Source organism: Lissotriton helveticus (assembly GCF_964261635.1).
Source record: "Lissotriton helveticus chromosome 1_1 unlocalized genomic scaffold, aLisHel1.1 SUPER_1_unloc_11, whole genome shotgun sequence".
Taxonomy (NCBI): domain Eukaryota; kingdom Metazoa; phylum Chordata; class Amphibia; order Caudata; family Salamandridae; genus Lissotriton; species Lissotriton helveticus.
In genome coordinates this window covers 7,578-151,756 of record NW_027611650.1, presented here as the reverse complement: position 1 = coordinate 151,756, position 144,179 = coordinate 7,578, and the positions used below count along the sequence as shown (strand labels likewise).

The window sequence follows — 144,179 nt, the reverse complement described above, 5'->3', positions numbered from 1 at the left end:
ATGTAAGGCATACTTTTTCGTACATGCGACGGTATTGAAAAACGTCATACATTCAACCTCAAATTTTGACAACTTTACAATACGCCACACACATAATAATTCACATGGGTAAGATGCACATCACTAGGAACAAAGTGCTGTTTAAATTATGTCTCTATAATGTACAGACTATGAATTATAGCCAAAAGTATAAAGTGTTCTACAACACACATGAAAGTGAAAAATAAAAACTTACCTGAAGGTTACACTTGATTTGTACCTTGTCCCTATAAGCCACAACCATGAGAGTTACCACTATGAATTGTAAATGTCTTAGCTACATACTGCAATTGAAATTAAGTCAGTACATCATATGCTTCAAGAAATAGAGTGCACTACATCCTCTGTAGTATATCCTATCCATTTCAAAGGGTGACCAGATGGCCGCAAATTAAAAATTGCCTCGTATGGATTCAAATTGCTTTGTATGACTGTTTTCAGGTCCCTGTAGCCACCAGGACCCCATAATATATCTCAGATGATATAACAAGAGTGGCTAGGGCTCATTTCCAGCCTCCAGGTACATGTCTGACTCTTATTTGTGACATTTCGAGGTGTTTGGGATCAAACTCATTTTTCCCAATATAGGCCATAGAGCTCAGAGTCACATCACATTGAGCTCAGAGTCACATCAAATTTCTAGTTCTGGACCTAAGGACCCCTTAGTATACCTCAGATGACATACCAGGAGTGTCTAAGACCCATTTCTGGCCTCCAGGGATGACTTTTTGAAGTTTTGGGGTTTAAGGGGGCATAGTCACTTCTTCCATCCAGGCTACGTTGCTCAAAATCGGGTACGATGTCAGGTTCTTCCCTTGGCTGGAAGCTGAAAAAAAAACTTCAGATAATAGCAAATGTAGATAGATCAAATGAAAGCATCAGATCTGAGCTTTCTAACCAGTATATTTAGGTCATGGGTACTCACAGAGTGACTGTGATATCCATTCTGAGCTATTTGGAAAATTAGCAAATCTTGTCAAAAAAACTTTTTTTGACGATTTTTGCTAATTTTCGGTATCAACCCTCATGACTGTTTTTGGGTCCCTGTAGCCACCAGGACCCCATAATATATCTCAGATGATATAACAAGAGTGGCTAGGGCTCATTTCCAGCCTCAGGTACATGTCTGACTCCTATTTGTGACATTTCGAGGTGTTTGGGGTTAAACTCATTTTTTCCATTATAGGCCATATAGCTCAGAGTCACATCACATTGAGCTCAGAGTCACATCAAATTTCTAGTTCTGGACCTAAGGACCCCTTAGTATACCTCAGATGACATACCAGGAGTGTCTAAGGCCCATTTCTGGCCTCCAGGGACGACTTTTTGAAGTTTTGGGGTTTAAGGGGGCAAAGTCACTTCTTCCATCCAGCCTAAGGTGCTCAAAATCGGGTACAATGTCAGGTTTTTCCCATGGCTGGAAGCTGAAAAAAAAACTTCAGATAATAGCAAAGGTAGATAGATCAAATGAAAGCATCAGATCTGAGCTTTCTAACAAGTATATTTAGGTCCTGGGTACTCACAAAGTGACTGTGATATCCATTCTGAGCTATTTGAAAAATTAGCAAATCTTGTCAAAAAAACTTTTTTTGACGATTTTTGCTAATTTTCGGTATCAACCCTCATGACTGTTTTCAGGTCCCTGTAGCCACCAGGACCCCATAATATATCTCAGATTATATAACAAGAGTGGCTAGGGCTCATTTCCAGCCTCCAGGTACATGTCTGACTCCTATTTGTGACATTTTGAGGTGTTTGGTGTCAAATTCATTTTTTTCCATTATAGCTCCTAGATATCAGAGTCACATCAGATTTCTAGTTCTGGACCCAAGAAGACCATAGTATACCTCCGATGACATACCAAGAGTGTCTAAGACCCATTTCTGGCCTCCAGGGGTGACTTTTTGAAGTTTTTGGGTTTAAGGGGGCAAAGTGACTTTTTCCACCCAGCCCAATGTTCTCAAAATCGGGTACGATATCAGGTGTTTCCCTTGGTTGGTAGCGGAAAAAAAACTTTATATAATATCAAAGTTATATATATCACATGAAAGCATCAGAGCTGACCTTTCTAACAAGTGTATTCATATCTTGCACACTCAAACAGTGTCTCTGATATCCATTCTGAGCTATTTGGAAAATTTGCAAATCTTGTAAAAAAAAAATTTGGGACGATTTTTGCTAATTTTCAGTATCAACCCACCTGACTGTTTTTGGGTCCCTGTGGCCACCAGGACCCTATATTATATCTCAGGTGATATAGCAAGAGTGTCCAGGGCTCATTTCCAGCCTCCAGGTACATGTCTGAGTCCTATTTCAGACATTTTGAGGTGTTTGCTGTCAAATTCATTTTTTCCATTATAGGCCCTAGATATCAGAGTCACATCACATTTCTAGTTCTGGACCCAAGAACACCATAGTATACCTCAGATGACATACCAAGAGTGTCTAAGACCCATTTCTGGCCTCCAGGGGTGACTTTTTGAAGTTTTGGGGTTTAAGGGGGCAAAGTCACTTTTTCCACCCAAGGTCGTGGAACTCGGAGCTGGGTAAAAGTTTAGCTTGAGTGCCCTCCCCATGGAGGTCAAAAATGTTATTGCATCAAAATCATTTAAAAACTATATAGGTGTAATTGTAGTGCCCTGAATGCTATATGGCTGCATTTGCACCGTTCTAGGTATTTAAAAAATGAATTTCTAACACTTTTGAAGTCTCCATGAAGTGAAAAATGACTAAGTCCAAAAACTTCACTGGTGCATCAAAGTGGTCAAAAAAGGTCAACATTGGGTTAAAATTAACAAAACATAGTGCTGCAGTGGTCCAATAGCAGGCTAAAGACATAATGAATGACACAGAATGAACAGTTTTACTAAACACTTTGAAAATTCGATTTTCAATTTCAGGGGGACAAGGTCATGGAACTCCGAGCTGGGTAAAAGTTCAGCTTAAGGGCCCTCCCCATGGAGGTCAAAAATGTTATTACATCAAAATCTTTTAAAAACTATATAGGTGTAATTGCAGTGTCCTGAATGCTATGTAACTGCATTTGCACTGTTCTGTGTGCCTCCAAAATGAATTTCTAACACTTTTGAAGTCCCCATGAAGTGAAAAATGACGAAGTACAAAGACATCATTGGTGCATGAAAGTGTTTAAAAACGGTCACAAATGCATAAAAATGAAAAAAACAAAGTGCTACACTGGCCCAATAGCAAGCTAAACACACAATGAATGACCCAGAATGAATATATTTACAAATTACTTGGAAAATGCTATTTTAAATTTCAGGGGGACGAGGTCACAGAAGTCATGGAACTCCGAGCGGGGTAAAAGTTCAAACTTTCCACCCCTCATGGAGGTCAAAATTTTTAATTCATCAAAATCATTTAAAAACTATATAGGTGTGATTGGAGTGTCCTGATTGCTATATAGGTGCATTTGCACTGTCCTGTGTGCCTCCAAAGTGACTTTCTAACACTTTTGAAATCTCCATGAAGCAAAAAGTGACTAAGTCCAAAGACCATTTGGAGCATCAAAGTGTTCAAAAACGGTCAAAAATGCATAAAAACGAAAAAAAGTGCTACAGTGGCCCAATAGCATGCTAAACACACAATGAATGACACAGAATGAATAGTTGTACACATTACTTTGAAAATGCAATTTTAAATTTCAGGGGGACAAGGTCACGAAAGTCATGGAACTCCGAGCGGGGTAAAAGTTCAACCTTTCCCCCCTTATGGAGGTCAAAATTTTAATACATCAAAATCATTTAAAAACTATATAGGTGTGATGGCAGTGTCTTGGATACATCCCACATGAATTTTAAACACATTAGGAGCATCTCTGATCAAAATAACCATAAAAATCCCAAAGCTGCATCAGTGCTTCAAAGTGCTCCAAAACGGTCAAAAATGGACGAAAATGAAAAATATTCTCCATATCTGAGTTTTTATAACATTCCTTAGATAATGTATATCTTGAATTAGTTTTAAATCCTTTTATTAAAAAGTTTCTTTTCTATGCTGCACTGGTGCAACGCCTCAAGTCTGAGAAGCTGCACCAGTGCAGCCGAAGCAGCACTGGTGCAGCCGAAGCAGCACTGGTGCAACAAGAGTCAAGCCTCCCTGACCTGACCTTTGACCAATCCGAGAAAAAAAAAGGTGTTTTTTTCCCTGGGCCCCTCCCCCAAACGAAAACACATTGACCTGAAGCCTAAGTGTATTCTGAGTCATAAAAAGTTTATTAGATGAAAAAATATTGTACGGGCACTTTTTTGCACAAAAAGTCACTTTTTGGCACTTTTTTGAGAGAAATAAAATAGTTCGCAGATTTTTTTTAAATCGACCGAATAAAAAAAAAATGCTCTTGTTGGATGGCTTTGGACATAAGGCCGCATAAACAAAAGGAATTTTTCAAATATCTGTTTTTCTCACTTTTTTATTGCTGTTTGAAATTTCTGACTTGACTTTTTGCATCATTGGGGATGCATGTGTTTAACATTGAGCTTGGGAAAATTGAAAAAAAATAGACTTTGGGGATTGTTTACTAGGGCAAGTGATACATCAAATTAAGACTCATATTAAACTGAACCTCAAGCTGAAAAAAAAAACAAAATAGCATTTACGATCACTTTTTTATAAGCGACTTTAACAATTGTTTTTTTAGCTATATTAAAAAACAAGGTAACGCCGTAAATTTTAGAAAAGAGATTTTTTCAAAGTAAAACATAGGTGTGACCTGCCTTCACATTAGGCTTCATAAACAAAAGAAAAAACATCTCTATGTGTTATATTCACTTTTTAATAACACATTTTCGTTTTAGGCACAAGCAAAAAGCAGCATTGGTGATGCATGTGTTTTTCAATGGGGTTTTTTAAAGTCTACCAAAATACGGTTTACCAATACATTTTCATTATTTTCTCTTTGGTATCTCATTATGCACATGTTAATAAACAGGTTCATGCATTATTAGCTAAATAGCATAAAAACACACTGAATTATTAACAATAATCTTTGAGATTTGGGTGACCAGATGGCCGGAAATCGAAAATCGCCTCGTATGGATTCAACTTCCATTTCGTGCACTTTCTATGTGGGCCACATGCATAAGAATTGGTACAATAATGCATACGAATCTTAGCTAGAATCTGCAATTGAAATTAAGTCTTTAACTTATATGCTTCAAGAATTATAGGGCACATTCTGCTATGTATAATATCCTATCCATTTCAATGGGACGACCAGATGGCCGCAAATTGAAAATCGCGTCGTATGGATTCATATTGCGTTGTATGTACCTTACGTGTAAGCCACATGCATTTAAAATGACACAATGTAGTAGGGTATGCTATAGAATGTGTTGCAGTTGGAAATCAAGCTCTATCTAGTATGGATCATGACTGATGACACAATATACGTGACTCATTTTGCAAAAAATGGAGGCAAATTTTATAAAACATGCGTTTAATCACTGAATGATTCTCACCACTTCTAAGCATGGCACAGGCATGACAATGACCACAGGGCAGTGGCATGATGGTAACTGTATGCTGCACTCAGAATTATGGATCCAGATTGTATGGTTTTAGAATTATGGGCCACAACGTAAGGCATATTTTTTCACACATGTGACGTTATTGAAAAACATCATACATTCAACTTCACATTTTGTAGCCTAAAGCATAAAGTGTTCTTCAACACACATGAAAGTGAAAAATAAAAACTTTTCCTGAAGATTACACTTGATTTGTACCTTGTCCCTATAAGCCACAAATATGAGAGTTACCACTATAAAGTGTAGATGTCTTAGCTACATACTGTGATTGAAATTAGGTCGGTACCTCATATGGTGCAAGATTTATAGTGCACCACATACTATGTAATATATCCTATCCATTTCAATGGGTGACCAGATGGCCGCAAATTAAAAATCGCCTCGTATGGATTCAAATTGCTTTGTATGCACCTTGTGTGTGAGCCACATGCATATAAAATGGCACACTGTAGTAGGCTATGTTATAGAATGTGTTGCAGTTGGAAATCAAGCTCTATCTAATATGGATCTTGACTGATGACATAACATACGTGACACATTTTGCAAAAGCTGAAGGAATTTTTTTAAAAAATATGTGTTTAATCGCTGAAAGATTCACACCACTTTGAAGCTTTCCACATGCATGAAAATGAACACAGGACAGTGGCATCATGTTAGCTTAATGCTGCACTTCCAATTATGGATCCAGATTGTATGGTTTTAGAAGTATGGGACAAAATGTAAGGCATACTTTTTCGTACATGCGACGGTATTGAAAAACGTCATACATTCAACCTCAAATTTTGACAACTTTACAATACGCCACACACATAATAATTCACATGGGTAAGATGCACATCACTAGGAACAAAGTGCTGTTTAAATTATGTCTCTATAATGTACAGACTATGAATTATAGCCAAAAGTATAAAGTGTTCTACAACACACATGAAAGTGAAAAATAAAAACTTACCTGAAGGTTACACTTGATTTGTACCTTGTCCCTATAAGCCACAACCATGAGAGTTACCACTATGAATTGTAAATGTCTTAGCTACATACTGCAATTGAAATTAAGTCAATACATCATATGCTTCAAGAAATAGAGTGCACTACATCCTCTGTAGTATATCCTATCCATTTCAAAGGGTGACCAGATGGCCGCAAATTAAAAATTGCCTCGTATGGATTCAAATTGCTTTGTATGACTGTTTTCAGGTCCCTGTAGCCACCAGGACCCCATAATATATCTCAGATGATATAACAAGAGTGGCTAGGGCTCATTTCCAGCCTCCAGGTACATGTCTGACTCTTATTTGTGACATTTCGAGGTGTTTGGGATCAAACTCATTTTTCCCAATATAGGCCATAGAGCTCAGAGTCACATCACATTGAGCTCAGAGTCACATCAAATTTCTAGTTCTGGACCTAAGGACCCCTTAGTATACCTCAGATGACATACCAGGAGTGTCTAAGACCCATTTCTGGCCTCCAGGGATGACTTTTTGAAGTTTTGGGGTTTAAGGGGGCATAGTCACTTCTTCCATCCAGGCTACGTTGCTCAAAATCGGGTACGATGTCAGGTTCTTCCCTTGGCTGGAAGCTGAAAAAAAAACTTCAGATAATAGCAAAGGTAGATAGATCAAATGAAAGCATCAGATCTGAGCTTTCTAACCAGTATATTTAGGTCATGGGTACTCACAGAGTGAATGTGATATCCATTCTGAGCTATTTGGAAAATTAGCAAATCTTGTCAAAAAAACTTTTTTTGACGATTTTTGCTAATTTTCGGTATCAACCCTCATGACTGTTTTCGGGTCCCTGTAGCCACCAGGACCCCATAATATATCTCAGATGATATAACAAGAGTGGCTAGGGCTCATTTCCAGCCTCCAGGTACATGTCTGACTCCTATTTGTGACATTTCGAGGTGTTTGGGGTTAAACTCATTTTTTCCATTATAGGCCATATAGCTCAGAGTCACATCACATTGAGCTCAGAGTCACATCAAATTTCTAGTTCTGGACCTAAGGACCCCTTAGTATACCTCAGATGACATACCAGGAGTGTCTAAGGCCCATTTCTGGCCTCCAGGGATGACTTTTTGAAGTTTTGGGGTTTAAGGGGGCAAAGTCACTTCTTCCATCCAGCCTAAGGTGCTCAAAATCGGGTACAATGTCAGGTTTTTCCCATGGCTGGAAGCTGAAAAAAAAACTTCAGATAATAGCAAAGGTAGATAGATCAAATGAAAGCATCAGATCTGAGCTTTCTAACAAGTATATTTAGGTCCTGGGTACTCACAAAGTGACTGTGATATCCATTCTGAGCTATTTGGAAAATTAGCAAATCTTGTCAAAAAAACTTTTTTTGACGATTTTTGCTAATTTTCGGTATCAACCCTCATGACTGTTTTCGGGTCCCTGTAGCCACCAGGACCCCATAATATATCTCAGATGATATAACAAGAGTGGCTAGGGCTCATTTCCAGCCTCCAGGTACATGTCTGACTCCTATTTGTGACATTTCGAGGTGTTTGGGGTCAAACTCATTTTTTCCATTATAGGCCATATAGCTCAGAGTCACATCACATTGAGCTCAGAGTCACATCAAATTTCTAGTTCTGGACCTAAGGACCCCTTAGTATACCTCAGATGACATACCAGGAGTGTCTAAGACCCATTTCTGGCCTCCAGGGATGACTTTTTGAAGTTTTGGGGTTTTAGGGGGCAAAGTCACTTCTTCCATCCAGCCTAAGGTGCTCAAAATCGGGTACAATGTCAGGTTTTTCCCATGGCTGGAAGCTGAAAAAAAAACTTCAGATAATAGCAAAGGTAGATAGATCAAATGAAAGCATCAGATCTGAGCTTTCTAACAAGTATATTTAGGTCCTGGGTACTCACAAAGTGACTGTGATATCCATTCTGAGCTATTTGGAAAATTAGCAAATCTTGTCAAAAAAACATTTTTTGACGATTTTTGCTAATTTTCGGTATCAACCCTCATGAATGTTTTCAGGTCCCTGTAGCCACCAGGACCCCATAATATATCTCAGATTATATAACAAGAGTGGCTAGGGCTCATTTCCAGCCTCCAGGTACATGTCTGACTCCTATTTGTGACATTTTGAGGTGTTTGGTGTCAAATTCATTTTTTTCCATTATAGCTCCTAGATATCAGAGTCACATCAGATTTCTAGTTCTGGACCCAAGAAGACCATAGTATACCTCCGATGACATACCAAGAGTGTCTAAGACCCATTTCTGGCCTCCAGGGGTGACTTTTTGAAGTTTTTGGGTTTAAGGGGGCAAAGTGACTTTTTCCACCCAGCCCAATGTTCTCAAAATCGGGTACGATATCAGGTGTTTCCCTTGGTTGGTAGCGGAAAAAAAACTTTATATAATATCAAAGTTATATATATCACATGAAAGCATCAGAGCTGACCTTTCTAACAAGTGTATTCATATCTTGCACACTCAAACAGTGTCTCTGATATCCATTCTGAGCTATTTGGAAAATTAGCAAATCTTGTAAAAAAAAAATTTGGGACGATTTTTGCTAATTTTCAGTATCAACCCACCTGACTGTTTTTGGGTCCCTGTGGCCACCAGGACCCTATATTATATCTCAGGTGATATAGCAAGAGTGTCTAGGGCTCATTTCCAGCCTCCAGGTACATGTCTGAGTCCTATTTCAGACATTTTGAGGTGTTTGCTGTCAAATTCATTTTTTCCATTATAGGCCCTAGATATCAGAGTCACATCACATTTCTAGTTCTGGACCCAAGAACACCATAGTATACCTCAGATGACATACCAAGAGTGTCTAAGACCCATTTCTGGCCTCCAGGGGTGACTTTTTGAAGTTTTAGGGTTTAAGGGGGCAAAGTCACTTTTTCCACCCAAGGTCGTGGAACTCGGAGCTGGGTAAAAGTTTAGCTTGAGTGCCCTCCCCATGGAGGTCAAAAATGTTATTGCATCAAAATCATTTAAAAACTATATAGGTGTAATTGTAGTGCCCTGAATGCTATATGGCTGCATTTGCACCGTTCTAGGTATTTAAAAAATGAATTTCTAACACTTTTGAAGTCTCCATGAAGTGAAAAATGACTAAGTCCAAAAACTTCACTGGTGCATCAAAGTGGTCAAAAAAGGTCAACATTGGGTTAAAATTAACAAAACATAGTGCTGCAGTGGTCCAATAGCAGGCTAAAGACATAATGAATGACACAGAATGAACAGTTTTACTAAACACTTTGAAAATTCGATTTTCAATTTCAGGGGGACAAGGTCATGGAACTCCGAGCTGGGTAAAAGTTCAGCTTAAGGGCCCTCCCCATGGAGGTCAAAAATGTTATTACATCAAAATCTTTTAAAAACTATATAGGTGTAATTGCAGTGTCCTGAATGCTATGTAACTGCATTTGCACTGTTCTGTGTGCCTCCAAAATGAATTTCTAACACTTTTGAAGTCCCCATGAAGTGAAAAATGACGAAGTACAAAGACATCATTGGTGCATGAAAGTGTTTAAAAACGGTCACAAATGCATAAAAATGAAAAAAACAAAGTGCTACACTGGCCCAATAGCAAGCTAAACACACAATGAATGACCCAGAATGAATATATTTACAAATTACTTGGAAAATGCTATTTTAAATTTCAGGGGGACGAGGTCACAGAAGTCATGAAACTCCGAGCGGGGTAAAAGTTCAAACTTTCCACCCCTCATGGAGGTCAAAATTTTTAATTCATCAAAATCATTTAAAAACTATATAGGTGTGATTGGAGTGTCCTGATTGCTATATAGGTGCATTTGCACTGTCCTGTGTGCCTCCAAAGTGACTTTCTAACACTTTTGAAATCTCCATGAAGCAAAAAGTGACTAAGTCCAAAGACCATTTGGAGCATCAAAGTGTTCAAAAACGGTCAAAAATGCATAAAAACGAAAAAAAACAAGTGCTACAGTGGCCCAATAGCATGCTAAACACACAATGAATGACACAGAATGAATAGTTGTACACATTACTTTGAAAATGCAATTTTAAATTTCAGGGGGACAAGGTCACGAAAGTCATGGAACTCCGAGCGGGGTAAAAGTTCAACCTTTCCCCCCTTATGGAGGTCAAAATTTTAATACATCAAAATCATTTAAAAACTATATAGGTGTGATGGCAGTGTCTTGGATACATCCCACATGAATTTTAAACACATTAGGAGCATCTCTGATCAAAATAACCATAAAAATCCCAAAGCTGCATCAGTGCTTCAAAGTGCTCCAAAACGGTCAAAAATGGACGAAAATGAAAAATATTCTCCATATCTGAGTTTTTATAACATTCCTTAGATAATGTATATCTTGAATTAGTTTTAAATCCTTTTATTAAAAAGTTTCTTTTCTATGCTGCACTGGTGCAACGCCTCAAGTCTGAGAAGCTGCACCAGTGCAGCCGAAGCAGCACTGGTGCAGCCGAAGCCCCTGACCTGACCTTTGACCAATCCGAGAAAAAAAAAGGTGTTTTTTTCCCTGGGCCCCTCCCCCAAACGAAAACACATTGACCTGAAGCCTAAGTGTATTCTGAGTCATAAAAAGTTTATTAGATGAAAAAATATTGTACGGGCACTTTTTTGCACAAAAAGTCACTTTTTGGCACTTTTTTGAGAGAAATAAAATAGTTCGCAGATTTTTTTTTAAATCGACCGAATTAAAAAAAAATGCTCTTGTTGGATGGCTTTGGACATAAGGCCGCATAAACAAAAGGAATTTTTCAAATATCTGTTTTTCTCACTTTTTTATTGCTGTTTGAAATTTCTGACTTGACTTTTTGCATCATTGGTGATGCATGTGTTTAACATTGAGCTTGGGAAAATTGAAAAAAAATAGACTTTGGGGATTGTTTACTAGGGCAAGTGATACATCAAATTAAGACTCATATTAAACTGAACCTCAAGCTGAAAAAAAAAACAGAATAGCATTTACGATCACTTTTTTATAAGCGACTTTAACAATTGTTTTTTTAGCTATATTAAAAAACAAGGTAACGCCGTAAATTTTAGAAAAGAGATTTTTTCAAAGTAAAACATAGGTGTGACCTGCCTTCACATTAGGCTTCATAAACAAAAGAAAAAACATCTCTATGTGTTATATTCACTTTTTAATAACACATTTTCGTTTTAGGCACAAGCAAAAAGCAGCATTGGTGATGCATGTGTTTTTCAATGGGGTTTTTTAAAGTCTACCAAAATACGGTTTACCAATACATTTTCATTATTTTCTCTTTGGTATCTCATTATGCACATGTTAATAAACAGGTTCATGCATTATTAGCTAAATAGCATAAAAACACACTGAATTATTAACAATAATCTTTGAGATTTGGGTGACCAGATGGCCGGAAATCGAAAATCGCCTCGTATGGATTCAACTTCCATTTCGTGCACTTTCTATGTGGGCCACATGCATAAGAATTGGTACAATAATGCATACGAATCTTAGCTAGAATCTGCAATTGAAATTAAGTCTTTAACTTATATGCTTCAAGAATTATAGGGCACATTCTGCTATGTATAATATCCTATCCATTTCAATGGGACGACCAGATGGCCGCAAATTGAAAATCGCGTCGTATGGATTCATATTGCGTTGTATGTACCTTACGTGTAAGCCACATGCATTTAAAATGACACAATGTAGTAGGGTATGCTATAGAATGTGTTGCAGTTGGAAATCAAGCTCTATCTAGTATGGATCATGACTGATGACACAATATACGTGACTCATTTTGCAAAAAATGGAGGCAAATTTTATAAAACATGCGTTTAATCACTGAATGATTCTCACCACTTCTAAGCATGGCACAGGCATGACAATGACCACAGGGCAGTGGCATGATGGTAACTGTATGCTGCACTCAGAATTATGGATCCAGATTGTATGGTTTTAGAATTATGGGCCACAACGTAAGGCATATTTTTTCACACATGTGACGTTATTGAAAAACATCATACATTCAACTTCACATTTTGTAGCCTAAAGCATAAAGTGTTCTTCAACACACATGAAAGTGAAAAATAAAAACTTTTCCTGAAGATTACACTTGATTTGTACCTTGTCCCTATAAGCCACAAATATGAGAGTTACCACTATAAAGTGTAGATGTCTTAGCTACATACTGTGATTGAAATTAGGTCGGTACCTCATATGGTGCAAGATTTATAGTGCATCACATACTATGTAATATATCCTATCCATTTCAATGGGTGACCAGATGGCCGCAAATTAAAAATCGCCTCGTATGGATTCAAATTGCTTTGTATGCACCTTGTGTGTGAGCCACATGCATATAAAATGGCACACTGTAGTAGGCTATGTTATAGAATGTGTTGCAGTTGGAAATCAAGCTCTATCTAATATGGATCTTGACTGATGACATAACATACGTGACACATTTTGCAAAAGCTGAAGGAATTTTTTTAAAAATATGTGTTTAATCGCTGAAAGATTCACACCACTTTGAAGCTTTCCACATGCATGAAAATGAACACAGGACAGTGGCATCATGTTAGCTTAATGCTGCACTTCCAATTATGGATCCAGATTGTATGGTTTTAGAAGTATGGGACAAAATGTAAGGCATACTTTTTCGTACATGCGACGGTATTGAAAAACGTCATACATTCAACCTCAAATTTTGACAACTTTACAATACGCCACACACATAATAATTCACATGGGTAAGATGCACATCACTAGGAACAAAGTGCTGTTTAAATTATGTCTCTATAATGTACAGACTATGAATTATAGCCAAAAGTATAAAGTGTTCTACAACACACATGAAAGTGAAAAATAAAAACTTACCTGAAGGTTACACTTGATTTGTACCTTGTCCCTATAAGCCACAACCATGAGAGTTACCACTATGAATTGTAAATGTCTTAGCTACATACTGCAATTGAAATTAAGTCAGTACATCATATGCTTCAAGAAATAGAGTGCACTACATCCTCTGTAGTATATCCTATCCATTTCAAAGGGTGACCAGATGGCCGCAAATTAAAAATTGCCTCGTATGGATTCAAATTGCTTTGTATGACTGTTTTCAGGTCCCTGTAGCCACCAGGACCCCATAATATATCTCAGATGATATAACAAGAGTGGCTAGGCCTCATTTCCAGCCTCCAGGTACATGTCTGACTCTTATTTGTGACATTTCGAGGTGTTTGGGATCAAACTCATTTTTCCCAATATAGGCCATAGAGCTCAGAGTCACATCACATTGAGCTCAGAGTCACATCAAATTTCTAGTTCTGGACCTAAGGACCCCTTAGTATACCTCAGATGACATACCAGGAGTGTCTAAGACCCATTTCTGGCCTCCAGGGATGACTTTTTGAAGTTTTGGGGTTTAAGGGGGCATAGTCACTTCTTCCATCCAGGCTACGTTGCTCAAAATCGGGTACGATGTCAGGTTCTTCCCTTGGCTGGAAGCTGAAAAAAAAACTTCAGATAATAGCAAAGGTAGATAGATCAAATGAAAGCATCAGATCTGACCTTTCTAACCAGTATATTTAGGTCATGGGTACTCACAGAGTGACTGTGATATCCATTCTGAGCTATTTGGAAAATTAGCAAATCTTGTCAAAAAAACTTTTTTTGACGATTTTTGCTAATTTTCGGTATCAACCCTCATGACTGTTTTCGGGTCCCTGTAGCCACCAGGACCCCATAATATATCTCAGATGATATAACAAGAGTGGCTAGGGCTCATTTCCAGCCTCCAGGTACATGTCTGACTCCTATTTGTGACATTTCGAGGTGTTTGGGGTTAAACTCATTTTTTCCATTATAGGCCATATAGCTCAGAGTCACATCACATTGAGCTCAGAGTCACATCAAATTTCTAGTTCTGGACCTAAGGGCCCCTTAGTATACCTCAGATGACATACCAGGAGTGTCTAAGGCCCATTTCTGGCCTCCAGGGATGACTTTTTGAAGTTTTGGGGTTTAAGGGGGCAAAGTCACTTCTTCCATCCAGCCTAAGGTGCTCAAAATCGGGTACAATGTCAGGTTTTTCCCATGGCTGGAAGCTGAAAAAAAAACTTCAGATAATAGCAAAGGTAGATAGATCAAATGAAAGCATCAGATCTGAGCTTTCTAACAAGTATATTTAGGTCCTGGGTACTCACAAAGTGACTGTGATATCCATTCTGAGCTATTTGGAAAATTAGCAAATCTTGTCAAAAAAACTTTTTTTGACGATTTTTGCTAATTTTCGGTATCAACCCTCATGACTGTTTTTGGGTCCCTGTAGCCACCAGGACCCCATAATATATCTCAGATGATATAACAAGAGTGGCTAGGGCTCATTTCCAGCCTCCAGGTACATGTCTGACTCCTATTTGTGACATTTCGAGGTGTTTGGGGTCAAACTCATTTTTTCCATTATAGGCCATATAGCTCAGAGTCACATCACATTGAGCTCAGAGTCACATCAAATTTCTAGTTCTGGACCTAAGGACCCCTTAGTATACCTCAGATGACATACCAGGAGTGTCTAAGACCCATTTCTGGCCTCCAGGGATGACTTTTTGAAGTTTTGGGGTTTAAGGGGGCAAAGTCACTTCTTCCATCCAGCCTAAGGTGCTCAAAATCGGGTACAATGTCAGGTTTTTCCCATGGCTGGAAGCTGAAAAAAAAACTTCAGATAATAGCAAAGGTAGATAGATCAAATGAAAGCATCAGATCTGAGCTTTCTAACAAGTATATTTAGGTCCTGGGTACTCACAAAGTGACTGTGATATCCATTCTGAGCTATTTGGAAAATTAGCAAATCTTGTCAAAAAAACTTTTTTTGACGATTTTTGCTAATTTTCGGTATCAACCCTCATGACTGTTTTCAGGTCCCTGTAGCCACCAGGACCCCATAATATATCTCAGATTATATAACAAGAGTGGCTAGGGCTCATTTCCAGCCTCCAGGTACATGTCTGACTCCTATTTGTGACATTTTGAGGTGTTTGGTGTCAAATTCATTTTTTTCCATTATAGCTCCTAGATATCAGAGTCACATCAGATTTCTAGTTCTGGACCCAAGAAGACCATAGTATACCTCCGATGACATACCAAGAGTGTCTAAGACCCATTTCTGGCCTCCAGGGGTGACTTTTTGAAGTTTTTGGGTTTAAGGGGGCAAAGTGACTTTTTCCACCCAGCCCAATGTTCTCAAAATCGGGTACGATATCAGGTGTTTCCCTTGGTTGGTAGCGGAAAAAAAACTTTATATAATATCAAAGTTATATATATCACATGAAAGCATCAGAGCTGACCTTTCTAACAAGTGTATTCATATCTTGCACACTCAAACAGTGTCTCTGATATCCATTCTGAGCTATTTGGAAAATTAGCAAATCTTGTAAAAAAAAAATTTGGGACGATTTTTGCTAATTTTCAGTATCAACCCACCTGACTGTTTTTGGGTCCCTGTGGCCACCAGGACCCTATATTATATCTCAGGTGATATAGCAAGAGTGTCTAGGGCTCATTTCCAGCCTCCAGGTACATGTCTGAGTCCTATTTCAGACATTTTGAGGTGTTTGCTGTCAAATTCATTTTTTCCATTATAGGCCCTAGATATCAGAGTCACATCACATTTCTAGTTCTGGACCCAAGAACACCATAGTATACCTCAGATGACATACCAAGAGTGTCTAAGACCCATTTCTGGCCTCCAGGGGTGACTTTTTGAAGTTTTGGGGTTTAAGGGGGCAAAGTCACTTTTTCCACCCAAGGTCGTGGAACTCGGAGCTGGGTAAAAGTTTAGCTTGAGTGCCCTCCCCATGGAGGTCAAAAATGTTATTGCATCAAAATCATTTAAAAACTATATAGGTGTAATTGTAGTGCCCTGAATGCTATATGGCTGCATTTGCACCGTTCTAGGTATTTAAAAAATGAATTTCTAACACTTTTGAAGTCTCCATGAAGTGAAAAATGACTAAGTCCAAAAACTTCACTGGTGCATCAAAGTGGTCAAAAAAGGTCAACATTGGGTTAAAATTAACAAAACATAGTGCTGCAGTGGTCCAATAGCAGGCTAAAGACATAATGAATGACACAGAATGAACAGTTTTACTAAACACTTTGAAAATTCGATTTTCAATTTCAGGGGGACAAGGTCATGGAACTCCGAGCTGGGTAAAAGTTCAGCTTAAGGGCCCTCCCCATGGAGGTCAAAAATGTTATTACATCAAAATCTTTTAAAAACTATATAGGTGTAATTGCAGTGTCCTGAATGCTATGTAACTGCATTTGCACTGTTCTGTGTGCCTCCAAAATGAATTTCTAACACTTTTGAAGTCCCCATGAACTGAAAAATGACGAAGTACAAAGACATCATTGGTGCATGAAAGTGTTTAAAAACGGTCACAAATGCATAAAAATGAAAAAAACAAAGTGCTGCACTGGCCCAATAGCAAGCTAAACACACAATGAATGACCCAGAATGAATATATTTACAAATTACTTGGAAAATGCTATTTTAAATTTCAGGGGGACGAGGTCACAGAAGTCATGGAACTCCGAGCGGGGTAAAAGTTCAAACTTTCCACCCCTCATGGAGGTCAAAATTTTTAATTCATCAAAATCATTTAAAAACTATATAGGTGTGATTGGAGTGTCCTGATTGCTATATAGGTGCATTTGCACTGTCCTGTGTGCCTCCAAAGTGACTTTCTAACACTTTTGAAATCTCCATGAAGCAAAAAGTGACTAAGTCCAAAGACCATTTGGAGCATCAAAGTGTTCAAAAACGGTCAAAAATGCATAAAAACGAAAAAAAACAAGTGCTACAGTGGCCCAATAGCATGCTAAACACACAATGAATGACACAGAATGAATAGTTGTACACATTACTTTGAAAATGCAATTTTAAATTTCAGGGGGACAAGGTCACGAAAGTCATGGAACTCCGAGCGGGGTAAAAGTTCAACCTTTCCCCCCTTATGGAGGTCAAAATTTTAATACATCAAAATCATTTAAAAACTATATAGGTGTGATGGCAGTGTCTTGGATACATCCCACATGAATTTTAAACACATTAGGAGCATCTCTGATAAAAATAACCATAAAAATCCCAAAGCTGCATCAGTGCTTCAAAGTGCTCCAAAACGGTCAAAAATGGACGAAAATGAAAAATATTCTCCATATCTGAGTTTTTATAACATTCCTTAGATAATGTATATCTTGAATTAGTTTTAAATCCTTTTATTAAAAAGTTTCTTTTCTATGCTGCACTGGTGCAACGCCTCAAGTCTGAGAAGCTGCACCAGTGCAGCCGAAGCAGCACTGGTGCAGCCGAAGCAGCACTGGTGCAATAAGAGTCAAGCCTCCCTGACCTGACCTTTGACCAATCCGAGAAAAAAAAAGGTGTTTTTTTCCCTGGGCCCCTCCCCCAAATGAAAACACATTGACCTGAAGCCTAAGTGTATTCTGAGTCATAAAAAGTTTATTAGATGAAAAAATATTGTACGGGCACTTTTTTGCACAAAAAGTCACTTTTTGGCACTTTTTTGAGAGAAATAAAATAGTTCGCAGATTTTTTTTAAATCGACCGAATAAAGAAAAAAATGCTCTTGTTGGATGGCTTTGGAGGCGATCTTTATGTATATTTGCGTGTCATCTGCATACATGTGATAGGATATCTGTGATTTTCGGAGAATTTCTGTAAGAGGTTCGACGTATAGGTTAAACAGGTCTGGGGATAGCGTCGATCCTTGAGGGACTCCAATTGAGTTAGGGCTTGGAGGTGAGATTGATTGGTTGACCAGGAATCGTTGTGTTCTGTTCCGTAAAAAAAAATCGAACCATTTCAGCACATTTCCAGACAATCCCATCCTGTCCTGCAGCCTGGTCAGTAATGCTTCGTGATTTACCGTGTCAAAAGCCGATGACAGGTCAAGGAGAATCAGTAAGCATGCTTGATTTTGGTCAAGGGCCTGTAGCGCGTCATCAACAATATGGAGGATCGCTGTTTCCGTGCTATGCCCTGCTCTGAATCCTGATTGACATTCATCTAGCAAGGAGAACTTGGTGATGTGTTGGCTCAGTTGGTTCTGCACGCATTTCTCAATTAGTTTGGCCAGTAACGGGATGTTGGTCAGTGGGCGAAAGTTGTTCGGATCTGATGTATCAGCTGAAGGTTTTTTGATTATGGGAACAACTTGGCCTGTTTCTATTCAGTCGGGAGGATCCCTTGTGATAGTGAAGCATTTATTATTTTGGTCCAGATGGGAACCAAAATGTGGCTGATTTCTCTTAAGCATTTTGCGGGAAGGGGGTCTTGGTAGTGGTTGTTAGGTTTGATTTCTGAGAGCGTCTTGGTGATCATGTACTGGTCATATAGTTCGAATGTTTCCCAATTTGCCTTGTTTTTTGTCTTAGTACACTCCGTTGTAGAGTCAGTATCGCTCGTAGGCAATGGTTCGATGGGAAGGTTCGCCGCGGCGCTTTTGAGCTCTACTTCAAGCGATTTGGCCTTCTCCGTGAAAAAGGTGGAAAATTCCTCGCAGCTTAAGGGTGTTTTTGAGTTCTCTTGAACGGATTTGGCTAGTTTGTTTGACTGTTGCTTTAGGATTTCAAAGAGTTTTTGTGGTCTGTTTTTGGCATTGTCCAGTTCTGATCTTATAAATTCCTTTTTTGAATTGATGATATTTTTGTTATATTGGTTTCTAATTTTTCTGAGGGCTTTCAGCTCAGGGGATGAAGGGTGTTGTCTCCATTTTCTTTCGGCCATTCTCAATTTGCGCCTTTCTTCATTTAGTGACCCATTAAACCAAGGATTTTTTGTCTTCTCCGAGACTCTTTTCAGTTTTAATGGCATGGTGTTGTTGACAATATTTTCGACTGTTGTTATGTAGTGATCGGTCAGCTCATTAACATTCTGCAGGTTGCTAGGTGGCTTTAGGTCTCTCTCACAGCTTTCGACCAGTAGCTCAATATTCGCCTCTTTTGTGTCTCGAATCCATTTTTCGGGTTTGAAGGGTTGCACGGTCATGCCTTTTTTCACTATGGGTATCACGAATGTTATGGCGTGATGATCAGACCAGTCACACGGAGTTATGGAGAGGATTGATGTATCTTTGTTTCTTGAAATAATCCAATCTAATGTCGCTCCTTTCGAGTGTGTAGGTTGCGTGCATGCTTGGGTGAGGTTTAGTTCGACGAGGAAATCTTTAAGCGTGTTGACCAGTTTGTCATTGCAGTCATCCCAATGTCAACATTACAAAATGGCTCTGATTATGGGTCAGGAGGAGCAGAATATTCATAGGAAGTTCAGGTTTTACAGGTGTAGGAGCACTGGACTCTATTTTTCTGGCCAACGATCCAGCTAGAAAACAGTATTCAGATGAAATATCAAAAATTGTGTGAGATATATATTGTGTGCTTGAAATATTGTGGTAGTTAATATTGAGGAGAACAATTACAAAATTAGGCAATGTATTGAATATTAGTGATAAAATATCAAAGCCAAAATAATCTTGTATATAACATTGATAGTATAGTAAAATATAGTGTAAAATCTTGTTGATAATAGTAATTTCACAAAAATGTATTATTTTAGTATAATTTCTTTTAAGTAAGTAAAAATATTTGGTTTTATTTTTTTAGAAGTGAGGTGTTCAGTTTATAGGGGATGAGGGTGGAGAGTGATTTAAAAACTTTTCTAGCATTTTTTTTATATATAGGATGATATTTATTTATTTATTTATTATAAAGTTTTGTATAGCGTGAACAAGACCCGTGGGTATCAGATCGCTTAACATAGAGGAAGTTAAGGATTAACAAATATATTAACAGTTATAAGAACAACAGTTATGAGGTAGATGGTATATATTCATAACACATGTGCAGATTGCATTAATAGTAAGTTGCGGCTTCACTTATATCATAAGCTATATACATAAACATAAATGAGGTAGATCATTATAAGCTTTTTGTGGGATGCAGTTATAAGTCCACATTGACATGAGGCTGCGGTAAGGATATAGTTTAGTGTTATACATGAGGTCAGTCGCATGTCATCGATTAGCGTTCGTGTTATTCCTGTCTATGCTTCCCTTTCTGATGACATAAATGTTGTGTGTTAGGGCAGCGATAGATCAAAACAGTGATCAATAAGCTTCTCTATGTAACGTATTTTCTCATCATATGGCTCTTCACTTCCCGCTTGAATGTTGCAATTTTGTGAATCTTCCTAATGCTTGGAGGGAGTGAGTTCCAGTTTCTGGGGGCAGCTCCTGAGAACGCTCTGTCATACGTTTTTTCTTTCGGAAGATAGCTGGCCGTAACTGCAACTCCTCAGCGCTTCCAGCTGGTCTGTTACCTCCGGATAGCTGAATTTTCTTGGCTAGGTATCTTGGAGTGTTGTAGTGGAGCGCTTTATGGGTGATACATGCTATCTTCATTTGGATTCTGGCTTCATAAGGTAGCCAGTTTAATGCTTTTAAGTGAGGGGATATATGATCAAATTTCCTAGATCCCGTGATAAGTCTTGCCGCAGCGTTAAGGCATGCTTTTAGTGGTGCTATGGACGTTTTTGGTAAGCCAGCTAGGGTGGTGCAGCCATATTCAATCCTCGAGATAACTAAGGATTGGATTGCCAGTTTGAGATCCGCCTCTGAGATGAATGGTTTCACTTTTCTTGAGTAATTCAGGCGGAAGCGGGCACTTTTAGCCATTGAATTAATGTGGGCTTTCATGTCCAGGTTCTCGTCTAAGGTGATTCCTAGCGATTTAGCTGAGTTGACTAGGGTTGGGGTGCAGTTTAGCGCAGTCACAAACTTAGTCCATTCCTTTATTTCCGTATGGCTCCTTGGTGGTGAAATTAGTAGGAACTCTGTTTTGTGAGCATTTAGCTTCAGGTGATTGGTAGTTAACCATTGTACTGTCATTTTTAATGTCTCATTCATTAGTTCCATGTCTTCTAGGGAGGCGATCTTTATGTATATTTGCGTGTCGTCTGCATACATGTGATAGGATATCTGTGATTTTCAGAGAATTTCTGTAAGAGGTTCGATGTATAGGTTAAACAGGTCTGGGGATAGCGTCTATCCTTGAGGGACTCCAATTGAGTTAGGGCTTGGAGGTGAGATTGATTGGTTGACCAGGAATCGTTGTGTTCTGTTCCGTAAAAAAGAATCGAACCATTTCAGCACATTTCCAGACAATCCCATCCTATCCTGCAGCCTGGTCTGTAATGCTTCGTTATTTACCGTGTCAAAAGCCGATGACAGGTCAAGGAGAACCAGCAAGCTTGATTTTGGTCAAGGCCCTGTAGCGCGTCATCAACAATATGGAGGATCGCTGTTTCCGTGCTATGCCCTGCTCTGAATCCTGATTGGCATTCATCTAGCAAGGAGAACTTGGTGATGTGTTGGCTCAGTTGGTTCTGCACGCATTTTTCAATTAGTTTGGCCAGTAACGGTTGGTCACTGGGCGAAAGTTGTTCGGATCTGATGTATCAGCTGAAGGTTTTTTGATTATGGGAACATCTTGGCCTGTTTTTAGGCAGTCGGGGAGGATCCCTTGTGATAGTGAAGCATTTATTATTTTGGTCCAGATGGGAACCAAAATGTGGCTGATTTCTCTTAAGCATTTTGCGGGAAGGGGGTCTTGGTAGTGGTTGTTAGGTTTGATTTCTGAGAGCGTCTTGGTGATCATGTACTGGTCATATAGTTCGAATGTTTCCCAATTTGCCTTGTTTTTTGTCTTAGTACACTCCGTTGTAGAGTCAGTATCGCTCGTAGGCAATGGTTCGATGGGAAGGTTCGCCGCGGCGCTTTTGAGCTCTACTTCAAGCGATTTGGCCTTCTCCGTGAAAAAGGTGGAAAATTCCTCGCAGCTTAAGGGTGTTTTTGAGTTCTCTTGAACGGATTTGGCTAGTTTGTTTGATTGTTGCTTTAGGATTTCAAAGAGTTTTCGTGGTCTGTTTTTGGCATTGTCCAGTTCTGATCTTATAAATCGTTTTTTGAATTGATGATCTTTTTGTTATATTGGTTTCTAATTTTTCTGAGGGCTTTCAGCTCAGGGGATGAAGGGTGTTGTCTCCATTTTCTTTCGGCCATTCTCAATTTGCGCCTTTCTTCATTTAGTGACCCATTAAACCAAGGATTTTTTGTCTTCTCCGAGACTCTTTTCAGTTTTAATGGCATGGTGTTGTTGACGATATTTTCGACTGTTGTTATGTAGTGATCGGTCAGCTCATTAACATTCTGCAGGTTGCTAGGTGGCTTTAGGTCTCTCTCACAGCTTTCGACCAGTAGCTCAATATTCACCTCTTTTGTGTCTCAAATCCATTTTTTGGGCTTGAAGGGTTGCACGGTCATGCCTTTTTTCACTATGGGTATCACGAATGTTATGGCGTGATGATCTGACCAGTCACACGGAGTTATGGAGAGGATTGATGTATCTTTGTTTCTTGAAATAATCCAATCTAATGTCGCTCCTTTCGAGTGTGTAGGTTGCGTGCATGCTTGGGTGAGGTTTAGTTCGACGAGGAAATCTTTAAGCGTGTTGACCAGTTTGTCATTGCAGTCATCCCAATGTAAGTTGAAATCGCCTAGAAATATGTTATTGGCTTCGTTGTTAGAGTTGGCCGTTATGATCTCCATTAACTGGTCTGAGAACTTTGCGTTATCTCCTGGTGGGTGGTAAAAAGCATGCAAGTTGCATCTTTGCTTGCTAGCTGATCTTATATTAAGACCTAGATATTCGCAGGATTCTAGAGGGTCGGCTTGAATTTGTTTGACCTCTATATCTGATCGATGAATGTAGGCTATACCTCCCCCTGACTTTTTAAGTCTATCAAGTCTCATAATGTTATATTGAGGTGGTACTAAGAGATCTATGGTTGGGGATGATGATTCCGTTAGCCAAGTTTATGTAAGGATTGCCAGATCAATATCCTTGTTGATGATGAGGGCCGCTATGTCTGATGCATGTTTGGTTGCCGAACGACAATTGAGTAGTAGGCCAGTCAGAGGTTTCTCTGGGTTACTAAGGTTCACATTTTCGGATTCGGTTGTTGTTAGCTGGACGTGCTGCAAATTGTGAGGGTTGGATTTTCTATCATTCTTTCTGGATGTTCTGTTAGAGTCGAGTGGGACTGTTTTGATTCTTTCCTCTCCCTCGTGGTCCGGTAGTTCATATGTTCGGATTAAGGCAAGGGTTTCCTCTTTTGACAATGATTTCGTCCTATCTGGTCGGTTGTGCCTATTTTTTAAAGGCATGGCAATCTCGTTACTCTTTCTTTGTGAGGAGTGTACGAGATTTTGGATATGCGTGACCGACATCTCCCAAATGTTTTCAATCGCTTGTAAGGTATTAATAGTGTCTTGTGCCAGCTTGCCAACTAGTTTCTGAAGCTCTTTAATATCTTTCCTGTTTTGAAGTGATTTCTTAGGGATGATTAACCTGTTTATCCGAGGTTTGCATTTTGCTCTTCTCTGTTTTGGATCTGTTCTCAGTTCCGCCGTCATTTTCTTTGTATCCCTTGTTTGGTTGTCAGTTCCGTATCTATTGGAGATGTCGAAAGTGTTAACTAAGTTATGTGATGCTGGGAGTGCTTTTGTGGGTGAGGGTCTACAAGACTCTAGTATAGTACTAGAGAGAGGTAAAGGAAGGTTGGTATCTTCTACCTCATCCAATTCCTGGTTATCATAGGGTAATACACTCGGGCCGATGTACGCTCTATGTGTGAGGTCTCATTGTTTGGAAGTGACGACGACTCTTCTCTTTGGAGCTGGTCCTGTTCTTTGTTCGCCTGACAAGTAGACCTCTTTGTTCTTTCTGTCTCGTTCTCAGGTACTGTCATTTCTATTTCAAATATATCTCCCGAATTAGAGATTTGAGCATGGTGGCCCCTAGTTATATTGGCGCCTCTGATAGTAATATTGTTGCTGTCAGGAGTGTCTACTGGTGGGGTCAGGTGTAGTTGGTATCTTGGGCCCTCTAGTGATTCTTTTACCGTTTGGAATATCTTGTCAAACTTCTCTAGTTCTTTGTTTGCTGCTTGTATCATCACAATTCCAGATTTATATATGGTAATGCATAGTTCAGCTCTGCATCTTTTTGATGGTGTGGTCATTATTTTTGTGCCATGAGGGATGTTTTTCATAGCTTTTATGGCAAGCATCCTTGTGAAGGCATTGCGCCATTTAGCTGTTCTATTTGTGTAAAATATCAGGTCATTCATTATCACACCTTTAACTGCATTAAAATATAGTTCAGAGAATAGTGTGTCCGGGTATAGATGATAGATGTTTAAACGTTTTAGTAGTGGGATGCTGGGCATATAGGGTGTACGGGTATATACACAAAAATTGATGAAATTGGTGTAAATATTTGGACACATTTAAATATTTAGGAAAAATTTAATTAATTGGATGATATTCTTAATTGGATTGTTGTTATTTCAATGGATATGAGTGTTAACATAAATTTCAATAAAAAATCCTATTTAAAAAACAGAATATTTAAAAGATTGAGATATTGGTATAGTAAGTCATAAGTGTGGCTAGCAATTTAAAATTGAGAAACTTGGAATACATTTTAATCAATAATTAATATTTGATAAAAATGTTTAGATATTTTAGTGATATATATCATGGGTGGTATTAAAAAAACCCATTAAAAATCGATTTAAAATGTACACTAACATATTGGTAATATGTTAATAAAAATATTTGTGTTTGCACAACATATAACATATATTTATTTCATGTTTGTGATTTGTTTGATATTAGTTGTTATTTAAAATGTAATTGAATATTTAGAAATGTTTTAAGAATATTCCAAAATAAAAAAAATTTAAGTCCCGACTTTGACTTTGGCGCCATTGCGCCTGCTATCCTCCAGCACAGCTGTCCCAAAGCAAGGCAAGGACTGCACACTGCATTACGAGTTGAACTCATGTACAGCAGCCAGTGCTTCTTTTTTTATGTTTCTGGGGTTTCATATAGCGCAAACTTGAGCCAAAGTTATCAGGAATCAAAACGCTTTACATGAGCACAAGGACACATTCGATTTTGTTAGGCACGGGGAGATTAAGTAATTTGCCCAGAATCACAGGATGTTGAGCATCATTACTGAGACTCAAACCTGGTTCTCCAGATTTGAGATCAACCTCCCTAGCCTGTTAGGCCCTATTTAAAATGTTTTGTATAGCGCGAACAAGACCCCAAAGGGTATCAGAGTGCTTCACAGTAGTGGGATGGGGGACAAAGTAAGGAAACATTGAGGTAAGAGGGCTAACATGATGAGCTAATAACATTGCCGTAAATCAATCGGGGGGAGACAGGAGTTGCGATTCATTCAGCTTCCTTACCATATTATCCAAAATCAATGGGGAATGAATGACTTGACCTGAGTAACCAGGGCTAGTAACTTTGTAATAAGAAGCCCTCAATCACGTTCAGCAAGGTTGGAAAGCGGTATATCTTGGTTCTCCACCAGGTCTAAAAACGTGTAAGCGTCATCCTTGGGCTCCCTTTTGTAGTTTGCTTACCTCCACCAGGAGGAATACCACTGGTTATTGCAGTAGTGATTGAAGATGCGGTGAAAGTGCTCAAGGGAAGTGAAATGTTAAAAACCTTTTTTGTCCTTGACCAAAAGGAATTTTAATGAGACAGGAATCAAGTGTTAATAAAAACAAAGTGGTGCGTGTGTGGACAAACTACCAGTCCTACGCAATACTAGTGTCCAATGAATCGGTCATCATATTTCAGCCCTGTGTATATGCCTGTACGGTCAATGGGGCTTTCTTCAGGACTTCAAAAGGAAGTGTGGAAGTATCTTGCGTGTTGCACAAGTGTCTATTAGGAACTACAATGGTTCCATACTTTGTGGAGAGTAATTTATTTCTATAATGAAAAAATCAGGAGATTACATGTTACTGTCATGTTGTCTCTAAGATGTCTTACAATGTGACAGCCATGTGCTTCATTGAGCAGTATCATACTTAAAAAACACTATGTGAAGTAATGTCAAAATAAGTAACCGGAAAATGGCAATTCTTTTCTTTATCTGCCGTCTCAGTGACGTGATTAACACAAACATTCTAATACACAAAATGGCCCGTGGTGCATAGCAATGTGGCACAGTTGGCTTTGTTAGTACACATCCGCTTGATTGTGCATTCATATGTCTCACATTTCACGGTGATCAATAATATCGGGCTATAAAATTGCAAGGCGAAGTAGTTGGTCTCAATAGTGTCTTTTCTCATTAATAGTCAAAAGTACAACAGGTTTAATGTTAATCGTATCGTTAGTGGCTTAGTGTGAGCCCCATCCCATGCATACAAGGGTGTATACCCCATCATGGTTATCTTCATAGATACATGGTGAAGCTGGTCTATGCATGTCAATGAGCAGTTAAACAGAAGGAAATATGGGAGTTAAATACATCGGAGCTCTGCTTATGCGGTACCGCTTTTGTGACTTTATGTGTATCTCGTACCTTCAAGCTTGACATTGCGGCCTTCATCAGGGGACCGGCGTGCACTTTATACCTAACAGGGTATAGCAAACCCATGAAGGAAAAAAATATTAGTGAGGGGGTTGGGGGATTTTGTACTTATCTTCGTAGCGTAGTTTCATCGTGTTTGCACCTTCTGCTTTGTAGGGTCGTGGCATCTTGTGCTCACTTTTCTCTTGGCGGCCTGGAAAACTTCGGCACCGGAGGTTGAGCGAGCAGATGAAGCATTTTGGCAGAAACAGAAAGCAGACTATGCTCACCTCAACCGAGGGAGAGAGGAGAAGAGAGGCTCCAATTCTTCGTGTTGTAGAAGTTTTTAATTCACATGATAGAAGTTCTATAAATACATTTTAAGTAATTCCTTAATCATAATTATCAAAATAAATTGAAGAACTTGTATTGAGAAAGACTTCTATTTTAAAGCAGTTGGCATGATATTGGGCAGGAGGCACTGATTCGCTGAGTTAGCTTAAGAAAGGGGAGATATTAACATTATTGGGATACTTCGTTAGTGAGAGGATGAGCTGGGTTTGGTCAGCATAGGATACAATGCGGAGCCCATGCTGTCTGACAATGGGAGTGAGTGGGGCCATGTAGATATTGAAGAGCATGAGGCTGAGTGATGATCTCCTGCTGTGTAGACAAGTTTGCACCCTTCTGTCCCCACCAAACAACGCCAGCTGAAAGCCGCCTGGAATACTACCAGCTCATTATTTTTGAGATGGAAGTAGGAGCTGACCTTGTCGCAGAGATCCTGGGAAGGCGTGATGTCCATGGCTTCGCTGGAGGTTTTTACGAACTGCTGTATGACGTTGAACAGTTACTTGGCGTTGGTCGCGTTGGTCTGTCTCTTATGAAGGTCCATTTGGTTTCTCTTTTACGTTGGTGGTATTCCTTCAGAGCGTACCAGTGGTGCTCTGTGCTTCTGCTTTTTTCCGGTTTCACCAGGTTTTCTCTAGGCGTCTGTAGGAACGTCTGGCTTCTTGTAGTTCTGTAGTGAACCAGGCCGCCTTCGGAAGGCGTTGTTTGGCGGGAAGGGTGGTGAGCTTGTCAGCGCAGCAGGAGATCCAGCAGTAAAATTCTTTGACTCCGGAGTTGGTGTCGGTCGTAGTGCTGGGGGGTATGGAGGAGGGTGTTGTTGAGGTGTTCCTCTGTGACCTTGCTCCAGTTCCATTGTGGAGGGCGCGGGGTGGGCTTGGGTACAGAGGTTGTGTGGAAGGTGAAATGGACGCAGTTGTGGTCCGTCCAGAGGGAGTGGGTGGTGTGGCTGAAGCGGATGTGTGTCCTTCCCTGCAAAGATGGGGTCAAGGGTGTGTCCAGCTCTGTGGATTGGCATGTTGACCAGCTGCTTTAGTCTGAGGTTGGCAAGGTTGTTGAGGAAAGTGGTGGTGTCGGGGTCATTGCCGCTGTCCAGTTCGAAGTTCAGGTCCCTGAGTAGAATGTAGTCCATGAAGATGATGGCGTGGGGTCCCTGAGTAGAATGTAGTCCATGAAGATGATGGCGTGGGGTGTGGCGACCTCTGCGATGGTAGTAGCGGGCAGGGTGTGAGGTCCTGGGGGTTGTAGATGAGGGTGGCACATAGCGTGGTCTTGGGGTTGGTCTAAATCTGGAAGTGGAGGTGCTCAGTGTTGGAGTGAGGGTCACTCATGCTGGATGTGGAGAGCCGGAGGGGGTCTTGTGAGCAATGGTGAGTCCTCCTCCCGGGTGGAGGTGGCCGTCCTTTCTCTGGATCTTGTAGCCATCTGGGATGGCCGTGGCGATGTCGGGCTGGAGGATTAGATGGTCAAGGTTTCTGTGAAAAAGGTGAAAATCGTGTGAGAGGGTATCGATCAGGTCTCAGATTTCTATGGCGTGTCAGTGCATGGAGCGCACTTTGAGGAGAATGCATGTCAGGGTTTCGGTGGTGTGTGTATCAGGCGGGCCTTCGACAGTAGTGGGAGCTATATCGATGGTGAAGGATCTGCTGCAGGGTCTGCAGAGAACTGTCCATGGGTGGTGTTTGGCGAGGGCCTTGAGCAGTTGGCGTGTCATCCGGGATTTAGTGCGTGGAGGTTGGTCGAGTTGTAGCAATGTGGCCTAGGACTAGGAGAACCAGGATTTCTGCGCTGTCAGCGGTCGGGTCGCGGACGGGCGCATACAGGCTTGCCTTAGGCGCGCCCGCTGAGCGCGTCCACTGTGCAAATGTGCAGTGGCCGCCATGAGTAGGGGAGGGGGCGGGACTGGAGGGGGAGGTGGGATCGAGGGCTGAGTCAGGGGAAGGGGCCGCAGGGGCAGCAGTGGTGGGTAAAATGGCAGAACCTGTGACAAAGGGAAAAAAGACAACCACAGAGCAACTAATACACACCAATGCCTGAATACAATGAAATTATACGTCAATGAGGCCAAGTGGGCACTCACCGAGATACCGGGCAAAAGCTAAGAGGAAGGCTGCCGGCGCGAACACTGGAGACAGGAGGAGGGCTCTAGCAGAGGCGCTGCACGTGGAGCTGATGAGGTGAGTGCTGACCTGGACCGGTGGTCTAGGTATCATACGCACTCCCCTGCAACGGCTGCCATAAGTAGAGGAGGAGGGCGGGACTAGAGGAGGGAGGCAGGACCAGGGGCTGAGCCAGGGGGAGGGGCCACAGGGGAGCACCCGTGGTAAAAATGGCAGAACCTGTGACAAAGGTAAAAAAATACAACAACAGAGCAACTAATACACACTAATGCCTGAATACAATGACATTATACGTCAATGAGACTACGTGGGCACTCGCTGAGATCCAAAAATGGCAGAACCTGTGGCAACAGAGCAAATCAAACCTCAATCTGTCACTCCAGCAATACTGAAAAGATCTGCATGTTCAAATGAGCAAACTACCACGCAGCAGTCAATCTCGCCAATACCTCAAGACCCTGACAGGTGATTTGATGTGCTTTATAAATGTCAGATTGATTGAGTGACTGATTGAGGCAGAAAATACTCCACCCTGTGGTAAATACCCCTAAGTAGATTATTTATAATTATGACTCCTAGTTATATTTTGTATATGTTTGTTTGGTAGGAATTGAGATCAGCAATTATAATCATGGCCTCAGCACAATTTGGTATTTACTCAATAAATGTGCAGTACATCATTTCATACAGTTAATTTCAATATATTTCTAAGCGATGATGCCAGAAACCAGAGACATGCTCCCAGTCACAGACAACGGTTCAGCCACATCCTGTGAACATAATTTAAGTATCCTGTGTCCCACCCCCTCTGTGAGAGTATAAAAGGCATGCCCTGAGCATGAGCTGTGCAGAAGACCCAGGCAGTGATCCAGGTCAGAGACTCCATCACCCTACACCGTACTCTTCTAGCACCATGAGGGCCTTCCTTGCAGCTGTGACCATGCTCCAGGCACTGATAACTGGAAGTAAGATGGTCATGCCCTTGTACAGTCTTGATTGTTGTGAGTATACACAAAGGCACACATAGATATTAAGAGAGTAATGTTCAGGGCCAAGCTTAATTCGCTCCAAAACTTTGCTGTAAGTTTAAATGTCCCCAGCTGTCTTCATCTACTGTCATATTATTGCCCTTTGTTCCTTGTTCCTGCCTTTCCCTCTTTTTTCATTTTTTATCTCAATTTAGACAACATGTAAATGCCAGGGAACCCTCATCCCACAAACTAGGGGGGGCTATAGGAAAAAATATTTAGCATGACGTATATTCTTTAGGGGGTCTTGAACTGCACCTTAGGTTGTGCTTGAAGTTTGGCCAGGCTGGACCTTGCTAAGGTTTTAAGTTCTGTACCTTGGGGCTTGTCCTGCTAGCCTTCCAATGAAATTGAGAAACAAATAGAAGCCAGCGGGAAAGAGGTTCAGGTCATAAACCTTTCTTTGTAAACCACTCACTTCAGACATGATCTCTCTCCCGAGTAAGGGATTTAGCTTCAATCCCTATGCCTCAGGTGACATTTTCAAACTCAAAATTGATTTGTTTAAATTTATCAGGGGTCTCAAAATTAAGAAACACTTTTCATGTAACCAATCCGTGAATAAAACAGTAAAAAACATCCCTATTGAGTGTGGGTCTGATGTTTTGACCATTAATGTTATTCCAGCGGCACTACTTGAACAGTCACCCTATGATATGGAATTACTAATTGAACAACTTAACATTGAATCTGATTACAGCATGGCTAGTGGTCTCAAATATAAATCCGAATGGATACCCACTCTCCCAGGGGGCACTTCTATTGACAATTTTTACAAATGTGTACTAGAAGACATTGATAAACTTGAGAGGAGAAATCCTAAAACATCCTTTAAGTATAAAGACAATCTGACACTGAGGGAACACCTAGCACTCAAGATACTTAGCAGCGATCCTGAGATCCTCATAAGAGAAGCAGATAAGGGTGGGGATGTAGTGGTCATGAATCATAGCAATTACCACAATGAGATTCGGACTCAACTTAATGACACCACCTGATATGAACGTCTCACCCACGATCCAAAAGAACCACTCACCATTGAAATCAACAAGAAACTCACCAGCTGACACACTGCTGGATTGCTGAATGAAGACGAATACCTTTATTTAAAAGTCTTTAGACCCACTTACCGATGGCTCTACACTCTTCCCAAAGTCCACAAATACCTCCCGTTCCCTCCTGGCAGACCCATACTATCAGGGATGGGAGGCCCCACAGAGAGGCTCGCAGAATACATAGATCTCTTCCTTGGACCATTGGTACGTAACCTTCCTTCATATATTCAATACACAAAACATATTCTCAGTCTACTGGCAGATCTACATTGGCAGCCCGGCACCATACTGTGCACATTAGATGTACTATCTTTCTATACTAGCATAAGACCGAACCTAGGACTGCAAGTGGTAACACAACGTTTGCACAACAGACCAGCGACCTTATGGCAACATACAAACATGTTAGTCTTGTGGAAAAGTAAATTTTGCCATGTTCTGTGTCCCTACGTGTCATCCATCATATGTTATGTGTGCATGATTAAATATGCATATGTACTCCCTATGTTCGATTAATGACGCAATTACAGTTGTGTCCACCTCTAGTATGTCAGTTTCCAGTCCTCGTGAATACTACGAATATCAGGCCTATGTAAAGCTACGTTGCCACGTTTCCCAGTGTGCACGTTATTCTATTGTAAAGTCCCCGTTTCTAGGCCTCAAAAGGGCCTGGACACCAGATTCAGCTCCTGTCTCCTGAAGCCCTCGCTGAGGAGCGATACAGCCCCCACCTGTATCCTCGACCCTTCACTTACTTTCCTGCCTCACAGTGCCCGGTGCAGCCTGGCTCAGCCTCTGAGTCTGCCAAGAGTATGTTATAGTTCCAGTTATCAGTTCAGTCCTCCTTCTCTGCATTCCTAAGCTACTGAACTGCATCAATAGTTTCCGTCATTGTCTAGCCTTCTCGTCTCCATGTTAGAGAAATACTGTATTTAATGGTCATTTAATATTCTTCATCACGCACTACATGTAGAATAATGCATGGTCCAGTCTTAGAATCAAGTTAGCCTTTCCCCTCTTGACTTCTAGTTTATATCAACATGTTCTCTAAACATCAGATACTAGATACTGTTTAGGTACATGTCGCCCTGACTCTCCAGACTTCAGTCTCTGCTCCTAGCACAGAGTTCATAGCCCCAGCTTCTCCTAGTGATACGTCATTGCTAGTTTGCGCGCACCATCAGGTTAGAGGTCCCGGCTCCTTAGGTAGCCCCCTCCATGGTTTCCGCCCCATTCATGACATATTCTGTTACGTTTGCATCACATGTCTATGTATACGCCCAGTTACACCTACTTTACCCTTATCTTTCGCGACTGCTACGCGTCACACCTTCTGCTCCACCCACTGCTACGCCTACTGCAATGTAATGCTATGTGTTTGCGTTATGTATATATGCTCATGTATTGTTATTAAAAGTCAGCGCGCTCATCCCAGATCCAGCCCCAGCAGCTGCTGGGCCCTGTCATCCTATTCCTATGCAGGTTGTCCTGATCCTGTCCTTATGCTGTAATAAACCTGCAAAACTCCTACTACCTCGAATCTTGACTCTTATTTATTGAGCTATCTGTTATGATATATGTCTAGTCAAAAATAGGGTATTATTTATTTATTTACCACATAATGGCGCCCGAATAGGGACCTGCCCTTTCCCCACGCGTCGGTGAAGCCACGCCGACCCCCTGACCCTCTGCAGTCGTGACGGAACTCTTCTGCGCAGTGGCAGATATTTCTGCTCAAGTATCCCTCAGGCCCACGGAGGAGACGGAGGAGGCGGTCCAGCATCCAGACGAGACGGTGGAGGAACGCGGCGAGTCCCGACCAGAGCCCAAGCCAAGAGTCCAAGGTCCGAGGTATCCGGAGGTCCGCCCGTAACTGAAGTCCGAAGTCCGAAGTTCATCGTCCGTCGTCGTAGCAGTCCAGTCCAGTCTGAGGCCTTCCGTTCTTGCTGCCCGGTGAGTACCGTTACTGGGGTGGTATCTAGACAGGGTCAATTTAAGTGACTCTGGTCTGTGGGTTGGTGGTACACAGTCCCACAAACGAAGTGTCCACTTCGGTGGATACGGGTCCTGACGTGTCTCTTTACGAGACCGGTAAGTTTCGTACTGTTTCAGCAGTGCATCTAGTTTCTGTTCTAGTCAGTTTCTGTTCTCGAGAAAATTTATGTGTTTTGTTCTCAGTATTTCCAGGTAGTATTCTGTTCGAACTGTTATTTTAAATGTTTTTCATGTATTTCAATGTCGTGGTATGAATGAGAAATAAGTATCGTGTTCATTGTGTATTGTATTGTGTCTAGATTACAGTCCAGTCATGCCACTCTTTTCGAAGTTACGTCAGTTAAAAACTAGAAAGGGTCTGCTGGAAGCAGCAGTTCCCGTCCCGCCCAGGGACAGTCCAGGTCACTTTATGTATCAGAAACATGGCATAAGCGCCATATTGTATCTAGATTTATGGGTAGAGTATACCAAACAGTTAGAAGAAAAGTATAGATGGCCCGTATCGGGTACATGGGATGCTGAGTGCATCATGCGAGTAGAAGAGGCATTATGGAAAAAGAAAGCCAGACAGTCACAGAAAGATGCCATCGAGTTATGGCGCAAAGAAGCTCATAAAAGAACCGAAAAAGAAATCAGAAAGTCAGAATTAAGTAGAGAATCCTTAGAACGAGCACAAGAAAAAGAATTAATCGAGATAGGTGAACAAGTCAAAGCCGAACAGTCAGACAGACAGAGGAATGCCCTTATTAAGGGTATGTACCCTCTTCTTGCCGAGGGCTTGCCAAAAGCGACCCCGGAGGCATCCAGTAATTTCCCGCCACCATTAGTTCCGACCAAGCTACGTCACAAACAGACCGCAGCTGATATTTTTATTTCGTCCTATTTGGACGACACAGTCCCAGAATATGCAAATCCTGTTCGCGCTCCGCCAGTCCCAGTAAATCAGGCACATCCTGCTTCTCCAGACACCGGGGCACCCCATGCAGTACCTGCTACGGTACCCCCGGTCCAGCCAGCATTTCAATTTCCCGCTCCGCCACGAAGAATATCAGTCGACGATTCTAGTCTAGGGGCCGCAGGAGGAGGTCCTCCTCAAACCCCGCCGCCACGCAAGCGTTTATCAGCACTCGAATTACATGCTCAAGCATCACAGCGTACTCCCAAGAGTAATAAGTCTGTTGCAGAAATCAGGCAAGCCCTTGGCGAATGTGCCTATGACCCAGTCCCAGGCGAGAATAATATGGTTTTATATTCAGTACGCATAAGGAGGGTGACCGAGTATCTAGTCACCCTACCCAATATGAAAGAAGATCTAGACAGAATATATCGTTTCATCCGTACAGGGGATGATCCAGAAAGTATTAGTGATGCCATGTCTCAAAGGAAAGCTGAGATCCAGCGTATGATATTAAAGTTTTTAATTAACTGTCTAATAAGAGAACAAGATTACCCGTCTAAAGATCCGGCCGAAATGAAAACCCTGACAAAGTGGAGTGATAATATAGCCGAGGGTAAGCACAATACCATTAGTGCCATGGAGAGTATGTACAAGAAAATCCGTAGAGAAATAATAAAGATACACGAACAACGTAAAGCAGCACAAGTAAGCGAGAAAGAAAGTAACTCTGATACTGAAGAGGTAGACGATGAGAACACTGCCAGAATAGCGTATGTAGGAAGATCTAGATTTCCAGATCGCCATTTACGCCTAGAACACAAGTCTACTTTCCATCATCCAGCACCAGAACAAGGTTCCCTAGAACAAGTATTTCAAGCTACCGATCACATTCTGAAATCACGAATCGGTTACAGTGAGTTAAGTACTATGCATGAACAAGAAATAGTTCGGTCAGCAGTCCGATGGATTACTGATTCTACCACTTTTCCAGACGAAATAGTGGCACAAATGTTTCTGAAATTGCCCCCAGCCGAGCAGCGACTGGTGGGTATGTATATGATCCAGCACCTCATTACATTGTATGAGGGTCAGCACTCTGATCCAGGTCCGTTACACGATATCCTGAACGAGTTACTCCAGTATAGATGGAAAGGTCTAGGTACCGACTTAATTAGTGTCATTCTAGAGCAGCGCCACAAATATAGAACGTTTCTGAACCCGCATTTTGTTCATGTCTCACCCCCAGAAAGTAAACCATTTTACATGGAAAGACAGAACCCGTTACGAGAAGTGCATCCAGTTAAGACAGGGGACGGTGAAATGCAACGAGTGTTTGTATACACTCCAATAACAAAGATGGAACTCCTCGAGATGAAGAAATTAATTCCCTGTCATGACAAAGATCCAGCAGGGTTCCACCGAGAATTAAAAGACATGCTCCGTATGGGAGAATACACTTACCCAGATATCATTAAAATGTTAAAGGTCCTGTTGCCCGCAGGGGTGTATGAAAAGCTAAAAGAAAAAGAATGGGAGGTGGGAGAGAAAAAGATAGATTGGGCAGTTCTAGAAGCTGAAGACAAGGCACGAGTACCAGGTACCGGTCTTGGAGATAAATGTAAAGAATTACCAGAATTATTGATTCAAGTTTTACCCAGATTATTGACAACTAGAAAAGAAGACTGGGATGCAATCTCAGCCTGTAAACAGAAACAAGATGAAGATATTAGTGATTTTTATTCTAGGTTTGAAAAATGTTTCAGTATCAATAGTGGCCTCAAGACAAGTAGTGAGTCATACCCTCACCTTTTTGTTACTAAATTAGTCGAGAATTCAAGTCCACAAGTTAAAAATCGAGTTTTGAAAGTCGAAAGTACATGGCAAGCTAATACCCCGTCCCAAATGCTCCAGATGCTCCAGTACCACCAGAATAGAATCAGGGAAGAGCAAGAACACGAGAGAAAACGTATGAAAGACACGAAAATGAAAGTACTAGTTGCACAATCTGTTCCTCAAGACAGTCAGAAGAGGGGTCCGAATCAAGCCAGTCATCCTGCAGCTCCCGTTAAAGGGAATTGCAATTATTGTAAACAGCCAGGTCATTTTATAAATGAGTGTGCAGTTCTGAAACATAACATAGTTACTGGTAAGACTAAAGAAAGACCACGTCCGCCTAGACAAGAACAAGTTTCCCAGATTCCTCAGTCACAGAATGCACAACAGACAGTTACAGCACCGCAGCCTATCGCTGCAACACAGCATGTTACACAGCAGATGTACCAGTATGCACAGTCTGAGTATCCAGAGTACCAGCAGTATTCATGAAACAGCCTAGAGAGGGAGGTAGGCTTGCCTCTCATCGAGATACCTGTAGATCAAGAAGGTCCCTATGTTCACAGTCAAGTATTAGGGAAAGACAGAAAGTTTTTGATTGATACAGGGGCAAGTAGGACCACAATTAGTCACGCCGAAGTTCCAGGGGCTCCGCTCTCAGGCTCAAGAAATGTTTCCCTTGGATTTTCAGGAAAACCCATTGTAAATGAAATATCAAAGCCAGTTACTCTAGAAGTAGGTCCATTGTCCCGCACTACTGATCTGTTACTTACTAAATCATGTCCAGAAAACCTATTAGGCATTAAGACACTGAAAGAGCTAGGTGCAGTTATATGTTGTTCCCCAGAGGGAATACGATTGTTCTTACGTGACTTCAAGGGTCACTATGTATTACGAGATTTTGATTCGAGACTGTCTAATGTTCCGCAGCATTTATGGGCGCAAGGTCCAACTGATGTAGGTTACATGCAAATCACACCCTATCGTGTGACTCTCAAACCAGGTGTAGTGTTACCACGAATCAGACAGTACAGATTGCCACCCGAGGCTGTAGCAGCCTTATCCAAAATTATTGACGAGCTCATGGCTCAAGGAGTAGTTGTAGAAACTGACTCCAATGTATGTAACTCTCCGATCATTCCAGTCATGAAACGTACTGATCCAAATGCACCCCCAGTATATCGATTAGTGATCGACCTACGAGAGCTTAATAAATGTATTATTCCGCAGTACCCAGTTGTCCCAGACATCTCTTCCCTATTGACAGCCATTGATTCCGAAGCCACGTTCTTTACAGTAATCGACCTCAAGAATGCATTTTTTAGTGTTCCAATTCATCCAGACAGCCAGTTTCTTTTCGGATTCTGTTTAAATGGAAGGAGCTATATGTTCACACGCGCTCCTCAAGGTTTCACAGAAAGTCCTAGTATTTACAGTCAAGCACTCAAGAGACAACTAGACAACATTCACATGCCAACTGACACTGCCCTGCTCCAGTATGTCGATGATCTACTGATCACAGCCCGTTCTGAACGTGATTGCGAGCGAGCGTCACTGACGGTTCTGTATTTCCTAGCCGAGATGGGGCACAAGGTGTCCCCTTCTAAGCTTCAATTCTGTGTCCAGCAAGTGGTATACTTAGGACACTTACTGTCCAAGAGGGGTAGGCAGTTGACACCAGACCGTATCCAGTTAATAGCGAGTCTTCCTCAGCCCAAGACCCAGAAGGAGGTACGTGCTTTTATCGGCCTTACTTCTTATTGTAGACAATGGATTCCTCAGTATGCATTTCTAGCCAAACCACTGATACAGTTAACGACACAGGAGGCAGCCGTATCGACTGTCCTCCCTTGGACATCTGAACATACACTGAGTTTCAATGAGTTAAAGAAAGCTTTATGCCAAGCTCCAGTTCTAGCGACACCGAACTACAGTAAGCCTTTTACACTTTTCGTCACTGAACGTGAAGGTACAGCATTATCTGTTCTCACACAAGATCAAGCAGGACAATACAAGCCCTGTGCTTATTTTTCTAGCACACTAGATCCAGTCGCCCAGGCTCTGCCTGCGTGCCTCAAGTCAGTTGCAGCCACAGCGCTAGCTATCAGACAAAGTGATTCCATAGTCTTAGGACATACCTTGACAGTACAAGTTCCACATTCCGTGGAAGTTCTTCTGAACCGAACACAGACTCAGCACTTGACAATTGCACGTTTAACAGGTTATGAATTGACACTGTTCCAGCCACACATAGAAATCAGACGCTGCAACATCCTGAATCCTGCTACATTATTACCATCAGTTACTTCGAATTCTGCCACACATGACTGTGTGGAAGTAGTTAACATTACGACAAAACCAAGACAAGATCTGACAGATATTCCGTTACCAGACCCTGACCTGACACTTTATGTGGATGGTTCATGTATGAGAACAAGTACAGGAGAACTAGTCGCCGCATATGCAGTGACTACTGACACCGAAGTTATTAAGACACACCGTATTGACACCCTGTCCGCTCAAGCAGCAGAGCTAGTTGCTCTGACACAAGCCTGTATACACGCCAAGAACCTGAAAGTTAATGTTTACACAGATTCACGCTACGCATTTGGAGTCGTACACGACTTCGGAGTGCTCTGGCAGGAGAGAGGTTTCCTGACTTCTCATGGAACCAAGATTCAGCATGGTCTCCTTATTCAAGCTCTATTAGATGCCATACACTTACCGACATCTATCGCTATCATGAAGTGCAAAGCACATACGAAAGTTACTGACATTATTTCCCAGGGTAACGATCTAGCAGATCGCACAGCCAAGCTTACAGCACAGACTCCAGACATTCAAGTTAATCCGACACAGACACATACTCCAGATCCGACCACATGTATGACAGTTAAGGACCCTACTCAAGATGTCATAGATATCCAGTTACATGCTACTCCCGATGAAATCAAGAAATGGTCCGAACAAGGAGGGGTCCAGACAGATCAAGGATGGTTAACGAAGGGTAGAGCCACATGGTTTCTCCCCGACTCTATGGTTCAAGTCATTATTAATACCGCACATAGTCCAGCACATTTAGGAGAAAAAGCTATGTTAGATAGTATCCAGAACATTTGGTTCAACAAGCATTTACGAGCTGCAGCCAAGCAGAAAGTCCGTACCTGTATGATATGTTGTCAGTTTAATCCAGGTAAAAGTGTCCCGGTGGAACAAGGTGGATTCCAGCCCCCTGACCACCCTTTTGAAGTCCTCCAGATGGATTATATTCAGATGGAGCGATGTCGAGGTTTCAAGTATGTCCTTGTAGTTGTATGCGCTTTGTCCAGATGGACAGAAGCATATCCAGTCCCAGATTACACAGCCGCGACCACTGCCAAGCAGTTGGTTCGTGAGTTCTTCCCCCGTTATGGACTCCCTAGAGTCGTATATTCTGATAACGGCCAGCCATTCTCCTCAGAGTTAATGAAGCACGTTTCCCTTTTGTTAGGGTACCAGTGGAAGTTTCATTGTGTACGCCATCCTGAAGCAGCCGGTCTAGTTGAGAGACATAATCAGACTCTGAAAATCCGAATTGCAAAAGTCTGCAAAGAAAAAGGTGTGGACTGGCTAGTAGCTCTGCCAGTCGCTTTATTTTATATGCGCATGGTTGCACATTCCAGATCAGGTCTGTCCCCGTACGAGGTCGTTTTCGGCCGCCCCCCTAACATGTGGGGTACTCCTAGACCCCGAAGTATTACCGATGTTTCAAGTAATATGCTGACAGATTACCTAGCTTCCTTGATGTCTGCCCTCAACTCATGTCGTTCACAGGTTGCCGCCGCATTTCCAGACAATACCGAGGTGGCACCGCATGAAATCGTTCCAGGATCCATGGTGATGGTCCGCAACTTTGACAGATCAAGTCCGCTGGAGCCTCGTTGGAAAGAGCCCCGACAGGTCCTCCTCACCACCCGTACAGCCGTGAAGTTGGAAGGACGCAAAGGCTGGGTGCACCTTTCTCATGTCAAACTTTTTAATGGACTAAAACCCGTCTTAAAGAACATTTCCCAGGATTTGAAGGATTGCCAAAATATTGTTTTAAAGGACTGTCCCGCAAAAGACATTGCTACAAACCCTCCCCTGTTAGAGAAAACTCCGCAGCAGGAGTATAAACAGAAACTACGGTCTAGTAAATTAAGTCAGCCAGTTTGATTGTCTAAGTCCTCCCCTAGGTGAAACGGTTAGACTGTTTCTGACATGTATAAAATAGACCCCCATAGTGAGAGAGTTAGTCAAAACTCAATCCGATGTATCGTTTTTCTATGTTTCATATTATTTCTCAGCATTATGATTTCCTGCACCAGTTATGCATTTTACCTGTGTTTCCCAGTTTCACATGTAAATAAGTCTTTCAATGTCACAGTAGAGCACACGTTTAGTGATCTGCCTCCTCACGAGCTGTCTTACCGCCTCGCTATGCGTAACAACTCATTTATCCGTATGTTACATTACTCACACCAGACCAGCAATGCCACTAATTGTTGGGTGTGTGGTCGACTCCCCCCTTTCCAGACACCGAAGGGAGTTCTGCCACTTTTTTCTTATCCATTTTCACATAATGGTTCGTGTGGAGCATGGTCCACGTTAACGTCATCCTCAACAGATATGTCTTTTCTTAACAGTACATGTTTTCCAGACAAGCAAGGTCTCCCTCACCGAACAGGGTTAGATCTAGAAAATGAAGTGTATAATTTAGGTAATTATTCGTCGAATTTTATGGTCCTGAATGTTCAGTCTGATACTACTCCAGACTCACCTGCTATTTCAGTACTACCAGTCAAAGGCGAATTATGTGTCCGAAATAATGGTTCCGTACATGTAGGACATAGTGATTGTACTACTATTGTCAAGTATAGTGACAGTGGGAAATCTATTTTCAAAGCTTCACGTCATTCTTATTTTATTTGTGGTCAAACTGCATATGTTCGTCTGCCCCTCGATTGGGAGGGAACCTGTTACATTGCCTTCCTACTGCCACCAGTTTTTCTAGCCCCACCTGACTACCATAGGAATTCCTACCTAGTACATACTAGACACAAGAGAAATCTCCCGATTGTCGACTATACTGAAACTGCTGCAGAGCAATTCATTGATATTGATAAAGGTGTTTTCCCTTATTTAGGTACAGTTGTAAATAGTAAACTAATCCGTAGATTAACCAGAACCCTCGAAGTTGTAGTAAATGAGACTGCCTCTGCTCTAGGTAACTTAACCGAAGAGCAATCTGCTATGAGATTTGTCGTTTTACAAAATCGTCTCGTCCTTGACGTCATACTGGCCGATAGGGGCGGGGCTTGTAGAGTCATCGGATCTAGTTGCTGCATTTTCATTCCAAATAACGCGCCGTCTGTTTATTCAGCTATAACCAGACTCCATAAAATTGCCCATCTGATACACCAAGATCCAGGCACCTGGACATGGTCCGGTTGGTTCTGGAATATAATTTCCGCATGGGGATGGAAAGTCTTGTCCTTTCTAGGTATAGCAGTAGCGATCATATTCAGCTGCTGCCTCTGTATACAATGTGGCCCTGCGATTTGCGGCATTTGTGCTACCTCTTGTATTCCTAGTCCCAAGCCCCGTTCTAAATCCCGTTCCAGGATAATTCGAGACGAGCAAATGATACTGTATGAAATGATAGATGGTATCATGAATATTGATGTTTCCTGATGGAAACGTACTGACAAGGAGGGAATGTGGAAAAGTAAATTTTGCCATGTTCTGTGTCCCTACATGTCATCCATCATATGTTATGTGTGCATGATTAAATATGCATATGTACTCCCTATGTTCGATTAATGACGCAATTACAGTTGTGTCCACCTCTAGTATGTCAGTTTCCAGTCCTCGTGAATACTACGAATATCAGGCCTATGTAAAGCTACGTTGCCACGTTTCCCAGTGTGCACGTTATTCTATTGTAAAGTCCCCGTTTCTAGGCCTCAAAAGGGCCTGGACACCAGATTCAGCTCCTGTCTCCTGAAGCCCTCGCTGAGGAGCGATACAGCCCCCACCTGTATCCTCGACCCTTCACTTACTTTCCTGCCTCACAGTGCCCGGTGCAGCCTGGCTCAGCCTCTGAGTCTGCCAAGAGTATGTTATAGTTCCAGTTATCAGTTCAGTCCTCCTTCTCTGCATTCCTAAGCTACTGAACTGCATCAATAGTTTCCGTCATTGTCTAGCCTTCTCGTCTCCATGTTAGAGAAATACTGTATTTAATGGTCATTTAATATTCTTCATCACGCACTACATGTAGAATAATGCATGGTCCAGTCTTAGAATCAAGTTAGCCTTTCCCCTCTTGACTTCTAGTTTATATCAACATGTTCTCTAAACATCAGATACTAGATACTGTTTAGGTACATGTCGCCCTGACTCTCCAGACTTCAGTCTCTGCTCCTAGCACAGAGTTCATAGCCCCAGCTTCTCCTAGTGATACGTCATTGCTAGTTTGCGCGCACCATCAGGTTAGAGGTCCCGGCTCCTTAGGTAGCCCCCTCCATGGTTTCCGCCCCATTCATGACATATTCTGTTACGTTTGCATCACATGTCTATGTATACGCCCAGTTACACCTACTTTACCCTTATCTTTCGCGACTGCTACGCGTCACACCTTCTGCTCCACCCACTGCTACGCCTACTGCAATGTAATGCTATGTGTTTGCGTTATGTATATATGCTCATGTATTGTTATTAAAAGTCAGCGCGCTCATCCCAGATCCAGCCCCAGCAGCTGCTGGGCCCTGTCATCCTATTCCTATGCAGGTTGTCCTGATCCTGTCCTTATGCTGTAATAAACCTGCAAAACTCCTACTACCTCGAATCTTGACTCTTATTTATTGAGCTATCTGTTATGATATATGTCTAGTCAAAAATAGGGTATTATTTATTTATTTACCACAGTCTCCATGATGGAACTGATTTTGTACAACAAGGTCTTCATGTTTGACAAACATTGGTACAGACAAACCAGGGGAATGGCCATGGGATCCAAATTTTCGCCATCCTTTGTGAATCTGTTTATGGGTACATTGGAAGCCGATTTGATTTGGGGAACCATTATCTTTTTGAGTTGATACATTGATGATTGTCTCTTACTATGGTCAAACACACAGGACCATTTGGAAGAGTTTTCACACATCTGAACACTAACACATGGGGAATGAAATTCACCATTGAATCCAGCACTACGAGATTAGAATTCTTAGATTTTGAACTGTACATTAAGAATTACCAATTACACAGGTTTTTCCGCAAGAAAACCGCATGCAATGCTGTTCTGAATGCTGATAATTCCCATCCTCCGCACCAGATCCAAGCGATACCCTTTGGGGAGTTTTTGAGGGCCAGGAAGAATTGCAGTGAAGACACTGAATTTCAGACATGTTTCATGGATATGAAACAGAGGTTCTCCAAAAGGAGTTCACATGCGAGAAGAATAAGGTGCGCGCTCCAGCTATTTCTGGTGGCTCTCTGACAGCTTCTGGCCTTCTGATCACGTGTCCTCAACCCGGAACACAGTGATTGGCCGGGAGGTGTTCTGGCTTACAAGCCTCAGGTAGGATTAACGATGCCCACGCTCTTATACAATGTTTCCAATCTTTAATCTTAACTTTCCTGATGCACGTGATTAACGTACGAATGATCTGCTTTTCAGATCTACTCACGTTACTGAAATTCTCTGTCTTACACAGAGTCTCCCTTATGGCTCCCACAACGAAATACTACCAATACCTCGGTAACTTTGTTTATTGTTGTGCTGCCTTTCTACACTAGGAATAAAGTATAATTTCAAAGTGCCCTGCCGATAAGCTCATTATTTTTTGCTTCTTGTCCATTACTCCAGGACTCTATCAAACGTGCCGGATGTTTCTTTTTTACATCCCTTTGGTCAGCGAGTCTTATTATGATCTTAGGTGGTGTTCAGTCACTCAGCATCTTGAATATTTCCGTGCTTGCCATATCTGATGGCGCAATGAGATTCTGAATCAGTTTCACTTTTCAATTTCTAGGTACCCCTAAGTCAGCCAAATCTGCTTGAGTGTTTAGCCCAGCCGGGTTGGAATTATCACCGGCTGAGTGATAAACACTCGTTTTATTTTCTATCTTCAACTATATATTTTTGGTTTTGTTTCCCACCCTCCTTTTTCTTTCCCCTTTCCTTTCATGGGGGCATATCATCAAGGCCATAATTATCGCTCAGCGCTCTTAGCGTGAGGATAATTATCGCCGGCCAACTCTGATTTTTATCACAGATCTCCAAAGCGATAAAATTCAGAGCGCAAGCTGCCGATTGTGCGATTATCCTTGGAAATACAGTGATAATCGCACAAGGTTTGGCGAAAGCTTGCTGATAGGGCAAGGCCTACTTAGCCATGATATCCACCTTACCTAGGATATAATGGCTAAGTCAGGTTTGAAGCAGGTGTAAGGAAAGTAGCAATAACAGAGGTTATCTCTACTGTTGCTTGGTGACATTTCTCCAGTTATGTCAAGGCAGGAACGCCCACTTTGCATCTCATTAGAGATGCACAGATGGGCGATTTGGGAAAGGGTGATAATGCATGGATTCACGCGATAGCTTGACCTTTCTAATTTGGCGATAAAATTATCGCCGCTTTCTGTCCAAAATTTACGCTAAAGCGGAGATAATTTTATATCCGGGGCTTGATGATATGCCCCATAGTTTGTCCTTTTACTAGTCTGACTAAGACTGGTCCTCTAAATGTCATCTTTACAAGCTTAAGTTTCTATTCCTATGGCTATTTCCTTATTGTTTTCCCACCTCTTTCTCTGTTCTTCTCATAGACGGCCAAGACAAATATCCTTTGTATACAGGTACATTATAAGTATCTTCAGACACACTTGTCAAATGACTTATATCCCTCACATCCTACATAGTATCCAAGCATGATATTTTGCTAGTCATAGTCTCATTCTTAGGGCACTTGAAATGTCATGTTTGTTTGACTGTATTTTCCACCAAGGACATGAACACTTGCTGTACATCTTTAGCTATGCTGATTCTCGTATTGTTGACACGGTCTTAATGTGATGTGGGTTGCACATATTTGTATTTAGTTAACACCAACTCCGTTTCACAATACTCTTTTTAGTGTTTTGTCATGACATGTGTATCATCCATACTCCTTGTATCATTCCCAGGACTGAGGAAGTCGCAGATTTATTTTTCAAATGCGACGAAACACGTGTCGGATGGTTTTCTTCTGTTCGTTGGCTCTTTGCTAAAGAAAAATAAAAGACTGACAGTTACTCAACTCATCTGAAGATATTTCTTTTGAAATTGTGGCTTCTACGCTGTAGTTTTTTGTATTTACCTACATACTGTTTGTTTACTATTATGTGTGCCTAGATTTTTGCTTTAATTGTTATTGTGAGGGAGTTACCCACACAAAATTGAGGAGTTACAGGGCTTATCCGCTCACCTGGTTGCACCATACTGATTTGTTTTTCATCCAAACACTTGCGTTAATTAGCAGAGTGCCAATAATGTTCACTGGCCACTAAAAACCCTTTCCCAAAGTGTTCCCCATGACCTCAGAACAATTTGGTGTTTACTTAATAAATGTGCAGTACATCATTTCATCCAGTTAATTTCACTATATTTCTAAGGGATGATGCCAGAAACCAGAGACGTGCTCCCAGTCACAGACAAAAGCACAGCCACATCCTGTGCACATAACTCAGGTATCCTGTGCCCCACCCCCTCTGTGAGAGTATAAAAGGCATGCCCTGAGCATGAGCTGTGCAGAAGACCCAGGCAAGTGATCCAGGTCAGAGACTCCATCACCCTACACCTCACTCTTCTAGCACCATGAGGGCCTTCCTTGCAGCTGTGACCATGCTCCAGGCACTGATAACCGCAGGTAAGACGGTCATGCCCTTGTACAGTCTTGATTGTTGTGAGTATACACAAAGGCGCACATAGATATTAAGAGAGTAATGATCAGGACAGAGCTTAATTCGCTCCAGAACTTAGCTGTAAGTTTAAATGTTCACAGTTGTCTTTATCTTCTATCATATTGTTGCCCATTTTCCTTGTTCCTGCCTTTCACTCTTTTTTTCATTTTTTATTTCAATTTAGACAACTTGTAATTGCCAGGGAACCCCCATCCCACAAACTAGGAGGGGATATAGGTAAAAATATTCAGAATGACGTATATTCTTTAGGGGTTCTTGAACTGTACCTTAGGTCAGCTTGAAATTCAGCCAGGCTGGGCCTTGCTCTGGTTCTGAGTTCTGTACCTTGGGGCTTGTCCTGCCAGCCTTCCTATGAAAATGCAATCTAATAACCTCATAGCAATTTAGCACTTTTTTTTTACTGTTTTAATGAATGTTAATTATCACTAACATAATGAGGATTGTATTTTCAATATTGATCATACACATTGCAAGAGGTGCAATGGAAGAAAGATCACAATTATCTTGTAATAATCAGCTTTTTTCTTTATTTTGTATTTTCATTTTCACTTCACACCTTTCATTTCTTGTTACAAATGTGAGTGTGAGTCTTTAAAAAATCTGATTTTTATGATGTAAAATAAAATGTCCAAGAATACTGCTTGAATCCTGTGATAGTGATACAATTCCAAATTATCAGGTTGTGAATTGTAGTTTACCACGAGGTGATCTACACTCACACACATGTTCATTAGAAAACACATTTCATGTTTTATTTTTAGTTTCTTCCATGAAGAAAACAACATAATGATGAGTTCCGACTTCTCTCAGGCTTCTCTAAAGCAGCAGATGCTACCTTTGTTCAATTGACATAGCAGAGAAGTTTCAAAGGATAAAGCTGGTGTAAGATCTAGTTTCATTTGAGCCTCTAGCTCTCTTCTGGTAGCCAAAGCCTGAACTTTACCAAGGACCTTTCTTTATCTCCATTTGGGACGGCAAGGGTGTAAGCAAGCTTCACAGGCCGGACCTGGACATATGTATGTTTGAGTGGTAGCAAGTGGCTAGTGCAAATAGCCATTAACTAGGTTGCCTGTGCCCGTAGTGTCGATACACAGCTGGAAACTACTGTTTTCGCAGTCATCTTTCCGAGGCAGTTCTATGCTGGGAATGGTTCACGTTTTAAGTGGTGTAACTAGTCAGCCATTGCTGATAATCTTAATGCGGAAGAACTAGTGGTTTAGGCATTAAGCAAAATATTACTGCATGAAGCCCAGTACTGTGGGTTGACAGACAAACCACCAAAGGAACCTGAATAAAATCTGTCCAGTTTGTTTCGAACTGTGTGCATGGCATATGAGAGCTACGCCGGCTATGCCCATATCTAGCATCACAAACAGCCACCAAATAATCCAAATTATGTCTCACTTATTTTATTCTCTTCAGATAATCACACATAGTGATAGAAGAAATCTTAAGTTACAATTCACTATACCAGTACTGCATGTGGTAGCTTTCATGTGGTCATCAATTATGAATGACACAATACTGAAGGGACATCTCGGTCCTGAAGAAAGCCATACTGACCCTGTAGGCACTTTATTAGATGGCTGAAACATGTAGAATGAGGATATGGGAGATCATCGCCATCTCATATCATACCCAGCTATGTGTTTAACCTTACCAGAAGTTTCCATTATTAAAATTGTCTTGAGTTGTGGGTAACCTTCAGTTCATTTTAATCCTCTGATTCCTGCAACACTCTGAAAAAGCTGCTGTTCTGAAATTCAGGTGTCACAGCACACCCAAGAACAGGAACTCTGTGACAAAGCATGCCACTAACTTGCTTTAGTGGAAGAGGGTCCCTTTAAACACCTAAAGGGTTTCTGAACTCTCTTGAGCGAGGGGCATCTAAAGATGTTTTGAACTGGGCTAGAGAGTTCCTTTTCATTAGGGAAGAAAAGTGAGCCATAACTCTTCTCACTCTCTCGTTTTGTTCTTCTCTGCACTTTTAAAATAACTATGCTGGAGTTCTGAAGGTAAATGAGCAATAAAGATGTGTTTATATTTTGTTTTTATCAGGTTATATTTGCTGTGCTTCAAAGCCAGAGGTCCAATCCTAGGCATGGGTGTACATTCTATAAACATTGAGATTGTTTTTTGCTTTCTCTACCTGTGAAGCAAGACTGGACATCGGAATGAATTGTGTAGTATATCGCAGTCCTCCTGTGGGCAACTTTAGCAGGTAGATCGGCATAGTAAACTTGCTGTCTTGAGTTTTTGTGGTGACGAGTGTCAGTTTTGAAGAATTTTGAGGAGAGTATCATTCTGGCCTCTCTGATTCCCTTATCCATGTTCAAAATAACATCGGCCCATTCCTCGTCAGAATTTAGCTACAGTAATTAACCCTTGCCATTTGACTGAGGTTTTGCTAGTATTGGGTATGAGTGTAATGTATACACTGTGAGATTATAAAATCCAGAGACTGCACCTTTGAATTCCCCCCCCAATTTTTAAGTATTGTAACACATGGTCTTAGTCTACGAAATAAGGCTTGTTTTACTGGTATTTCCCCGTTTGGAAGAAAGGGAGTTGGAATTATACCTGAAGTATTTCAAATGCTTTAAGATCACCTTCTAAAGTGAGTAAGTGATCCAATATTAGAATACCTGCTCTCTCCCATATATCCGAGGACATAGTCTGGTTACATATCCTAATATCGGTTTTATGCCACATGGGGGCCTTTCCATGTAGTCTCTGGTTACTCTTTAGGAGTTTGTGGGCATGCATTCAAATCTTAAGCATAGATTGAATAATTGGGTTGGAAGTTTGTGACGTAGGTGATTTATGGCTGCAAAACATTTGCAAATCTGAAGTTGCTTGTAAACTTTGTCTTTCAGTATGAACCCATAGTGGGGCATCATCATCTTATTGCCGCAGCCAGCAGTTCAAGTGCAAAAGGAATAAAACTGGCGATAAAGGGCCACCCTGGTGGCTTCATCTTTGTACTAAACTTTTTTTTGAAAGGAAATCCCCACAATTCACTTGTCGGAAGCTGTCTCATATAACCATTTGACCTTAAAGATATATGCATACCCTAATCCAAACCTATGTAGTGTACAGAACCTATAGCTGCATTCAATACGGTCAAAGGTCTTCTCTGCATCTAAGGATAAGGTTAATCCGTCTCCTTCAACATCCTTGGAAAGCCAGAGTATGTGATCCAAAGTGCGTAGATGGTTATGAGAGTTTCTGCCTTGCATGAATCTCAGTTGAGAACTGTGTATGAGTTTAGCGATAACTTGTTTAAGTTTTTTGGTGGGTAATATCTTTTAATCAGTATTCAGAAAGGAAATTGGATGCTAGCTACTGCAGTATAATGGATCTATCTCAGGTTTGGGAAAGACCTAGCTTTATTTGTGAGTGAGGTGAGATTACCAGTTTCCTCTGCTTCTTTATAGGTATCATAAAGGGCACCTATTGCTTCTGTTTTTACCCAACGGTAACATTCCCCATGAAAACCATCTTCTACCAGTGTAATATTGCATGGAAGATTAGAGATAGCTTGGGCAATTTTATCATTTGTTATTTTGCCTGCCAGTATGAGCCAATCCTGCTTATTGAGGCTTAAGTTTTATTTTCTGAAAAAAATCCTGATCTTTGTGGTGATCATCATCAATCTCTGAGCACTATCGCTTCCTGAGTCTCAGTTATTAGCTTGCCTCCAGAGTTATAAGTAGCCGGAATAACTGTCATAGTTTCTCTCTGTTTTTTTTTTTCGTCCTCATCAGCCCAGGTCAACAGAAACCGAACTCCGGGGCCTCCCTGGAAGTAGCACCATCTGGAGCCCTTTTGTTTTAGACCTAAGATGGGTCACACTATACCTTGCTTCTCTCACTCTGACCATAGGAAGCCTTACAATCGACAGGACCCTCGCAGAGGGCACCACTGGAGTAATCTAGCAAAATCGTATAAAGGCCTAATCATAGGACCATAATTATACATTTACACCGGGGTTTACCCAGTTCTCAAAGGGGAGCCAGAACTCATTAGGCTTAAGCTTAGAAGCTCTGCCTAGCAGAACTAGCAGAACCATAGATTTGTTTGAAGCCAACCATTCTGCTTTGTTTGGAGCGTAGCTTTAATCCAATTCTTACAAATGTCCCTGCGTTCAAGCAATATTAAATAAAAAAATACTTGTTTTTAATATTTTGTGCAACGATTCATAGTTAAACGGAAGCCCAAGAAAGACAAGATATTTGCTTACCTGGAGCGACCCTCCAGGTATTAAAGATACTTTGTTACTTACATCCCTCCAAAAATCTTGGAGTACTGGGCAATCCAAGAACATATGTTTGCCATTGCTTTCTTCTTTCCCATATTTGGGACAACTTGGCCTAACACCTTTCGCAAATTCCTCTGTTTTTATTGCGCTGTTAGTAAATAACATATTTCCTGCTTTTGAAGTATATAGCGTCTTTAGCCCCATTTTGCTTTTTTCAATCTAGATCTGGAAGCTTCAGTTGGATTGGGAAAGTGAGCATGTGTCAGGGTTTTGACATCATTTTCTAAAATTATCTGTTGTTCTGTTCTGCGTTTATTGGCTATGGCAGAATCTCTCATAATTTGCCCCTACTGGTGGCTTCACAGCTGTCCAAAAACTTAACTTTTGTTGTCTATAAGTAGTCAAATGTGAAAATAATTGGGATTTTCCAGTCAGTAGTTTTAATCGGGATATTTTTAAATGCCATTGTTTCCTACAAGGGTGTTTCGAACCCCAATCAAGCTGTAGACTGATAGGAGCATGATCGGAAAGTGCTATTTCTCAAATGTCACACTCAAGTACTTGTGGTATGATAGAATGTGAAATAAGACAATATTATATTCCAGAATAGGAATCATGTACTGCAGGGTGTTTACTAAACCCTTATCTGAAGATATGTCAGAAAATCCATGATCCTCACAGATGTCTCCTAATATTGCTTTCTGCCATGTGTCATATCTAGGGGGCTCATTCTGTCTAAGATAACATCCGGAGCAAGACACTGACCATCTGCATCTGACCAGGACTGAAGTATTTGAAAATGCAGTGTTTTCCATATCAGAACGGCTACACTACATTTTCTAGTATTAGTATGTGATATAGGATCTCCTGTCTTGTAAGAAGGGGGTTTACATCTGTAAAGAATCTGGCTACCCAATTGCATTATAATTTTTCTAATTCTATACCGGATAGATGTGTCTCGTGAATGAAAGCAATAACTATGTTTGGGGACTTAGAGGCCGATTACAATGTAGTTCGGAAACTCTTCTGACCTAATCGGTTGTGGAATCATTTTTGACTGAATCAGCTTCTGCAAGTCTGACTAACCAATTATGATGCTTTCCACCATCATTGGGTCAGACTTGTATTGATTTCAATGGGAACCTATGTTCCGGATGAGAACACAGGATTCCATTGAAAAAAGGGGTGTTTGGAGAAAACCTTGCACCCTGTGGTGGGCACCCCATGATGTCTGCCACACTGAGCAAGGTTGAGAAGATGGGTCCATTGGATACCCCCCTGGGCCCCAACCGGAGGCCTTAGGGTGAAGGTGGACCTGCAAAGTCAGAATCTGATAGCCGCTTTGTGTCCGGCAGACCACATCGGAACAGCTGTCCATATCGGTCATCCCAATTGCTTGCTCAAAACTTTGCCCATAGAGCTGAACGATTCACCTCCGAAAGACTTGGTCTGTGTAAATGCCTTTCGGATCCAAATTGGGCAGCCCCAGGCATTGTAATTGGTTGGTTGGAAATGTGTGCAATTTGGTCGTAAACATAGGTTCCCAATCGGATTCTGAGTTTCCGAATCCCATTCGGAGCCTTTCCGAACAACATCGTAATCGACCCCTAAGTAGGAAAGAATGTTCTTCCTTTTAATGGAATTAGTAAAGCCCAACATCATCTGCGGCGTCACCAAGGGCTCATCCCTCAGCCCGATGCTGTTCAACGTCTACATGGCCCCCCTCACACAAGTGGCCTGCCATCACAACCTCAACATCATCTCCTACGCCGACGAGACCCAGCTCATCCTATCCCTCACCAAGGACCCACACACCGCCAAAACCAACCTCCACAAGGGAATGAAGGCCGTCGCCGACTGGATGAGGAGCAGCCTTCTGAAGCTGAACTCGGACAAAACGGAGGTCCTCATCCTCGGACCCACCCCCTCAGCCTGGGAAAACTCCTGGTGGCCGACCACACTGGGAATAGCACCAACATCCACCGACCATGCACGCAACCTAGGATTCATCCTCGACTTCTCCCTCTCCATGTCGAAACAAGTCAACGCCGTCTCCTCCTCCTGCTACAACACCCTCCGCATGCTCTGCAGGATCTACAAGTGGACCCCCACTGAAACAAGAAGAACGGTGACGCAGGCCCTCGTCAGCAGCAGACTAGACTACAGCAATGCACTCTACACAGGAATCCCAGCCAAACACCTATGACGACTACAACGCATTCAAAACGCCTCCGCCCGACTGATCATCAACATCCCCCACTGCAGCCACATCATGCCCCACCTGAGAGACCTACACTGGCTCTCTGTCGACAAGAGGATCACCTACAATCTCCTCACCCACGCACACAAAGCACTCCGCAACACCGGACCAGCCTACCTGAACAGCTTCCACACCCCCACCCGCCAGCTCCACTAACGGCCTCCGGCGGCAGATCCTTCTCCTACCTCGCCACCAAGACCTGGAACACAATCCCTACCCACATACGGCAGACCGAAGTCCTTCTCACCTTCAGAAGGCTCCTCAAGACCTGGCTCTTTGAGCAGTAGCAGCATCCCCCACCCCTACCCTCAGCGCCTTGAGACCCTTACGGGTAAGTAGCACGCTTTACAAGTACGCTGATTGATTGATTGATACAATGTGCATAGAATTAGTTGTCATGATGCTCACTGGAAATGTCGGAGTATGTTTGATTTGTGTTACAGAAACAAAAAACTATACAGAGTATAAGAAACCTGAAACTAATATGTGCAAATACAATCACAGAATAATATTAATACTAACCTTTAAATGGTGTAAGTACACCGTTCCAACTGCTAGAAAGGAAAAGAACACCACAGATCAAACAATGTATATCTTTTGTCGGTTGATCTAAACCTCAATGTGAGACGCACACTCCGGTTGGGGAGAACAGAAAACAACTTATGGTAAACGGATTATGATACGCCATGGAGTTACAAAGTCCATCTAGGAGATTTGCATGTGCAAATACATTATGAGATATAAATGGTGTATTGAACAACAATGTAGGAGAAAAGGAAATGAATCACATCCATCAGAGGTAATCACTGCAGTAAAACAGTAAGAAAATTGCGATTCTCCTATTTACATGACCAGAGAATCTGGATTTCATTAAAGACACGGAGGCTAACATTATGCATACAACTTTTAATGCAGTCCAAGCATAGCCGCATATGTCACAAAGCAAAAGTTCCAACTTAGAATACATATGAATCAACAATAGCATGAATCACTAGGCAATCACCCTCTTTTAAATGTGGTGACAATGAAAAAGGAAAAGTCCAAACAAATCCAATGAAACATCAAACTTGAAGAAGGATGACGGAAGAAAACACCATCCACGATTGATACACAGGTGTGAAATCAAGAAGACAAGTTATCTGCAAGGCAAAGAAAGGTTGTTAATAAATCCAAATAAAAGTATTAAGGACAAGAATAATAAACAATCATCTAAATAACAATTCCTGACAAAGGAAAGGATGTAAGTAATCCTGCAAAGGAAAATAATGTTGGTTTGTAAGTAAAAAATTCAAATAAGCATATCATAACATATATTATATATATATATATATATATATATATATTATATCATTTAATCAACCACCCAGGGAAGGGTGGGAGGGATAATGTTAGCCTCCGTGTCTTTAATGAAATCCAGATTCTCTGGTCATGTAAATAGGAGAATCGCAATTTCATTACAAGACCGGAGGCTACCATTATGCATGTTGGTAGCCATGTAAATCAACATCAGACATGTGAGAAACAGGTTTGCAATAATGATGAGCAAAGGTTCTAGAATTAGACCAATCAGCAGCCATTAGAATATCATCTAACTTACCACCTGAGCAGAATGACTTACTGGCCATTGCGCCTCTAATAGAATGTGGTTTAAAAATATTCAAATTGATTCCAGGAAGTTTCATGACTGTTTTAACCCATCCAGCAATAGAGCTAGAAGAAATTCCTTTATGGGGTTTAACAAAAGAGAGGAGTAACTGAGATACATTCAAAGGACGAAGAGAGTTCATTCTCACATCATATTCTTTCATACATTGAACAACACAGAGTTTAGTGCAAGTATCAAAACGAGGATAGAAAATAGAATCTGACATGGTTTTAGTTCTTCTATGTATTTCAAATTTTACTCCAAACATATCGTTAGATCTAAAAGAAATATCTAGAGCTTTAACATCAGAGACTCTAATGCATGAAATTAAGCAAAGAAGAGTAGCTAATTTGATAGAAAGATTCTTCCTGCTGAGAAGAGAATTAACTGGCCAAGAACAAAAAAGGTCAAGAATTAAATTAACATCCCAAAGAGATTGATAGCTAGGTTGAGGAGGTCTTCTAAGTCTGATACTTTTAAGTATTCTACAAATATTAGGATTTTTACCTACCGTTTTATTGTTAATTAGAGAATGTCCTGCAGATATAGCAGATCTAAAACAATTGAGAGATCTGTAACTTGAACCTCTATCGAATTGTTCTCCAAGAAAATTAACTATATCAACAATAGGTGCCTCCACGGGATCCAAGTCCCTTTCCAAGCACCAACGTGACCAGACTTTCCAAATGTTGTTGTACCCGTAATGTGTTCCAGGGGCCCATGACTCTCCAAGGAGAGTTGAAGCTGTTGACGAAAGTCTAGCGAGATTGTTAGACTTGGGATGGCCAAAAAGGAGTTACTAGGACAATTGAGGATCGTTCTTGTCTCACTTTCTGAAGGAGTCTCTGGATCATTGCAAATGGAGGGAAGGCATAAGCGTTGATCCCTACCCAAGGTTGGAGAAAGGCATTCACTGCTAGAGCACCAGGATCGGGCATCCAGCTAAAATAAGATATCAATTGGGTAGTCAATCTGCTCGCAAATAAATCTATTTGGGATGGGCCCCAGAAATGATTGAGGGAGTTGAAAACAGAAGTGTTGAGCTTCCAGTCGCTGTAATCCAAGATGAATCTTGAATTCCAATCTGCGCAAAGATTGGATTTCCCTGGAAGGTATTCTGCTCTCAGAGAGATTTTGTGTTCTAGGCAGAAAAACCAAAGCTTCTTTGCTAGAATGGAGAGGTCTTCTGACTTGGTCCCTCCTAGACGGTTTATGTAAGCAACGGCAGACATATTGTCCATTTTCAATATGACATCTTCCTTGAAGAAAGCGTTTGAAGCTCATTAGAGCATAAAGTCCTGCAGTTAATTCTAGATAATTGATGTAGTGCAGGGACTCTTGTTGGGACCAAATTCCTCCAGTGTTCTGGTTCAGTAGACAAGCACCCCAGCCATGAAGGCTGGCATCCGATTCTAGAATAAAATCTGGTGCTGAACCAAAGATTGCTCTCCCATTCCATGCATCTAGATTGTCTAAACACCATGTTAAGTTCTAAGATTGCATCTGGGTTTAAGGAAATTCGATCTCCGTACCAAAGACCTGACCTGAGAGCTCTTGCTTTTATTCTCTGAAGGGCTCGATAATTCAGTGGTCCCGGAAAAATGGCCTGAATGGAGGAAGATAGAAGGCCTAGAAGTCTTGCTAGTTCTCTTAGGGAGAGATTTTCTTGTTTCAATACATGTCTTATCACCTTTATTATTTTGGCAATCTTCTTGGGAGGGAGAAGGAGAAGACATTCTGTTGTGTCTACTGTGAAGCCCAGGAACTCCATCTTCTTTGAGGGGACTAGAATGGATTTTTCCCAGTTTATGATAAAACCCAGACTTTCTAAGAGGTCTATAACTGTCTTCAGATCTTTGATGATTTGAGCATAGTCTTGAGAAAGAATCAGGATGTCGTCTAAGTAAATGATGAGACAAATCCCTTTTTCTCTTAGACATGAGGCAACTGCTCTCATTACCTTGGTGAAACACCATGGGGCAGAAGAGAGGCCGAAGGGAAGAGTCTGAAATTGAAAGAGATGTTTTTTCCAAATGAACTGAAGAAAGGGTTGGTGTTCCTTTGTCATGGGAATTGTAAAGTAGGCGTCCGTCAGATCTAATTTGACTAGCCAGTCTCCTTCTAGTAAGAGGTCTCTGAGAAGATGGATGCCCTCCATCTTGAAATGACGGTAGACAAGGAATTTGTTGAGTTCCATGAGATTTATAACCGGTCTCCAACCCTTGTCTTTCTTTTCCACAAGGAAGAGAGTACTTATGAATGTCATAAATTCCATGGGTACCTCTAGAATTGCTCCTTTTTTTAGCATTGAGGAAATTTCTTCTTCTATGATTTTTTCTTGATCTAGTGTAAGGGGTGTCGGTCTTGGAAGAGAGTACTGTATTGGAGTCTTGGTGAAATCTAAACAAAAACCTTGAACGGTGTTCAGAACCCAGGGATCTTGTGTGATAATTTTCCAATTGTGGTAAAAGAATCTTAGTCTGCCACCTACTTTTGGATTCAAAGAAAGGGAAGGGGAAGGAGTACTCACTTGAGGGGTGGAGTCAGCAGGTGCTCCTCGTGCTCGGAATTCTCTGGAGCGGAAACCTCTTCCTCTGGGTGGATAAAACTGTGGTTAGTTGGGTGGTTGGTACCCTCTACCAAAATTGCCTCTGTTTCTTGGGAAGGGGCGTCGATTAAAGCGGCCGGGAGATTGCCCCCTTCTTCCAGCCCTTCCAAAAAGGTTGCTGTTGTAGTTAAAAACTTTTTTCATGTTTTGATGCGCTCTATCTAAAGCGGTAAAGGTTGATACATATTAAAACTTCTCCAAAAAGTAAACCTTTTGGATTAATGGGGGTTTCTTTTTCAGCCATATTGATTAATTTTGGACTCATTTTATTGAGGACTACTCTTCTTCTTTCACAATTAAGTCCTGCGTTGGCATTTCCTAAGAGGACAAGTGCTCTTTGGCTCCATCCTCGAATGGAGTGTGTGTCAAGAGGGGAACCATTAAGGTAACTCTCCTCAGCTGCGTCAATTATTTTAGTAAGTGGACCTAGGATGTCGAGAACTTTATCTTGGCAGAGCTTAAGCGACCTTTCCAAGCATTTGCGTGGGTCTCTTCCTAATTTAAAAAGATAAGTAATTAGTTCCGGATCAAGGTTAGGAGTTTGACAGACTTTACCTTCAATTGAAGGTCTGGTGCATTCTGCCCTCAAAAGATTGCAAGTTTCCCTTTCTAAAGGGTTCCTAATCCATTTAGATATGAATTTAGAAACCTGCTCATGTGGAGTCCACTCTGAGCTTCTAGGATGTTTAATGTTAAAAGGGGAGAACATTTCTTCCCCTAAACGGTCCAAGATACTATCTTTAGAAGATGAAGGACCATTGTCGTCATTCAAGAGAAAGGAATCAATATCTTGATCGTCCTCATCTAGGTCAAGAATATATTCGTCAGGAAATTCTGAGCCATCAATATCACTTGGATCATTATCTAGAGCACTTTGGTGAATTGTGCCGCGAGGGACACCCATCAAATTTGTGCCGCTAAGGACACCTTTCAGATTTGTGCCGCTAAGGACACCTTTCAGATTTGTGCCGCTAAGGACACCTTTCAGATTTGTGCCGCGAGGGACACCTGAAGCAAATGAGGTGCGAGGACCTCCTGTAAAATTTGAGGTGCTACGACCTCCCGTGCTCTCTGGGGTATAATCAATATTATTACTTTTTTAATGCTTCTTACCCCTTTTTTCGGTGAGATCATTAATCTCAGCTATGTCCAAGTCAGATAGGTCATCATTATCATGGAACAAGGGTCTCTTAGATGACCTAACTTGGGAGAGAGTAGAAAACATACGTGATCTCATCTCCTTGTGGATAAGTTTTTTGATGGCATCATTATTAAAATCAGATTCAACAGTAATACTGTGAATTGAATCAGAATCTGACTCAGACATATTTTGAATTGAAAAAATAAATATATAAGAATGTCTGAAGCTTATATTGAATTCTTAACCTTTCTCTATAAACTTTCTATATATGTACAGCCTTTTTTTTTTATATGTTTATAGTAATCTTTTCAATATATATATATATCCTCTCCCTTTTAAAAAAAATTTTTTTTATTTTTTATTACCTTCAAATTAGTTTGTAAATATCAATCCTAATAGACTGATTATGGGAGGGAGGCGAGGGTAACACAGATAAATAATTAGATAAATTCACAAAGCGTCGTACCTCACAAGGTTTTGACAGTCTTAGGTATTGGGCACAATTATGAACGTCTGGGAGATTGTTCTGAAAATAAAAGCGGGTCACTGTGTTTTTTGAATAATTCGCGCGCGAGAGGAAAGAATTATAACTTTAAAATAAAGACAACTACAGGAAAGGAAAGCGGAAGCCAACCTCCGTAAATTGGAGGTTGGGGGTCTGGGTATAAGGAGTAAAAAAGTGTTACTCTACCTTATAAGATGGTATATAAAACAGGTACATTGTATATATATATAAATATTACTCCTGTAGGGATTAAGGGGTTAATCAGTATATAGTAACAAATATAGATTAATAATAAAATACAAGTCTTAAACATGAAATTACAATATTATAAGAGCTAAGTAAGGAGGTGACTTATCTTGCTTGGAGCCGCATTTAAAAGAGGGTGATTGCCTAGTGATTCATGCTATTGTTGATTCATATGTATTCTAAGTTGGAACTTTTGCTTTGTGACATATGCGGCTATGCTTGGACTGCATTAAAAGTTGTATGCATAATGGTAGCCTCCGGTCTTGTAATGAAATTGTATTACACATATATACTCATGTAGCTGGAGGAGGCAACAGTTGAAGGTTTACCATCAGATACTTTAATACAGATTTGGATGACTTCAGAGGAGACCTCTGTCACACTGTCTCCTACAGGTATGGCTGTGTAATCTACCAGTAGGGTGGCTTTGAAGATCATTCTGTAATTGAAGTTGACTGTTCATAGTGCATGTGTTGGTCCTCTAAACTCTCCAGGAAGCGTACCAGATCCCCAGACTCTGTGTATTCCCTTGATTTTCCATCCATTGTGATCCACATTGTAGCAGGTTCTGAAAGACCATTTTTAATATCCCATTTCCTAAGTCCTGACCTAAGTTGTAGGATCGGTTTTCATTTTTCATTCGTTTCAGTGGAGAAGTTCACAGCAATAAATGTTTTATGGCCTTCCAAGGCATAAGGACCATGTTTAAGAGCAGCTGTTAGTAATTGACAGACCTATTATTGACACAGGAGACAAGCAATAAATGGTCCAGGTCTACATTCAAGGGTTGAAGTTGAAGTAATTGACCAAATCCTTTGATCTCGCTGCAACTCAAGGGGATGCTCAAAAGATATGTTCAGTAACCGCAGTATTGAGGTTAGTAGCAAGTTCTTCACATCATTATTCATTTCCATTTTTTCTGGAACTCCATGAAAGCAAACATTATTTCTTCGGGCCGTGTACTCCATGTCTTTTTTTTTGTTTTGAAATGCCAGATATCTGGAACCCAATACTTTGCATTATCTAATATTTGTTCCAAAAGGGTGGTTTTTTTATCTAGAGTTTGCACTTTGGTATGAAAAGAGTTTAGGTCCAACCTTATTGACTTCATTTCGGTCGCGAGAAATGAGATTTTGACATCCATAGATCCCAATCATAAAATAATGTCTATAGAAGTAGTATCTTGTGGGACAGTAGTACAAGTGCCCGAAGGTAGAGTCTTCCCTACAACTTGTGTAAACAAAGGCTTTCTATTTGGTGTTTCACTGGCCATACTGTTATACTTCAATGTTAGTGAAAACAAGACATAAGTACTGCGTAGTAACCATATATGATATCCAGTCACCTCAAAAAGCAGTTAGGTAGTAACCCTATAAACGCAAATACATATCTGGATATGGATAGACTTCTGGAATTCTCCAAAATGATGGCTGTATGTTTTCAAACACTGAGCGCTGAAAACTAATTTATCAGAAATGTCACACAGCTTTCCTCTGCTTAACTAAATTTGGTCTGTACCCTTTGCTGGTAGAACTGTCCGTGTCTACTTAATGTGTAGCAGAGTCTAAGCTGTCAAATGAAGAAAAATACCACAGGTTTGAAAGTTCTAATATGCTTCCCCTTCGCCCTGTAGAAAGCACAACAGTAATTCAAAAACACCCAGCATCCGTTCCACTTCAAGAAAAGGAATTCCATTCAATTCTTCAGAATCAGGTTGTGTTTCCTGACAAAATTAATCATTTTTTTCATAGACTTCTGGGATTCTGAAAATTATGGCTTCATGCTTTCAAACAGGGGTAGCCGAAAAACAGAGTATCAGAAATGTCACACAGCTCTTTCCTGCCTAGCCAAGTTTTCTCCTCAAAACTCTCTTCTGATAGGAATTCCCATGTTGCATAGCAGAGTCTACGCTGTCACCTGTGGCCTGTGAAAAATAAAACAGCCCTCCTCGACACCGTATATAAACATGACGACCTCCCGTCCGCGCAGCGGGCGGGCCGAAGGCGCGTCAAAGGCAAGCCCGTCTGTGCCCGTCCGTGCCTGGACTGGGCCGAGGGCCATGCCCCCTACATCTCAGCCGCCAAATGCCAGGTACTATAGCTCGGAAGCCCTCCACAGTATGAGGCCTTTAGGAATCGAATGCTGTTCCCATTCTTTTTATGCTATAGAGCTACCAGTGATCTGCCCAAGGTGTAAAGAGATCCCTAAGCCCATGCAGCTACGGGACGCGAAACGGGGCTACTGCATGCTATTGCTAAACTGTAGATCCCTTCCAAAACATAGGATGGAATTTGCCCTTCTGTTAGAAGAACGTATGCCAGATTCAGTCTTTCTCACAGAAACGTGGCTTACGACGGACTCTGACCCCGACATACCAACAGCCCTCCCTTCAGGCTTTCAAATTACTCAGCAAGATCGCCCTGAAGGGAGAGGAGGAGGTCTAGCCATCATATATAAAGAGCAATATTACTGTTGAGTTACTCCTGAACTAATTCCAGATTGCGAGAGTCTTGCATTTAGTCTGGAATTTTCCCCGAATAACTGTTTTTCAGGCACTGTCGTATATCGCCCCCCGGGACCCTCTAAACAGTACCACAATCACCTTCCGCCCATTTTAGCTGAACGAGTCAGAACCGCCTCGAACTATACTCTGTTAGGGGACCTTAATTTCCATTTTGATGTCGCCCTGGACCATACTGCTATGTCACTTGCAGATGATCTAGCGGCATTACAGTTAGTCCAACAACTGCAGGCACCTACCCACATTAAAGGTCACTTACTGGATCCTGTGTTCAGTAATTGTACAGAGCTTGTGATGCGGTTGCCAATCCCCCTCCCATGGACTGACCACCTATTAGTGCCCTTCACCTGGACTATACTTAAGCCAGTCCTTCCTAGACCCATCGTAAGGAAGGCTAGAAGTTGGGCCCGACTATCAGTTGAATCCTGGTCTAGCAAACTCGGGATTGACCAGCCCTCTTATAATGAGGACCCATGTGTGGCCAATCAGGAATATGAACACTGGATTGCACAGTCCCTCGAGGCCACCCTACCCCTAAGTAAAATCACATTGAAACGCTCCCAAAAAACCACCCCCTGGTACTCAGAGGCCCTTAGGGAAAAGAAACGCCACTGCAGGAAAATAGAAAGACGGTGGCGCTTAGGCTACGCATTGGATGATAAAGCCCAATATAGAGAGGCAATTAAATCCTATAAAGCTGAGGTCAAATCAGCCAAATCTATGTACTTCTCTGATAAAATCATGCGAGCTAAGTCCAAGCCCAAGGAAATCTTTCAAATAGTGAAGAATTTGACTAAACTTCCCTCTCCTAATAGGCATTTGAATAAATCTACAGCCCACTGCAATGACTTGGCAGAATTCTTCCACCAGAAAGTTAATCAAATGTATTCTTCTTTTCTCTCTATAGCCCCAGTGCCCACAGCCCAGGGTCAGACAAACTTGGGGAATATTCCATCTCAATGCCTGATAACTCTTGATCACTTTCCACCATTAGACCCTGAATCCTTAGATTCTATAGCCCGCAAGGTCAAATCTGGGTCTCCATGCGATCCAGCACCCCCAGAAGTCATGATGTTGGCACCGCAGGTTATTTTACCGATCATCTTGAACCTCCTGAATGCCTCCATCACCTCCTGTACCGTTCCTCCTGCTTGGAAGCGGGCCATGGTGCGTGCTTTGTTAAAAAAAAAATCTGGACCCCGGTGACTTCAGTAGCTACCGTCCGATCCCTCTGCTCCCCTGGGTGAGCAAAATTCTCGAGAGGCACATCAATACCCACCTGGTGCACTTCCTCGAGAATAACCAGCTGTTAGATGCCACCCAGACAGGCTTTAGACCCAGACATGGGACGGAGACCGCTCTGCTGATAGTCACCGAGAAAACAAGAAAGATCCTGGATCAAGGGGGATCAGTGGCAGTGATCCTCCTTGACCTAAGCGCGGCATTCGACACGGTCAGCCACGACACCTTGCTGAGCCGTCTTTCGAATGTCGGAATAACTGGCGGAGCATGGCTATGGCTCAAATCTTTTCTGAGCGACAGGTCCTTTCAAATTTTTGATGGAGACACAGTATCCACAAGCAGGCCACTGAGGTGTGGAGTCCCGCAGGGCTCATCCCTAAGCCCTGCGCTTTTTAACATCTACATGAGACCACTGGCTGAGGTTGCCTGTCCGTTTGGCATTAAGATCATTTCTTACGCGGATGACACTCAGCTAGTGGTCTTCCTGGCGCAGGAGCTGGGTTCACCATCCTCAGGTGGGCTGGCAAAATGCTTAGAGGAGGTAAAGGGATGGATGACTTCTTCTTCCCTTAAGTTCAATGCGGACAAAACAGAGCTGATGCTCTTGGGTCCCACAAACCCCACTCTTTTCAACTCCTTGTGGCCCCCGTGTCTTGGTACCCCTCCAACACCCAAGGACAATATAAAGAGCCTTGGGGTTTGGCTGGACAAAGCCCTATCTTTTAACACCCAGGCTACAAAACTCTCGGCTACCTGCTTTGGTCTCCTTAGGGTGTTGAAGGAAGTTCTCCCTCTTTTGCCTGTGGAGGCAAAGCAGGTGGCCATTCAGGGTTGGATTGAGTCCCGTTTGGACTTTAACAACGTCCTCTATCTTGGTGCCCCGGATTATACATTGCGCAAGCTTCAGATTGTGCAAAACTGTGCGGCTCGCACATTGCTCCAGCTACCGCGCAGACTGTCCGGGACCTAATAACACAGTATCAACCTAGCAGAAATCTTCGTTCCAGCCAGGCATGTATGGCTATAGTCCCCAGAATACAAAAGACAAGGGCTGGCGGCAGGATGTTCACTCACAATGCCGCCAAGCTATGGAACTCACTTCCTTTTCAACTCAGGTCCAACCCCAATCTCTCCTCTTTTCGGAAAGAGCTGAAGACCTTTCTTTTTAATGTTCCACACTAACTACTTAGCGATTCCTCTTTCTTAAGCAATTTTATAACTGGCCGCTAGCGCTTGGACGCCTCAGGGCAGCAATCGCGCTCTACAAATTTACATTTCATTTTATTTCATTTCATTTCAAAAAACAATTTAAAAACACAGGGCAGCCTTGAAGAAAGGGAATTTCTCTTAACTCTTTAGATTCAGGCAGCTTCCTTCCTCAGCTACAGCAATGGTGTTTTAATTTTCCCTCCACAAATCTGTTGACATGAAAACTCCTCCCCTTCCACTCTGCCAGTGCAATGAGTCCAACCAGAGTTCAAGAGTAATTTAAATCCACTGAAGCAGCATCTGTGTTTAAAAGCAAGAAAAGTCACTAATCTCTTAACCAACTGACTGTTTCCTGACAGAATGAGTTGTGAGGCTCAGATGAAGGAAAGACCAGGCTTCAGGACTGCATTGAAGAACTGAGTTTAACTGTAATTACTCATGTGGAAAATAACCTCAAATGTATGTTGCTGTTGTCTCATTCATGTTGCTTTTCTTCAGTCTCCTTGAGCCTCTCCTGACAGCTGTGTGGAAAATTCTCCCCTCTGGAGTCTCAAAGCTCTACCCTGAGGTGGCCATGTCAGTCGGTGGCCAGACTCCCTATCTATCCCTTTGAGTGTTTTTATCGGTCTCTTTCTGTCTCAATCTATTACAATCTTCATTCTGCCTCCGATTGTGCTCATCTCTCCCTACAAACCCTTTTGTGTTTCCATGACTTCACTTTTCTATCATCCAAACAACTGGAATTCTCTGATACATTTCCTATTTTTTGTTTTATTTTGTACCACTGAACAATAGAACTTCCTTGGGTTCTCCTTATTCCTAAAACATTTCCACAGGAATAGTAAATGGGCCCGCTCTAAGGCTAAATCATCTATACTTGTTTTTCACCCTTATTTCTCTCTGTTTGAATGAAATGCTCAATTATGCTCAGATTTCTAGATTGATTTTCTTTTTCCAGCAGATTGCCTAATGTGCGAGCGGTGTCTTGCTACCGGCACCAGCCAATGCTCAGGTATCTTCAAGCAATGCCCTCCCGATGTCACTCACTGCATCAAAGGGCTGGAGAACAACACCGTTGGTAAGTGCCACATATCTGTTCCGTGACTCAATCCTCAACATTCTGGCCAGTGCTTAATTTGTAAAATAATAGGTGCCAGGGCCTGGGATATTTCTTAGGAGGCCACTGCAGCGTGCACCGCCTGCAGTCCTTGTCAACTATGCCAGATACCAGTACAAATGGCACACCTACAGGAATGAAGAAATGAATGAATGAATACTGAGATTTCTTGAGTGCCTGGCAATTCCATGGAGTGTTCTGGCCTGAGTGGAATGTAAGAGGGCGAAGGAAGAGGGGACTAGATATACAAGAGCCAACATGCCATTAAAGACCTAAATGTATGACAATTTGGACTATACTAGCTGAACCAAAGCTGTAAGAAAGGCCTGAGCTAGCACCTTGCTGTTAATAGTTTATAAATCCTATATTGATCTGGTAAACACTTTGCTCCTGTCTATTTTTAAGAACAGAAAGAGAGAGCCACCATGTGGTGGATTGTTACAAATATATATCACAGCCATGAGAGGAGGGCCAAGCACCAGCACAAATGAAGAACGTATTGTTGCCATCTACGGGCTGGTTGTAACATGCCTCCATGACCTCCAGAATGCCCTTCTATTGTATCCACATGGTAGCAAATGATTGGGGAACATTTACTGGCTGACCTACATTCCTTGCTTGCTGCGCCACCGGATCTATAATTCACTAATGAGGCCTAATAATGGTGTAATAGATTTGTGGTTTCTTGTGTTCCCTTCTAGAGAATGCCTTGCCTGGTAGTTCCAGATGGATTGTTCTCATGGGTATTAGGTTAGTACTGATTTGCATAAGACAGGCTTTTGTATGGAGTGGCACAGTTGGCAAAAAATGATAGGTTGGAAATCTACCCGGAGCTATTGAAAATGGGTTTTAACTGTGCAAAAAGTTGTAAAAATATGTGAGTTGAAAATTAGTGAAAGACGAGAAATCATTGTGGTAGAACAGGTAATGCGTGTCACCCCATTTAAAAAAACAAATCAGGAGGGATATTTTTCTCTACTTAAAAAATATATTTGGAGGATAAAAACTGAAATAAAGATATTAGTACACGTTAAACGCTTATTTTTTCTTGGTTTGGCTGTTTCACCCAGGCTCCTTTAAGGTAACCATGTCTGCTCAGGAACTCATACTGAGTTTTGTTTTTTGTTTAATCAAAACATGCATTTGTGCCAACAGGGGGTTATCCTATTCTAACTGCATACAAGGACTGTCTCGATGCTGCTGAACAAGCCGCCTGTGGAAGAGAGTTCTCCTTACAAAACACGTTGATGTCGTACCGGGTCAGTAGAGTATGCTGTGACTCCAACTTCTGCAACACAGGAGATGTGGAAGGTATGTACGAGAGTTTGTACTGACTCTAACATCCAGTACACAATCAATGTGCAGGGTATATGCTGTCTGTGACTCCGACATCTGTAACAGAGGAGTTGTGTATGGTTAAGTACAGTTGGTGACTTTGAAAACTGTAGCACAGGGGGTGTATTAGGTACATGCAGTCTGTGACTTCCACGTCTGTAATGGAGTGGATGGGAAGGGTACATACAGTGTGACTCTGACATCTGTAATTGAGAGTTGATGCAGGTTACATGGAGTCTGTGAATCCCATATATGTAACTCAGGTGGCATGCATGGCAGTGCACATCTGTAATAGGGGGTACAAAAGGGGACAGAAGGGATGTTCAGAGTATGTTCAGTCTCTGACTATGACATCTTCGATGGAGGGGATGTGCAAGGTAAATTCAGTCTGTGGCTTCCATATCTGTACCTCAGGGGGTGTGCAAGGTATGTGCAGTCTGTGAATCCAGCATCTGTAACAGAGAGTATGTGTAGGGTACAATGAGTGTGAATCCCACATCTGTAACTCAGGGGGTATGCAGGGCATGTGCAGTCCATGACTATAACATCTGTACCCCAGGGGTTGTGCAGTGTATGTTCTGTAACAGAGGGGCGTGCAGGGCACATACACTCTGTAACTCTGGCATGTGTAGCATCAGGGATATGCAGGGGATGTGCAGTCTGTGACTCCAATATTTATAACATGGGGGACATGCAGGGGAGTTAGAGTCTATGAATTCAACATCTGTAACTGAGAGATTGTGCCACCTGTGACAACTTTACAAGAGTGGATGTTTAGAGTATGTACAGTCCATGACACTGCCACCTGTAAAAGAGGGGTTGTGCAGGGCACATGCACTCTGTGATTCTGTCACCTGTAACTGAGGGATGTGCAGAGTACATGCAGTGTGTGACTGACGTTGTGACCTAAGGGAATTCAAGGTTTGTACAGTGAGATACTTCTGTGACATAGAGTATAAGGAAGGATTGTATAGACTGTGTCTCTGACTCCAGTAACAGAGGGGATGGGCAGCATATGTACTCAGAAAGTGGCACCACTTCTCACCACTAATCTTCAGTACTCTAAATCACTTTTCCTTGCCCTAACTCTTAAACCCAAAATCAAGAGCACCCACACCTCTGATGGATGTAAAGGAAAGAACAACATGGAGCACATAATATCAACTTTCATATAGATTGACTCCATAAAATGTCATATCAGGGTAAGCATATATAGGGAAGTAAAGATTGTGAGAGAGTACCCTTCCTAACAACTTCCTTATTGCCATCAAACATGTTCTCAAAGGTATGGGCCAGAGATAAAGTTTTTTCAAATGTAGATTTTTCTTAACCGTGAGTAAAAGGTTACTTGCCCTCCTCTACTATTTTTCTCCCACAATAAAGTAAACATTCATCAGTGGGTACTGGTCCCCACATTAAGTGTACATAGGAAGATCTCTTATTGAGAAACATGCACCTCAAAAAAAGGAAATATAGACAATTTTTTGGGACAAGGGGAAACAAGATACAAGCGTCCCCAGGCTTGATCATAGGACCAGTTGCTATAATCCCGAAAAGGCCCCTTAAAGGACCAAAACAGTGGCAGCTCATCAATGGGGTTTTCAGGTCCCTAAAACGCCATCTGTGAGCCACCACTAGTGCCGCTCACTTCTGGTCAGACTCCTATTCATTTATTGCTAGCAGTGCCCATGAGAACACAACTTTCATGAACACTGACAAAGCACAGGTCTGCCCCCTTGGCCTTTCCAGTCTCCTGATTACGGGAGTGATCCAGCGGCGTACCAACAACAGATATTCCACTACCATATACTCACCTGGGCCCATAAACATGCTTTTAAATTGAGTAAACCGCTGGAGTCAAAGTTTATGTTTTCACAATTTAACATTAGTTATTTCTTATTTCTAACTAACCTGTCACCGATCAAAAAGTTCATTACTCTGCTTGATGGACCATTGGTTGAACTAATTGATGGTGATAATGAACACAATATTAACTTTTCTATACCATTAATCAAATAACCACAGACTCAGTGTAAGTTTAAATCTTCATCTAAGTTAAATAGGTGTGAACCACTTCAAAAACACAATACAATCACCCTTTTTCATAGGAGAGAAAAACAGTTAAATCATCAAACAACATTTTTATGAACTTACTCAATGGACAGTGTCTAAGGAAAAGGAGAGGATAGAGAGAAAAGAACATCTAAATCATCTAAATCATGAAAAATATCATTACCAAGAATGGAGTGAAGGCCAACTCCCGGGCCAAAGGAATGGTAAGAGTCCCCTGGGATAGATCAGGCGACAAAGGCTTCAGGACAGGATAGTTACCTCTCTAAGATACTGACAACAGCATTGCACCGCTCTCTGACACTCTCTTCCTTCTCGAGATTATTCCACGATCTTCTTTCTATTTCAATTAGTTATGATAATAGGTTCTGCATTTGGTTCTTCATCAGCTTCTCAAAGCATCTCTCCCTCAGCTTTCGGTTCTCTCATCTCTCGTTCCAGCAGTTCTGACTAACTAACTAAGACTACCTCAATTACACCTTTTGTTCTACATGTTCCACCCATTTATGTTTCAATATCGTAAAAATACTAAATCGGATTAGTCAGGCAAGGGGGGAGATCATCACTTGATGCTCACATATCACTTTATTCCATTAAATAATTGTTCGCAAACCCATCCCTTAATTTTTATTCACAACTTTTGTTCCCATCCGCATTCTCATTGCATCTACAACAATTGGTAAAAAATGCGACATGTGAATCCTTTCACTGTAACTTTTCACCGCTTGTTCTCAGGTTCAAACATCCTGAGACCCTGTCCATCTCCCGAACTTAGTGTCATCATTCGGGATTAGCTTTCAATGTCCATGCACGAATATCACGTGGTTCAGCCCACTCCAGCCTTACATGAGAGGCCCAAATATGCCCTAGTGATAAAGTCAGAAAGACATATATTACTTTAAAAAATAAATGTTTCACTGTATACCACCCATTTCTACTCTATTCCCCTTTACTTTTTTAAAACGTTCCCCGCATTAACATTAGTACAATTGCACATTTTCATTTTAAGCAAGCAGATGCCATGGACACGAGTCTTCAAGACTCCATTACCTTTTGCTCATGCTCAAGAATTTCCCTCCAAGCATTAATACGTCTTACCACGTAGATGCAGTTGACGCAAGGCCAGAAAAGATTTCCCCGTTAAAAGAAGTTTAGTCCTTCGATCATGTTATTAGTGTTAGCAAACACATAAACATGCTTCACTAACCTGCATATTTATGTGGTGCGCATTAGTTTTACATGAAACTGTTTATAATACTTGTTAAGTTAAAGGAGCAGATTTTTCTATGAGTCCTTGCTCTATCAAGAGGAGGAAGGAGCTGAGCCACAAGTCATCTACTGAATGAGGCTTCACTATGTAGACAAAAGTCTGGAGTGAGTATGTATGAGGGACGTAACCAAATTACCGTCCACTCTCATAGGCACAATCCATTTTATTTAGCAGACATGCTGTGCATAACTCAGGTAAACCAGAATATCTGCTATAATGGAGCTTTCAGGCACTGGGTAAAGTACCTCTGAATCAGATGAAGAGAGACACAGGACAGCAGGAGTGAGATCCAGCACTTTGGAAGATGGAGGGATGCTTGTGGCAAGTCTTCTGCTCTGTCTGGCTCCTTGTTCCTGGTGTAGGAATCATGCATTGCTAAGTGAGTGTACTGTGGAGGATTCCTACCCTGCTGCTACAATGAGTCACCAAGGGAGGAATCAACAGAAGAAAGAAAAGTTGTTGTTTTGTGCATTTTTGAGAGTGAGTGTGTGAGAGTGTATGTGTGACAGAAAGTGATTGTGTTCATATATATATGTGTGTGTGTGTGTGTGTGTGTGTGTGGAGGAGTGACAATCACTAAGAGTAGGCATCTGAGTGGGTTTATGAGTGTGACTGTGGATGAATATGAATGGGAATCAACAAGGGTGAGTGTATATGTGAGTGATTCTGATTGAAAGTGAGTAATTAAAAATGAAGCTGAGTAGCAAAGTGGAAGTGGGAGAGTGAGTGGCTGGGGAGAGTGCACACATGAACGTCAGGGAGGGTGTGTGGATTTAGTGAGTGATGATAAGTGAATGAGGGATAAAGAGAGAACATATGAAAGAGTGACTTTGTGTGGAGTGTCTGCGTGAATGAATGAGAATCTGTGAGTATGAGGGCACATGTCTAGCAAGGATTCATGGTTTGTTCTTAACCAAAGCTTCCATCCCCACAAGTACTGACTGCATTTTTCTACACTCACACAAGCTAGCATTTCTTTCTCTATACCCGAATACCTCATTTCCACTTCCTTCATTCTCCTTGCTACAAATCCCACTGTAACTTCATTCCCTCCAACCATTTGTGATAGAGCTACCACAATACCATTTGAACTGCCATCAACTGTAACATACGTCTCACGGCCCTCAACATATGCTTAGAGTGCAGGAACTGTTATTGTGCAGTGTTTGATCTGGACAGTTTAAGATCCAAAAACAATCTGCACCTTTCCTTAAGAGACTCCTGAAACATGCTGTAAGGCCTGCACAATTTCAAATAGACTTTACACACAACTCACAAATCCCAATAAATTAACATAGTTGTTCTGTATCTATTGGATGGGGTGCTTTAATAATGCATTCCATAATGCTGGGTTTGGGTTCGACCCCATCCTTTTAAAAAGGAGGTGCCCTAAATATTAAATTGTGTTCACGCCAAATAACACTTATCCTATTCTTCTGCAAGGTCACTAAAGCCTCTTCCAACACTTTATTGTGTCTCTCTCAGCAGGCACAAGAATGTTGTCTTTGAAGACAGCTAAATTAGGAATATCATTCGGCATCCTAGTCAAAACCCTTTTGCAATATTGATGCCACTGAGACTAGTCCAAATGATTGTAAAACCGGGATGCCCCAACAGGTGTGACAAAAGCTGTTGAGTGAACAGAATGTCTGTTCTGTGCTACCTGATGGTACGTTGCTCAAAGATCCAATTTCGAGAACCATTTGAAGTGACCTACTTCTGTAATCAGATCATCAATTTATGGTAGAGGGTAGCTCTCAACCCTGATTGTATTGTTGAGAGATATTAGATCCACACAAGCACAAATTGCCTACTTTCTACTTTACTAGAATATAGGTGACAACAGTGGTGTAGAATCCACTTTTTCAATATCTTTCTCCTGAATGCACTTCAACATCTAAGTCAACTCACTCCTAATGCTATGCAATGCATTGCGGTACTTTGAATTGAATCTACATACTGTTTGATACTAAATCAATTTATGATGTGAACCGCTCAAACTCACAGTAACTTGCCAACATTTTTAAAGCTGTCACTTAAACGTCAATTGATTAATTATTCCAGACCTTTGCAAATAAAATGCAAAAAAAATGTGTTTGTGAACAACAAGATAAACTTTTCTTTCAAAATATACACTCAGTTGCAAATTGAAAATCATTAATTTCTTTATGGTCCACATCAGTGTATTCTGGTAAATGGCCAAATACATTTTGACCTTCAGTTCCCAGATAGTAATAAAGTAAACTTAATGTCCTGTCCGCTTTAAATTTCGTACCATCTGTTTCACCTCAGTATGCATTTAAAGATTGATGGCAAAATTGCCATTTTACTGGTGGCTCACCTGGTTCCTGTAAGAAAGGGCTGGGTAGAATAACAGTTTGCATTATAACCAATCTAATGATATACCACGAAACATTAGAGCACCCTTGCACAGAAATAAAGCACATCAAATGACTCACAAGGAAAAGCAAATAAGAAAATTTATCAAATATTTTTTTTTTATAGCAACCTTGCCAATCACTGTTGTCACATGTAGTATACTGATTTTGTGCAAGTCCTTTTCAGAAAAGGTTGCCAATTTCTGTTGACGCATGTAAATATCAAGTTAAATGAATGTTAAGCTTTTGCCAAAATGAAATACTGAGCATATCATCAGAGATTTGATCTTAGCTGGTGTCCATAGCGCCAACCAACTGATTTAAAAAATGTAGACTGCCTCCACTGTGTGCTCAAAATGGCCACAGCCTGTTTCCCTTGTTTACGTGACAAAAGTAAGGACATCATTGCGGTGCTGGTCGGACTCTCATCCAACGGGCCGTGTTTCACACATGCTGTATTACAGTACTTGAGAACCAACACATGTGATGAGATCTCCAGAAGTGGATGCAAACCTCAAGCCATTTCGGGGAGTTAAAAAACGATTTGGTTGCTTTTAATGTACGTATCACTGATACAATACAGTGTCAATTGACGCCGGAACGCAAATCATGCCAACTTAAGATGGCCGCCATCAAACATGGTGTGCATGAATGTCCACAGACCTTGTTTAGGAATTGGTGCAACAACACGCTGTGACCGCACCCAGAAACAGGCCCACACACTGGCAGCATGCACTAGTTCTAGTAACTCCGCTGCACAAAAGACCATCCATGCTCCACCAGCAGCTCTCTCAGCATAATTAATGCACTCCAATGGTGATCATAAGAGATTTGGGACCCTCTCTATGGTTAATTCAGTTGACCGGGGATAAGAGAGGACAAAACACAACTAATACTAGTAGAGATCCCCCGTGGTCAAATTATAATTCTTCATATGGCATAAGCTCACAACATTAAATCAAGGCCCTACAAAATGATTACAGGTACGACAAAAGTTTTTTTCTTATTTCATTTTTGCATTTTATTTCTTTTTTCATATTTGTATCAAAAGTATTTTTCATTTTTTAAAATTTTTTTACTTGAATATATAACCTGTCACAAACATAATTTAATTCATGTTATAATGTACATACAATATGTTTGGAAACCTACAGTGCCTGGCGTTGATATGGCACAACTAATATCTGTGCTACCTCAGCTGTAGAAATGGGTTTATTTCTGTGTCCTTTCTGAATTTCTTTGAGTCTTTCGTTAAATTTGTGTGTTATGTTGTCAAGTGGTGTGTATGAGTAAGTGTATATGTTGGTTGGTGTGTGACTAACAGGGTATTATGTTTTATTGTAAGGCACTGTAGGTTTCCAAACATATTGTATGTTGTGAGAAGTTGGCCTGGTAGGGGATGTTTCCAATTCTGGAACCACCTACTACCTGACCAAACAATCCCCTTATGGTGTCTGGTTGTAAGTCAACCTTATTAGACAAGCTATCCTAGGGGTAGCATGGACTAAGCAGCCTAAAGGCTTAACTTAAGAGGTCGTGTTAAGCGAGCTGTTTTACCACATACAATCCTGTAATACCAAATGAAAGGACACCACACAAGTATATATTATAAAAATATATGTGTTTATTACTAAAAACAATCCCTAGTATTCTTTATGAATAAAGGGGCACAAGCGTTAAATCAAAAGCACTGTTTAAACATACAAAGTTGCACAATTATGGATGAGGGCAGGGGGCCACTCAAACCATATACTAAACAAGTGGTATAAGAGAGGCCACTCGAACAGTGGTTAGGCCTAGGGCCTAGGGAATCGCTGGGAGCAGTCCGGACAAGCAATGCTGAAGTCGGGAAAGGCCCTCGGGATTCGGGAGATGTGCGGAAAGCGCACGCATGCACCAATGTTAACCAATGGTGCGTAAAAGTCAAATAGTTAAAGTTTAAGGACACTTCCGCTGAACCTAGAGGAACAAAACTTAACACACAGACCCTAGAGGTGTGCACCAGTGTGGGAACACCGGCGGAGCAAAGTTACCTCACCCACAGGAAGTGGGTGCACAGGGTCGAAGTGGCGTCGGGTTTTGACACGCAGGCTCTTGGTGCTTGAAGCTGAAAGGGCTGCAGGCAGGGTGAAGACGAAGTGTCCGGTGGAGTCCAAGGGTGGACTCAAGTTGTAGAGTACCTGAAAGCAGAGGGGACAGAGTCTGGGTCACTCAGCAGTGACCAGGGTGGAACCAGGACGGAACCAGGCAATGTCGGGCGCAATCAGGTGGTCGTCGAGGCGCTTCTCTTCGCTGTCACGTGGGCTCTGGGGCATCTGCGACGTCCAGGAGCAGGTCACGATCTGTCCCACGCAGGCTCTCACCGTCGGTGCAGTCGGCTTCCGGTTTGGAGCAAACAAGCCTTGGTAAGAGCAATCCACGCGGGATTGGAAGATGGCGTCTCACTCGGACCAGGAAGGTCAGAGTCGGGGCTCCCTTTCAGGGGAGCTGGTGTGGATCTGGAGCAACCAGAATCACGAGTCTTCTTTTGTAGTTCGTCGGCACAGGGACCACAAGCCAGCTGGCAAGTGACCGGGCCAACGCGTTGAGCCAAATCGTGCCAAAGGGCCCCACGCAGCACTCGTCGAGTGTGGAGGGCTGAACTTCGGCTCAGGAGTAGCTCAGGGTGGGGGCTTCTCAAACCCCGGTGTACAGCTTCGAGGGTCACTCGTGGGCTGCACGGTCAGCGTCTCGTGGTCACTTCAAGATGGCGTGCCCCACGCTTCCGGTCGCCTCCACGGGTCTCAGCTTTGCAGGGACTGTGGATCGGGCTGTTAGAAGCTGGGCAGGCTTGATCTCGTCGATCTCAGTCGCTCGAGTTCCGGCGGGAACTGCAACTAAGTAGACGTCGAGGGCTGGATGGTGCCTGCTGCTGCAGGGTGGTCACTCCTTGACCACAAGGGAGATTCTTCGGGCTTCCACGTTGAGATGGAGGGCGAAGGGTCCAGAATATCGTTTCAAATGTTTCTTCCAGGAAATCTGATGTGCATTGGCACTGCTCCCACTCTTATTCGAATCTGGTGGGCGTGATTACCTGCTAGGTCCCCTCCTATGGGTGGGACCCAGGAAGTGGGTGGATACACCCCCTTCCTTTGATCCAGGCCGCCCTGGCACGAGGGCTGGAGTGCCCCAGAACCGGTTTGGCCGGATTATGCAAGGGGCAGCCTTGTGCGCCCCAGGCAGTGTCTGGTTTCTTTCAAACCTCCCTGCTACAATACACTATCTCCTGTCTGGAGGGCGGTGACACCCTCCTGTGACAGGAAACCCTTTGTCCAGGACCCCCTTGACTGGGTTTCGGTCAGCTCCAGGGGTCCAGACATTTGTCTGTGGCAGAGGCATCCATTTTGGGGATCTTAAGGTCTTTGGAGAAATCAACCGCATTAAAGTAAAGTAACATGTCTTACCCCTCTAGAGGGGTGGAATGCCATCCCCGTCGCCAGAACTGGCGAGGGGATGGTATTCCAAAGCGTATGACACCTTACACGACATGTTTTGATAAAGCCAAACCAGAGTTGCTAAATAACCGCGAGGATTATAAGGCACTTAATAGTATATGGTATGGCATTATCCTGAAACAGCTTAGGGATTTGTTCCCGACGGCTGCAGACAGGCTCAGCTCATGCTAGAGCTCCATCTCACATAAAAACCAAGCACCCAGCCTCCAGGATTGGTGAGGCCTGTCTATAGGAGTGGCTCACAGGTTTACATGTGTCCAGATATAGGGTTAGACATAGGCATACTATATCTAAGCAAGGGGTGTGTACACCACCTTACCCCAGCTGAGTGATCAGCCAGTTGTGTCAATTTAAGAACCAGCCAGGGGTGGCAAAAGATATGCTGCAGCCCCTGGTAGGCCTTAGTGGCTCCTGTGCCCTGTGCACCTATAGTGCATTCTACAGGGGCTGACAAGGAGTCCATTTCCAATTGGTATGTGCCTATAGCACATGTGTCATTAATTTAGTGAGAGAACAGCAGGCTGGGGGTCTGATCAGCAGGCCCACAGCCTCAGTAGTCGAAAACCAGTGAAGCAAAAAGCAAAAATTTGGGGTGACCATAGGATAGCAGACCCTACTTTCCTACACAACCCCCCCCCAAACGCAGGGACATTAAACTAACCTTGACCAGATAAGTCTTCATGTTCTAAGTGGAAGTACCTGGAGAGACCATCTGCATTACCATGGTCAGTCCCTGGGCGGTGCTCCACTGTAAAGTCCATCCCCTGTAGGGAAATGGACCACCTGAGCAGTTTGGGATTTTCACCCTTCATCTGATTAAGCCATAAGAGGGGCTTATGGTCTGTTTGCACTAGGAAGTGAGTTCCAAACAAGTAGGACCTCAACTTCTTTAATGCCCAAACCACAGCAAAGGCCTCCCTCTCAATGGCTGACCAACGTTTTTCTCTTGGGGTTAGCCTCCTGCTAATGAAAGCAATTGGCTGGTCTTGACCATCTTGATTAAGTTGTGAGAGTACAGCTCCCACCCCCAACTCAGAAGCATCTGTCTGAACAATGAACTGTTTGGAGTAGTCAGGACTCTTTAGGATAGGTGCAGAGCACATGGCCTTCTTCAGGTCTTCAAATGCCTTCTGACAGCTAACTGTCCACTGAACCTTTTTTGGCATCTTCTTGGATGTCAAGTCATTTAATGGTGTCACTATAGACCCATAGTTTTTCACAAACTTTCTGTAATACCCAGTCAGGCCCAAGAAGGCTCTGACTTGTGTCTGGGTAACTGGAGGAGCCCAGTCCTGTATGGCCTGGATTTTGCTTTCCAGTGGCTGAACCTGGCCTCCACCTACTAGGTGGCCCAGGTATACAACCTTACTCTGCCCTATCTGGCACTTTGTGGCCTTGATAGTTAGGCCTGCCTTTTGCAGGGCCTCCAAAACTTTCTTCAGGTGGATCAGGTGATCCTCCCAGGTGGAGCTAAAGACAGCAATATCATCCAGATAAGCTGCACAAAAGTCATCCAACCCAGTAAGGACTTGGTTCACCAACCTTTGAAAAGTGGCAGGTGCATTCTTCAAACCAAAGGGCATTACCACAAACTGATAATGTCCACTAGGGGTAGAGAATGCTGTTTTGGCTTTTGACTCCTCAGCTAGTCTGATTTGCCAGTAGCCAGCTGTCAGATCAAATGTGCTCAGAAACTTGGCAGAAGCCAATCTGTCAATGAGCTCATCTGCTCTTGGAATGGGGTGAGCATCTGTCCTAGTGACAGCATTGAGACCCCTGTAATCCACGCAAAACCTCATTTCTCTCTTACCATCTTGGGTATGAGGTTTTGGCACCAGGACTACTGGGCTGGCCCATGGGCTCTCTGATGGCTCAATCACTCCAAGCTCCAACATCTTTTGCACCTCAGCCTTGATGCAATCCCTGACATGATCAGGTTGCCTGTAGATCTTATTCTTGACAGGCAGACTGTCACCAGTGTCCACAACATGGGTACACCAGTCAGTTTGGCTGGGTGTGAGTGAAAACATTTGCCTGTGAGCCTGCAAAACTTGTCTGCAGTCCCTCTGTTGCTGGTCAGTGAGGCTGCCTGCCAAGGCTACTCCATCAACTGAACCATCATCAGGGTTCTGGGAAAGCAGGTCTGGGAGAGGGTCACTCTCTTCCTCCTGTTCCCCATCTGTGGCCATGAGCAAGCTCATGTCCTCCCTGTCTACAAATGCTTTCAAGCGATTCACATGGATTACCCTGTGAGGGCTCCTGGGTGTTCCAAAGTCTACCAAGTAGGTGACTTCCCCTTTCTTCTCAATAATAGGATAGGGTCCACTCCATTTGTCTTGGAGTGCTGCTGGAGCCACTGGCTCCAGTACCCATACCTTCTGTCCTGGTTGGAACTCTACCAGCACAGCCTTTTGGTCATGCCAAGCTTTCTGCAATTCTTGGCTGGCCTCCAGGTTTTTGGATGCTCTTTCCATGTACTCAGCCATCCTGGAGCGGAGACCAAGTACATAGTCCACTATGTCTAGTTTGGGCTTTTTGAGAGGTAACTCCCATCCTTCCTTCACCAAACACAATGGACCTCTCACAGGGTGGCCAAACAAAAGTTCAAAAGGGCTGTAGCCAACCCCCTTCTGTGGGACCTCTCTGTAAGCAAAGAGCAGGCAGGGTAAAAGAATGTCCCATTTCCGCCTGAGCTTCTCTGGTAATCCTTTTATCATGCCTTTAAGGGTCTTGTTAAATCTCTCCACAAGCCCATTGCATTGTGGATGATATGGGGTGGTAAACTTGTAGTTTACTCCACATTCCTTCCACATTGCTTTTAGATAGCTGGACATAAAATTTGTCCCCCTATCTGATAGTACCTCCTTAGGAAAGCCCACTCTTGAGAAAACTGCAATGAGGGCTTTTGCCACCACAGGTGCTGTGGTGGTCCTTAGGGGAATAGCCTCTGGGTACCTGGTGGCATGATCCACTACCACCAGTATGAATCTGTTCCCAGATGCTGTTTGGGGGTCCATTGGACCCACAATATCAATTCCAACTCTCTCAAAGGGGACCCCCACCACAGGTAGTGGTATTAGGGGGGCCTTTGTTGTGCCACCTGACTTACCACTGGCTTGGCAAGTGACACAGGAGCGACAAAACTCCTTGACATCCTCTGACATGTGAGGCCAGTGAAAGTGTGGAACAAGCCTGTCCCACGTCTTGTTCTGGCCTAAGTGTCCTGCAAGGGGAATATCATGGGCCAAGGTAAGGAGGAATCCCCTAAACTGCAGAGGTATCACCAACCTCCTGGTCATGCCAGGCTTGGGGGCTCTAGCCTCTGAGTAAAGGAGTCCCTCATCCCAATACACAGTATGGGTACCTTGGGCATCCCCAGCAGCCTCAGCAGCAGCCTGCTGTCTGAGGGGTTCAAGGGAAGGGCAATCTAATTGAGCCTGCCTCAGGTCTGCCCTTGAGGGTCCCCCTGTCCCCAGAAACTCAACCTGGTCAGGTTCAAGCTCCTCAGAGACAGTCTCCTCTTGGACTGCAGAATCAGTTTCCTCTGAAACCTGATCCTCAACCTGGGGCAAGGTGGAAGGCGAGGCCTTTCCTCTCTTGCTCCTTCTCTTGGGTTGTGGCTGGTCTATTGTCTCAAGATCCACCACTGGTTCAGGAAGGCACTTCTTAGCCTGAGCCCTTGTCATGGCAAGGACATGCTCCGAAATCCCTAGCATTTCTGCATGAGTCCTGTACTCCACTTCTGACCATGCTGAGCTTTCAAGGTCATTGCCTAACAGACAGTCTACTGGTAGGTCTGCACTCACCACAACTTTCTTTAGGCCATCAACCCCTCCCCAGGAGAAGTTCACAACTGCCACACTATGGGAGGTAGTGGAGTTGCTTGCATTGGTTACTAGGTAGCTCTCTCCTAGTACAATCTGTCCAGGGTCCACAAAGCCAGGGGTCACCATGGTGACACTAGCACATGTGTCCCTGTAAGCTTGAGCCAGTTTCTCATTTATTAAGGGAGTCTGCCTGTATTTGCCCAGGTTAGTGGGGCTTACTGCAGTGGGCAACTCAATGTCCACATCATACAGGAGAACTGCCTGTGTAGGGATTCTGACTAGGCCAGATCCTACTTCAATACCCAGGGTCAACCCAGCTACACCCTTGGACTGTGTTCCACCACTGCTTACTGTACTTGGGGTTGCAGTTGCTTTAGGAGCTGTAGTGGTGGGAACTGGATTTGCCTTGGTGCACTCACTGCCCCAGTGTGAAACTGATTTGCAGGTATTACACCAAGGTGTCTTTGGACCTTTGTTCTTCTTCTTCTTGTTACCATTTTGGGAACCACCCTCCTTACTATTAGTTTGGGGGCCTGAAGACTTCTGGTCTTTTTCTTTATCTTTCTGATTCTGATTACCACCCTTCTGGTCTGTTTTCTTCTGGTCACCACCTTGGTTCTGGGGTTTCTGCTTAATCCTTGTTCTGACCCATTTGTCTGCCTTCTTTCCCAATTCTTGGGGAGAGGTCAGATCAGAGTCAATAAGGTATTGATGCAACAGCTGGTTTGTACAGTTATTAAGGATCTGTTCTCTCATCATAAGATTGTACAATCCTGTATAGTCTGAAACTTTACTTCCCTGTAACCAACCCTCCAAAGCCTTAGTGGCACACTCCACAAAATCAGTCCAGTCTTGAGTCTGTGCTTTCTGGGTGTCTCTGAACAACAACCTGTATTGCTCAGTGGTTAGGCCATACCCTTCAATGAGAGCACTCTTCAAAACAGAGTAGTTTTTGGCATCCTCAGGTCTAACTGTGAGGAGCCTGTCTCTCCCTTTCTCAGAAAAGGAGTACCACAAAATTGCAGCCCACTGGTTCTCAGGAACCTGCTGTACCATGCAGGCTCTCTCAAGAGCAGTCATCCATTTGTGGATGTCATCCCCTTCTTTAAAGGGGGGCACAATCTTGGTCAGGTTTCTATTGTCATAGGCCCTGTCTTTTTCTCTTGGAAAATTGCTGCCACCAGTGACATCTAAGCCACTTAATTTCTGCTCTCTTGCCAAGGCAAGTCTAGCTTGAGCCAAGGCTACCTCCTCCCTCTCTATCTGGAGTTTGACAGCCCTCATTCTGGCCCTATGCTCTAACTTTTGAGAAGCATTCATGCCTCTCTGTGATTCCCTGGAGGCACTAGAAAGATGAGAGTCTCCTGAGGGAGATCTCACTCTTCTGTTGCCTGGGAGAATCATTTGTTGGGATCTGGGGAGGTGCTGGCCCTCTCCATTTCCCAGTAGGTCCAAGTTGGCCTGGCTAAGCCTACCAACTGGAACCTGGCTACCCTGATCCTGTACTTCTAAGTCCTCAACTTCTGAGTCCTCATCCAAGTCATCATCATCCTCCTCTTCAGGGGGATCAACTGCAGGGGGGTTCCCTCCAGTTCCTGTATCTAGGGAAGCTGCTTTTGCCCTCTCTAAGTCATCCTGTTCTAGGAGTCCTATCAGGATTAGGCAGGTGGGGCTTCTGCCCCTTTTTAACCCTCTTGCTTTGCACAAGACAATCAAGTCTCTGCGGGTTAGTTTGTCATATCCAGAAGTTGCCTGGGTAGGGTCAACTGTCACAGGACTAGACCCTGAGGCCTTTCCTGTGTCGGACATGGTTACTAGTGAGGTGTAAGTGGTGCACTTACCTACACTAAGTGTTTTCCTACTGGACCTTGCTAGTGAGTTGTAGTCAGGGGTGTGCTACTCCCTTCAACCTACAACTACTAAGTTCAGTAGAACTTAATATGCTAAGCTTTTGATTTTATATGTACCTAGAGGTACTTGATGTGATCTTTCAATTTGATATAAAGATTGCAATGGTAAAACAACAGCAAGCTCAAATCCGCACCGCTGCTCACCAATGTGAGAAGTTGGCCTGGTAGGGGATGTTTCCAATTCTGGAACCACCTACTACCTGACCAAACAATCCCCTTATGGTGTCTGGTTGTAAGTCAACCTTATTAGACAAGCTATCCTAGGGGTAGCATGGACTAAGCAGCCTAAAGGCTTAACTTAAGAGGTCGTGTTAAGCGAGCTGTTTTACCACATACAATCCTGTAATACCAAATGAAAGGACACCACACAAGTATATATTATAAAAATATATGTGTTTATTACTAAAAACAATCCCTAGTATTCTTTATGAATAAAGGGGCACAAGCGTTAAATCAAAAGCACTGTTTAAACATACAAAGTTGCACAATTATGGATGAGGGCAGGGGGCCACTCAAACCATATACTAAACAAGTGGTATAAGAGAGGCCACTCGAACAGTGGTTAGGCCTAGGGCCTAGGGAATCGCTGGGAGCAGTCCGGACAAGCAATGCTGAAGTCGGGAAAGGCCCTCGGGATTCGGGAGATGTGCGGAAAGCGCACGCATGCACCAATGTTAACCAATGGTGCGTAAAAGTCAAATAGTTAAAGTTTAAGGACACTTCCGCTGAACCTAGAGGAACAAAACTTAACACACAGACCCTAGAGGTGTGCACCAGTGTGGGAACACCGGCGGAGCAAAGTTACCTCACCCACAGGAAGTGGGTGCACAGGGTCGAAGTGGCGTCGGGTTTTGACACGCAGGCTCTTGGTGCTTGAAGCTGAAAGGGCTGCAGGCAGGGTGAAGACGAAGTGTCCGGTGGAGTCCAAGGGTGGACTCAAGTTGTAGAGTACCTGAAAGCAGAGGGGACAGAGTCTGGGTCACTCAGCAGTGACCAGGGTGGAACCAGGACGGAACCAGGCAATGTCGGGCGCAATCAGGTGGTCGTCGAGGTGCTTCTCTTCGCTGTCACGTGGGCTCTGGGGCATCTGCGACGTCCAGGAGCAGGTCACGATCTGTCCCACGCAGGCTCTCACCGTCGGTGCAGTCGGCTTCCGGTTTGGAGCAAACAAGCCTTGGTAAGAGCAATCCACGCGGGATTGGAAGATGGCGTCTCACTCGGACCAGGAAGGTCAGAGTCGGGGCTCCCTTTCAGGGGAGCTGGTGTGGATCTGGAGCAACCAGAATCACGAGTCTTCTTTTGTAGTTCGTCGGCACAGGGACCACAAGCCAGCTGGCAAGTGACCGGGCCAACGCGTTGAGCCAAATCGTGCCAAAGGGCCCCACGCAGCACTCGTCGAGTGTGGAGGGCTGAACTTCGGCTCAGGAGTAGCTCAGGGTGGGGGCTTCTCAAACCCCGGTGTACAGCTTCGAGGGTCACTCGTGGGCTGCACGGTCAGCGTCTCGTGGTCACTTCAAGATGGCGTGCCCCACGCTTCCGGTCGCCTCCACGGGTCTCAGCTTTGCAGGGACTGTGGATCGGGCTGTTAGAAGCTGGGCAGGCTTGATCTCGTCGATCTCAGTCGCTCGAGTTCCGGCGGGAACTGCAACTAAGTAGACGTCGAGGGCTGGATGGTGCCTGCTGCTGCAGGGTGGTCACTCCTTGACCACAAGGGAGATTCTTCGGGCTTCCACGTTGAGATGGAGGGCGAAGGGTCCAGAATATCGTTTCAAATGTTTCTTCCAGGAAATCTGATGTGCATTGGCACTGCTCCCACTCTTATTCGAATCTGGTGGGCGTGATTACCTGCTAGGTCCCCTCCTATGGGTGGGACCCAGGAAGTGGGTGGATACACCCCCTTCCTTTGATCCAGGCCGCCCTGGCACGAGGGCTGGAGTGCCCCAGAACCGGTTTGGCCGGATTATGCAAGGGGCAGCCTTGTGCGCCCCAGGCAGTGTCTGGTTTCTTTCAAACCTCCCTGCTACAATACACTATCTCCTGTCTGGAGGGCGGTGACACCCTCCTGTGACAGGAAACCCTTTGTCCAGGACCCCCTTGACTGGGTTTCGGTCAGCTCCAGGGGTCCAGACATTTGTCTGTGGCAGAGGCATCCATTTTGGGGATCTTAAGGTCTTTGGAGAAATCAACCGCATTAAAGTAAAGTAACATGTCTTACCCCTCTAGAGGGGTGGAATGCCATCCCCGTCGCCAGAACTGGCGAGGGGATGGTATTCCAAAGCGTATGACACCTTACACGACATGTTTTGATAAAGCCAAACCAGAGTTGCTAAATAACCGCGAGGATTATAAGGCACTTAATAGTATATGGTATGGCATTATCCTGAAACAGCTTAGGGATTTGTTCCCGACGGCTGCAGACAGGCTCAGCTCATGCTAGAGCTCCATCTCACATAAAAACCAAGCACCCAGCCTCCAGGATTGGTGAGGCCTGTCTATAGGAGTGGCTCACAGGTTTACATGTGTCCAGATATAGGGTTAGACATAGGCATACTATATCTAAGCAAGGGGTGTGTACACCACCTTACCCCAGCTGAGTGATCAGCCAGTTGTGTCAATTTAAGAACCAGCCAGGGGTGGCAAAAGATATGCTGCAGCCCCTGGTAGGCCTTAGTGGCTCCTGTGCCCTGTGCACCTATAGTGCATTCTACAGGGGCTGACAAGGAGTCCATTTCCAATTGGTATGTGCCTATAGCACATGTGTCATTAATTTAGTGAGAGAACAGCAGGCTGGGGGTCTGATCAGCAGGCCCACAGCCTCAGTAGTCGAAAACCAGTGAAGCAAAAAGCAAAAATTTGGGGTGACCATAGGATAGCAGACCCTACTCTCCTACATATGTACATTATAACATGAATTAAATTATGTTTGTGACAGGTTATATATTCAAGTAAAAAATTTAAAAAAAATGAAAAATACTTTTGATACAAATGTGAAAAAAGAAATAAAATGCAAAAATGAAATAAGAAAAAAACTTTTGTCGTACCTGTAATCATTTTGTAGGGCCTTGATTTAATGTTGTGAGCTTATGCCATATGAAGAATTATAATTTGACCACGGGGGATCTCTACTAGTATTAGTCATGCACTCCAATGGTGAGCCAATAGTCAAAGACTCCTCAGGCTGAAACAATGGCACTTCACCAATCAGGCAATGAGCATTACTATTAGGCCAAATGGGTTAAAAGGCCGCTTTATTGGAGAGGTACGCATTTTCATGTGTTACAATAATGGAAACAAAGGCTTCACTAATACATAGACATATTCTATCGCCCCCACCCTTAAACAATTCCCCACAACAAACTTCCCCAACATTGTCCTAACTAAGCCTCCTCCCCAACCCCTATCTTTCGACCCCTGCCGTCCTCCTGCCTCATTCCTCGCTGGCCTGTTTTCCTCTATCCGATGATAGTCTGAATGCACTTAGCCCTTCCTGCCTGTCTCGATCTCCTCGAATTCTGCCACCTGTCCAAGTGACCAAGAGTTAATAAATATTCTATATTGAAACCTTCTCCTAGCAAATGATGAACATCTCTAATACAAGATTTTTAGGGTGGGTGGGAGGGACAAAAGTCAGTCAAGCGTGCCTCCTTCAAACTCTTGCTTCTGACTGAACTGGCGTTATGGTATGTTTGTGTATGTATAGAGCACATGGCTGACCTAGCAACAAGGTGTCCCAGCGCTAGATTTGGAAAAGGCAAGACCAGCAGGGGAAGACTAACCTAGACAGAGAATAGACAGGTATTCATGGCCCTTCTGTAGGCCCAGTGGTCATGGATACACCTGTTAGATAAAGGCAGAGAGTTCCTTAGGCTGTTGGCTTTTGAAAAGAAGGAGCGCCCATCGGCTCTTCCTCTTCTCACCCGGAGCACATTGGCTAAGTGGAGGTCCACTGAGTGCAAGGCACAAGAAGGTGCATAGGGGTGAAACAAGTTAGCAGAGATGGTGGTGCCAGAGCTTGTGTGGATTTTATGAGAAATAAATAGTGCCTTTAAGTGAATTGTATGCTCCTCTGGGAGTTACTGCTGTCAGTGAATAAAACCAGAGATAGAGCAATGCATCGGACGAGAAAAAAGAAGCCGTGCTGTAGCATTTTGGGCTAGCTGGAGCCTTTTGTTTACTGTCTTATTAGACCCAAGAAGCAAAGCATTGCAATAGTCCAGCCTAGACAAAATTTTGGACTGAATGATCATCTAACGTGAATCAGAGTCAAAGAGTTCCAGAATGGTTTTAGGGCTCGTAAGGCCTTGTAAGAGCTCAAAACAGATGCCTGCTACTGATTTTACCTGAGATTCAAAGGACAGGGTACTGTCTATCCAGACTCCCAAGTTCTTGACCGCAGGTGTAGGCTGCAGGATAGTCCTAGAGTGGGAGGCCTCTAGTGATTGACCCAAGGTGAGTATCTCTCCCCAGGAGAAGAATTTCAGATTCATTCAAGTTTAAATGAAGGCAATTGGCAACCATCCACTCGAAGATGACAACCAAGTCTTCTTGAAATTAGTAGATGTCTGTGTAGAGTGGTTGTCAGCGTAGGATACCAGGGTGATATTGTGAGATTTTGCAACCAAAGCCAAAGGAAGGATGTGAATATTGAAGAGAGTGGGGCTCAATAAAGAGCCCTGCAGGACCCCATAGAATAGCATTTGACTCTGGGAGTGTTCAGTTCAGTTCAGTTCAAGTTTATTGTATGATTAATTAAAATCGTTACAAATAGCCCAACAATTTAATATCTTTGCATTCACTGTTAAAACCAGACTGCATTAAATAATATCCTGTTGATTACACGTGTAGGTACTTTACCAACACATAAAATATTGAAAATACAATAATTAAAATTGAGTCCAACATCCATAACACCTAACCAGTTAAATTCTTAATATGTTTTACTTTGAGTCCATTTATTGCACAACTGGCTCCGCAGGGCCCATGCCCTGTCGTTGACACCTCTCTGATTTCCTCCTGATCAGCTTGACGTAAACGTTTTCTTACTTCTACCAGGTATTTTACTCCTCGGCAGGCCAGAATTATGGAGGAACAGTCCAGCCAGCGTATTACGGCTTGCCTACACGTGCGGATGTTCAGTTCTTTAAAAATAGCTTTTAAGTACTGTCTCCTCAGAGCCCTAACTGCTGAACCTACGTATAGAAGATGGATTAGGGATTCCTTTTGATAGCCACACAGGCGACACAGTGATGTTTGTTTAGATTGTTTCCAGGACGTCTGTAGGTCTTTCGAATCGTGCAAGCCCATCCGGTAGTCTATGAAACTCTTTTTTAAATGCCGGCTAAAGTAAGATGTTAAATATACTTGCGGTTTTAATAATTTGTAAGATGAGACTCTGGGAGTGGTAGGGCAGGGAGATGTCTTGGAAATATCTGTCAGAAAGGAAGGAACTGAACCAGTAAAGAGATTTACCACCGTTACTAATCTCCTGCAACCGGTGCAACATGATCTTACAAGAGACAGTATTGAATCTGCGCTTACTTCAAGCAGAGGATCTGCCTTCATCCAGTGAGACACGTAGAAGCTCTCTGACTACCAACAGAGCATATTCCGTGCTGTGCAGGGGTCTAATACCGTTTTTGGAGGTATCTGAAATAGAGCTGGAATCCAGAAACTGGGCTTGAGTGGCACTGATATGATATTCGATAAAATAAGCAAAAAAAGGAAGCAGAGAACTAGGGCAAAGTTTTCAGGCTGAGAAGCGTCTAGAGCTGTTTTTTAAGCAATGGAAACACTTTTGCATGTCTCCACAATTCCGGATCCGAGGCTGATGACAAAAACAGATACATCAATTTCAGACAATTAGGAAGCAGACAATCCTGAAACTTTAGAAAAGGTCGGGTCTGAGAGGGTCATCAGGGCAAACGGGGAAGGGTGTCTTAAGGACAGCACTGAATGTGAGTGCCAATTCTTGCTATCAGGACCAAAATTGTGGTAAACGCACTCTACTTTCCCAATGAAATACTTGGCCATTTCTTCACACTAAGCGTTAGTCGATATAATGTGTTTTCCAGCTAATGAGGGTTTCATTGTGCCCTTTAGATGAGAAAATGTTGTTTTAGTAGGGTTGCTGCTAGTTTATATTTTGTTTGCAAAACGATCCACCCTTGCCTTATGCTTCAGTTTATGATAAGCCTTAATGGTGTCAATGTAGCATGTTTGGCTTCGAGTTCATATGAGCATCTCCAAGCTCATTCTAGCACCCCACAGTTTTTTTAGCTAGGGTCAAGGACTCCTCAAACTAAAGATTGGCCTTAGGTCTTTTAGAATGAGTCAGCTTAGCAGGAAGGCACCTGTCTTGAGTGATCCAGTCCAGGAAGGAGCTATTAGCTGCCTCCATGTCTGAAGAACATTTGGGACTCTGAGTGCCAAGAATCAAGCTTCTGCCAACGGCATTCAATCGAAGGAGTATGATGTTACTGTAAATTAGTGCCTTCAAGACTTATAGATATAGAAATAAGAAAGTGCTTAGACCAAGTCATAGGGAGTGGGGTCTGGACCTTTAGGAAGGGAACATTAGAAAAAACAGGGTCCTGAAGGTGTCAAGCCAGATATGCGGTGCCTGAAACCAATTAAGTGAATTGACATGCTACCATGTCCCTTAAGAAACTCTAGATATCGGTGTCTAGGTTCAATTCAAGATAAAGGTTCAAATGACCTACAATATTAAAATTTGCTGTTTTTACTAACAGGGTGGAAACCACAGTCGTCAGAGTCACCCAATAATGCTTCCAAGTCCTGGCTTCTTCTGCATCTGCCTTCATTCTTTAGCTGAATGAAAGTAGCCCTTGCTTTGCTGATTAGAAAAAATGTGAGAGGAAACAATCAAGGTGGACTGTGGTCCTCATTTCTAAGTCTTCTGTGAGTTGTCCTCCATGGACTATCTTGCAGTTCATTCCCTGATAAGAGGCCCCGAAGATTCCTGACTGGTAGGCCACTGGATTCAAGCTAGCCTGGCTGATGACGAATGATACTCCAAAACCAATCCCAGGAAGCTTGTTTCCGGTCCAGGGCTGTCCTGGCTTGGCAGATCGGGCTGGACTGTTCCCATGAAGAGAGGGGTCAAGACTGATAGCATATGGCTGGTCTATATTGGAATGGTGTGGCGTACAAAAAAACAAATAATTAAACCCAGACCTTTGACTGAGGCTTAATGTTTGATTACTTCAGCATTCTGTCCATTATCTGTTCTTTTTGGATTTGGAAGTAGGAAGGGTATGCCCAGACATGGGTCTCGTGCTCACTAAAGCACCAGATTCAAGCTATCCTGGCTGATGATAGGTGATACTCCAAAACCAATCCCAGGATTCTTGTTTCCGGTCCAGGGCGGTCCTGGCTTGTCAGTTCGGGCTGGACTGTTCCAATGAAGAGAGGGGTCAAGACGGGTAGCATATTGCTGGGTCTAAACTGGAATGTTGTGGCATAAAAAACAATGCATTCAAACGAGATCTGTGACTGGAGGTAAATATTTGATTTGCTCAGGATTCCGTCCGTCATCTGCTCTTTTTGCATTTGTTACCCTAAGTGGGTAGGGTATGCCCAGACATTGGTCCCAAGCTCACTATGCCACTGGATTCAATTCAGCCTGGATGATAAGGGGTGATGCTCTAAAACCGGTCCCAGGATACTTGTTTCTTTTCCAGGTAGGACCTGGCTTAGCAGTTTGCTATTGACTGTTCCCAAGAGGAACAGGTTCAAGACTGATTTGCATATGGCTGTGTCTAGACTGGGGAGGCATGGTGAGCAAAATGACAATAGATTGTACCCAGATCCCTTGACTGGGGGTGAATTTTGGATTTGCTCTGCACTCCGTCCATCATCTGTGTGTCTTTTGCTTTCTCACTCTAAGTGCGCTGGGTATGACCAGACATGAGACCTGGGCTCACTGTGCCACTAGATTCAAGCTAGCCTGGCTGATGAGGTGTGATGCCCCAAAACTAGTCCCACAATGCTTGTTTCCAGTCCTGGGAGGACCTGGCTTTGCAGTTCTGGCTGGACTGTTCCAATGAGGATCACGGTCAAGACTGATTTGCAAATGGCTGGATCCAAACTAGGGTGGCTTTGTGAGCAAAAGAACAATGGATTCAACCCAGATCTCTGGACTGGAGTTGAGTAGTTAAAATGTGTCTGCACTCTGTCCATCATCTTGTTGTGGTTGCGGTGTTTAATTGGACCCAGTATCTCCTGGAAGTTTAATGTCACTGATTATTCGATCATCTCTTAAAGACTTTCTCCTGGCTCTCTCTCATCCTCTTGTTCTTGCAGGACTTGAAACCTTTTATTGAGGGTGACTGAGTATTCCGTTAATTTCCGTACATTTTTGAGGAGGGTGGTGTTATATCTCTGGCATTGTTTTTTTGGGGCTTTCCTCAGCTTTACTTTTATCCTGACTATGACCAGGTAACGGTTCACTGCAGCACCCGCTTCTCCCTCTACTCTCACAACCTGCAGGGACCTCTGGAACCTTTTGGCAGTGCAGACATTTTCAATCTGATTCTCTATTAAATGTTCTGGTGACATCCCTGTTGCCTTGTTGCCTTGTGTATTTCTCTTCTTCATCATCCTGGGCATGCCACAAAAGGTGGGCAAGGGTCAACAAATGATTGCTGGATACAGTCTGGTAAAAAACTGACCTGAGAAATATGGATCAATTGGGGAATAACCTTCCCTAGTCTGACTGCCAGGATTTTGGCTAAAATATTACATTCTACATGAATCAACTACATCGGGTGGTACTTAATACATTTCAGGGTGCCTTTATCCTCTTTGGGAATGAGAGCGAGTGCTGCCTTATTGTGAGAATTGTGGCCTATGGCCACCCTAAACACTTGTGTACAGAGGGGGCAGTGTTGCCTTTCCTGTATTGTAACATTCTCGAGGGAAGCTATCCTCACCTGGGGATTTACAGGTGGATAGGGATGATATGGCCTCCACCACTTTCTTCTCTGTAATATTACCTTACCCACAAGATACACCCGTCCATTAGCCACGAAGAAAGGTAGGCAAAGTGGTAAAAGGATATCATTTAACTTTGGCTGCAGAGGTGATAAATCGATGAGTAAAACTCTGAAAACTGGTTCACTATATCTAGGGAGTTCTAAGGGGGGCACCCCTGCCTGCGATATCTTGAGATATTGGTCTGCTAATTGGACAATGATGTCTCCATCCTCTACCAGGAAGTTGGACCAGAGAGGACAAAACTTCCTTGGACTGAGCACAGAGGCTCTGACACAGGAAAACAAAGGCAAATGTGATATAAATATTGGGGCCCTGACCCCAGGACTTTAGAACTCTTTTGGACTCAGAAACCTGCCAAAAGAAAGAGCTGGAGAAGTTGTGAGGAGGAACTATGTGTGCTTTACTGTGTTGACCTCCAGTTATTGCTTCTGTGTTGGGCAAAGGAAGAACTGGACTGAACTTTCTGCAACTTCTTTGTTTGAGTTTCTCCAAGGGTTTGAGTTGGAGCTTGCCTCCTGTTCAAGAAGTCCCAGGAACCGCAAAGACTTGGCCTTCCTCTGGGTACCGTCTCTGGGACCACGTGTCTGTGTTGCCAGAGAGGGAAACCGCAATCTCCCACCACCACCAAGACTGACATTGGTTCCATTACCTGAAGGGACCACAGAGAGCATTGCTGCACTGTGCACCACAACCCTGGTCTCACCGACGACGACGGCTAGAGCTGCCACTTTTAGAGCGGGCTGTGGGCACTGCACTTTGCACTGCCTCACTTCACTCTGCAACTCTGATCTCACCAAGGATGCTGTTGTCATCTGACATTGCTGCTGTGGTCTGCACCCTGGTCTGGGGGCACCGCTTGTAAGCTACATTAAGCACTGCCACGTCTCATCCCCATCGATGGCTGTTTAATACACTGCTGCATTTTGCACTGTGAACTACGACACGCACTGCCCACTTTACAGCGCAGCTCTGGTCTCACCAGAACCACTGGATGACTGCCACTGAACCACTGCCTGCCAACTGCGGGCACCGCAAGCCACACCACTCCACTACACACCACAGCCTTGCCGACTGCCGCCATTTGCCTGCAACGCCATGGTCAGCCAGAACAAAAGGTACTGTTTAGAATTATTCTGACCCTGATACCAGTCTGCACCAACGCAGTCAACCGAAACTGTTGGATTTGGTTGTTTTCAGCACCACGATAGCACCGGACAGAACTACTGACATCAAGGAACTGCAGTTTTAAGGTTATTCTTGCAAAATGCATATTTTTAGTATTGTATTATTTATAATTTTGGTCTTGTTTTACACAGATACATACTGGATATTTTTCTAAACTGGTATGATGTGTTTTCACTGTATTACTGTATGTTATGTGCACATGCTTTACACGCTGCTTCTGAGATCAGCCTGACTGCTTATGCCATGCTACCAAGGGGGTGAGCAGGGGTTATTCCAGTAGTGCATCACCCTTATCCTGACTAGGAAGAAGGTTACCTAATTGGACAGTGTAACAACCTGCCAACTTCTAACATTATTTGTCTTGGGTATGCAACTGTATGGTAAGCAAACATCCCACCGTTTTCTACCTCTCACAGTGGTGTTGCATGAGTTTCTGGAGCCTAGTTCCTACTTTCAAGGTAAGTGGTTGGTTAGGTCATATTGAACTTTTAATAGTCTGAATTACAGTCATTGTTTCCTTTAAGGTGTACGCCCAAGTCCGCAATGCCGTGGGTGTGTGGCGCGACACACATCCCCAAAGTACCCTCACCTCACCACTTTTAAAAGGCGAGCAGCGCAAAAAACTGCAATTTCCAGATTGCAGAGGTGGCAGCCTGTGGGAACAAGGAGGGAGCACTTGCCTAATGTCTGGGCTGCAGGGTGATTTATTGCTAGGTGTGACATTATATATAAAGCAATAGTGGCCAGAAAGAGCAAATCATTCTATTTCTTAGTATTTGTTTCACATTTCACTACCCAGTAACAGCTTTCAAATCAACCAACCAATAAACACTATTAGAGGTCTAATATGAGTTATTGACATTAAAATACATTCACAAAGTGAGATTTGCAATAGATAGAAGGTTGTAGGCTCGCGCTCTATTGTCAACAGTAATGAATAGAACTTATTAGGGCTGCTACTAGGGATAATAATGACGTCGTATCAATCGTAATAAATAATGTAGTAAAACCACATTAACAAATTGCATCCTATGTATCCCGAGCAAAATCAAATTATAAACAAAACAACTGTCAAATAAGACATCATGTTCCAAATTAGGTGTCAATCTTCTTCTTTAATTATTTAAATAATTGTAATTTTGGTTTTTGCTCAGTTTCTTTTGAGTCTTTCTTTGCACTTCTTGTCTTCTTTTTTCAAATGAAACAAAAACATTTTTTTGGTAACTTTTGGTTTATTCGAATATGGTGTATTCACATTGGGAGTGTTGATTGAATCTATTACCTTGACACATAGGTGAAATCTATATTTGAATGCTCCTGTCTTTTGAGGTTACATGTTTGTCACGGGGCTGAGAACAAAACTTGTCTCTTCTGAATTGCTTTTTTAAATATGTTTTATATGACATATTTAGTTTGTAACTGTTGTTTTTGTTATACATTCTAGCCCTGATGAAGTCTAAATGCATAAACTGCTATAATTAGACGAAACACGTGTTGGCTAGCAATCAAAGAGATGCTGTAACGAACATTATAGAAGAAGATTGACACCTAATTTGAAACATGATGTCTTATTTGTCAGTTGTTTTGTATATAATTTGATTTTGCTCGGGATACATTGCATACAAAGTGAGATTTGTTTCCAATCCCAGAGTGTCCCAAATACGCTTACAAGTGGAAGCACAAACCATTTGTCTCCGAGCCATGGAGTTTCTATCTTCAGCACTTCTCCTCCCTTTTCCACAAGAGCAGTTCAAGCAAGAATGGCAAAATATTCCAGTATGCACATGTTTTCTACATAATTATAGCTTTGACATATTTGCTATATAATACATCATCTGCTACATAATCTGATGATTTTAAGTAATACATTGTTTGTAGCTCAAACGGATCAAACGTTACTAAAAATGCTACTTGTGTTTCTGTGAAGCGGATGGCCCTTTGCAAAAGTTGACTGATCACCTTTCTCACTGCTGCATTTGTATGTTACACTGGTACTAATAAGGTAAAATCTTTGCAGATACTACATTATGCTGCAGCCCTTTTTTTGCTTCTTAATTTAGTTAACACTGCAGCATATTGTTGTCCTCTATTTCTGCATAATACCAGTGGGTCCAAAGCAGGCAGCACATGTTAAAAGTGCTTGTGCGTGAAGCAGAGAGACCTTGAATTTTGTGAACTTAGTTTGGTGTGTGTGCAAATCCTGCATTGCCGAGTTACAGAAACTATTGTTGAAACAAGGCCAACGGATTAACCAATGGGTGAGGCGGCCTTGCCTCAAGGGCAGGGCCGGCTTTAGCGATGGTGGAGCCCTGTGCAACAGTGTTTGTTGGTGCCCCTCGTTGACTTCCTCTACCACTGAGGGTGTCAGAGCACTGTACATCACCCTCATTACACAGAGACAATCATATGTGTGTAAATCTCTATATAGGAAATGTCACATAAGACAAAGGACTACAAGGTGTAGGAGTCTCATGACATCCATACAAGTAGGCAGTGTAGTTTAATAGTGATTGGTCTGGAGAAACCCAAACTCTGAATTTAGAACTTAATACCATGATTGGGGGTTCTCTTTCATAATCAGAATTGATTTCTATTCAAATGAACACCTTTTGCAACATTAGGCTAATCAGATGGTTAATAGCTCACTGTTCTATGTTAGGCTTTTGACTTATAAACTGCAAGTAACAAAAGAATCTCACTGATGAAAGCAGTAAACCACTGACCTATTTACATGTGCACTTTGTGATCTGGATGGTACATGTTCCTTGCATCAGGCAAATAAGCCCTATGTGCTACCTTTCCATGAGCCAAAACTTCCACTTGGCAAAACTCTGTCTCTCTCGGCAGAACATTAATCACCAGAGTTATCATGACACTTTTATTGTTGCCTACAATTGCTAGAGGCCAGGAAGGAGTCAGCAAGTGCTTTTATAAACTTAATATACTTGCAAGCTTGATACCCCACCCGAAGTCAGATCCGGTGTGATCGCACCGCCCTAGAGCCACCCTCTTCAAGGGTCCTGTGACATCAGTAACAGAGTCACTGTCCCGCTAGGGTGTGCTTCACTATGGATTGTGATTGTCAGGCATCTAAGGTTAACCCACACTTGCCACCGCTAGGGTCCACCTGCTGGTACTAAGACACCAGGGCTTCCAAGGTCTAGAGGGGTCTTCTAAGATCAAGCAAGGACATGTTGTCCCTCTTGAGAGTGGTCCGGTGTACTGGTCATGAAGGCTGAAACTAGTTCCCCTGTTTCAATTTCGGCAGCTCTGACCATAGTACCACATCCTCTCCTCCACCGAACACCATACTGCCCCCCTGAGAGAAACTTACACTGCCTTCAGCTACAACACAATTGTGCCCCGATATAAACACCAAGATGCTACTCAATTCAAACTATGCATTAGACGAGCGTAATATGCTGCCTAAAAAAAAGTAACATCCTGGAAAAAGCAAACACTCATAGGTAATGTAAGTTTAAGTAAAGCAAGTAAAATGTAAGCAGGAACAACATGGTTACCTTAATGCTTTTACACTCATTATTCAAAAATCAGTGAGTGCTTTTGCAAGGGGAAGAGCAGAAGTGGACACTGCCCTTGCCTACTCTGGGCAAGAAGGAAGAGACAGAGTCATTTTCCTTCTCTAACCACCCCACCCCGAAATGCCATGAATGCTGAGCCTTATCTGTGGGCCTTGGCTATTTCTGCCTTCCCAGGACATGCGTTTAAAAAAAACAGAAGGATAGCGGAATGTATTAAATTAAGGTATGGACCCACCATGCCCTGCCAATCCCACTCACTTTGACAATTGTGCTTTTAAGAAACAAGAAGACTACTTCAAGGTTTAATGATCGTCTTGCTACTAGAATGGCTGAGCTACAGTGCAGGAGGTGATTCAACATGATTGGACAGAGGGACTACAAAAAAATATAGGTGCTTGGAGTTGGAAAAGAAAGGGAATCCTATGGACATACGATGTACGGCAGTTAGGGGAGAAAACCCGGCAGAGCTGCGTGTTCATTCAATCGCTGAAAGATGTTTAATTCCCTTCTCTTTGCAGCTTGCAGATTATTCTAATGAAAGCTCCACTCTTTACTCTTGGGATCCTGAATCACGTACCAATCCTTTTCCCTGAAAACCTAATTCTTCAACCCTGAAATGATATGCCCTCAGCAGCAGCTACCATGTGACCAGGCAGTAGGACTGCTGCACCCCATCTTTGGGGAGAAGGTTGTAACTGAGGTAAGGGTTGGTTAGCGACCTGAAATTCAAGCAGTCCATTTTCCAAGAAAGAAATTGCCTTGGTTGGAGGTAAAGCAAGGTTCATTGATGGTGACACTAGTTAAACGACAATGATTCAAAAGTGTGGCAATGCAGATTATTTTCAAAACAAAGGGGCATATTACCAACAAGTAGCAATATTTATCGCTAAATAGGCTTAGCGACGATTTTTTTATTGCTGAGCATCGCCGGAATGTATCGCTGAGATAACGTGCTATTAGCAACGTTTATCTCGAAAGCGATACATTTTCCGGCGATAGTGGCGAAATGCGTGAATATCGCTGAGAACACATCGATATTCACACAATAAGGGCGAAATGCTCTTAGCCATGTTATCCACCTCCCATTAGATAACATGGCTAAGAACTGGTCTGGGCAGGTGTTAGTATTTGGAGATATTCGCGCTTAGCGCGCATATTTCTATCGCTACGCCTGCCTTGCTAATAGGTGATAGCGATGTTAGCGACTGTTTTCAGTCGCTAACAGTTTGGGGACACCCACTTTGCATGTCATTAGCAATAAATATCGCTAACATGCAAAGCGGACCACAAACCGCTCGCTATCACCTAAAAGCTGTCGCTAATTGCTGTTAGCAACAGCCTGCTAATAGGGCGATAGAATTATCGCTGCTTATCGGCCGAAAACGGCCGTTAAAGCGGAGAAAATTCAATATCGCCACCCTTGATAATATGCCCCCAAGTGTTTTGAAGTATATAAGAGAATATTGCTTTAAACCCAGATCATACAAAAATATTGATTATAGGTTTGTTTTTTAAAATGCCTCTTACCTCTGCCAGTCCCTCTTAAACACTTGTGTGCTGCTCTGACAACAATCAAGTCCCGGGATTAAGTGCCAAGACCAATACTGTGCCTAAGGCTCCTAAAAGTACACATGTCCAGAGGGCACGGCAGGGGCTGAGAAGTTGACGGTTTTGTCAACAATCTCTGTCCAGGCTGATGCAGGGCTTTGGAGTGAATGGGCCCAGCAGTCTGTAAAACTATAACATCCTGTGTAAGAGGCTCAGTTAATGTGACTTCTCTGCTGGTGGCTGCGGCAAGGAAAATCAAAGCTACTGCCCGCCAGTGTGTCCAATCTTCAAAGCATATGTGTGCTTCTGGTCACCAAAAGGGTGGTGTTATTGTGGGAAACAGCAGGCAAGACCAGCCCCATGGATCACACACGTGATGGCTGGTACCCCCAGAGTGGACTCACAGGAAGGCTGGTTGTGACACAGCTTTTTGATCTGTTAAACTCTGGCCTGCCTGCTCAGCGCTGTTCATGAACAAGCTATCTCTGAAACATGGCATTTTAAATTTGAAGGTGCAGTTGCCTGCTCGTATATGTTAGACAGTTTTAGCGTGCTGGTGCAGCCTCATTGGCAGTGAGCCTCAAATGCAGTATTGTCAGAGTAGCGCTAGAATGAGTGACATTGATGGTGACACTAGTTAAACGACAATGATTCAAAAGTGTGGCAATGCAGATTATTTTCAAAACAAAGGGGCATATTACCAACAAGTAGCAATATTTATCGCTAAATAGGCTTAGCGACGATTTTTTTATTGCTGAGCATCGCCGGAATGTATCGCTGAGATAACGTGCTATTAGCAACGTTTATCTCGAAAGCGATAAATTTTCCGGCGATAGTGGCGAAATGCGTGAATATTGCTGAGAACACATCGATATTCCCACAATAAGGGCGAAATGCTCTTAGCCATGTTATCCACCTCCCATTAGATAACATGGCTAAGAACTGGTCTGGGCAGGTGTTAGTATTTGGAGATATTCGCGCTTAGCGCGCATATTTCTATCGCTACGCCTGCCTTGCTAATAGGTGATAGCGATGTTAGCGACTGTTTTCAGTCGCTAACAGTTTGGGGACACCCACTTTGCATGTCATTAGCAATAAATATCGCTAACATGCAAAGCGGACCACAAACCGCTCGCTATCACCTAAAAGCTGTCGCTAATTGCTGTTAGCAACAGCCTGCTAATAGGGCGATAGAATTATCGCTGCTTATCGGCCGAAAACGGCCGTTAAAGCGGAGAAAATTCAATATCGCCACCCTTGATAATATGCCCCCAAGTGTTTTGAAGTATATAAGAGAATATTGCTTTAAACCCAGATCATACAAAAATATTGATTATAGGTTTGTTTTTTAAAATGCCTCTTACCTCTGCCAGTCCCTCTTAAACACTTGTGTGCTGCTCTGACAACAATCAAGTCCCGGGATTAAGTGCCAAGACCAATACTGTGCCTAAGGCTCCTAAAAGTACACATGTCCAGAGGGCACGGCAGGGGCTGAGAAGTTGACGGTTTTGTCAACAATCTCTGTCCAGGCTGATGCAGGGCTTTGGAGTGAATGGGCCCAGCAGTCTGTAAAACTATAACATCCTGTGTAAGAGGCTCAGTTAATGTGACTTCTCTGCTGGTGGCTGCGGCAAGGAAAATCAAAGCTACTGCCCGCCAGTGTGTCCAATCTTCAAAGCATATGTGTGCTTCTGGTCACCAAAAGGGTGGTGTTATTGTGGGAAACAGCAGGCAAGACCAGCCCCATGGATCACACACGTGATGGCTGGTACCCCCAGAGTGGACTCACAGGAAGGCTGGTTGTGACACAGCTTTTTGATCTGTTAAACTCTGGCCTGCCTGCTCAGCGCTGTTCATGAACAAGCTATCTCTGAAACATGGCATTTTAAATTTGAAGGTGCAGTTGCCTGCTCGTATATGTTAGACAGTTTTAGCGTGCTGGTGCAGCCTCATTGGCAGTGAGCCTCAAATGCAGTATTGTCAGAGTAGCGCTAGAATGAGTGACAAATGCATTTTAATGCGGTGATGTGAACACCAGCATTAAAATGCATTTGATGCAGCCCTACCCTAACCCAGCTGTGGTAAATAAATAAATAATACCTCTCTTTTTGACTAGACATATATCATAACAGATAGCTCAATAAATAAGAGTCAAGATTCGAGGTAGTAGGAGTTTTTGCAGGTTTAATATAGCATAAGGACAGGAACAGGACAACCTGCATAGGAATAGGATGACAGGGCCCAGCAGCTGCTGGGGCTGGATCTGGGATGAGCGCGCTGACTTTTAATAACAATACATGAGCATATATACATAACGCAAACACATAGCATTACATTGCAGTAGGCGTAGCAGTGGGTGGAGCAGAAGGCGTGACGCGTAGCAGTCGCGAAAGATAAGGGCGAAAGTAGGTGTAACTGGGCGTATACATAGACATGTGATGCAAACGTAACAGAATATGTCATGAATGGGGCGGAAACATTGGAGGGGGCTACCTAAGGAGCCGGGACCTCTAACCTGATGGTGCGCGCAAACTAGCAATGACGTATCACTAGGAGAAGCTGGGGGCTATGAACTCTGTGCTAGGAGCAGAGACTGAAGTCTGGAGAGTCAGGGCGACATGTACCTAAACAGTATCTAGTATCTGATGTTTAGAGAACATGTTGATATAAACTAGAAGTTAGGAGGGGAAAGGCTAACTTGATTCTAAGACTGGACCATGCATTATTCTACATGTAGTGCGTGATGAAGAATATTAAATGACCATTAAATGCAGTATTTCTCTAACGTGGAGACGTGAAGGCTAGACAATGACGGAAACCATTGATGCGATTCAGTAGTTTAGGAATGCAGAGGAGGAGGACTGAACTGATAACTGGAATCATAACATATTCTTGGCAGACTCAGAGACTGAGCCAGGCTGGGCCGGGCACTGCGAGGCAGGAAGTAAGTGAAGGGTCGAGGATACAGGTGGGGGCTGTATCGCTCCTCAGCGAAGTTTCAGGAGACAGGAGCTGAATCTGGTGTCCAGGCCCTTTTGAGGCCTAGAAACGGGGACTTTACAATGGAATAACGTGCACACTGAGAAACGTGGCAACGTAGCTTTACATAGGCCTGATATACGTAGTATTCACGAGGACTGGAAACTGGCATACTAGAGGTGGACACAACTGTAATTGCGTCATTAATCGAACATAGGGAATGCATATGCATATTTAATCATGCACACATAACATATGATGGATGACACGTAGGGACACAGAACATGGCAAAATTTACTTTTCCACATTCCCTCCTTGTCACTACGTTTCCATCAGGAAACATCAATATTCATGATACCGTCTATCATTTCATACAGTATCATTTGCTCGTCTCGAATTATCCTGGAACGGGATTTAGAACGGGGCTTGGGACTAGGAATACAAGAGGTAGCACAAATGCCGCAAATCGCAGGGCCACATTGTATACAGAGGCAGCAGCTGAATATGATCGCTACTGCAATACCTAGAAAGGACAATATTTTCCATCCCCATGCGGAAATTATATTCCAGAACCAACCGGACCATGTCCAGGTGCCTGGATCTTGGTGTATCAGATGGGCAATTTTATGGAGTCTGGTTATAGCTGAATAAACAGACGGCGCGTTATTTGGAATGAAAATGCAGCAACTAGATCCGATGACTCTACAGGCCCCGCCCCTATCGGCCAGTATGACGTCAAGGACGAGACGATTCTGTAAAACGACAAATCTCATAGCAGATTGCTCTTCAGTTAAATTACCTAGAGCAGAGGCAGTCTCATTTACTACAGCTTCGAGGGTTCTGGTTAACCTACGGATTAGCTTACTATTCTGGATAGGTCCTATAAAGAAAAAGAAACCTCTGTTGAAATCTGTATATTGTTCTAGAGCAGTTTCAGTATAATCGACAATTGGGGACTCCCTTTTATGTCTAATGTGTACTAGATGTGTATTTCTATGATAATCAGGTGGGGCTAGGAAAACTGGTGGCAGTAGGAAGGCAATGTAACAGGTTCCCTCCCAATCGAGGGGCAGACGAACATATGCAGTTTGACCACAAATAAAATAAGAATGACGTGAAGCTTTGAAAATAGATTTCCCACTGTCACTATACTTGACAATAGTAGTACAATCACTATGTCCTACGTGTATGGAACCCTTATTTCGGACACATAATTCGCCTCTGACTGGTAGTACTGAAATAGCAGGTAAGTCTGGAGTAGTATCAGACTGAACATTCAGGACCATAAAATTCGAAGAATAATTACCTAAATTATACACTTCATTTTCTAGATCTAAACCTGTTCGGTGGGGGAGACCTTGCTTGTCTGGAAAACATGTACTGTTAAGAAAAGACATATCTGTTGAGGATGACGTTAACGTGGACCATGCTCCACACGAACCATTATGTGAAAATGGATAAGGAAAAAGTGGCAGAACTCCCTTCGGTGTCTGGAAAGGGGGGAGTCGACCACACACCCAACAATTAGTGGTATTGCTGGACTGGTGTGAGTAATGTAACATGCGGATGAATGAGTTATTTCGCATGGCGAGGCGGTAAGAGAGTTCATGAGGAGGCAGATCACTAAACGTGTGCTCTACTGTAGCATTAGCAGACTTATTTACATGAAGAACTGGGAAATACAAGAAAAATGCATAACTGGTGCAGGAAATCATAATACTGAGAAACAATATGAAACATAGAAAAACAATACATCGGATTGAGTTTTGACTAACTCTCTCACTATGGGGGTCTATTTTATACATGTCAGAAACAGTCTAACCGTTTCACCTAGGGGAGGACTTAGACAATCAAACTGACTGACTTATTTTACTAGACCGGAGTTTTAACTTATACTCCTGTTGCGGAGTTTTCTCTAACAGGGGAGGGGTTGTAGCAATGTCTTTTGCGGGACAGTCCTTGAGAACAATATTTTGGCAATCCTTCAAATCCTGGGAAATGTTCTTTAAGACGGGTTTCAGTCCATTAAAAAGTTTAATATGAGAAAGGTGCACCCAGCCTTTGCGTCCTTCCAACTTCACGGCTGTACGGGTGGTGAGGAGGACCTGTCGGGGCTCTTTCCAACGAGGCTCCAGCGGAAATCTGTCAAAGTTGCGGACCATCACCATGGATCCTGGAACGATTTCATGCGGTGCCACCTCGGTATTGTCTGGAAATGCGGCAGCAACCTGTGAACGACATGAGTTGAGGGCAGACATCAAGGAAGCTAGGTAATCTGTCAGCATATTACTTGAAACATCGGTAATACTTCGGGGTCTAGGAGTACCCCACATATTAGGGGGGCGGCCGAAAACGACCTCATACGGGGACAGACCTGATCTGGAATGTGCGACCATGCGCATATAAAATAAAGCGACTGGCAGAGCTATCAGCCAGTCCACACCTTTTTCTTTACACACTTTTGCAATACGGATTTTCAGGGTCTGGTTATGTCTCTCTACGAGACCGGCTGCTTCAGGATGGCGTACACAATGGAACTTCCACTGGTACCCTAGCAAAAGGGAAACATGCTTCATGAGTTCAGATGAGAATGGCTGGCCGTTGTCAGAATATACGACTCTAGGGAGTCCATAACGGGGGAAGAACTCACGAACCAACTGCTTGGCAGTGGTCGCGGCTGTGTAATCTGGGACTGGATATGCTTCTGTCCACCTGGACAAAGCGCATACAACTACAAGGACATACTTGAAACCTCGACATCGCTCCATCTGAATATAATCCATCTGGAGGACTTCAAAAGGGTGGTCAGGGGGCTGGAATCCACCTTGTTCCACCGGGACACTTTTACCTGGATTAAACTGACAACATATCATACAGGTACGGACTTTCTGCTTGGCTGCAGCTCGTAAATGCTTGTTGAACCAAATGTTCTGGATACTGTCTAACATAGCTTTTTCTCCTAAATGTGCTGGACTATGTGCGGTATTAATAATGACTTGAACCATAGAGTCGGGGAGAAACCATGTGGCTCTACCCTTTGTTAACCATCCTTGATCTGTCTGGACCCCTCCTTGTTCGGACCATTTCTTGATTTCTTCGGGAGTAGCATGTAACTGGATATCTATGACATCTTGTGTAGGGTCCTTAACTGTCATGCATGTAATCGGATCTGGAGTGTGTGTCATATTAACTGGAATGTCTAGAGTCTGTGCTGTAAGCTTGGCTGTGCGATCTGCTAGATCGTTGCCTTGGGAAATAATGTCAGTAACTTTCGTATGTGCTTTGCACTTCATGATAGCAATAGATGTCGGCAAGTGTATGGCATCTAACAGAGCTTGAATAAGGAGACCATGCTGAATCTTGGTTCCATGAGAAGTCATGAAACCTCTCTCCTGCCAGAGCACTCCGAAGTCGTGTACAACTCCAAATGCGTAGCGTGAATCTGTGTAAACATTAACTTTCAAGTTCTTGGCGTGTATACAGGCTTGTGTCAGAGCAACTAGCTCTGATGCTTGAGCGGACAGGGTATCAATACGGTGTGTCTCAATAACTTCAGTGTCAGTAGTCACTGCATACGCGGCGACTAGTTCTCCTGTACTTGTTCTCATACATGAACCATCCACATAAAGTGTCAGGTCGGGGTCTGGTAACGGAGTATCTGTCAGATCTTGTCTTGGCTTTGTCGTAATGTTAACTACTTCCACACAGTCATGTGTGGCAGAATTCGAAGTAACTGATGGTAATAATGTAGCAGGATTTAAAATGTTGCAGCGTCTGATTTCTATGTGTGGCTGGAACAGTGTCAATTCATAACCTGTTAAACGTGCAATTGTCAAGTGCTGAGTTTGTGTTCGGTTTAAAAGAACTTCCACGGAATGTGGAACTTGTACTGTCAAGGTATGTCCTAAGACTATGGAATCACTTTGTCTGATAGCTAGGGCTGTGGCTGCAACTGACTTGAGGCACGCAGGCAGAGCCTGGGCTACAGGATCTAATGTGCTCGAAAAATAAGCACAGGGCTTGTATTGTCCTGCTTGATCTTGTGTGAGAACAGATAATGCTGTACCTTCGCGTTCAGTGACGAAAAGTGTAAAAGGCTTACTGTAGTTCGGTGTCGCTAGAACTGGAGCTTGGCATAAAGCTCTCTTTAACTCATTGAAACTAAGTGTATGTTCAGATGTCCAAGGGAGGACAGTCGATACGGCTGCCTCCTGTGTCGTTAACTGTATCAGTGGCTTGGCTAGAAATGCATACTGGGGAATCCATTGTCTGCAGTAAGAAGTGAGGCCGATAAAAGCACGTACCTCCTTCTGGGTCTTGGGCTGAGGAAGACTCGCTATTAACTGGATACGGTCTGGTGTCAACTGCCTACCCCTCTTGGACAGCAAGTGTCCTAAGTAGACCACTTGCTGGACACAGAATTGAAGCTTAGAAGGGGACACCTTGTGCCCCATCTCGGCCAGAAAATACAAAACTGTAAGGGATGCTTGCTCGCAAGCACGTTCAGAACGGGCTGTGATCAGTAGATCATCGACATACTGGAGCAGGGCAGTGTCAGTTGGCATGTGAATGTTGTCTAGTTGTCTCTTAAGTGCTTGACTGTAAATACTAGGACTTTCTGTGAAACCTTGAGGAGCTCGTGTGAACATATAGCTCCTTCCATTTAAACAAAATCCGAAAAGGAACTGGCTGTCTGGATGAATAGGAACACTAAAAAACGCGTTCTTGAGGTCGATTACAGTAAAGAACGTGGCTTCGGAATCAATGGCTGTCAATAGGGAAGAGATGTCTGGGACAACTGGGTACTGCGGAATAATACACTTATTAAGCTCTCGTAGGTCAATCACTAATCGATATACTGGGGGTGCATTTGGATCAGTACGTTTCATGACTGGAATGATCGGAGAATTACATACATTGGAGTCAGTTTCTACAACCACTCCTTGAGCCATGAGCTCGTCAATAATTTTGGATAAGGCTGCTACAGCCTCAGGTGGCAATCTGTACTGTCTGATTCGTGGTAACACTACACCTGGCTTGAGAGTCACACGATAGGGTGTGATTTGCATGTAACCTACATCAGTTGGACCTTGCGCCCATAGATGCTGCGGAACATTAGACAGTCTTGAATCAAAATCTCGTAATACATAGTGACCCTTAAAGTCACGTAGGAACAATCGTATTCCCTCTGGGGAACAGCATATAACTGCACCTAACTCTTTCAGTGTCTTAATGCCTAATAGGTTTTCTGGACATGATTTAGTAAGTAACAGATCAGTAGTGCGGGACAATGGACCTACTTCTAGAGTAACTGGCTTTGAAATCTCATTTACGATAGGTTTTCCTGAAAATCCAAGGGAAACATTTCTTGAGCCTGAGAGCGGAGCCCCTGGAACTTCGGCGTGACTAATTGTGGTCCTACTTGCCCCTGTATCAATCAAAAACTTTCTGTCTTTCCCTAATACTTGACTGTGAACATAGGGACCTTCTTGATCTACAGGTATCTCGATGAGAGGCAAGCCTACCTCCCTCTCTAGGCTGTTTCATGAATACTGCTGGTACTCTGGATACTCAGACTGTGCATACTGGTACATCTGGGATGTAACATGCTGTGCTGCAGCGATAGGCTGCGGTGCGGTAACTGTCTGTGGTGCATTCTGTGGCTGAGGAATCTGTGAAACTTGTTCTTGTCTAGGCGGACGTGGTCTTTCTTTAGTCTTACCAGTAGCTATGTTGTGTTTCAGAACTGCACACTCATTTATAAAATGACCTGGCTGTTTACAATAATTGCAATTCCCTTTAACGGGAGCTGCAGGATGACTGGCTTGATTCGGACCCCTCTTCTGACTGTCTTGAGGGACAGATTGTGCAACTAGTACTTTCATTTTCGTGTCTTTCATACGTTTTCTTTCGTGTTCTTGTTCTTCTCTGATTCTATTCTGGTGGTATTGAAGCATTTGCAACATCTGGGACGGGGTATTAGCTTGCCAGGTACTTTCGACTTTCAGAACTCGATTTTTAATTTGTGGGCTTGAATTCTCGACTAATTTAGTAACAAAAAGGTGAGGGTATGACTCACTACTTGTCTTGAGGCCACTGTTGATGCTGAAACATTTTTCAAATCTAGAATAAAAATCACTAATATCCTCATCTTGCTTCTGTTTACAGGCTGAGATTGCATCCCAGTCTTCTTTTCTAGTTGTCAATAATCTGGGTAGAACTTGTATTAATAATTCTGGTAATTCTTTACATTTATCTCCAAGACCGGTACCTGGTACTCGTGCCTTGTCTTCAGCTTCTAGAACTGCCCAATCGATCTTTTTCTCTCCCACCTCCCATTCTTTTTCCTTGAGCTTTTCATACACCCCTGCGGGCAGCAGAACCTTTAACATTTTAATTATATCTGGATATGTGTATTCTCCCATACGGAGCATGTCTTTTAATTCTCTATGGAACCCTGCTGGATCTTTGTCATGACAGGGAATTAATTTCTTCATCTCGAGGAGTTCCATCTTTGTAATTGGAGTGTAAACAAACACTCGTTCTAGTTCGCCACCCGTTCCTCTAACTGGGTGGACTTCTCGTAACGGATTCTGTCTCTCCATGTAAAATGGTTTACTTTCTGGAGGTGAGACATGAACAAAATGCGGGTTCAGAAACGTTCTATATTTGTGACGCTGTTCTAGAATGACACTAATTAAATCGGTACCTAAACCTTTCCATCTATACTGGAGTAGCTCGTTCAGGACATCATGTAACGGGCCTGGATCAGAGTACTGACCCTCATACAATGTGATGAGGTGCTGGATCATATACATACCCACCAGTCGTTGCTCGGCTGGGGGCATTTTCAGAAACATTTGTGCCACTATTTCGTCTGGAAAAGTGATAGAATCAGTAATCCATCGGACTGCTGATCGGGCTAGTTCTTGTTCATGCATAGTACTTAACTCACTGTAACCGATTCGTGATTTCAGAATGTGATCGGTAGCTTGAAACACTTGTTCTAGTGAACCTTGTTCTGGTGCTGGAGAATGAAAAATAGACTGGTGTTCTAGGCGTAAATGGCGATCTGGAAATCTAGATTTTCCTACATACGCTATTCTGGCGGGATTCTCGTCCTCTACCTCTTCAGTATCAGAGTTACTTTCTTTCTCGCTTACTTGTGCTGCTTTACGCTGTTCGTGTAATTTTATTATTTCTCTACGGATTTTCTTGTACATACTTTCCATAGCACCGACGGTCTTGTGCTTACCCTCGGCTATATTATCACTCCACCTTGTCAGGGTTCTCATTTCGGCTTGATCTTTAGACGGGTAATCTTGTTCTCTTATTAGACAATTGATCAGAAACTTTAATATCATGAGCTGGATCTCGGCTTTCCTTTGAGACATGGCCTCGCTAATACTTTCTGGATCATCCCCTGTACGGATGAAACGATATATTCTGTCTAGATCTTCTTTCATATTCGGTAAGGTGACTAGATACTCGGCCACCTTTCTTACGCGGAATGAATATAAAACCATATTATCCTCGCCTGGGACTGGATCATAACCGCATTCGGCAAGGGATTTTCTTATTTCTGCTACAGTCTGATGTCTAGGCGTACGCTGTGACGCTTGTGCATGTAATTCGGCTGTCGTTAAACGCTTGTGTGGCGGCGGGGTTTGAGGAGTACCTCCTCCTGCGGCCCCTAAACTGGAGTCTTCTACTGAGGCTCTTCGTCCTGGCAGAGTGGGAAATGGAAATGCAGGCTGGACTTGTATGGCGGGCTGGACCGGGGGTACCGTAACAGGTACTCCGGTGTCTGGAGGAGCGGGAAGTGCCTGATTTACAGGGACTGGCGGAGCGCGAACAGGATTTGCATATTCTGGGACTGTGTCGTCCAAATAGGACGAAATAAAAATATCAGCTGCGGTCTGTTTGTGACGTAGCTTGGTCGGAACTAATGGTGGCGGGAAATTACTGGATGCCTCTGGGGTCGCTTTTGGCAAGCCCTCGGCAAAGAGAGGATACATACCCCTATCAAGGGCATGCCTCTGTCTGTCTGATTGTTCAGTTTTAACTCGTTCACCAATCTCGATTAATTCCCTTTCTTGGGCTCGTTCCAAGGATTCTCTACTTAATTCTGACTTTCTGATTTCCTTTTCAGTTCTTTTATGAGCTTCTTTGCGCCATAACTCGATGGCATCTTTCTGTGACTGTCTGGCTTTCTTTTTCCATAATGCTTCTTCTACTCGCATGATGCATTCGGCATCCCATGTACCCGATACGGGCCATCTATACTTTTCTTCTAACTGTCTGGTATACTCTACCCATAAATCTAGATACAATATGGCGCTTATGCCATGCTTCTGATACATAAAATGACCTGGACTGTCCCTCGGCGGAACAGGAACTGCTTCTTCTAACAAACCCTTTCTAGTTCTTAGCTGACGTAATCTCGAAAAGAGAGACATTGTAAACTTGAATCGGAACACAATACAATACACGAGGAACAATAACAACTGGGAAAACAATTCAGGCATACCACGACATTGGAAATACATTGAACAACATCATAACATAACAGTTCGGACAGAATATTACCTGGAATACTGAGAACAGAAACACAAGAATTTCTCGAGAACGGAACAGACTAGAGTTAATGGATGCACTGCTGAAACAGTACGGAACATACCGGTCCCATAAAGGGACGCATCAAGACCCGTATCCACCTAGGTGAACACTTCGTTTGTGAGTCTGTGTACCACCAACCCACGGACCAGAGTCAATTTAGATTGACCCTGTCTAGATACTACCCCAGTAATGGTACTCACCGGGCAGCAAGAACGGAAGGCCTCGGACTGGACTGGACTGCTACGACGACGGACGACGAACTTCGGACTTCAGTTACGGGTGGGCCTCCGGATACCTCGGACCTTGGACTCTTGGCTTGGGCTCTGGTCGGGACTCGCCGCGTTCCTCCACCGTCTCGTTTGGATGCTGGACCGCCTCCTCCGTCTCCTCCGTGGGCCTGAGGGATACTTGAAGCAGAAATATCTGCCGGTGCACAGAAGAGTTCCGTCACGACTGCAGAGGGTCAGGGGGTCGGCGTGGCTTCACCGACGCGTGGGGAAAGGGCAAGTCCCTGTTCGGGCGCCATTATGTGGTAAATAAATAAATAATACCTCTCTTTTTGACTAGACATATATCATAACAGATAGCTCAATAAATAAGAGTCAAGATTCGAGGTAGTAGGAGTTTTTGCAGGTTTAATATAGCATAAGGACAGGAACAGGACAACCTGCATAGGAATAGGATGACAGGGCCCAGCAGCTGCTGGGGCTGGATCTGGGATGAGCGCGCTGACTTTTAATAACAATACATGAGCATATATACATAACGCAAACACATAGCATTACATTGCAGTAGGCGTAGCAGTGGGTGGAGCAGAAGGCGTGACGCGTAGCAGTCGCGAAAGATAAGGGCGAAAGTAGGTGTAACTGGGCGTATACATAGACATGTGATGCAAACGTAACAGAATATGTCATGAATGGGGCGGAAACATTGGAGGGGGCTACCTAAGGAGCCGGGACCTCTAACCTGATGGTGCGCGCAAACTAGCAATGACGTATCACTAGGAGAAGCTGGGGGCTATGAACTCTGTGCTAGGAGCAGAGACTGAAGTCTGGAGAGTCAGGGCGACATGTACCTAAACAGTATCTAGTATCTGATGTTTAGAGAACATATTGATATAAACTAGAAGTTAGGAGGGGAAAGGCTAACTTGATTCTAAGACTGGACCATGCATTATTCTACATGTAGTGCGTGATGAAGAATATTAAATGACCATTAAATGCAGTATTTCTCTAACGTGGAGACGTGAAGGCTAGACAATGACGGAAACCATTGATGCGATTCAGTAGTTTAGGAATGCAGAGGAGGAGGACTGAACTGATAACTGGAATCATAACATATTCTTGGCAGACTCAGAGACTGAGCCAGGCTGGGCCGGGCACTGCGAGGCAGGAAGTAAGTGAAGGGTCGAGGATACAGGTGGGGGCTGTATCGCTCCTCAGCGAAGTTTCAGGAGACAGGAGCTGAATCTGGTGTCCAGGCCCTTTTGAGGCCTAGAAACGGGGACTTTACAATGGAATAACGTGCACACTGAGAAACGTGGCAACGTAGCTTTACATAGGCCTGATATACGTAGTATTCACGAGGACTGGAAACTGGCATACTAGAGGTGGACACAACTGTAATTGCGTCATTAATCGAACATAGGGAATGCATATGCATATTTAATCATGCACACATAACATATGATGGATGACACGTAGGGACACAGAACATGGCAAAATTTGCTTTAAACCCAGATCATACAAAAATATTGATTATAGGTTTGTTTTTTAAAATGCCTCTTACCTCTGCCAGTCCCTCTTAAACACTTGTGTGCTGCTCTGACAACAATCAAGTCCCGGGATTAAGTGCCAAGACCAATACTGTGCCTAAGGCTCCTAAAAGTACACATGTCCAGAGGGCACGGCAGGGGCTGAGAAGTTGACGGTTTTGTCAACAATCTCTGTCCAGGCTGATGCAGGGCTTTGGAGTGAATGGGCCCAGCAGTCTGTAAAACTATAACATCCTGTGTAAGAGGCTCAGTTAATGTGACTTCTCTGCTGGTGGCTGCGGCAAGGGAAATCAAAGCTACTGCCCGCCAGTGTGTCCAATCTTCAAAGCATATGTGTGCTTCTGTTCACCAAAAGGGTGGTGTTATTGTGGGAAACAGCAGGCAAGACCAGCCCCATGGATCACACACGTGATGGCTGGTACCCCCAGAGTGGACTCACAGGAAGGCTGGTTGTGACACAGCTTTTTGATCTGTTAAACTCTGGCCTGCCTGCTCAGCGCTGTTCATGAACAAGCTATCTCTGAAACATGGCATTTTAAATTTGAAGGTGCAGTTGCCTGCTCGTATATGTTAGACAGTTTTAGCGTGCTGGTGCAGCCTCATTGGCAGTGAGCCTCAAATGCAGTATTGTCAGAGTAGCGCTAGAATGAGTGACAAATGCATTTTAATGCGGTGATGTGAACACCAGCATTAAAATGCATTTGATGCAGCCCTACCCTAACCCAGCCCTGAAACTCCGAAAAATAACATTGTAATAACTACGTTATTATAATTGTATTTTTCCTGCTCAAAGAGAGCATTTGCTAAAGTTTTGATGTTAATCGCAGTGCCCGTCATGAGCTGCAAGTAACATGAAAACTTTAACAAATGCAAACAGTCACTCCGCAGCCCAACTCCATTAAGAAAAGAAATGCAGCAACATAGCTGCAATGGTTTCAAATTGCTAGGTGGGGGGGTTTCAAACCTCCCTTAACACTGTTCACATGGATCTGTATGTGAGAAAATACACTGTATATTCATGTTTTTAAGCAAACGTTTGGAGTGATATTTGGCACTTGTTAGAACCGGGATTCCCTAGTTGGCTGAGGTAGGTACCGTAGGCCAAGTAGGGACCCTCGCTTCCACGTCAGGGAAAGGAAGGACACCTTCTCAGATAACCCCTGATCATCCCATTGGTAGCTCGGCACAAGCGGCCAGGCTTATCTTCAAGGCAAATGTGTAAAGTATTTGCAACCAAGCTCTCAGTGACCCAATGGTGACACCACAAAAGGACTCCACATGAGTTTCATATAAAAAGAAGTATAAGCTGACATAAAAAGATATACGATGAAACCACACGATAAAAATCCAACATATGCGTATTTGTAATTTACCTTCTGACCAGTTATTAGGTCAGCCACCTCTTGTACATTCTGGCGGTAATAATGAGCCATTCTAGGTGGTCCTATGCAGTCCTAATGCAAGGCTATGCAGTTTGTAAGCAAGAACTGGGCACTTTGCAATGTAAAAATAATGCAGTGATGCAAATGAATACATTGCATAATACAACAATCAGGCAGTTCGTTATGCAGAAATATTGCAATGCGTAATGCAACACTCAGGTAGTTCATTCTGCAAACGAATGCAATGCTTAAAACAACAATCAGGTAGTTTGTAAAGCAGCATTATTGCAATGCGTAATATACACCAAACCGATCAAGGTGCTTCAGACGGTCTCTCCACCCCTCGTACTGACTCGCGGTCAGCTTCGGTCAATATATGACCCCAACACGGATCTGGTGTAAACCACAGTGCAGCTTCATGCTCCGGCCCCGGTACTGCCACTCCTTGGCATGTACAGGCCGCGATACGAGCTGGAACAGAGGCTCGCGCTGCCAGAAGAGGTGCATCTCTCACTGAGCCAGCACCCCGCCCAAGGCGCCAACACATGTTACCAGGGGGGTGCGACCTCACTCTCTTCTCCACCTCTTGCAACTTGGGCCTCCGATGCAACTTGGTTGATTACGAGTCGATGATGATAATGGAGATCTCAGGCTGCAACAGGGCACACACACACAGCGTCGCTGAGAGACCCTTGAGCATCAGGTGTGCAATCTCACAGGGCAATCCTCAAGAAGGTCTCAGGCTGCACAAAGCACATTCACACAGCATCGCTGAGACTCCCTTGAGCCTCTGGTGCGCACGGTCACAGGGAAATCCTCAGAAAAGTCTCAGGCTGCATGAAGCACACGCACACAGCGTTGCTGAGACTCACTTAGACTCCTGGCACCCCCAATCACTGGGCAATTCTTCCGAGAGTCTCAGGCTGCAAAAAGCAAACGCACAAAGCTTTGCTGAGACACACTTGAACTTCTGGTGCCCATGATCACAGGGCAAATATTTTGAGGGTCTCAGGCTGCAAAAAGTTTACGCACACAGCGTCGCTGAGACACTTCTAGAAACTTTGGTGTTCCTGAGTTTCCACAACAGGGAGCCAGCTCATCTCAGGCCCATGTGGGTACATTACTTCAGGACACAGCACAGCAAAGTCCTTTCAAGCAGGAGGACACAGCACACAGCAAAGTCCCTTTAGCCTCTTCCTTGGTTAAAACAGCAAACTGCAGGCCAGCCCCAGAACACACAGCAAGGTTAAGTCATTTCCTTCAGTCTCTTCAGTGGTATCTTCCTTGGCAGAGGTTCCTCTTAACCACAAAGTCGATTCAATCCTTTTCAGTCTTGAACAATCCAATTGCAATTCCCATTCCAATATTCAGGGATTTAAGTTCTCATAGTTATACCCCTAAATGTCTTTGAAGTCTTTGTGTTCAGGGGGGCAATGGCGCCTGTCCAAACCAGTTATGGGTGTCTCCCTGCCAGTGACACCTTTTTCCTTTGATAGTTGGGGTCTGGATCCTTAATCACTCAGCAGGGTATGAGCCATTGTTTTATGGCTGCAGCCCAGGCCTCTTCACTTCTAGGGGCTACTCCTCCCCCCTACACTCCAGATGCAGGTTAGCCTGTTTCTGTCTCACCTTCTCCCCTGGGTCAAAACATTCCCCAGATGCTATCACTTTAAGATCCAGTCAATCCACACACAGAAATATTATAGCACAAAAACCCAGCCACTTCTAAAATAGTGGTTCCTAAACACACAATGCAAAAACCACCTTCACAAAAAGATATGCTATTGAATTGTGAGTTCAGGCATACTAAACTTCACCTCTCCATCTTATACCTTTGGGAAGATAGGCTGGAAACATATTACACAGCCTCCCCCTCCTATCCTATGGGCAAGATGGCCTTTCAACAGTGAAAAACGAAATGGAGATCATTCCACTGTCAGGACATGGTACACACCTCAGTAGATGTCCTACCTTTCACATGCACTGGACCCTGCCCAGGCGGGTACCTTGGACCTACCATAGGGGTATCTGATGTGCATAGAAAGGGAAGGGTAAGACCTGGCAAGTGGGTGCACTTGTCAGGACAACATGGCAGTTTAACAAACTGCACGCAGGCACTGAAGTGGCAGGCCTGAGTTCTCTTTTTAAGGCTACTTGTGTGGGTGGCACAATTAGGGCTGCAGGCACACTAGTAGCATTTGCATTACCAGTCCGGGCACACATAGTGCACTTTACTAGGGACTTTACTAGTAAGGCAAACATACCAATCATGCACAGCCAATGGTATACAACCTTTACAACGAAACTTTTACAACGACCTACCATTACAACGCAACTTTTACAACGCAAACTATTACAACGCATTGCGCTGGGGGCGCTCTAGGATAGGGAATAGGTTAATTTACTATCCAATAACCTTCCCTACTATCCACGGGGACTGGAGTTGGAATAGTAAATTAAACTATTCACTATCCAGCACCCCAAAGCGCTATGCGTTGTAATGGTATGCGTGGTAAAAACCGCGTTGTAAAGGTAGGCGTTGTAAAAGTATGCGTTGTAACGTCATACATCCACAGCCAATTACCATTACACTTTATACAGGGAGCACTTGCACTTTGACACTGATCAGCAGTGGCAAAGTGCCCAAAGCATCTAAGCCAGTCAAACGAAATCCATCACAGCTTCAAAAATAGAGGAGGTAGAGGCAAAAAGTCAGGGGTAATCACACCAAGAAATGCCAGGTCTAACAGCGCTGCACCCACATGTGTGGTCTGGTTACTGATGCACATAGCTTTGGTTGCAGCACACATAGACCTTACACTGATGCACACAGAGGAAAGAAATTTGAGGGAACATTGATTACTGTGTGTGTCTTCTTAAGGGCGGGTCAATTCTAACATTCACATGAACAGTTCCCTCTGGTGGGCTATGCTTTCCTTTTCCAAATGGTGGAGGCACTCATTAATGTCCCTCTAAGGCTCACTTTCCCCTTTGCCATAGCATGTGAGCTGAGGGCACTGCTGTGTATGGAGTGTTGTGAGTAGGAATTGTTTTTCCTGGTGCAACTTGTAATGAGACATGTTCAATTGAACTATTGTGGTCTTGCTTAAACACAAAGTCATATTTAAATGTGGTTGTGGTCCGAGCTCCTGCTTGGTTTAATAACTACATCACACAATAACTTTGGTGGTGAAATCAAAGTCAAATAGCAGTATATCTAAAAATATGTTCATGTACGCAGGAAGTCTGTGTGTATTGTCTGTCTTCTCCGTTCTTGGAAGTGGGGTGATTAGATTTGTCCAGATATGGGTCGGGTGCACTGTTCCTGACGCCCCCTTCCAGTATATGTCATGGGTTTTGTGGAGTGGAGAAGTATGGATCAATGATTAGAGCGGCAGACCCTGATGCAGAGGTCTGGCCCAGACCAGGGTTCAATTCCCACCTCGGCGGGTCTTGGACTCAATTTCCCCGGACCTGATAATTCTCGCCTCGGTGCCTATTCTAATCATGGGTCCCACTCTGCGACTCTGGGCAATAGCTTGCTTAATCTCCACAATGGCCCCAACAGCGCTAGGATGCCTGGCTTCACCTTGGGGGTGCCCAGGAGTGGGCACTTCACAGGGAAAGGCCAGGAAGGGTTCCACAGCGGTATGTGTACAGTGCCTTGAGACCCCTTCGGGGGTGATACGTGCGTTATATAAGCACTACTACATTTACATTTTTGAAGTTAAATTCTTGTTAGCACCCTGAACATCTCATTCTCATCGGAGCTTGGTCTGTATGCAAAACCAATGATCATGGACTGGATCTGTATTGAGCCCCTAATGAGGACGAAATGGTCCCTGGGATCTCACAACTCTATATTAGGATTGCCACTCCTAATTTGTGATATGACTTGGAGAGAGAGGCAAGAAGGGACATTGTTACCATATTTGGCAGCATTACCATCTCTCCCTTCCCAGTGATGGCACAACCTACTACTCTTAGTGTCGAAGGGGTGTGTTTATTGAAGAAAGACTATATCAAGGCATAGTGAGTAGAGTTAGGCAGTAATTTCTTCCTCTTGACATAATACGTATGTACATTTGTATTCAGTGAAATTACCAACAGACAGTTCAACAGAGCTTGTCCTTATTTGGAGAACATTAGGGACGGGTGACCCGCTCTCTGCTCTTTAAGTTAGCAATGGAATGGTGTGTGTATCTTTGTAGACGTACTACTCATGCATGTACTGTTGTCTTGCTATAATGCTGTGTACTAAAGACTTGATACCCACTGGATACCTATGGGTAAGTCAAAAGAAAGCTATCCTGTCCCTCACTTGGGCCTACCTATAGGCAACTGTGACAATTGTGCAACTATAACGGAGGTGGGATCCTGATGCCCGGGGGCCTCACTCTTCAAGCCAAGTGTCTTGAGTCATTGATTTTATCTGGGTACTCTTACCATGATAGTAAGAAGAAACCAAGGATAACATGGGTAGGCAGATGGGTTATGAATCTTACAAAAACGTACATCTGGTCATAAAACACAAACATAATGAAGGAAATCCAAAATATGTACACCAATGTATTGTGCTATATAGGACTGTATGGTAAGGTAGGTAATGTAAGTATACTTGGAAAGCGCACTGTTACTCCATCTCGGAGTGTCCTGGCGCTGTATACCGCTGGGGAACCCGTCCTGGCTTTCCCTGTGAGATGGTCCCTCCTGGGCACCTCCAAGGTGAAGCCAGGCATCCCCGGCGTTGATGCGGCCGTTGTGGAGATTAAGCAAGCTATTGCCCAGAGTTGCAGAGTGGGACCCATTGTTACCGTAGGCACCTCGGCGAGAATTATCGAGTCCGCGGACATTGACCCAACACCCTGCAGCGTCGGGAATTGAACCCTGGTCCCGGGCCGATCTCTGCTTCAGGGTCTGCCGCTTCTAACCAGTGAGCCACACTTCCCCATGAGGGAATGTATGTGTGACCGCTGCCAGGGTAGAAGTCATTTCAGAACAAGAAACTTCACTCACCCGAAGGTGACATGTTTCATCATTGGGTTTAAGCATGGGCGTAAAATCCGCTCCGCTCGCGGATTTTTCGGATTTTCGGCAAATTCGCAATCCGCGAACTCGCGCGAATTTGTCGAAAATCCGTGAATCCGCTCACGGCGGATTTTTTGCTTGGTTGCGGCGCGCGGCGTGGGGCACGGCGTTCACTTTCCGTCATTAAGCGTTTGCCGAGTTGTTTTTCTCGATCATATTTTGCGAGTGCCGCGCCATTTTAGATCTTGCTGCGTGATCCCGCGGGAGTTTGGCGCCCGCGAATACGTAATCGCGGCTTGCCACCTTGCACAGCACACCTCGCGAGAGTTCGCAATTGCGAACACGTAGTTGCGGCGGAAAGGAACAATCTCACACTCGCGAAATAGAGATTTTGCAATTCTGCACAAGAAAATCACCAGCAAACAGGATAAACCTTCAGAAACTTATGATTTTTATCAGAATCACTCCTCAGGTTGACATTTGCATGGCCTTTTTTTTGCAAGGAGTCCATTTTTGGGGGGGGGAGGAAGGAAGTGCCCCACAGTCTCCAACTTCCTGTTCCTGTCCAGCAGGCTCCTCCCAGTGCTTTGTCCATCTCCTGGTCACTTTCAGTTGGATCTGGAGCTGGAAGGATTACTTTTTGTGGGTGCTGCTGGATATTTGGATTTGAGGCCTTTTTGACTGTCTTTGGATCACTTTTGGATTAGAAATCAACTTTCACAAGTAAGTTTGTTTGGGGCATTACAGTTGCTGCAAGTACAATTTTGGAACTTTTTCAGAGCATTAAATAAATTATATTGTGGGTAGCCACAGTATCCAGTAGGACCAGGGTTGGTTAGGGGTGCATGATACAACTGTTTTGTTGAATTTAAACACCATTGAGGCCATGGATGGGCTGGGATTGTGCTGATTTTTGTTGTTTTTTTGGGCCTGCTGGTGTGGCCCTTTGCCCAGGGGTGGTGAGTGTTGCATGGGCCTAGTCTTTCTGTGGGGTGTCTTCTTGAATTTAAACATCATTGAGGCCATGGATGGGCTGGGATTGTGCTGATTTTATTGTTTTTTGTCGTTTCTTTGGGGCTGCTGGTGTGGCCTTTTGCCCAGGGGTGGTGGTGCATGGACTGAGTGTGCCTGTGGTGTGGTCTCACTCTCTTTAATGTAAACATTATTTATTTATTTATTATTATTTATTATTATTTAAAATATTTATAAAGCGCAGCTGTCACCTGGCAGGTATCCTGGCGCTAGTAGCTACTCTTGTGGTTTATTGACGAGGGTGGACTAAGGCTGGCCGATTCTTTTATAGGGGTAGAGGAAAGAGCCATGTTTTAATACGTTTCCTGAAAGAGAGGAGATTGGGGATATGGCGAATGTCGGCAGGTAGGCTGTTCCATAGCTTGGCTGCAGCTACTCTAAACGATCTACCTCCCATCCTGGCCTTCTTACATCTGGGCACTCTCACAAGGCAGGCAGTTGTGGACCTAAGTGTTCTGGTGGGGGTATACCAGGTGAACAGACGTTGAAGAGGTCTGGGTCCTATTCCATGTAGTGCTTTGAAGACCAAGCAGAGGGCCTTGAAGGCAATACGTTGCCTCAAAGGCAGCCAATGCAACTCGGCCAGTGCGGCCGTGGCCGAGGATCTCCTGGTCCATCCGAGAGCCAATTTGGCTGCTGCCGACTGGACTCGTTGGAGTCTGTCCAGTAGTGTCGCAGGAGATTCAAGCAGCAGGGCATTGCAGTAGTCAAGGCGACTAAGAATAGTACACCTGACTACTAGTGCTCTGGCGGAGGATGGAAGTAGAGGCAAAACTTTGCGCAGTGAGCGCATAAGGCCAGAGCAAGTGGCGACTGTTCTTGAGACCTGTGTTTCCATGCTCAGTTGATGGATGGCATTGGATTGTGGTGATTTCTGGCTGGTTTACTGTTTTTTGGGGGTGTACTGTTGATGTGGACTGGCCATGTGGGTGGTGGTGGTGGCCATCTTGAGTGCTGGCTGGTACAGGCAACATGTGCTTGGGGTGTAAGGGGCCATTTTGAAGAGAGGCAGTGTCTGAGGCCTGCACTTATTTTGCCTACTTTTCATCCATTATGCCCAGGGGTAGTGAGTGTTGCATGGGCCTAGTGTTTCTGAGGGGTGTCTTCTTGAATTTCAACACCATTGAGGCCATGGATGGGCTGGGATTGTGCTGATTTTATTGTTTTTTGTCGTTTTTTTGGGGCTGCTGGTGGGGCCCTTTGCCCAGGGGTGGTGACTTGCATGGGCCTAGTCTTTCTGTGGGGTGTCCTCTTGAATTTAAACACCATTGAGGCCATGGATAGACTGGGATTGTGCTGAATTTTGTTGTTTTTGTCGTTTTTTTGGGGGCTGCTGGTGTGGCCTTTTGCCCAGGGGTAGTGGTGCATGGACTGAGTGTGCCTGTAGTGTGGTCTCACTCTCTTTAATGTAAACATCCTGGATGGCATTGGATTGTGCTGATTTTTGGCTGTTTTTCTGTTTTTTGGGGGTGTACTGTTGATGTGAACTGGCTTGGGGTGTAAGGGGCCATTTTGAAGAGAGGCAGTGTCTGAGGCCTGCACCTATTTTGCCTACTTTTCATCCATTATGCCCAGGGGTAGTGAGTGTTGCATGGGCCTAGTGTTTCTGAGGGGTGTCTTCTTGAATTTCAACACCATTGAGGCCATGGATGGGCTGGGATTGTGCTGAATTTTGTGTTTTTTGTCGTTTTTTTGGGGCTGCTGGTGGGGCCTTTTGCCAAGGGGTAGTGGTGCATGGACTGAGTGTGCCTGTAGTGTGGTCTCACTCTCTTTAATGTAAACATCCTGGATGGCATTGGTTTGTGGTGATTTTTGGCTGTTTTTCGTTTTTTTTGGGGTGTACTGTTGATGTGGACTGGCCATGTGGGTGGTGGTGGTGGCCATCTTGAGTGCTGGCTGGTACAGGCAACATGTGCTTGGGGTGCAAGGGGCCATTTTGAAGAAAGGCAGTGTCTGAGGCCTGCACTTATTTTGCCTACCTTTCATCCATTATGCACAGGGGTAGTGAGTGTTGCATGGGCCTAGTGTTTCTGAGGGGTGTCTTCTTGAATTTCAACACCATTGAGGCCATGGATGGGCTGGGATTGTGCTGATTTTATTGTTTTTTGTCGTTTTTTTGGGGCTGCTGGTGGGGCCCTTTGCCCAGGGGTGGTGACTTGCATGGGCCTAGTTTTTCTGTGAGGTGTCCTCTTGAATTTAAACACCATTGAGGCCATGGATGGGCTGGGATTGTGCTGTTTTTTGTTGTTTTTGTTGTTTTTTTGGGGCTGCTGGTGTGGCCTTTTGCCCAGGGGTAGTGGTGCATGGACTGAGTGTGCCTGTAGTGTGGTCTCACTCTCTTTAATGTAAACGTCCTGGATGGCATTGGATTGTGCTGACTTTTGGCTGTTTTTCTGTTTTTTGGGGGTGTACTGTTGATGTGGACTGGCTTGGGGTCTAAGGGGCCATTTTGAAGAGAGGCAGTGTCTGAGGCCTGCACTTATTTTGCCTACTTTTCATCCATTATGCCCAGGGGTAGTGAGTGTTGCATGGGCCTAGTGTTTCTGAGGGGTGTCTTCTTGAATTTCAACACCATTGAGGCCATGGATGGGCTGGGATTGTGCTGAATTTTGTGTTTTTTGTCGTTTTTTTGGGGCTGCTGGTGGGGCCTTTTGCCAAGGGGTAGTGGTGCATGGACTGAGTGTGCCTGTAGTGTGGTCTCACTCTCTTTAATGTAAACATCCTGGATGGCATTGGTTTGTGGTGATTTTTGGCTGTTTTTCGTTTTTTTTGGGGTGTACTGTTGATGTGGACTGGCCATGTGGGTGGTGGTGGTGGCCATCTTGAGTGCTGGCTGGTACAGGCAACATGTGCTTGGGGTGCAAGGGGCCATTTTGAAGAGAGGCAGTGTCTGAGGCCTGCACTTATTTTGCCTACCTTTCATCCATTATGCACAGGGGTAGTGAGTGTTGCATGGGCCTAGTGTTTCTGAGGGGTGTCTTCTTGAATTTCAACACCATTGAGGCCATGGATGGGCTGGGATTGTGCTGATTTTATTGTTTTTTGTCGTTTTTTTGGGGCTGCTGGTGGGGCCCTTTGCCCAGGGGTGGTGACTTGCATGGGCCTAGTCTTTCTGTGGGGTGTCCTCTTGAATTTAAACACCATTGAGGCCATGGATGGGCTGGGATTGTGCTGTTTTTTGTTGTTTTTGTCGTTTTTTTGGGGCTGCTGGTGTGGCCTTTTGCCCAGGGGTAGTGGTGCATGGACTGAGTGTGCCTGTAGTGTGGTCTCACTCTCTTTAATGTAAACATCCTGGATGGCATTGGATTGTGCTGATTTTTGGCTGTTTTTCTGTTTTTTTGGGGTGTACTGTTGATGTGGACTGGCTTGGGGTGTAAGGGGCCATTTTGAAGAGAGGCAGTGTCTGAGGCCTGCACTTATTTTGCCTACTTTTCATCCATTATGCCCAGGGGTAGTGAGTGTTGCATGGGCCTAGTCTTTCTGAGGGGTGTCTTCTTGAATTTAAACACCATTGAGGCCATGGATGGGCTGGGATTGTGCTGATTTTATTGTTTTTTGTCGTTTTTTTGGGGCTACTGGTGTGGCCTTTTGCCCAGGGGTAGTGGTGCATGGACTGAGTGTGCATGTAGTGTGGTCTCACTCTCTTTAATGTAAACATCCTGAATGGCATTGGATTGTGGTGATTTTTGGCTGTTTTTCTGTTTTTTTGGGGTGTACTGTTGATGTGGACTGGCTTGGGGTGTAAGGGGCCATTTTGAAGAAAGGCAGTGTCTGAGGCCTGCACTTATTTTGCCTACTTTTCATCCATTATGCCCAGGGGTAGTGAGTGTTGCATACTTGCATGGCCCTAGTCTTTCTGTGGGGTGTCTTCAATGTAAACATCATGGATGGCATGGGATTGTGCTGATTTTTCTGTGTTTTGTCGATTTTTTGGGGTGTATAACTGAACTGATGTTCCTCTGTCTTCCATTGCTTTTAGGTGCACAAGACTCAAGAGAACCACCAGTGCCAGGAAGAAGTCCTGCAGCGGTGTGTGTGTGCAGCATAACGTCACGCGACGTCACGTCTGGACACAGACAACTCTGCAACTCGTGCAACTGCTGCCTGCTGTTCTGACCTGCTCTGAAGAAGATGGCCCCAAAAAAAGTTACCCGTAGCTCCTCTAGCAAGAAAGGTGCCAGTAAGGAGCAGAAGAAGCAAGTTACCAAGGAGACTGGTGTGCCGCCCGCCCCTTTTTTTGGGAGTAAAAAAAAAAGTATGCCTGCAGCAGCAGCGGGATCTGCTGGGGACCAAGCTGGCAGCAGCACCCCCGCTCCATTGGGCTCAGTGCCACCACCACCACCACGCCAACTTAAGTCCAAGCCCTTGAGTGCTGCAGAGGCAGCCAGTATAGTTCTTCAATCACCATCGACCAGTGATGTTGGCTCATCGCAAGAAAGTAGCAGCAATGTCCCTCAATCAACACAGGTTGTTGTAGCTCATCTGACGAGTGTTGAACAACCACAGCCGCAACAACAATCACATGTGCAAGTACAAGCCAAAGTACATGTGGAAGGAGAGGCAGCGCAAGGAGATGCGCAAGCAGAGGTGCATGGAGGGTCACAAGTGCCCACAATAGTTGTTCCTCCCGAAGTAGGGGCACATCAGGAAATCGACAATCAAGGCGAGGTATCATTTGAGGAAGCCACTCCTCCTGATGATCCTTCATTGTCTTCCACACCCCTAGCAAGGAAGAGATCAAGGGTGGTGTCTACATCTTCTTCAAGCACACCTCCTTCTGATGATACGGATCAAACTTGGGAACCAGCACCACTGCCGTCTGAGAGTGAGGCACACCATGATCCGACAAAGGTAGTTAAGCGTAAAAGGAAGCTCGTCCAAAGTCTCAGAGTTATGGAGTGTGATGAGGCTCAACAAGAAGTGGCGGATACTGCTGCTGATGAAGACTCTGCCAACGACGACCCAGTCATCATAAAGGTCACTGCAGCCCCAGCGGGCATGCAGCAAACAGACATTTTGACCCTAGCCCGAAGAGCTGCTGAGCGTGATGATGATGATGTTGTCGATGAGGAGGCAGTGGAAACACCACAATCATTGGAGTTAAGTAGTACACCAACTCGTCCCGCTTCCATATTTCTTTCTGGCAAGAAGGGACCTCTATCCACCTTGACCTTAATTAGTGGCGGTGAAAGTGCACAACGTACAAAAGTTGGGCAATCCAGATCCTCCACTTCATCTGGCATTAGCTTCATGACCACCACCACCAGTATCGCCGCCTCCTCCAGGTCCCACAGACACTTCAAGTCCCCAGTTTGGGACTTCTTTACTGTTTGTCAAAAAAATCCAAAGTTTGCCATTTGTACCCTTTGTAAGCTTGCAGTTAGTCGTGGTAAGTCAGGTACCAACTATGGTACCGGAGGCCAGAGAGGTCATCTTAGGAGACAGCATACTGTCCAATGGTTTGTGCACCTAGATGCGATCAAGGAAGCCCGAATTCAAGAAAACGTTGATGTTGCATCTGATGATGACGAGGAGGAAGAAGACGTGTCAAACACTTCCCTTACACCCAGTACCCCTGTCAGCAGCACACCCAATGTGAGGCACACTAAGAGTGTTGGAGCGAGTGAGACACCAACGCACAAAAGTTCACCAGCGAGCAAAATTGGGTCAACGAAGTCATTATCAGCCCGTAAATGCTTGGTCATGGGCAACATTAGAACCATGTTTTCTTCAGACGTGCCATATGAACGCAACCACCCACTGACGCGTCTGTATAACACTAAGCTGGCTAAAATGCTAGCTGTGGACCTTCTCCCTTTTTCTTTTGTAGAAGCGGTAGGTTTTCTAGAATTAGTGGCAACGCTCTGCCCTAAATGGAAGGTTCCTAGCCGGTTCTATTTTGCCAGAGTTGCGGTTCCAGCACTACATGAAGATGTGCTGGAGGCGATTGGGGCAGCTTTGCAGAAGAGTGCTGTTCACACAATACATCTGACAACAGACATGTGGACCAGTGGCGCAGGCGCTGATTACATGTGCATCACTGCACACTGGGTCTCTTTTTCAGGTGTTAAAGCAAAGCTAAACGCAGGTGTTGACCCGGACCAAGTTTTCAAAGCTGCTCGGAAACATGCAACACTAGCCATGTTTGGCTTGGAGAAAAGTCACACATCCAAAAACATTTTGGACGAGTTTAACAAAAAGGTCTCGAAAATGCTATCCCCAAAAAAACGCCAGATTGGTTATGTTTCCACGGATAATGGCGCCAATGTAGTTAAGGCCATGTCGCTGGGTGGCTATTTCAGAGTGCCGTGTTTGGCGCACTGTATCAACCTGGTAGTTCAAAAATTCTTGAGTGATAGAGACAGTGCAGCGTTCGCGGTAATGGCCACCTGCCGCAAAATGTGCAACCATTTCAGCCATTCTTTTAAGGCCCAGAAGCATCTGAGGAGACTGCTACTTCAAAGTCGAATACCAGTGAAAGCACTCATCCAGGAGGTGGCAACACATTGGAACTCAACCTTCTACATGCTTGAGCGTCTGTATGAGCAGTATACGGTACTCGATCACTATTTCTTTATTTATTTATTTTTTTTCCTGCTTCCTGAGGGTTCCCAATAGCTCGCAAGATGCATTCTTAAATAACTTCGTTATTCAGCCTATTGAGTAAGTAAGCTGAGTAGGCGGGAGGATCTTGGTCGTTCAACATTTGCCCTGAGAATGGTTCTGGATGGACTCCAGGAGCTCATCCGCCTCGAATGGTGTTCTGACATTATGCATCTTGTTATTGTACATGATGCGCAGGAAGGCCGGGAACCTCATCTGGACTGTTGCACCAGCCGTTCTGAATCTGTCCATCTTCTGTCCCAGCTCCCACTGCCTGTCAAGTGTAGTCTTGGATAAGTCAGAGCGGATCTCAAAAGGGAATTCAGAGCATTTTGTAGTTTTAAGTTTGAGCGCAGTGTTGAGTATTTTCTCTTTTAAGGCATAAGTCAGGAAGTTAACGAGGATTTTCCGAGGTTTAGACCTGCCTGCATTAAGACGAAACGGGTCACGGTGGATCCTCTGGATGTCTTTCTCCAACACTTCAACTGTTTCCTCGAGATCCAAAGCTTCCTTCAGTAGATTTACAACGAAGCTCTTAATGTCCCCCCCTTCTTTCCACTCCGGTATTTTGAGAAGACGCAGGTTGTTTCTACGTGAGAAATTTTCTAAAGATTCCATTCTTTCTTTCATCGCATCCCCCTCCTTGCGTAGGTTGTGAATCTTTAACTCAGCTGCTTCAAGGTTGGCTTTTACTGCTCCCACTGTGCTCTCTAATGCCTCCGTTCTTTCACCCAAGCCATCTACTTTCCTCTCTAAAGCTTCACAGGATGAGCGAATGTCGTTTTGGTTTGATTTAGAAACCAAAAAATCATTACGAATTTCTTCTCTCATTGAGGCGATTGAAGCTGCCAAAGCTGCCAATGCAGACTCGGTGGTAGTATGTGTCGTGTTACTGCCCCCCCTCTTCCTCATCTCTCTCCCCTAAACCTTTTGGGGGGCCTGTTGATGTCAGGTTCTGGGCCTCTCCTTCATCGTACAGGATATTTACCCCTACCAACTGTGATGGAGCGGACAGTGGTGGGGGGGAGAGTGGGTCTGCCATTTCTGCCATTTCTGTTCGTGGGAGTTGATTCACCAAAAGGATATCAGTACTCAGAGTAGTGTCAGGGCTCTCGTCCTGATTATTAACTGGGCTTAGATCTAGAACTTGAGGCAGGTTTTTAAAAAAAGAGCGTAAAGAAGGGGTTATTTTCACAACACTGTTGGTTGAGACCGGGGCCTTAGCCCACCCTTGGCTGTTTTTACTATTTTTTTTATTTCCCTTCCCTTTGGCTTTCGTCCTTGTAGCTATCGGTTTGGTTTTCTGACTAGTTTTGTCTTTCTCTTTTGATAGGGCTGAGAAACTAAAAGGGATAGGCTCGCTTGAAGGCTTGCTTACAGCGGGGGCGGGAGGCAAGGCAGAAGCAGGAACAGAGGACTCAATTGCTGCCGCTGTATGCGGCACTGACACTGTCTCTGAAACAGGGGGTTCTGGTAGCTGTAGTAACGACTGGCTAACCCTTTTAATCTCTTTTAGATTTTTAATTACACAGTTGAGATTTCTTGCCTCCCCTAATGAGGCTCCCTTGCCTCTCTCAAGGCTCGTTTTCCCCGATCCCTCCGAGTGCAAAAACACCCCCACCCAAGGCTCCTTACTGTCGCAGGTTACTGAGCCTCCAACACCAGCTCGCGCCTGGGTACTGCTGATGGGTTCAGACTGCTTCTGTAGCAGCTGAACCACCGCGCCTCCAGAGCCCACGCAGCCAAACCTGCCTCTGAGCAGACCTCGTGCCGAGCGACCCCGGCGAAGCTCCACGGCTGCTCTGCTCCACGGACACTGTGGGAGCGGAGAGCTGCCGGAGGGCAGGGCAAGACACATCCGAGGTGGAGCCGGCTTGGCGAGGGAGAATCAAGCCGGCAGTCCTATCCTTCACGCCGCTATTGCAATTCCGCTTTTTCCAATTCCAGCGGGCGGCTCCAATCACCGGACACTGTGAGGCCGGAAGGCAGGGCGAAAACACACCCGAAAGCGGACCCGGTCTGGCAAGGGGGGATCAAACCGGCAGTCCCGACCTCGCTCCGTTATTTCCAATCCCAGCGGCTTCAGTTCATCTCGCCGAATCAGGTAGGGGATGCAGAGCAAAAACAGCGGATCCTCAAGAGTAGCCGGTCTCAGTTTAAAGGCGGAGAGGAGTGCTTCTCCGTGTCAGGGGAGCTCAGGCGTCTAGCGCGCGCACCGCACTTGCCTGTGGCCGCCATGTTCTCCATCGATCGGTAACCTCGATCACTATTTCTTAACAGAGGGTACATCTCAGAAGGAGGACCTGCGGATGGGTGCGGCACAATGGGACATAGTTAAAAGCCTGACAGACATGCTTCGTCCTTTTGAGTTCTTCACGCGTGCAGTCAGCCAGGAGGACTGTAATTTGGGCAAAGCTATCCCATTGTTGTGCATGCTGGAGCACCAACTGATGGCGGTGTCTTCTGAGTTTGAAAAAGATGTAAAAAAAGACCATTTTATTTTGTCTGAGAAATTATTAGAGCGCCTACGTGGTGATGAACGTCTTCAAAAGATCAAGTCAGAACAGCATTACATTTGTGCTACTATTCTGGATCCACGCTACAAAAAGGCGCTGGCAGGCGAAGCATTCTTACCTTTTGCTGATGAAGATGTTCAAAATTACAAACATTGGCTAGCCTGGTCAGCCAAGAGGTTTGAAAAAGAACGGCAGGTTATTGAAGGAGAAGGCAGTACATCAGCATCAGCATCAGCAGGCCATCCCCAGTCACAAGAATCCACTTCTGCACCTGTGGCTGGGGCACAAGTGACCTCTCAGCCGTTAAAGACACCGGCAAGTGGATCATCTGCACCACACACAACACTAACAGTGGCTGCTGTGGAGGATTGGCTAAGGTTGCTTGGGTATGGTTCTCGAAAAAATGTCACAGGCACAGCAAAAAGTAAGCAAAGTGGAGGAACCGTTGATGACCTTGAGTCGATGGTGCAGGACTATCTGAATGACTCAACAGAGGTCTTTCTTAATGATGAGCCATTGCAGTATTGGCATGGCAAAAAACAATTGTGGCCACAGCTCTCCAACCTGGCTATAAACTATTTGTCTTGCCCACTCGCAAGTGTGTCTTCTGAATGTGTTTTCAGTGCTGCTGGTGGCATTGTAACTCCCAAACGGAGCCGCCTCTCGCCCAAAAATGTGGAGCGGCTGACAATGATCAAGATGAATCAGCACCTCATACCACCAGATTACAAAGTACGAGAAAGCACGCCGCATGAAGACGAGGAGGACGGCAACGTAGATGAGGGGATTTGTTCTCTGTTCGGTGGCACTGACCTCATCCTGCCTGAATTCGCAGAGTATGATGACGAAATCTTCTTCTTATTCCCTGACACCGAGCCCTGAAAATGAGACAATGAATCAATAACTTTCTTTTTCGTCCTTATTCACTTTTATTCCTGTGTGTCTCTCTTTCTTTGTTTTGCACAGTTAATTTAATTCAAACTTTAATCACCTAATCCCAAAAACAAGACCATCAGCAGAACTGTCTTCACTTGTTTGCTTATTGATTTGAAGGTGCCGCAGTCTACATTCCTCAGGTTCACAAGTTCTGAAGAACATGCTCCTCTATCCTCCTCCTCCAGACTGCGATTTCCCTCAAAGCAGAGTGCTGGATTACGCCCAATGAAGAAAGACTCAGCACTTGTGGGGGTGTTCTACTTCTTTGCGGGTGAGTTGACGGCTTTGGGCCCATTGCTGTCAAGCTCTAATAATGGATAAAAGTGTTTTGGACCAAATATGAGGTGGAAATTTCTTGCCGTTTTTGCTGACTTGCTTGCCTTTGAGGTGCTCTTTGGCGGGATTCCGGGTGTTTGTGGGTGAGTTTTGGGGTCTGGGAGCACTGCTGCGACAGTCTCATCTTGATTGCATTTGCTTTTCAGGAAATCCGTGGTGGAAAACAGGAGTTATGATGATTGGTGAGTGGTGACCTAGCTGCACAGCGCGTTTGGACCGAAGGCCCAGAGATATTGTAAGTATGAGATTTCGCTTTTTGGCTGTTTGGGGGTGTTGTCGCGTGCTTTTTTGCGGGTGGGTTGGCGGGTCTTGGCTGGGGCATTCCTGGGAAGGTGTAATACCGGATAGAAGTGTTTTGGACAAAATCCTTAAGGAAAAGCCTTTTTTTTGCTATTTCTTCTGACATCTTGCTCAATGTAGCGTTTTGGGGGGCTTCCTGCTGTTCGTGGGTGGGTTGCGGCCGGGGTCTCTGTCGAAGCACTGCTGCGACAGTCTAATCTTGATTGCATTTGCTTTTCAGGAAATCCGTGGTGGAAAACAGGAGTTATGATGATGACCTAGCTGCACAGCGCGTTTGGACGAAGGCCGAGAGATATAGTAAGTATGAGATTTAGCTTTTTCGCTGTTTGGGGGTGTTGTTGCGTGCTTTTTTGCGGGTGGGTTGGCGGGTCTTGGCTGGGGCATTCCTGGGAAGGTCTAATACCGGATAGAAGTGTTTTGGACAAAATCCTTAAGGAAAAGCCTTTTTTTTGCTATTTCTTCTGACATCTTGCTCAATGTAGCGTTTTGGGGGGCTTCCTGCTGTTCGTGGGTGGGTTGCGGCCGGGGTCTCTGTCGAAGCACTGCTGCGACAGTCTAATCTTGATTGCATTTGCTTTTCAGGAAATCCGTGGTGGAAAACAGGAGGTATGATGATGACCTAGCTGCACAGCGCGTTTGGACCGAAGGCCGAGAGATATAGTAAGTATGAGATTTAGCTTTTTCGCTGTTTGGGGGTGTTGTCGCGTGCTTTTTTGCGGGTGGGTTGGCGGGTCTTGGCTGGGGCATTCCTGGGAAGGTCTAATACCGGATAGAAGTGTTTTGGACAAAATCCTTAAGGAAACACCTTTTGGCACTTTTTGTAAGTTAGGGTTTGTTAGGGTTAGCCCTAGCAGCAGGATTGCATGTGTTTCGGGGTGTTCTATTGCAACGCAGTTCTGGGGTTTTAGAGCACTGTTGGAGCGATGCTGGCTATGGATACTTTTGCTTGCTTGCAAGTGGTTTGAATACAATCCACGGTCGGTAAGGGTGTATTTGGGCCTACTGTTACTTTCAAAGTACGTTTTGTCACCATTTTTCTGCTAGCCATCGTTTTTGGAGATCTGATTGGGGGTCTTCTACATTTTTGCGACTGGCTTTAGTAAGGGTCTTGGTGGGAGCATTGATGGGAAGGTCAAATTGTGTTCTAAAACACAGTTTACAGTACACCTACCTTGAGGGGAAAGATCCGCTATAATATTTTGGCCATACTCATTTATCCTTAAAAAGGTGACTCAGACTGAGCACGCAATTTCAAAAATATTGTACTGTACTTAGGGAAATCAAAGTGTGACTTTTTGCACCACACAGCGTACATACGTTTTATTTATTTATCAGTGGTATTGTAATAGCACTTCCTGTTTTCCGTTCAATAATTACAGGCCGGGTTTCAGTCAACATCCGCCAGGCAGGCAGTGGACACAGGGTGTCTTCTGTCAGTGGTCACCAACATTGATGGACGAAGCATCAGCTGGAATGGAGGAGTGCCGCTAATAAGAGGAATTGTTTGCTGCATGCAACTTACTTACCAAATTCAACAGGACAACTCCAACAACATACAGAATACAGTATCCATTGTTTTCTTCTATGAGTGTGACTGCATGTGCTTAGCTTTAGTTTGTACCCAAAGATTTCTTTATCTTCAATTATTGTTTGTCCAGGCTGTGCATTTTTTTTCTTCTCTCAACAAAACCTACCCAAAAAGAAACCCCCATTCCCATCCATTTTCCAAACCCTAACCCTCTTCCCCCGGGCTGTGTTGTTTTGCTTGATGTCTGACTAAAATGACATCAATAATTCCACACACTTGCTGGGGAGGATAAGGTCATAGCAACAGGCTGGTGAAGGAATACGAGGATATCTTCTAGACTTACTCAGCTTCAGTACTATTTCTTCTAGTAGTAGGAGCCAATGTCAAATAAATTCAACGCAAGTACTAGTTATACTTGCAAGCAAATACTTTACCATTTGTTAGGCTACATTATGGCACTGTTCTAGGAGGAAGGTCCTTCTCCTACCTGGCCGGCAAGACCTGGAACTCACTCCCGACCGACCTGCGCCTGACCCAAGACCACCTCTCCTTCAGGAAGAAGCTCAAGACCTGGCTGTTCGAGCAGTAACGGCACCCCCCTCCCACCCAGCGCCTTGAGACCCTACGGGTGAGTAGTGCGCTATATAAATGACCTGATTGATTGATTGATTCTAGTGTACTGTCACCTGCTATATTCTCGATCGTACCGTAACTGTTGTAATGCTACAGTAAGGACAAACCAGGAAACGTTTTCTTTTTTTCCATAGGCATGCAACTGCCACTGTGTCACACCACTAGTACCACCGCAATGAGGAAATTTCACCCGCCCAGGATTGCCAACGTTAATCCCCATTTCACGTGGAGCCAGCCCTGGGCCTAGCCCTAATTTCTAACACAAATTACAGGTAAGATAAGCGTTTGGTGGGAGGTAGTATAATGGAGTATTAGGACTAGACGAGAGATTGACGGTAGTACTACTAAAGTCCTACGACTGTTCAGGAAAACAAACTTACTGTTACACCCCTGTCCCCCACCCACCAGACTGAAAAGCAGTAAAAAACAGGTATGGTCAGATAAAGTTCAAAAAAGTATATTTATGTAGCCCTAACAAAATAATCTCCCTCAAGACCCTCCCTAACCCCAACGATTGTCTTTGAAAAGTCCCAAAAAGAACCCAACTCCCAAATCCCACCCCCCAAAAGTCTCTAAAAAAAGGGCAAGGGACACTCCACTACTGGAGGGTGCTGGTGAATTTTGCGGCCAGGGCATCATACTCCTTGCGGAGGGTGGCAAGGTCGAAGCGGAGGCCCTCCACCAAGTTCTTGTACCTAAGGACCTCCTGCTCCAGGTAGGACATTCGGACTCCTAGGCGGCGCTGGCGTGCCTTGCAGCTCCTGTGGGGGGCAGCTGGTCTTTCTGCTGCTTGGCGGTGGCGGTTGGCTTTCTTAGCCCGGCTCCGTACCGCTGGAGCACTGCGCATGCTGGCGGCCTGTGGGGTCACGGAGGAGGATGCAGCTGTCCCAGTCGAGGATGTTGTGGTTGCACCGGTCGACTGCGTGTCCTCCTCCTCCTCCAGGGCCACCAGCCGCCGATATTCGGCGACAGTGGCATCCAGCCTCCGTTGCCGGGCCATTCGAGCCTGCTCCCTCCGTGATGTCGATTTGGAAGGAGCAACTATATGAAGAAAGAAAGACATAGTCTGTAACCAATGCTCCTTAGCATTAATAACACAAAGTGATTGAGCCGAAAGTTGGGTCACAGTACAAGTAGCAAATTGAAAGCACAGTAGATAACTATTGTGGACAGTATCTATGTAACCTCCCACTTCTGCATCCTTGCTCTAACATTAGTGGTAGTTTAATGAACAAATTCTACGACCACTATGGACTTCCATTACAGTCGACTATGACAGTACACCAGTCTTATTCTTCTTCTTCTCTCTTGTTTAGGAAAATTGGTACGTTATCTTATGCAAGCCGGCAGAATGGCAGCACAGTGAACTTGCACCCGAGAAAAACAGTTGCACACCATGATGAGTGAGACAGACTGGCGTTACTGTACCGGTCCAGTACATGCAGGTGGTGAAGCTATTACTTTTCTATTACGGGTGGCACTGAGAATACTCTGTTACAAGGGCTACTGCTTAATTAATTTACCTTTCACCCTACAGTGCAAATGAGTACTAGAAAAGGAAAATGAAGAATCTAAATAATTTGATTATCTATCACTTCACATGGGACGTATTTGATGACATATGGGATGACTTTAGGTGCTTTGCTTAATATTGAGTGAACAGTGATACACCCACACATGAATGACGTACTACAACTAAACTAAAGTTATTAAGAGAGGTACGGAGTGTCCACCGTAATAACCGGATATATGCTGTGCTTGCAGTTGCAATACAAAGTACTGCTACTATTCATGGTAGTATTGGACACATTTACAATTTCTTTTCCTTGCCTTCCCTACACTGGAACGGACGTGCGGGTGCGGTGGTACATGCTCTTCAAGGTAACACTTAGTTCATCCAGCGACCATCTACTCTCTCTAGATACACATGTGCTATCTAAGAGTCAGAGAATACCATGCTCCAGGCATCCATTCATTCAAAGTATACGCACACATACAGTTTCTGTTTCACCCACCCAGGCTGCTGTCCTTCCACCCATCCTTGCTTCATCATTGACCCAGCCATGCACCATACCATATTCTTTCCTTCCCAGCCACCTCGGGGGCCAAGCAAACACATATCGTTCTTCTTTGCCAGCCATCATAAAATTTCGCGTCCCACTTACTTACACGTACACCCTTCTTTCGCTTTTCGTTCATCCCATCCATCACGTTCATCTAAGATCTTATTGGGATTCTTCTCACCAAAAACTTCACAGCTAAGTCGGAGTACATTTCGTGGAGGCTACTACCTGGTTGATTTGTAATACACCCGTGCAGAAAGCACACTATGCAGTCTTCAATCTCAATAAGTAAGGAATATATAGCTTACCTGTTCCCGCCACCACCGTGCGAACCCCCACAGGACCGTCCGCCGGCTCTTGCACCGCTTCCTCCCCAGAGTCCTCCGAGTCCTCGCCCAACACCGCCACCTCCGCGCTGGCCCCGCCACCAGATGTTCCACCTACAAAGTACATTTAAGAATGTTAGAATACACCACTCACTACTATATAATATTTGGTCTAGGAGTAATAAAGAAATGTTAAAAAAACAGAATACAATGTAATAATTTGTGACTGTCTACTCTAAAGTAAAAATGTCCCTTTTTCCAGGGAAGGCTGTTGTCTTGCTGCACTTTTATGCACAACTGATGAATGCTTGCTTTTTATTTTTAACACGCACCACTTTTTCTCCTAACAGACAGCAGCTTGACTTCTAAGAACACGAGTCCAGGATCAAGTTCAAACCAGGTGAGAGCTCGGCTCGACCACAAGAAATGTGTCCAATTAATCGTCAGCACTAAGCACTTTTCCGTTTTCAGTTAAATAGTTTTATGACAAAGTTGATTTTAATAAATGTGTTTACTTTTAATAAAGCTTTTAAACTTAATTAGACTCTGTGGTTTTTGGTCCTCCAGACTAGAGTGGATGAGCTAAAGGTTTTGGAATTTTTGCAAGCATGAGTGCCTCTGACACTTCTTGACTGTGACTCCGTACTCTTGTCCTGCATAGGATAATCTAAAGATCATTGGGGATCAATCATCGGTGACTTCGGGAGCTAAATGACTCTGCCACACTATCTAGTCAGTAAGGAGACAGTGCATAGAGCTATTGCTGAATAGAATGGGAGTCCAATGGAATTGCCAAATGTCCAATCTTAGTTAGCTACACAGACAGACTAATAAGAATAATCTAGTAATACCACATGGAGTCATATTCGAGGCAGGATAAGAATTTATATCCAGTCAACAAGAAGATCAAAACGATTTAGAAAAAATCGAATGAGGAACGCTAGGAAAAAATAGGTACTCTTTATTAAAATTTAAACTTACTGGGGCCAGCAAAGGAGCCCTCGCCTGCCCGATCCTGGCCTGCATCCTCCTGAACAGCACCCTCCTCCTGTGTCCTCTTGCCCTTGGGGGGAGCTGATGTACAACATGAAAGAAAGAAAGACCAGAAAACATGGATGAGATTTGTCAACCAAATCAAACATTTCAAAAGAACAATAACAAAATATTTTGGAGAAATAGCAAATAGATAGACAACTATTCCACGGGATCTATCTCATGTGGTATACTACGTTATTCGTATTGCCTGATTTGCGGACCGTTGACTTAGAAAGTTCCTATGTAACTCAATAAACAGACTACTAAAGAGGTTTGCCTAGGCCTGGCAGGCAGCAGTCCGCAGCACGCGAAGTGACAGACAAAGTCCATCCTGCTTGCAGATCAGTGAATACTCAAACTATCAATCCACCGACCACCGCCACTATTTCTTCTTATAGCCATGTGTCTAAAGGAAGGACTGGACTTCAGTCTGTTGGGGCTGATTTAGAAGTCCCTTGCGGCTCATTTTCCTCCATTGTTGCGTGACTTTTGTGACGCAGCAGCAGAACAAAAGACTCGCCATGGTGTTGGTGCGGCGTATATATGCATCACGTTGTAAAGCCCTGCGCCATCAGGGGGCGTTCCGGCGCAAGGGAGGGCGTACCTGCGCAGGAACGAATCCTAAAAGTGGCTGAGGGAAATCTACAAGATGTCAATCAGTCACTTTTAGGACAATGATGCATGACTCAAACCCTGCGCGCTTGAAGCCGACGTACGGCTTGATGCAGCATTGGGGAGATAGGGTACCCCAGAGCATTGCTGGAGCTGCGCCATCGTTGGCACGCAACTCCAGCAATGCGCCGCCTTTACGGCACAGATGCGTAAGGCTTCTGTGACGTTTTGGGCCAATGGGTGGTGGTGGCATGGCACACAATTACTGCCGCACCCCTGCTACTTTGCAGGGATGCGCCGGTAATTGAAAATATGACCCTTAGTGTCTAGCATTACGCAGTTCTTATCTTTACACTACACTCATACATAATTTCTCAGGCCAATGAAATTAACACAAAATACAAAACAAATAAGCATAGTAGCAAGCAAGGCTACTGAGAAGGAGAGCAGTGCACCTGAAATGCATAGAAGATTTTGAAATATAATTTACCTACAATGTAATCGGCAGCATTATTGCTCTTGGTAAAGAACAAAGATTTGCAAATGACAGAGCCGGATAAAACAGAGTAGTGATGAATAGCTACTACTACTCACCAAGCCCGGGGACCTCTACGCCGAGCGCGTCCAGCAAGTCCCGTTCCCGGTCCATGACATCTGTCCAGCGGTGGGTGGCCTGGTTATATGTGCGCCCGACCCCAGAGAGCTTAAACATGGCCCGGCACACCTTCTCCCACCGCTTCCGGCGCTCCCGGATGCCATAGCCGGTTGCGATCTTGCCGCCTCCCAGGATCGTCTTGGGGAGGCGGCGCTGGACGTGGAAGATGAGTGCGGCCACCTCCTCCGCGCTAAAGATCTCCCGTGGCACCACTTGCTCCCCCCTCAAACGCCCGCACGGGAGCCGGGCACGGGGTGCGGGACCCTTCCCCTTCTCAGGGTGCTTCCCGGCTCCCTTTACCATGGTCTGGGCAGAAATAAAGTTAAATGATAAAGAAGAAATAGAATAGTGAAGAAGAAAAGAAAAGAGTTTAAAAAAGTAGTTTAAAAGTAACTAAAAGCAGCAGAAAACACAAACATATAGAGCTAGAAAAATAGAGGGATAGATAATAAGTAAAATAGATCAAATAAACTTCAAACAAGCAAAGGATGGCAGAGATTCAGAGAGGATACAGAAAGCATGCCCAGAACCATAGCAATGAATGAGAAACAAGATGGCCGCGCCCGTTCACGACCGCGTGGGTAAGTTCGCGCGAGATTTTCCTCGCGAGCACGCGCGAAATTGTACTAGCGAGCAGCACAGTTTGCGAGATTACACATAGCGGCCGGAAACGGAATTACGTCACGCAAACAAGATGGCCGCGCCCGTGTACGACCGCTAGGGTAACTTGGCAAACATATAGCTACAAGCGCCTCGCGAACACGCACAAAATCACGCGAACATACACGTCGCAAAGAAAAATTTAGTGTATTCGCAAGCATTCGCAGCTTTCGAAATCGATCTCGCACGGATTCGCGCCCCAAAAAACGCGCTAATTTGCAGAAAAAACTATTTTTGCTAAACTGAAAGCAATGAGCAGGTGCAAAAGTTCTAACTTAACATTAGTAACATTCACTCTAGTGCTTCCTGAGGGGCCCCTCCAGAGTTTGCAACTATTCTATGACCCTGCTATGACCCAAACAGCAGGCTCATAGAATAGCTACAAGTAGACCATAAAGGTCCTGTGAAAAAAAATTGCACTGCAACAGAAAGCAAGTTACAGATAAGGAAGGAAGCAGGTGCCAGCCAGACTGGAACTTTCAAAATAACTGACACATTAATCAACCCCAAATTAATTCATGGCAGTTGAAGTAGGGGAGGTGTGCTTGCTTTTTTCAACCCCCATAAACTACAGTGATAAACAAACCTAATGGGTGGCAGTGAGGATGTACCAGAGGGTGGCATGGGTGTCCCAGAGGGTGGCAGTGGTGAAACAGAGGGTGCTGTGAACCTGTGATGATAAACCAGACGTAGAAACAACATAGTCGCGGCCGTTGCGAGCCGAAAAGTAAGTTCGCAATTGCGAAATTGTCCCAAAATCCGCGCGAACGCTCGCCAACACAAAAAACGGGAAAATCTGCAAATCCGCGAGAGTTCGCGTATTGTCGCGGATTGCGAATCCGTAAATACGCAAATTCACGTACGCGAGATCCGCTAGATCCGCCCATGGGTTCCCTCATCATACCTGGACCGCAAGTTCCACGATGTAGGCTATAATTCCATGCAGGAAAGAGCTGAGGTGTTTTGAGGATGAGTGATTTTATGGGGTGTGTGAGGGGCAGAGAGCAATCAAAGAGGTGACTAAAACTAGCTCCATAGGGCCAGATCAATTTAATTCAGTGGTCCACTGGGATAGGATTAAAAAGAGAGGGATCAGAGTTTTAATCAACTAGACCTCTGTAGATGGTCAACATGTTTCTGCCCAGGATTGACACTGGCATTTATCAGGACATGGGAAAATTGCCAAGTGGCTAGAAATTGTGAAAGTAACTAAATAAATAAAGGTGAACTGGCCACCAAGGTATCAGAACGGCCAGGATGACAATGGGATGTATGTTTTCTGGGTCCACCCTCTTTCTAATAAGAAAAGGTGATGGTATGCACTTACAAACCACTCGGGGTACATTTTATGCTGCCCAACACCTGTGTTAATGCAGTGTCTTTAGACGTCCTAGCGAAAGTCACACGGACAAGTAATGAAAGTCTAATTGACAAGTTGGTTACCTTATTCTAGGTGTAGTACTGCCGGATCAGGGAGCTAGATAGCCCGGGTGAAGGGAAGCTGTCCCATGAGAAGACATGTTCTTAAGCTCCCCCAGGACAGATGAGATGTTCAACTGTGTCTGTGGGTGTGACTCTACAGAGGGTTTGGGAAACACTGCGGCCATTTGTAAAAATTATGCCTGCAGTCGGACCTGATGCTCAATAAATCTCCTGCTATATAAGTAACTGTGCGGGTCCTCTCTACTCATTGTGGCTCTCACTGCTGATTCCTGAGCTCCTGCAGTATTGACAGTGTGCTGCGTTTCATCACGTTGTGTGATCATTCATGGCAGGCCAGTGCTCTGAATGGGACGTGTCGATGACCCGAAAATTATGGCCAAGAAGTTCAAGATTTGTTTAAAAAAGTGTTTCCATATGTAGCCCATTCCAGAGTAGTCCAGCCAGACCATAATGAGGCCAAGTCCCCTTTCTTTGACCCTCAGGCCTTGTCGAGCGCTCCTGGCCCAGGACTTGCCCCTCGTCTCATCTGATTGATTCTCCAGGGTGCTGCCCCATATCGTAGTTCAGTTGTACCTTGGAATATAAGGATCTAGTTAACGATCAGCTCTGATGCTTTACTCTATCACCATACTGGGTATCCTTTTCCATTCCCTGTCTCCAAGTCTGTCACTAGTGTGTACTGCGCTTTTCACCATTGCTCAAATACTCCTCTCTTGGCATTCAATAGTTCATGTCATCCATGGTCTATTTTGATAGGGCATGATCTGCCACATTAGGAATTTTAGTAGTAGGCGCTGCTTCTGTATTGCGAATGGTGTCCCAGGGTGTTGGCCCATCAGTCATGAACCATTTGCAGTCTTTGGAGCTTGGAGGCCTACTACGCACCCATGTTGCTGGCCTGCATCTAATGTGACTCACCGGCCCAACAGACCTCTATTCCTATGTCGCGGAGGTTCCCCTGACACTGGGCCACACCCCGGCTTGCATCCCTTCCTCATAAAGCAGCTCTAGCCTTAGTTGACCTCTCAGGTTCGTCATCTGTTATTTCTCTCACAAGGGACCTCAGGTATCCTGCCCTCTGCCTCTGATCCTCTCTGTGCTCTCCAACCACTCTGCCTGGGCCTTCCAATGGGCCTATTCACCAACTGATGTCAACTTTTGAGTAAATGACCCTCACTCCACATGTCTTTAAGTCTGTATCAGGACGCCAAAGCGTAGCACCTTCAAGTACCTCTTGAAATTTGCCATTCAGCCATTGCCTGGCTACCCCCCCTCCCTCCCCCACTAGTGTCTGAATGTATTTGAGCAGCTGCCAGTGGAGTCGCTGAGGCATTTAGCTGTTGCCTTGAAAGAGAGGCTAGACAAGAAGAGGAAGTGGCAAACTGCTGTGTCCCTTCTCCACACAACATCTTTCTCTCTAAGGGAAGGCAAGTCTACATGTGCCAGTGAGCTCTACATCTGCTCATAGTTTCAAAATGTCAGCAAGGGAGTGGACATTGAAAAACAAACAACATGTTTCTTAATTGAATCGTGAATATTTGAAGGTGAAATCAGTACACCATACTGGTGGCTGAAAATTGTCTGCTTGTTGAGGTCATGAGCCTACTTTGTCCATGCCCTAAAATATGTATGTCTGTTGTAGCACTTTGTATGTGCAATTGGGTGAGTTAAAAAAACACTCAACACATTGGCAGAGATATTTTTTACTCAAAACCCAAGGGTACATTGCACTCTGGAGTATGGCTGATATGCAGGTGTATTGTTGCCTGAATTCTGCCAGACATGAAGAACACGGGGCCTAATTCACAAAGAATTGCAATAGGACAGTGGCTGAAGGAATTCTGCTGCCCTGCCCTACACCAATTTGAAAGGGAAGGAATCCACCGTATTTACACAATATAGCGCATTCCTCTCCTTTCAACTAGCGTCGGGACACAATTAACAATCGAGCGCCAATGCAGGCACCCTTGCACCATGGTAAAAGCGTGTCTGTGTTGTTGGTAAAAGTGTTTTTTATGCAGGAAAAGGCACCTTCCTGCACAACAAGAATCACAAGTGGCGTTTTACTCATTCTATGAGTGCTGCAGATACAGCACATGTGCAAAGGGGAGAAGCAAGGAGAAATATGAGCATTTCTCCTCATTACCCTGCTCTTGGGAGGCATTTATGGTGATGCCCCAGGTTAACGTGATTTGATAAATCAGGGACAGGGTCAAATTCCATGGGTGTTGATCAGCAACACCCGCAGCAACACCCATGGAAGGCCTCCTTGTTGTAAAGAAAGGCAAGGCAGCCCTTTGAGCTACGCTTCTCTAATCCATGAGGCCATGCAACGCCACGCCTCATAGATATGATTGCGAGGCCTGTGCCACCAGAGAGTCATGAAACTCTACACTGCGAGGGTGCTGGAGTCATGAAATTGAGTGACACAATGCACAGGTCTAGTGCGTTACCAAAAACACACACTATTCTACAGCAGTCAATGAAACCCAATTGTCATTCTGAGCAAAAATTAAGTGAAAAATCTGTGCCTCATAAGTTGAACATAACATTTGTTTTATTTTCAGACAAAGTGTGGGATTTAATGCTGGTGTTGTTAGGTTAGGAGTATTTGGCCTCCATTTTGCACCCCTTTTCTGAACATAATTAGATTTCTCAATTCCTGTCTTGTGATATTTCAGTTCCTGCAGTAGACGAGACCCCCAATGGATATCAATGTAAAGATTGCTACACTGACCAGGCCTTGGACGCCTGCACAGTGGCTGGAGATGTTCAGTGCACCGGGGAGCATACCACCTGCGCCGGCTTCCACGGAACAGCCTCCATACCTGGTGAGTTAAACCAATGTTTGTAATTTTGAGTTATTTCTCCCACTGCAACAATCTTCTAGATTTCTAATCCTTTCTTTCAAACTAAATGCTGCTCACACTAGTACAGCTGAATGTCTTCAGCGTGCTCATTTCCACAAAATACTAAGCAGAAATCATGTGGCTTTGAACCTGATGATGTGGTATTTGTGTAGCATAAACCTAGACAATGTTGGAGGCACAACAAGAATAAATATCTCTATAACTTCCTCTTTCCACATGTGCTGCATTCTGAAGCACTCTTACAAAGAGGATAACACCTCTAAAGGTGTCCCCTCATTCACAAAAACAATACTGACTCCAATGCAGGCACCCTTGCACCATGAAGCAATGGTAAATACTCTGGCGCTGGGCTGCACTGACAGAGAGCAGGTATGCAGCAAAACTTTTTTAAGTTGTCTTTCTGAGTTGCGCTGCATCACAGTTTGATACATCTGACCCATTGGAATGTGTGTATCTCAGTATCCAGATAGCTGCTGCTGCTCTGTACCACAACCAGGTCACCAGGCTCCTTTTCAGCCTGTTAAAGACAATGCACTCAGCTGCTAAAGTGTTTATGGGATATGGCTACCCCTTTCTTATAATTACACACACACCTCACAGCAGTCAGTGTTGCTCCTCCTATGTGTGTGTTCGGCAGATCTCAAGTGAAATAAGCTAATGCCAGAAAGGTGCTTATTAGAACAGTCTTAATGCGTAAAATCCACATCATGAAATAGAGTGACAAAGCACATAAGCACTATGTGCATTTATGTATATGAAAATGTCTCTGGTTTGATTGAGCAGAGCAGCCTTGTACGCTCATTTCAAATCAATCAATCAATCAATCATTCTTTATTCAGTTTACACATGAAACCATAAAAATATAGTACATACAGTTATTGCAACCAAAACATTACATGCATAAATCTTAAAAGAATAGGAAAACATACAACCAATTCATGTGATGAAGAAACTGATAGGAGAGGACATTTCCTCTCACAAAATTATTTTTAAAACTCAATTCAGATGTACAGATAGGCAAAGTGAGATAACTAAGGGCCGGTCTGCATTGGGTAAAATTGAGATCTTTTTGTTTTTAAAACTATGTCTTCCGTATCTGTAGAACGTATAGAGGACGACAAAATTCAATGGGGCTTATATACATGCCCCTTGCGTCACTTTTGTGTCATTTTTTACATGGGAAAAGTGCATATGGGTGGCGCAAGAGGCTTGCGAATCAGCCCAAAAGTGCTTTGTAATGAGGTTCCATGTCAAGGATAGACTCCTTAAATCAGTGTCCCATTCAAGTGGGCGCCATCACACAATATTTTGAAAACTGGTGAATATAAAGTGATGAACAAATACAACTGAGTGCCTTCTCCAGGTAAAGTTATAGCATGGGCTGAGACTGTTTACATTTCACACCCTTCCCTGCAGCCAGTGTGATCCCTCCTAATTTTCATTTCAGCTCTTCTTTTGACAGAATGATGCTAATGGTGCCTTCTTCAGAGTGCACACTTAGGACTAGGAGAAAATGCAAAGTTCTAATAAAATCCAGTCAGGGTATTTTAAAAGGATTATCAAGAGAAAGACAAATAAGAAATGAGAGATCTGTTCAGAGTGGTTTCATATTTGTCCCAGTTAGATTAGCATATATGCATTGGTTGTCATCTGATGGTATCCTCATTATAAGGTAGTCCCAGTTCTTTGTGGCAGATAAACCCGGAGGTACACTGAGCAATCTTAAAACTATTGGACTTGACCGCGATGTAGAGGCAAATCTGAAAATAGAACAGACAAATTTTAGGCTGCTGGCTCTTGAGCATTATTTGGGGTTTCCAATTTCCAGAGCCTTCAACTACAATCCTTAGTTTACAAAAGGTATTCATTGTGGATGTCTGTAGCCTTTAATGGAAAACTGTTGTGTTTGAAAACTCCTTCACCATACGTCATTGTGAATGTTTTCTTAAGGATCACCTTTAAATTGAATCTTTCCATACAGACCATAAAAGAATCAAAGAGCATTTGCAAACCATTCACAGTATGTGCCATGAGAATGGCATTGTTTGTGTTCTTAAGGCCAGGAATTGGACCGGTACCAATCCTTCTCAAGTCTAAAGAGGTGTTGTTAGTAGGGCCATTCAAGACTTTTTATTATAGATATGGCCCTTGCCATCCAGAACAGCGTCCAGCGCTAGTTTACAATCATCTCCCAATATGATATGGAATTTTCAGAATTCATTGATGGGGTAGTTGCGGTGTGAAAGAAAGGCGGATTTGTCACTATTAGGAGAACAGGCAAACCCACGCTGAACACCATAGTGCCTGTCCAGAGCTTGTCCCTCATCATCTCACCAGTTATGTAGAACATTACAGGGAAGGCATTTGCAAACGTGAATGGCCACCCCACATAGTTTGGACTTAAGCTTGGTGTCACCGAGTACGGTAGGGTCATGACTGTTTGAGGTTCAGCAGTTTTAGAGGACTTGTACCACTCAGTCCTGCTTGGGTTTCTACGGCTCCCTTGCTGAAAGATGTGTCTCTTGGAAAAGGGCTAATGTCAGTGTGCTTAGAGGTCAGGGAAGATACGCTCTCCTTCTATTCAACACGAGAGTTCAGCACATTACCTTTGCGTGTGAGTAAAGTAAGGGGTGGTGGGCTATGGTAGTGGCAATTAACAAATTAAACCAATGAAGTATACAGCAGTAAGAAAGAAGGTATGTGTATTTTGGTAGGAGGCTACTGCAGTGGTGTCACAGTACCAATGAGTAGAAGGTGGGGGAGGTAGTTTGAAGGACCAGGACATTTGGAGAAAGGAGGGAGAGCACAGTTTTTATGAAGTGCTGTGGGTCCAAAGGAGAGGGGCAGGCGAGGGGCAGCCTAAACCCCAACATGATCTAAGGTCATGTGCTGGAAGTAGGCAGATGGGGGGATTTGGCACTGGGGGGTTAAGCCAATGAGGTTGTGGAACAGACAAAGAAAAAAAAGGGTGGTAAATGTTTGTTCAGGCAGTTTTACAGTATCTGTTTGTTTTGTTTTCATACCACTCCAGGAGACATATGAGGGCGTGGGATACTCATGATGGCCATAGGTGCAAGAGATAATTATGGCCAGTGTCCCATCTCTGGGGGAGAGAGGAGAGAAAATAAGGGAGGGGTACAGCAGGTCCCGAGGGAGCCAGTGAGAAGGGCATCTTCTGGTCTGCCACGGTCATATACCCTGGGAAGCATGGGAATCAGTGTTGGTTTTGGCTGTGGGCTTCATGAATGAACGCAAGTTTTCCCTCAAATCTATCTGAGTTAGGTCTGCCACTGACCTATGGGCCTGATTAGGATGGCGGGCGGCCCCACCCTAAAGGAGATGGGTGTCCCACATATGAATCTATAATACGATGGTGCCTGCGGCGCTTGCATTGCAAAGGTTTTCCATTGCGACGGGTGTGGCTGCTGCAAAACCCACCGCAATGGAAAAAAGGGATATGTAACACATCCCTGTCCTATATACACTTGGTACATGGACCTGGTGGGGGACACCACAGTGCCCCCCACACCCATAGAAAAGGTCCCAGGGTGGAGGGGGCCTACTATGGACCCCCCATGTCCATCCCTCCATCCTTTCCATGGCAGCTGAACTGCCAAAAAAAGGCTGGTGGGGAGTGACCATCCTAGTCCTTACGGCGGTGCCTGGTATTCACTGGCACTATTGTAGGGATTGGGAGACCCGCCCCAGCACCGGCAGGCTCAAGGAGCCCATTGGATGCATGGGTGTCAGGCTTTCCGCCCACAAAACCTTGCAGGCGGAAAAGCTGTTTAGGATGGTGGGGAGACTACCACCAAGACCCTGTTGTTGGCGGTCTCCCCACTATCCTAATCAGCCTCTACGTAACATGTTATATTCAGAATAACCCCTTTATGATTGGTCAGGTGGACTTCTCCAGCAGGGTTGCTGCTCCCCTCCATGTGCAGCCCCTTCCTCTTGTTGAGTTTTGGGGCTGTGGTGTCCATGGCATACAGGGTATGGCAGTCCAGGAAACGGCCCAGTTCTGTGGAGTCCATGAAATCTCTGGAGCGGCAATCCAAATGTATCCACATGGTGTCCAGCTCAAGAAAGTTGTCCGGACTCATCACTTCTAGGTGCCCAAATTGGTCTTGTGTGTTGTCTAGCCACTAGTCCACTGTGTCCACTGGGGCCTGAAAGGAGCTTATGTTGTTCTATGT

The 144,179-nt window shown here is 43.9% G+C and overlaps 1 protein-coding gene across 1 annotated transcript; it reads left to right on the top strand.

Moving 5' to 3' along the window:
- Positions 1-30,369: 30,369 nt before the first annotated feature.
- Positions 30,370-139,944, top strand: LOC144805484 (uncharacterized; the record flags this gene model as incomplete). The annotated part of the gene is made up of 5 exons (XM_078672029.1): positions 30,370-30,496; positions 31,187-31,483; positions 64,924-65,040; positions 66,235-66,390; positions 139,795-139,944. Coding segments are annotated over exons 1-5 (847 nt in total), but the record flags the coding sequence as incomplete, so codon positions are not given.
- Positions 139,945-144,179: the final 4,235 nt, after the last annotated feature.